The sequence below is a fragment of the Podarcis filfolensis genome, assembly GCF_964270895.1.
Source record: "Podarcis filfolensis genome assembly, chromosome: 4".
NCBI lineage: Eukaryota > Metazoa > Chordata > Lepidosauria > Squamata > Lacertidae > Podarcis > Podarcis filfolensis.
Genome location: NC_139607.1, coordinates 54,832,012 through 54,976,190, shown reverse-complemented (window position 1 = coordinate 54,976,190; position 144,179 = coordinate 54,832,012). Strand labels below are relative to the sequence as shown.

The 144,179-nt window shown below is 42.1% G+C and overlaps 2 protein-coding genes and 1 long non-coding RNA gene across 3 annotated transcripts; 1 reads left to right on the top strand and 2 right to left on the bottom strand.

Annotated features, from left to right (window-relative positions):
• Positions 1-51,034: 51,034 nt before the first annotated feature.
• On the bottom strand, positions 51,035-68,196 carry ADAMTS1 (ADAM metallopeptidase with thrombospondin type 1 motif 1). Its single transcript, XM_083611274.1, has 9 exons — positions 63,310-68,196; positions 59,790-60,136; positions 58,851-58,983; positions 57,566-57,733; positions 56,093-56,379; positions 55,148-55,334; positions 54,877-55,052; positions 53,531-53,706; positions 51,035-53,200 (listed from the first exon to the last, which is right to left on the bottom strand). The coding sequence occupies exons 1-9, from the start codon at positions 63,938-63,940 to the stop codon at positions 52,468-52,470; spliced, it is 2,838 nt and encodes a 945-aa protein (XP_083467400.1). The 5' UTR covers positions 63,941-68,196; the 3' UTR covers positions 51,035-52,467.
• An 8,831-nt stretch (positions 68,197-77,027) lies between these two features.
• On the bottom strand, positions 77,028-128,465 carry ADAMTS5 (ADAM metallopeptidase with thrombospondin type 1 motif 5). The gene is made up of 8 exons (XM_083611285.1): positions 126,672-128,465; positions 114,243-114,375; positions 98,638-98,805; positions 91,954-92,237; positions 90,226-90,409; positions 89,426-89,601; positions 88,112-88,287; positions 77,028-86,375 (listed from the first exon to the last, which is right to left on the bottom strand). The coding sequence occupies exons 1-8, from the start codon at positions 127,764-127,766 to the stop codon at positions 85,805-85,807; spliced, it is 2,787 nt and encodes a 928-aa protein (XP_083467411.1). The 5' UTR covers positions 127,767-128,465; the 3' UTR covers positions 77,028-85,804.
• Positions 128,055-130,002, top strand: LOC310761484. Its single transcript, XR_014547538.1, has 2 exons — positions 128,055-128,127; positions 129,529-130,002. It is a non-coding gene; the product is annotated as an uncharacterized lncRNA (long non-coding RNA).
• Positions 130,003-144,179: the final 14,177 nt, after the last annotated feature.

Below are 144,179 nucleotides of genomic sequence, written 5' to 3'. Positions count from 1 at the left end.
TAGAAAATTAGAAAGAAATATACGCAGAGGCCTGCCATCAGTTTTCACCTCACATGTGTTCTAAGAGAATTGTGATTTACCATCACCTCTCATACTAAGATTATTCAAAAATATGAAAGAAATTTCAAAAGCAATTTCTTTTCCAAGAATAGGGGGGGAAATAACCCTAGCCAACAATGACTAACTGATTCACAGAAGTTATATCCCTTCTTCACTTCCCTATTGGGAACATTTCTTGCTGGATTTTCTAAGTCCAGTATACTGTATGATGATTGGACACTCTGAGACACTCACAGAAGTGCACATTTTCATATGGTTTATGTCATATTCAAATTTATTCCGTTTTGCAGGTGGAGTGGAAGGCCCCAAAATTAGTAAGCGTCCACACATATAATTGCATTAACCACGAGTAACTTAATCCACAGATTTTAGTGGATCTGCTTAGAATGTGACATAGACACAATCTTAAACTGTAACCAGAAATTGGGAACTTGTAGACAGAAATAGAAAATACCTCTGTTTACACACCAGAATGATGTTGTATGTGGATAGTATAATCAAACACATGCAGATGTATGTTATGCACACATTGGTGGACTCCACACTTGTTCATAAATTGACACAATCCTTTAAATCAAACCAAATGTTTGTAATTCTGTGCATGGTTACCTGAAAGTAAGCCCAAGTGAATTCAAATGGAGTTTACTTCTGAGTTGATATGCAATGAATTACACTGTTATTGCCACTTATTTCAGTTAAAAGTACTTGGTTTGAATGCAAGCATGTAAACTTAGGTTGTGGATTGCACTGGTGGTTAATATCTCAGAACACAAAAAAATCCATAATATCCACAGCATGTTTTTTCATTAAAAATACAACACACATAGAAAATCAATGGCTTTGAACTATCCTATTAGGTGGCAAATCAAAACTTGAATATAATAGAGAAAACTGCCTATTACCAGATCAACTCTAGCACATTTTGCATTGGGTATATATGGCATGTTTTCTCAAAAGTCTAATTGCATATTTAGTTGATAGACTAATAGCTCTATTGGAAACGTATGACTTATTAACTTATTGTGTAAATATATAAATTTACATAAGATAAGATTTGCCTACTTTTGCTTTCCACAAAGCAAATGAAGAATTAAGTGAACAAAGCATATAACCACATCACCCTCCCAACCAAATAATTACCAATCTAGTTGAAATAATGCAGTAATAAAATAAACCCATGCACATACTGCAAAACCAGGCCTTCAAGTTTAAAATCCAGTTTTAAGAGGGTGCTGCCCTGGAATTTTAAAATTATCTATAGTATACAGTAGTGCTGTGCTGAGATAGATCCTCCAATTTCTTGATAGTTTTCCTCCTCTGTTAAAGAGGCTCCTATTTTTTTGGCCTCATTATCAGGTCACTTTAGAATTTCTTTAGAATTCTGGTGGTTGCAGGGTTTTGAGGTTATCACTGAGAGGTGGTGAGGGAATGGTGCGTATTTTTCTTCCCATTATACATTTTTCCAGGCTCCCATGCTGCCTGAACCCCGACCTAAAAAAACCTCTTGTGGGAGGAATTGTCTCATAATGTCTTCCCCTGGGCTTTAATTGAAGTGCAAGCACCGGGGGGGGGGGGGGGGAGGCTGCCGAGTGCAGATCAGTGGTGAGATGATTTGAAGACTGAATGAAAAGCCAGTCACAAAAGCTCTCTGTCGCACTGAAAGAACAAAAACTCTGCACCCACCTATCAGAATTTCTCTGAAATTTCCTTTCCCCTTTGGTAATTTTTGAATGGAGCACAATTCTATGTGGTCTCTGTCACTGTGACTGGCATTCTGAGACACGCTACGTTTGCTCCTGGAGGTAACATATAGCCATCATGAACCAATAGTCATTGATAGCATTTGATGGAGAAAGCAGTTGAACAAAATCAGGCAGTGGGATTGATTTTTTTTGCTGCCTATGAGATTTTATACGAGTGTGAGCCAAATTGTAGTATATCGAATACAATGCAGTCTTTTGCTTGGCTATTATGAGATGAAATTGTATGACTTTGTTACCTCTGCAGGACACTATAAAATGTGCCTTCTGGTTTCTTTCTTGAGAAAAGGGGAAATACAATTCTGATAGCTGCCTTGCTAGGTTTTTAAAATAAGTTGTATGTGCCTTATGACAATGGGGTTGCCATGGAGACTTCTCACTCCAGAGTACTGCTATAATTAATGTAGAAGAATTTGGTTTGTGAGCAATAAAGGTTCCCTTTTTTGGGCTGTCTTTTATGCAAAAAAACATAACCCAGCTTTTTTGCTTTTTTCTAGTATGTGCAATGGAGCAAGGTATGTAAATTTGAAAACAGACTTTGTCCTAGACAGCAGCATATCAAAGAGGATAATACAATCTTCATCTTTGCAAGCAACTGTAGATCTTACAGATTTGTGCAGAATATATCCTTGCTAGTACAATAGTCGCTACTTGAGGTGAAATGAAATAAGAAGAGAAGGGGAAGGGGAATAAAAAAAAAAAAACAATTTTCTCCCATAAGCTTCTAGGTTATTTTTAGATGCAGAGGAGTTCTATGGAGTTCAAAATCTTGCACATTCTTACTGACAGAAACAGGAAAGTCTGCTGTGGCTTATTTTATTTAACACACATGTAATACCTCAGGGAATTATGGGGATAGGAATTCTGAAAAACCTCCCTGAGTGCAATGATTTTAGTCACACACACACACACACACACACACACACACACACACACACACTGCCCTCCTTAGGTGACCATGTGTGTGCTTCAGTTGTTACAAAGCTCACAATTAACACTTCTATTCTCTCTCACATGGAATTTGACACTTTATAAAAAAGAAGCACAAAACCCGTTTGCCAACCCTGATTAGAAAGAAAGAAATACTCTGATCAGGTGCAGTTTCCCATCTTAAACTTACTTAAATCATAGCACCATCCTGACTACAGAAATAAAATGTGGTTCGCATTTGCTGCCAGGATGCTCAACACATTTACTTGGAAACGTGCATATTTCAGGGTAGAAAATATTTTAAAGTAATAAAATGAGCATCTCTGTAACCTGAATATCCCTGGTCAGCATCCACAGACTATAAACTATTTTTACAAATAAGAAGAAAGAAAGGATGCTATAGCAATCAGCATCAGCTCCAATGGACCCTGACAATGGCACGCCAGCCCAGGGGCAGATTCTATGCCAGTTTCCCTTTGCCACCATCATCTGTTGCTTTCCAGGTGGTCTTTTGGGGGTCCCAGACTTTGACTCCACAACTGGTCCATGGTGTTGAATGTTCTGGGCAGATTTTAGCTCCACCTTGTACTACAAGGGCTTCGATTCGTATGTTCCTGGTTAAGGGTGGGCAAATTTGTCAATTTCAGTTTCTCTCATTAGTTTCTCATATGTCCAAACTGAAGTTCAGTTTGTTACGGAATTTATGGGGGCAGGGTGCATATCTTTAAAGTTGTTAAATGTTACAAATATTATGCCTGAACGTATTCTTTTGACTTGACAGCTGAGGGAAGATACCTAGCTTTATAAATCATATAAAATCAACCCCCTTTCCAATTTCCTCCATTCCAATGCCATTTTGCTCTTGGAAAAAGGACTCTTTCCCCCTGCCACCTCCTGCCATAATCCCTCAAGTGTGAGGGCATGTACACACACCCCACCCAGGGAAGTGCCCAGGGGTGACAATTGCTGAGCAGTTAGGTTCCAAAAGCCCATCACCGGACTTGCCCCAGGTTATGGATATGCAAAGGGAGCTGCAATATACTCGGAGTCCTGCAGTGATTTCATGCTCTTTACTGCAGCTTGTAAAACAGTGATGCAATTGCCCCCCAAACCTCAGGCTTTTATATACATTATTTACACAACGAGTCCCATCTGATTGGCTGATTCTGCTTCCCTCCTGGGGCCTGATTTTTGTACACACTACTTGACTGGAGAACTTCCTTGCTTAATTTGGAGAAGTGTAAATGCCAAGACATGACAGTGTTTCGTTTCATACATTATTATTGAAAGTGCAAATTAGACAGGTTTGTCTTTAAATGCAAACTGAATTGAGTATCTCCCACATCTTCCTGATTTACCCTAGCTAAATAGCAATTAATATCTGGCCACCTCTGCACCACTAAAAACAGCAGACAATTCTGACAATGGAACCCAAACGCAGCTTCCACAAAGGAGACCCTTTGAGTAATACTGAGCTAGAAAATGCAGGAAACAAAAGTACAATTGGCTCATTGTTATTTTCATAGCTTCTTATAACTAGGTGTGGATCTGGGGTGGATTAAATTTCTATTTTAGGCTTCATCTATGTGTATATTTTCCTGAGAGAATGAAGGAACTTTTTGTTCTTCCATTAAAGACCAGAACCACTGTAATAGTTATGCCCTCTCTACTTCTAAGCAGTGTGGGTTTAAAAGGGCAATACTACAGGTTTTAGTTGCCTTTGTATTAGACAGCAATGGAGACTTTCTGGCTGCATTCAGATGGAGGCTTTCTTGCTTTATGTTTCATGGTTATAATGCTAGTGCTTCTGCCCGATTGGGGTGTTTGGCAGCAATTCTACACACCCAAAGCATAAACAGTTCATGTACCCTTTTTACATTGTCACAGTCCCAATAATAAAACTCTTAGTCTGTGAAATTAACAGCCATTTCCAGTGATTAAAATATTACTGGCTATAGGTTTTTAAAGACTTCCTCCTTTGAGATCTAAAAGCATTTTTTTTGCCTAGTATCAGGCCTATACAGTGCAATTCTATGCATGTCTGCTCAGAAGAAAGATGAATAAAATGAGGATTTGTTTCCAGGTAAGAAGGTGTAGGATTGTAACTTTAATTCTCTTTTCAGAGATTCATGGTTTTTACAAGAAAGGATGAATGGATTCATATGTATTTCCACCAACAATCATGTTTCTGTAGTGCCAAACAGCTTTGCCTTTTGAATGAATTGCAGATGTCAAAATATTTTGAAATCTATGAAACATCTTTCTTGGATGCAGAAACACCTATTATTAATAGAATCACCAGGGGGGAAAACTTTTGAAAAAAATAATAATCAAAGAGACAGCCAGATTGCAAATAATTTGCATTCTATACATTTTCTGTTTGTGCGTTTTTTTTGAAGTCTGGATACCACTTCCCCACATTGTGGAAGGAATGGTCACTAGAATACAGTCATACCTTGGGTTGCGAATGTGATCCGTGCGGGAGGCACGTTCGCAACCCACAGTGTTCACAGCCTGAAGCGTCGCGTCTGCACACATGCGTGATGTGATTTGGCACTTCTGCGCATGTGCGTGATGTCATTTTGTGCTTCTGCACATGCTTGAGTGCCAAAACCCAGAAGTAAGTCATTCTGATACTTATGGGTTCAGCGCAGTCCGCAACCCAAAAATGCGCAACCCGCAGCGTTCATAACCCAAGGTATGACTGTACCATAAATAAAGATCCTATGACACCAACCCCTACTTCATACAGCTACTGAAGCTTTTTTTAGTACAGCAATAATGTGCATCCAACCTTTTTTGAAAAACTAGCATATAGATTTCTTGTGAGTCTTATTTTCTAAGTTAATTTCATTTTCAATAGACTCACAATGATTTTCTCATATAGTAATAACATGAAGTGTTTAATAAGAAATGTGGCACAATCTCTAGTTTGTTGTGCTCCTTTTGGAGCCCAATCGCTGAGGTCTTCTGGGGTGTCTCTGCTTGTGGTCCCTCCTGACTCAGATGCATGGCTTACATCCACCAGGGACCAATTTTATGGAAGTTCCTTCCAGCTGAGATCAGATGAGCCCCTTTCTTGTTAAACTTGAAGCACCAGTTGAATACTTTTTAATTGTATTCTAGCAGGCATTTTCAGTCATTTGTGATTTTATAGTTTTTAACCGACTTTTACCTTTCATATGAAGCTTGTATGTCTTTTAGAGAAGATGTTTGATAAGCAGTATATAGGTTATCAAAATAAATAAGAGCACAGGCATTACAAAAGAACAGGGTATACTGCAACAGCCATTTCCCAGTCCGTGCAGAATTAAATCAGAAGTACAATCCAAAGCCCATAAAATAGCCTTCCCCACCTTGGTGTCCTCCAGATCTTTAAGTTTAAAAGTCCTATCAGACCTGGCCAGCATGGAATAGTAGTCCAAAACAGCTGGAAGTCAAATTATGCAAATAAAATTAGTTTTTGTTTTCTTTAATGTTCCTTGCATGGTGTGATGGCACAATGGCACTTTCCCCCCTGGCACCGTCGGCCCGCCCTCACTTAAATAGTGCACCCACCTTGCAGAACACCAATCCCACGAATTCCCGCAGACTACCTTAGGTTATCTTGTGGGAGACTTGTGTGAGGTAAAATTTAATAATTTGGAGTCTCAGGCAGGATTTGATCAAAATAACAATAAAGATTTTATTTAACAAAGGAACTTTATGACACAAGTGGGTAAAACATAGGATACTTCAGATTATAATGTTATTTCACTTCAGTGCTTTCTCAGTTGTTGCACAGCAGTCAGTGGCATAGTGTGGGTTGTCAGCACCCGGGGCAAGGCAAGTAATTTGCGCCCCCTAACCCATGGATTTGCGCCCCCTAACCCTAACCCTAACCCCCAGATGTTGCGCCCGATGCGGCCGGCCCCCCCTGCACCCCCACGCTACGCCACTGACAGCAGTTACCATTTAATACTTTGGTTCTTAACTTAATAATTTGGTTCTTAAACAAGGTGGTATTTTCTGTCAGTTACACACCCCTTAGACAACCCTACTCCTGAGGTACTCCACGTAACAGACCCAATGGATCACTGGTTTGGTAGTCTTCTCTTTCTAGAAGAATCTCTTCCCTCCTAACTGGAATGAGACCTAAGTAGACTGTCTCTTTACTGCTTCTACTTCTCCTGTCTCAGCCTCAGCCTCCCAGTTAATTCCTGGCCTAATTACTCTTACAGGACACCACACACTGTCCTTCACACTAAGCTCAGAGACTCCTTCTCTAGCTTGTGATATTTTCTTCAGAGTGGATGTTTCTACCCAGAACCAACTCTCTCTCCTCTCACCCCCTATCTCCCTATCTATCTCCCATGCTCAATCCCAACCTACTCCAAAAACTATTCCCTCAACTAACTAACTGTCTCTCTAAATACTCTCCTTTTCAACTCCCCCTCCTGGAACCTTGGCCAATCAGAGGCTGCCGTACATTAACCATTTGCTGGCAGGGAAAAAGAAAAAGAAAACACTTGGGGACTCAGCCTGCCCAGCAAAAACAAACTTTTCCATTATGCATGGCATAATAGTTGCACCTTTTATTGTATTGCTTTGGCCTTCGGATACATTGAGAGCTCATTAACTTCATTTGTGGGGAGCAGTGGCAAAGTACCTGGGATAATGATGAGGTGTGTAGATCGGGGTGAATTGTGGAAAACAGGTTAGCAGTGATGTGTGTGATAAGAAGATGAGTGTGGATAGGTGGAAGTAGTATATTAGGAATTGAACATTATGGATCTCATAGCTAAGAAGATTGCTGAACTGCCTTTGAGTCTAATATCATTGGCAAAAATAGAAATTGTGGGAAGATAGAAAACAACAGATGTCCCCACCAAAAATAGACATTCTATGGAAAGCATGGTCTGTGTCAGACTGAACAAAAATGACAAATGATTTGGGTCAAGAATGGGAGGACGATGAATAATAATTCTGAAAGGAGTGGTAGGCACTCATCTATTTCTAGAATTAATTTAAGGGTCAGTAGGAAATATATTTTACTGTGCAATCCTACACATTTCTACTCAGAAGTAAACCCAACTGAGTTCAGTATAACTACATAAGTATGTATAGAATTGCAATCTCGATGTCTTTGCACTGTCAGTTAGATGCATTTATTTGGTTTCTTCATTGTATTCTTTGCTTTCATCATTTTAATGTTGAGTATTGTCTCTAATGAATATATTCTGTTAAGAAAACCTTGTGAGGACAAAAATAACAACGAGCTTTCGATAGGAACCAATGATGCCTGTCAATGGTACAAATTAAATACAACCAATAGACGTTTCACAACAAATGTGATAGCACAAGCCCCATCCTGCCTCACAGAAGGTACTTCCTATATTTTTTTGTGTTGGTAGGCAAAAGGTAAAGGTAAAGGACCCCTGGATGGTTAAGTCCAGTCGAATCATGTCAGACTAGCTGTAGCTATTGTGTTTTAATGTTGTAACCTGCCGTGGGACCTAAGGGTGGATGGTGGTTAATTAATAACAGCAGCAGCAACAACAACTATGAATATGTGTTTCATGCAAAAGAGAATGTTCTATGGGTTGGACCCAAAGATTCCCTTCTTTGAAAGGATAGAGGCTTCCTCAGATGGATGAAACTCCTTCCATTCACAGATGGATGATTTTGGAGCCAAACAATTGCCTGAAAAATTCAGGATGAAATTCTTAGTGTAAAGGAGAGCCTTCTGCTCTGCATTGGATAGACCTTTGAGAAGTTTCTTCTTTGAGCAGTGTGTGGATAATGCAAAGCACTTGCTGATAATGACAAAGCAATAAGCAGATGCTGCTGCTAATTGAGTTTTACAACATTGTGTTTGATGGGTTTCAAGCTACCAGAACACACATTGCTCAGTGCTGTTAAGACTGCACCAGCTTATCTGCAGAATTCAGAGATTAGAGCTTCATTTCTAATGTCGACAGAGTGAAAAACGTCTCCATCTCCCTCCCCTGTTGCTTTTCCCTATTAATCTCAAGACTAGTTATGATGCCTATTTTAAAATTGCTCTTCAATAATTTGGCTAGCTAAGTTATTCTTTAAACATTCTAATTCTCATAGCATACTGTTATTATCCTTTCCTGGGCAGTTATCTTTTTGCATTTTATGGGTCAGAGGCTAGAGTATAAGAAAATGCTCTCAGGAAGAAAACACATAATACCAAGCCAATCCCTCTGCCTAACTTAATTAGGCTATCGCACCATAAAATTGCTGCTTCTTCCCACTGTCATGAATTTGCAGTCTGTTTAATGCAGAGGTTAAGTAAGCATGATATAAAAGGTGGTCTTTCATGAAATAATATGCTGATCAAGGGGTAGGGGGAGAAATAGAGTTGTGAAATGATGGCCTTTGCATTTTTGAAGGCGTTGTTGGTATCCATCTGTCCTGAGAGACAAAGGAGTACATCTCCAGGGGTGAAGTAAAACCACCATCTTAGCAGCACGGAAGTGACCTCCATGGGGTGCAAGCCTGGGCAGTGTGTATGGAGGCCCTGTGCTGCCCAGATGATAAGACACCCCACCCCTGGCCTCATTGATATGGTCCAAAGCAAAGCAAAGCAGGAGTTGCTAGAAGGAGGTGTACAAGGCACTTTCCAACCATCTTAGAGATTCTACTCTGGGTTTGTGTAGGGTTCAATCCTTAGCCTTTTCTTGTGTGCCAAGGCCCTGTGTCCCGCAGTTCCCTAGTGATTAATAAACACACGGACACAAGTATTTAGGTTTATGGGTTCAAATAAGCCACAACTTTATTGGTTACAGATGTGAGCAGTTTGGCTAAGGCATTGGGTGAAGCCAGGCTGTATCTCGACTCCTGCCCATCTGCAGGTAGTCCATCTAAGGGTAAACCACCAATAGGGGGTGTCCTATGACGTACATCAAATAGGGGCACCCCGAGGGGTCCCCGTTGGGGTTGGGGCATGGCCCTAGCCCACGTCTAGGCATTGGACAGGATCCACACCCCCACAGCAGAGGAGGTCCCCCTGGCTGCACCGCCCCCTACTGGCACTGATTGGTCAGTGGGGCCACACTGGGCATGGCCCTGCCCAGCGCTGGCGATGCAGCCGGGATGGCTTGAGGGGGTTTCAGCTCCCTGCCCCCACGCCAGATCACTGCAGGGGCCTGGATGCCTGGCCACAACACCGCCCACCAAAAAAGGTGAGCAAGGCAATGGAGATTTGGGATCTGAGTTTTCCTTCTCTTAGATGGGCAACCTTTCCAGCCTTACCTGGAGATGTCAAGGATCGAACCTGGGACATTCTCCATACAAATCATGCGCTCAACTGCTGCACATTATTATTATCAGCCTGTGTCAAAGTGGTAAGAATATGTAATAGTGAGCATTTTGAGCTAAATCAGAGTCATCATGATTTTCCGTAGTTCACGTAAGTCATGCGATGATTGGAAATAACATTCTTCCACTGTTGAAAGTAGGCTGATCTCTTCTTAGAAATCACCATTGCCAGGAAAATTTATTAACTTCACATCAGCTGATACTGCACAATGATGTACAAAGGAAGCAGAATTGTATGGCTGGCAGAAGGTATTTTGAAACTCATCAGCAGCTTCACTTATCATCTCAGGACATCATCTGGAAGTAAGAAAGTGATACTAGAGTTGGACTGACCACCTCAAATCTACTCTAGACCCCCAGAAAAATAATCTCAGTGTTTTTCACAGATATTTCCTGTAAGACAGCATTTTGCACATGAAAGCTGCATTGCAAAATCTAGAGAAGTGATCTGTTTGGGAGCTGTGTTCCATTCCATAAACAAACTTGGAACTGTTGAATTGGGTTAGTATGTTGCAAAAAGTGGACCAAATAAATCCTTCATCCTTAGGAGAGAGACAGTGCGTGTGCAAGGGAGAGTAATAAACAAGAGAAAGAGTGCCTCCCCCTAGAAGCAAGAAGGGTCCATGGAAGAGCAAAATAGGAAGAGGAAGAGGAATAAGAATGATGCAGGAATAAAATCATAAGAATAGGAATAATGCAGGGATCACAGTGATATCTGTTTTTTTATTCACAATGTTATGCACATAGAAAGGAAGGCATAGTGAAAATACTTAGAAGCTTAGAGAAGAGCAGAAAATGACAGATTCTAGAATCTAGCAATGTATCTTGATGGAAGGAACATGTAACCCAAAAGTAGTTCAGGTCAAATAGGCAACTCAAATAGGTCACGTAAGCCAAATCTTTGCAGCTTCTCAGTAAAGTGTCAGCAGCTGCTGACTCCTGTGCCCAACAGTGCCAGTAGTTTCTCAGTGAAGAACTGTTAGGACTGAAGCCACATTCACATCATATATTTAAAGCCCTATGACACTGTTACATGAATGGTGATGATCTCAAGTAGTGCATTTAGTGGCATATATACAGTGATAGTCTCAGTAGAAAAACTGTGATCAGCTGCCAGTGTAAATGTACTTCATCTTCATACTTTCCAAATGCCTCCAACAGGGAAACACCCAAGTGAGGGAAATGAATCATAGTTGGAAGGGATCCTCGAGGGTCATCTACTCCAACCCCCTGCAATGCAGAAATCTCATCAAGCGGTCTCCCATCCAATTTGAAACCTTACTGGACCCTGTTTAGCTTTGCAAAATGTGCTCGCAGTTTTATTGCTGCTCTACATGGCCTTACATAGTTCTGTTCCTATGCTGTAACCCAGGGGTCAGCAAACTTTTTCAGCAGGGGGCTGGTCCACTGTTCCTCAGACCTTGTGGGGGGCCGGACTATATTTTGAAAAAAATATATATATGAATGAATTCCTGTGCCCCACAAATAACCCAGATATGCATTTAAAATAAAAGCACACATTCTACTCATGTAAAAACACCAGGCAGGCCCCACAAATAACCCAGAAATGCATTTTAAATAAAAGGACACATTCTACTCATGTAAAAACACGCTGATTCCTGGACTGTCCGCGGGCCGGATTTAGAAGGCGATTGGGCCGGATCCGGCCCCTGGGCCTTAGTTTGCCTAACCCTTCCTGTAATTCTTGGATGGTGGACGGTATAGAAATTTAATGAATAAAATAAATGAATGAAATAGCTTCAGCCCGTTTAGAAGTACGGTAATTGTCTTGCCCTTTGGAATGCTTGAGCAGTGCAAGTAGAAGTGACTGACTGCAGTATTGCATCCATGATCTTTTGACTTTTTGTTTTGTTTTTAACTCATTTGGTTCTCAGGATGGTAAGCTTGGACAACCTTGCTGATCTAAATTCTAATATACCTAAGAACCAGTGCATAACTACAGTAGATCCAGACCTCAGCAGAAAAAGTGCTGTTGGTAATTTACTTTGGTACTCTGCAGACCAGAGTGCCCTTGAGTTTAGCTTGTGAAGCTAAAGCGCTCAGTGCAGTCAGCTATTCCACAATAATGTCTGTGTCATCAGGTTTTTACCATTCAGTTGCCACCATCTGTCGCCACACACCATCAAGACGCCCGGCCTGTCTCACATGAGTAATCAGAGGCTGATGGCACATCATTCCCATAAATCAGAGTGAGTCAGGAGGAAGAAACTGTTCTGCTCACCAATAGCTAAGCTACTGTTGGGGTTTATGGTGCTGGGAGACAAGCTGAAGAGTGAAAATGTATTACAAGTTGCCATGGCCTTACAAACATACACACACACATACACACCTCTTTCAAAGTTATTGGTCTGTCAACATTTTAAAGATTCTGTAGTAAATTTCCTGTCTGATTTCTAACTACTCAGCTTTCCTCTAAACAAATACTGCAGAAATCCAGGAAAAATCTCCACACATCCCTTTTGGCCAGCAGGTGGAGACAACTCTAGAAGTATAATACAGGGAAACAGAAATCTACCACATGAAATTGCTCTTTAGCCAGCCACACTAGATCAGGGTTGATGTCAGTCTCCATTTATGCATTAAATGTTTTCAAACTTATTTATGAAAATTTGAAGCCACACTTGGCCGTGTGAAGCCACACACCTTGCCAACAAAGGTCCGTATAGTTAAAGCTATGGTTTTCCCAGTAGTGATGTATGGAAGTGAGAGTTGGACCATAAAGAAGGCTGACCGCCGAAGAATTGATGCTTTTGAATTATGGTGCTGGAGGAGACTCTTGAGAGTCCCATGGACTGCAAGAAGATCAAACCTATCCATTCTGAAAGAAATCAGCCCTGAGTGCTCACTGGAAGGACAGATTGTGAAGCTGAGGCTCCAATACTTTGGCCACCTCATGAGAAGAGAAGACTCCCTGGAAAAGACCCTGATGTTGGGAAAGATGGAGGGCACAAGGAGAAGGGGACGACAGAGGATGAGATGGCTGGATAGTGTTCTCGAAGCTACCAACATGAGTTTGACCAAACTGCAGGAGGCATGGAAGACAGGAGTGCCTGGCATGCTCTGGTCCATGGGGTCACAACTAAACGACTAAACAGCAACAACAAATGTTTGGGGTTTTGGGTGTGTGTGTGTGTGTTTCTGTCAAAAACTGCATTTCCTCGAGATTAATCTGTCCAGGCTGAAACTGGGAATGGGTGAAGCCAAAGTGGCTGGAGGACCCATTTTCTCTGTCTTTGAACACGTTACTGGCTTAAAGCGCAGCTGGGCCATTCTGGTTTGGGGAAAACTGCACCAAAACACAATATTTCCTTAAAAAACAACAGGAATAGATACAGGATATATTGAGGCTGATGTTGTGTTTACGCCGCTTCCCAAACTAGGTGGGTGAGTGCACTGGATGCACAGTAAATGAGAGTGTGTATACAGCCTCCATTTGGAGCTCAAAATATATAATGTGACCTATATATATAAGGAGTAGGGAACCCACAAACTAAATGCAACTCTCAGCCTGCCAGACCCTGGGAAATGCCTCTCCTTTTCCCCACTGCCCAGCTGATCAGCCATCAGCTGGGTGGCAGGGGAAAAGATTGCTGCTTTTGGGGAAGCAGGTTTGTGTGGATCAGGGATGCTGTGGAAGAGCCTTCAATCTCTCTCCTGTCTCCTAGTGTAAACAACAATTGCTGCCTCCATGCTCCATTAAAATTGTGCCCCCACCTTCCATCTGCCCTCCATCCAAATAACAGCAGACATTTCACTGCAGCAGCATTTATAAATGCTTCCAGTGCAGGCACATGTTAGATGCATGCTAATAATGGATGCTAGCATACAGTAAGGCCAAATGCAAATCCAACGGGAAAGTTCAGATTGCAGAAGGTATTGGCCCAGTGTGGTCCCTGCACTTCCTTTGACACCATGTTTGTCAGGATTTGTTGTCTTCCATCCTCAATCTGGCTAGAGACTCCTTTAAAAACAAGCAAAACACGCAAACTAGAAACTATTTTCTTTTCATTCCTTATTCTTGCTTTCAGGGAAAATAAAATTGTGAAATGTTCTCCATCTTGATACTTGAAACGAACCCACCCTACATTCTTTTTCCAGCCCCTAGCTATAAAGTGATTTTTCTTTTAAGTATTTATTTGTGTAAAAGCCATTTTTAAAAAATGGGGATTGGATCCACATGAGAAGTTAGCTGAACTAGGCCCCTGCTGAAAATCAAACTTAGTCATGACTAACTTTTCCTGTTGATATTGATGGGGTCTAAGTTCAACTAAATTCCCATCTGGATCCAGCCCTAGGTGTTTTGCTTTAGCATTTTACAAAGACCCCTCTTAAAATTTACTGTTGGTTTTGGGTAGGCAGACTTTTGATGTCCTCTGTTGGCTTTCAAACCTTGCAGAAAAGACCATAAACATTGGAACAGGAGGAGGAGAGCTTTATGGTTCTTTCTAAGAATTTCTAACATAAACTGGCCATTGTGATAAAAGCAAAATTCCTTCTGTTTGATTTCTAGAGAGGTCACTGTGTGCAAAAACCAAGACTGCTGAGCTGGACTATTCACTGGACAATAAATTGTTCTACAAACCTGTCACCTTTTGTGCTGAAAGATGAGATTTACTATCTTTGCTTTTTAAATGCATTTGCAGAATCAGTACAAAAAGAAAGTAGGTGATGCAAAACTCTGGGAGATGGGAAATTTAAGTGTTTGTGCAAAGTGTAACAATGTTGGGTATTTGTTTCACAAGGCACATTAAAAAGGTGTGAATGGCTTTCTGTTCTGTGATTCTGCTCAGGTTAAGCAGGGATGATTTGTCATTGCTGTGCTAAAGAGTGAGAGCTGTGAATCAGGCAAACCCTGATTAAAAATTTTAAAAATTGTGGATTAGCTCAGCATCAAGCTTTTCAGAAAATCTATCTATCCCTACTGAGAGGAAAGGCCCTTTACAAATATAACTTACAACCAGCACGTATGCTGGACATCCAAAGCATGCTAACTTGTAAGTTAATGCCAAAATAAATAAGATTTACTTCAGAGGCAGTGTGGGGAAGGAGAGAATGTTCAGGATAGGAGAACGAATGTGAAGTATACCTTTATTTCCTCTTCAGAAATCTTAACATGAGGGACAACACTCTCCCTTTGAAATATCATCTGACCCTTTTCTTCCCCCTTCCATTTCCTAATGGTGACACTGAATTTTATCCTGAGTAAATGTGCATAGGATTTTTCCTTGTGTGGGAAAGAGATCTGCTTTTGGATTAGGGCAGTGGACTTTTATAAGCCGGTGCTGTCAGTGAAGTGGCAAGAGTGAGCATGTAGGCTCGTTCGTATTTGAGTGGATGGGTAAGGTTTTTTCATCCTGTTCATGAAAATAATGAGCGTAAGTAAAGCCTACTCAATCAGGCCAATAGCCCATCTTGCCCAGCATCCCATTCCCACATGCTCTCCATCATTTCTCCGATGAAAATAGGGACGTCCCATTCCATAATGATAATTTCACTATTTATACCCCACACATCTTACTGGGTTGCCCCAGCCACTCTGAGCAGCTTCCAACATATATAAAAACATAATTAAACGTTTAAAAACTTCCCTATACAGGATTGCCTTCAGACAGCTTGGGGGGCGGATAACTCCATACTCTCCAACATTTCTCCAATGAAAATAGGGACGTCCTAAGGAAAAGTGGGACATTCCAGGATCAAATCAGAAACTGGGACAGATTCTCTAAATCAGGGGTGTCCCTGGAAAATAAGGACACTTGGAGGGTCTGTTCTCACAGTGGCCAACTAGAGGCCTGTGGGGAGACCCAGTAGGAAGACCCAAGTGTAAGGGAAGTTTCCCCTACTGCAGTTTCCATCAGAAGAATATTTAACTCTGGAGGCAGAGCAAAGCCGTCGTGGTTTGTAGCTATTGATAGATGGATCCTCCATGAATTTAAAGTAAACAGCTTGACACAGGGTTTGAGGCATGGGTACAAGCTCCGTGGCAGAGTATTTGTTGTGTATGCAGAAGACCTGAGGTTCAATCTGCCTTCCTTTTTTTGAGGTTCAGGTGATGTGAAAGGCATTGGCCTGGAGCAACGTGCTTTAAGGAGCACTATGAAAGCAATAGATGGGGATAGGAATTGGTGTCTGAATGGTGCCAAAAAACACTTGTCCTAGCCATGAAGGGGTCTTTCACTTTAGGCAACACATTGTCTTGGCCCAGCATTGGCTGCTGCTTGTTTGGTAGCTCAGTTGTGGGTCCCAGGTTCTCTAATCCTGCACTGGACACTAGTAGGCTAGATGGACCAAGGTCACATCCATACTATTTGCATTTAAAGCACTCGTCTACCACTTTAACAGCATGGCTTCCCCCAGAGAATCATTGGAGCTGTTATTTGTCAAGGAAGCTGGGAATTGTAGCTCTGGGACAGGTTTCCTAACATCTCTCGGCACCAAAGAGGTCTAAGAGTGCTTTACCTGCTTGGTGTGGATGTAACCCAAGAGTCTGAATTGGTATAAGGCTGCTTCCTAGGCATCAAAGATTACTTTACAGCTCCCAGTGGCTAGTTACTGTTCTGTATTTGAAATTTGGTTTGGATGCTTTAAAAAGCACAGTGGCCGATTTGCACACCTTGAAATGAGCTTTTTAAAAAGGGCTTCCTTCAAAAATGTGATGCTTCAAGGCAAATCCATGATGCATAAAGAGGTATGCTGAGTAGAAAAGCCACATTCTGTTCAAAGACGGAAACACAAATTCACATTTTGTGATATGGTTCAAGAGTTATTAACCACTTTCTCTGATTAATCTGGCAAGGCTGCTATCAAAATTAATGATGGGCATATAAGTGCCATTTATTCTTCTGAAACATTCATGTAAATCTGGAAGTGCTGAAGTGAGGGTTATGTTTTTTGTGGCAGGTGGAAGTTTAAATGCAGTCTAAAAAGCAGTAGACATGATTTAATTCCAAGGATCTTGTTTCACACCATGTGTGGTTGTGACACTGTCGTGTCTGCTGCACAGCTGTGAAGACAGCATTTCTGCTGTTCCTCAGCCTAAGTGAACACAGGTGAAAGGCTGTAGGTCACTGGTAGAGAATCTACCTTACATTCAGAACGTCCCAGTTTTAATTTCTGGCATTTACAGGTGGGGCTAGGAGATGCTCCCATCTGAAATTCTGGAAAGCCAGTCAGTGTAACCAATACTTAGTAGACAAACCAATGGTCTGACAGTAGAAGATAGCTTCCAATGTTCTTAGCTGCAATTCCATCATCTCTCCCGCCCCCCAGTAAATATACCCACTTCATTTTCACTTCCCCTCTGTGGTCAGTAAGAATAACTTTACCCTTCATTGATCTTTAAAGTGTATTCCCATTTTCACAATCAGCTGCTGTTAATAATGGTGCCAGGACTTTGGTACTTATTTTAGTTAAAGCCTCTGTTCCTAGGTAGTTCAGATTTTCTACTGATAGGCAAGCAATATTGAACGTAATATACATATATTCCCCTACATAAATGCACTTATAGCCATCTTACCTGCCACCACATAATCAGCAAAAAGAACTATTGTTATTTATTCCTTTTGTTACTTGCCTTATACAGGGCAGTTTCCAGGCAATTTAACCAAGTGAAGAACATAAAAACATAGCAACCATTAGTAATTCAAGACTGCATGAAGCCAACCTCTTCTCCACCCTTTACATGCCTCTTCTGGTTCTGGGAGACAAGTGTGGAGGGGGTTAAACTTGTCACAGCAGGAGGGGGAGACGCTTCGTCAGCCTGACTCATCTACCTCCTGGTCTTCCTCCTTCCACTTCAGCTTCTGCCTCTGATTCTGGGATTCTCTCTGCCACAGACTCTCCCAGCTCACTAAGCCCTGTCACCTCTCCAGCTTCCAACACCTCCTCTTCCCAGTCTTCTTCCTCCTCTCCCTCATTCCACCACCAATCCCTGGGCTCTGAACTTTTCTTTCTCAGCTGGTTCCTCCCGTCATTCCTTTGTGTCCAACCAGTCCCTGACACCAAGTGTCCAGATTGCTTACATTTCAGAATTGTTGCTTTGGGCACACACAATAGTCACATTTGTATAAAGATTTTCTCTGTGGCCACATGAGCTAGAGATATGTTTTTCTAACAAAGCTGAGCTTTTCCAATCCAAATACTTTTTTCTTTTCAGTCCCCAATGTAAAACCTCCATGCAGCTGGGATTTTTGTGTGCCTGTATAAATGAGCACTGCTAACATTATTATTAATGTACTTTCTTCGGGGTTTTTTTCAACTTGCAGGAAATAGTAACACAGTCATTGTTTAACAGAGCTTTGTGTACATCAGGGCACAGTAAACTAGTAAGACTTTCACAGTCTTGAAAGAGTACTAAGATGGAGTTGATCCTTCTGAGTTGGGGACGTATTATGGACCTTCTGCGTGTTCCTAGTGCTCTTCATCCCCTCAGTATTTAACAACCATCAATCTTCACTAAAGTTAATCCGAATACCAGTCAGCCCACTGCTGTTGATTTAATTCCCCGCTCTTTCTACTTATAAATGTATTATAAAGCTCTGATGACACAAACAGAGAAATGATTCTGCTCTCCTCCACAAAGAATCAGATCAGGCTTTCAGAAAGGCTGCATGAGGCAGCCCTGGAAAGACTGCACCATCTAAGCATTCACATGTGGCAGATTTCCTGCCTGAATTCACATTAATCTTGTTCCCATGAGGGGTGGTCGCATGTTCTACTGAGTGAGTGAACAACCTGTATACCTGGCTACATAAAGAGTTGAGCTGTACATAAGTAAAATAATTCATGTGTAAACATTCAGTGAGTGTGCCATCGACGTACAGAACAGTACAAATCAGCAAATGTACACTCCTTCACACAAAACTTGTATATGTGTAGAGACAGCTTGTACCTGTGCTCAGTGTAATGTACGAACAAGCCTTCTCCCTCCATGCATTCACCGAAAGAGTGGAGAGAGTAGCAGGGTTGTATCCAACGTCTCTGCAACCACCCAATCCCAATGTGATTAGCAAAAATCCTGAACAAAGGTCAAATTCACACAAAAAACACTACACAGAATCAAACCACTTCATGCATTCTGGGAGCTGCAGTTTATTAACAGGGCTGAGTGCTGTTAGGAGACCCCTATTCTCCTCTCATTGGTTTAACAAGCAATCCCTTTACTCAAGGAACTGTGGGAATTGTAGCTCAGGGAGGCGAATAATTTTGGATTGGGATGCATTCAAAGAGTAGTGGACAGCATGATGGGATGGCTGTGCTCACCTGACCTGATAGCTGAGTAGTTGCTGCTTACTGAGAGGGATAGGGGCCAAGGTGCTGGGGAAGTCAGTGCAGTGCAAACATACCGGCAAAGTCAATCTGGTGCCCCTGCTGGTGTGTTTGCACTGTGCCAACTCTGCCTCCTCTTCTTCTTCCTTGTAAGCAGCAGTGACTCAGCTGTCAGGGGAGTTGATGCTGCCCCATCATACCTTCTGCTACTGCATTTGAATATTCAGTTAATATCCACCCTCATATATTTTTTTTCTTGATGAAAGTTCCTCCTCCTCCTCTTCTTCAGGAGGCAAAGCTTTAAAAACCTGGAGGATTCAGTCTTGCAAGATCCCTTCCCACCTGAAATGAAAATTTCAAAATATTTGCAAACTCCACAAAGCAGTCCATGTCAGTCTTCTAGTTGGTTTTATGTTTCAGCTTTGAAATGAAGAGACATGAAGTCAGATTCACACTCCTTAGATACTAAGTTATTTCTACACTGTGAAGCCTCTTTTTTTCGTAATATACAGTACTGTATGTTTTATGCCTTGCTCTATTCAGAGGTTAATTAGCCAGCATATCCATAACTAATTACAGCAGCTGTGGTAAGATGCTAGGGCAGTATTTATTCCTGTGCAATCTTTTTGTTCCATCTCCCAGAAATGGATTAATAATTACTTTGATATTGTTCTCACATATTCTTGTCGGCCTACATTTTCACCGTAAGCCTTTAAAAACAAGGCCTATCAGGACAATCAAATGAATCTTAGCTTGCCAACTGTAGTGTTAGTGACAAACATTTTTTTTAAGCATGTTCAGCAAAATCTTGAACAAGCTTTGCGTCCCTATTGCATTCCCTAATTTCCTGTCAAACCCCAGAACTCATGTTTCACTTATGAATAGGAGAGGAGGGGTGCATTCTTGTCTCCCAGCTGAAGTTCCACATTTATTCTCGTTTTCTAATTTCCTAATGACATTCAAGTCAATATGAGACAGGTACTCTGGAAATGGGCAATCCAACCTATTAATCCAGATTCCTCTCTGCTCTGCCAATGTGGAGAATATTTTGAAGGTATCTATTTCCTCATAATGAATAACATATCTTTAGATTATATGACTGGCATAGTTTTTGATACAAACTCACTCCTTTTGTCCCACAGAATGACTGCAACTGCAGTAATTGTCTCTTATCTTAACCATCAGCAGGGTTTCTGGACCTCAAGGTCTGACCTGAAATCTCCAGGCTTTCATGGCTCCCGGGTGGCAGGTAGTGAGCTTGAATCTCCAGGTGGGCAAGAGTGCCTTAAAAAAAAAAACATTAGTAGGAAGACTGTGTATGCAGTTTGCAAACTTCAGCCCAGGAAGAGCTGGTTGCAACTTATAGCACAGATATTTTGTAGGGGTCTGCCCTTCTCTCCTCTCCCAATTTACTTCCGTATCGAGGTTCTGGTTGCATGACATCACCAGGGCTGCCACCAGGTCTCAAGTTTGGCCCTTGAAATCTCAAGTCTGGCATGTTCCTGACCTGGCAACCCTAACCAGAAGTAGAATTAACCTGAATGCTACTATAGGGTGAGCTCCAGATCCATGAAATGCTCTATGTTCTCTTCTTATCCAGCATTGCTTAGGATTTCTAAGAAACTAAAAAATCGGTGCCATTTCGAAAAGTTCAGTCCACCACGATGATTCAAAAGAGTCTATCACTGAAACCAAACATAGTTGAAAAACTGCTCCTTGATAGCAGGAACTATCATGCAAAATTTGATTATGCAGTTTTAAGAGATTTACAAAAGACTTTCCAAAATATGTCACGATGGGCATGATTTAGCTAAAGGTAACCATATTTAAGTTTCATTGATTTGACGGGAAAAGTTGAATGAGTGGTTAGGTCTATTGCACTGAGATCAGATACAGGAGGTGTCTAATACTGGAGCCCCCAATGTCAGAGGTGGATTTAGGGCAGCACAACCAGTTCTGCCACACTGGGCGCTGAGCCTAGGGGTGCCACAGGGCATCACAACTATGATGTACTGAATTGAGCAGAATGGATGGTGAGAGGTAGGGGGTGCCAAATTTTGGGCTCACACAGGGTGCCGTTGAATATCATGAAGTGTGAATAGACCGAAGTGTGCCCCTGCCAGTGTGGCACCAGCTGGCACCATGGCACCATAGAAACACACTCTCTCTAATTTTTCTTAAATTAAGAATGAGCTTTGAGGTGGAAGCCAGTGTGGTGTAGTGGTTAAGAGTGGTAGATTCGTAATCTGGGGAACCGGGTTTGCGTCCCCACTCCTCCACCTGCAGCTGCTGGGTGACCTTGGGCCAGTCACACTTCTCTGAAGTCTCTCAGCCCCACTCACCTCACAGAGTGTTTGTTGTGGGGGAGGAAGGGAAAGGAGAATGTTAGCCGCTTTGAGACTCCTTCGAGTAGTGATAAAGCGGGATATCAAATCCAAATCCAAACTCCTGTTTTATTTTTAGCCTGTGATTATTTGCGAAAGTGTTTTATCTGCTTTTTATTTTAGGGGGCCCCTGAGCTTAACTACTTAGATGGGTATTTTGTAGTTTCCATGACAGTTTCTTAGATTTCCAAATGTGCCTCTGGGCCCAGAAAGGTTAGGGTCCCCTTTACTAACTTGACTATTGGTTATACAAAGCACTGTTTTTCTTTATTAAAAAAACATTTTTTTACTCTGCTTTCATACAGCTGTAGTCTTTGTGCTACATGCAGAACCAAACACCTTGACTCTGTGCTGTTGTGCCAGCTAATAAATGCTTGGACTGGGGAGAAGTGGCCTCTGAATCAATCCATGTCACAAGGCAAGTTGTTTCAAGTGCTGAGGCAGATATAATCAAGGTGCAAATGTACTGCATTGGTTGCTTTTGCTAGTAATGGCTGAAGATTCCCACTGTTCGCTGCTTCCATCACAAATGCAGAAGACCCTGTGTCCAGGGTGATCCTTTCCCACATACAACATTCCTGTTTTTTGACTGCAAGCCTCTCCCTGCTTAAATCCTTGTATTTTTTTTAATGGCAAATACATCATTAGACATTATTTGCTAGTCAGGCTGTGTACCAGTAAGCATTATAAGCTCAGTAGTTATTTGACATTTACTGGTGATATTTAATGCTCTATCGATTACTAATAGAGTAACAAATCTCATTTTAAGTTTGTACATCCAGGGATTCATTCAAGTTTGAATATTCTGACCTTCATATGGAAACCGATTCCTCATTTTCCACATGAATTAGGTATGAGCACTGCTCAATAGTACAGCAGGATGAATAAACCTAGGAAAGGGTATGCCACTCTGAAGGGACCTTCTGGACAATAAGAAATCTTGGGTTTCACCCTTGATAGATATGATACAGTGGTACCTCTGGTTAAGTACTTAATTCGTTCTGGATGTCTGTACTTAACCTGAAACTGTTCTTAACCTGAAGCACCACTTTAGCTAATAGGGTCTCCTGCTGCTGCCGCAGCACAATTTCTGTTCTCATCCTGAAGCAAAGTTCTTAACCCGAGGTAATATTTCTGGGTTAGTGGAGTCTGTAACCTGAAGCGTAGGTAACCTGAAGCGTATGTAACCTGAGGTACCATTGTATATGCATTGTATTGTATTGTGTTCTCCTTTTTTGGTGCTCACCAAAACTTAAAGAGAAAATGTTAGTTGGCTTGAATGTCAAAGATTGAGATGTTTGCCTGAAGCTACCCCAGCCTAGTCCCTGATTTTCAGGAGCTGTTTTTTTAAAGGGCATATAATGTTTTCGTATGAAAGAGGCGGATTGGTCCTCAGAAACTCTGATGGGTGTGCAGAAGTGTGCATCGATTTTAATCACACATTCAGTGTTTCCAAACTAGCTTCAAAATACTGCAGCAAAATGAGTTTGAGAACATGCTCTACCACACACACAATTATTATGGTCAAGGGTCAACCTTCCTCTGAGACGTTTCCTAATGAGCGCTTCTTTCCCAGGAAAATTGTATGTGACAATAAGCACTCCAGACAGATTGGAGAGCTTGGTGACTCTGAGCTGGGGGTGGGCAGCTCCTCGGTGGCAGCTGGGTGCAGGCTGTAGTGTGATTGCAATCATCTCATCTGCTCACCAGTCAGAATGTGGCCTTCCTTTGCCACACTGAATTTCCTCCTGATCACTCCTCACACATCTTGCCATGCCACAGCGACAGCAATGGGATGCTTGTCCAGAAACTGCTCTAGTGTCAGCTACTGAAATCATGCTTGAACACGAAACTAATATTATTTATTCATCAATTAAGGCCAACCAGAAGAATTGATGCTTTTGAATTATGGTGTTGGAGGAGACTCTTGAAAGTCCCATGGACTGCAAGAAGATCAAACGTATCCATTCTTAAGGAAATCAGCCCTGAGTGCTCACTGGAAGGACAGATCGTGAAGCTGAGGCTCCAATACTTTGGCCACCTCATGAGAAGAGAAGACTCCCTGGAGAAGAGCCTGATGTTGGGAAAGACGGAGGGCACAAGAAGAGGGGGACGACAGAGGACAAGATGGTTGGACAGTGTTCTCGAAGCTACCAGCATGAGCTTGACCAAACTGCGGGAGACAGTGGAAGACAGACGTGCCTGGCGTGCTCTGGTCCATGGGATCATGAAGAGTCGGACACGACTAAACAACAACAAAGGCCAACCAGAAAAAGAAACTTACTCCCACAGAAGGCACTGAGGGCCACTGACTTGGATGGCTGTAAAACAGGATTGGGCAAATACATGGAGGACAAGTCTGTGCTCTGCTTCTATGGCCAGAGGCAGTAATGCGTCTGAATACCAGTTGCTGGAAACTACAGAAGAGTACTCTCGTGCTGCTTGCAGGTTTCCCATAGGCATCTGGGTGGCCAACAGGATGCTGGTCTAGTTGGGCATTGGCCTGATCCAGCATGCTCTTCTCATGTAAACAACACAATATTGGAAGCCTTGTTTTCAATGCTATCAATGGATGTTTATATAAGAACCTCATGCACTGGAAAGCACAGTCCTTTTAATATTGCGCAAGTCTGAAAGGGCCAAGTTGAACATCACATATTACAAAATTCCAAATTCTCTCTCGCCTAAAGATAAAAAATAAAATCACTCAGGGAGATTATTTTTGCAGAAAAGGGAAAGTTACAAAGGAATACAGTTTAACTGAAACTCTGCATGTGCCCTAAGACTGTGTTTATTTTTTCTTTGCTTTGAGCAGCTACTGTGAGGAATCACAGAAAATTACGGTAGCCCAAACAACATATCCTCCCACCATGGGGAGTCCTGATGGCTCCTGCCAAATATCCTCTCCTCGGTAGCTGCTGCCTAGGGAGATTTCGCCACAATAACCAAGATGCATAATGGAGCATGTAACCCTAATGAATTGGACACGGCTTAAGCCTGCTCCTTTGGGTAAGCCTTGTCAGAGGAAAGCGGAAGGCTGGTTGGATTGCCCTGGAGGAAGCAGACACAGATTAATTAGCTCTGCTTTAACTGTCAAGGGTGCCCCCATCAAAATAAACAATATGGCCTCTACCAGGAACCTTGAGCCTAGCTATGACTGTGCACCTGCAGATCACAATGAAATTCAAGAGACCTGCTTCTCTTTACACCCCTTCCGCGAGGACAGATAATTATTAAGATCTCACCCCTCCTTCCTTGCTCTACCTTTCTCATTTCCCTAATCTCACTGTTTCAGAACTCTTGTGATGGTGCAACCCTGCCTCATTTGTATTCCAGCTTTTCTGCTGTGCATTTAGGCCTCTGCTGCTGTTCTGAATGGTTTCCTAGTACCTGCCTTCATTCTATGTAAGAGTATCTTTTTGCCTGTCTGTATTTCTGTACAAACTGTTTGTACAGGTCAGGAAATGTAGGTTTGACTAGCAATTTCTCTGAATATAATGGACTTTGTATGTTACTTTCATTAACACATTCATTTTTATCTCCTGGCAGATAAATTGTTGTAAACATCATTTGGTTCAAGAACTGCATTGCAAAAATCCGAATATGTGTGAATTTCAAATGGTATCCATGCTTTGGTTCCCAGAGTGTTTCAGGAAGTGTGAATATGATAGATTTGCCTTTAAAGGTGAACTGAATCAAGTTTCTCCCCCGCCCACACTTGTAACAATTAACCATATATTTTTACTCACAGTCTGCCTTGAGTAACTAAACTACTGTGTGTAAATAAACGTTTATATAATATTGGTGGGCTGATGAAAAAGTTGCCATCCAATATAAGCAGTCCTTCTGTCAATCTGCAGAATCCTCTGGTTACTAACCATTAGCTTGCATTCTGGATTTTAGAAGCATGTGGAATGCAACTCCTATTTGACAAATGAAATGTGATTTAAAATTAAGTTTTTAGAGTGTAGCACTAGTCTTCAAATTCACACTAATATATAACACATATTATACTCCATAAAGGTGCCACTGCTAAGAGTAATCATTTCCAGTAACTGATTTAGGGACATGAATCTGAGCATAGAATGCCACCTAACGGAGATGAGTGGCAGTGCAGTTTTTAATAATTTAGTTATAGTTAAGACCATTTCACAAAGCCTGCATACTGTAAAAGTTGCTTCCCATTGTCACACAATATATAATCTCTATGCTACCAGTATTTTGGCTGTCAGATATCCTACTCTGCCTTCAAAACACACACACACATTTTTCTTACTGCTCTTCATAGTTGTTGAAACTATATCAAGTATCTTCAACCTTTTCAGACCCAGTACCCACTTTTAACCTAAACATGTATTTGGGGACCCATTTCTTAGTCATTTAGCATATATTTTCATGGTGGTACCATTCCATTTGCAACTCAGCTTGCACCAGCCTGCAACTCACTAGAGGGTCCTCACCCAGCAGTTGAAGGCTTGTGAACTATACATCTTAGCCTTGCCATGGTTTCTTCATAGAGTGAAACAGCATATAAGTAAATATATACAAATGCAAAACTTGGTACCCCATATCAGCACATACATAGATATAATAATCAAACAACAGGGACATTGGTGGCACTGTCGTGTAAACCACTGAGCCTCTGGGGCTTGCCGATCAGAAGGTTGGCGGTTCGAATCCCTGTGATGTAGTGAGCTCCCATTTCTCTTCGAAAGCACACCAGTGCAAGTAGATAAATAGATACCTCTGTGGTGGGAAGGTAAACGGCGTTTCTGTGTGCTCTGGCTTCCATCATGGTGTTCTGTTGCACCAGAAGCGGTTTAGTCATGCTGGCCTCATGACTCGGAATGATGTCTGTGGACAAACACTGGCTCCCTTGGCCGGAAAGCGAGACGAGTGCAGCAACCCATAGTCATCTTTGACTGGACTTAACTGTCCAGGGGTCCTTTACCTTTACCTTTACCTAATCAAACAAAATTTCAGATAAGTTTATTCTGGATCCTGGAAGGATGTGGCTAATCACTAAAATCTTTATTTATTTAGCAGATCTGGCCACATGACCCAGAAAAACTGTCTGCGGACAAATGTCGGCTCCCTTGGCCAGTAAAGCAAGATTAGCGCCGCAACCCCAGAGTTGTTCCCAACTGGACTTAACTGTCAGAGGTCCTTTACCTTTATCTTTTTACCCTGTTATGGTATTCTACCATCCTCAAAATCTACACAGATTACTAGAGAGCTGTACTTAAACCAGCAGTCTACAATTCAGGATCACATCCGTGTGAATCCAAATGTTCTATCACCTGTATTTATCTCTGGGGGACAGTTACTTCAAAATCACTGCAACCATGAGAATGGATCATTTACAGCTAAGTAACTTACATCAACAAGCGTAAACACCCAGGTTGTCATGCTTTATACATGGGTAAAACCACAACATGGTCTACAAACACATTTCAGAAACCATACATCCTCAATCTGCTTGAAAAATTGGAACAAGCAGGTGAGAAGAACTGTAATTCAGACAATCACAGCCTTTCTATTTATTGCAGCAGGGGTGCCATTTGACCAAGATAATTGGAAACAATAGGAAACTTGGGTAAATATATACTTGGGAGGAAATCAGATATGTAGACTTCTATCTTTAACAAAACATGGCGTCAATTCAGAACACACCTACCATATTTACAGTAAATGTGGCATTCCGAATAGTCCATCCTCTGTATTCTGTAACTGTCACCTTGGCTACCTTACACTTCGATTCACATCAGAGCAGCTGAAAAAGTTTGAAGTTAATATCTGTTGATTTAGTGACTAAAAATACAGCTATTTTCATGAATCAGACAGCCATTGAAAGAACATAACTCCTTATTTGGGTCTGGCAACTCCATTTGGGATCTTGGAGAATGCTTACACATCCTAAATGATTATCTAAACTAGATAGTGAACCAGTCTAACTATTACAGTACAATAGGACCCGAACATCTGCCTTACTTATCATGTGCTTTATATTCATAAAGAGTCTTTGTCATGATCAAGTGTTCAGATGCATAATGAGAGGAATTTCAATAAAGAACAATGTGCTTTTTCAAGTATTCCTCCAGCTCATCCATCCAACAGCTTCTTCATTGTGTTGTATTGTACCCTTCATGTATCAGTCACCATTATCTAAAGCCCCATTTTTTGGAGACATAAGGTGACAATTGTGATAAGAATAGATCTTGTTTTAAACCGATGTGACAAGAGGCAGTTTAAATACCTCCACTGCAGCCTACAAATAAGGAATTGAATCAAAAATGTTTGACTACTGAGGCTGGGATCTAGGACTGATTTTGGAAATATTGATATTCCAGATTAAATTTTAAAATGATCCCACCATCCATTAGAGCTTGAATCCTTGGATTTATTGTCCAGCTCCTCTGTGCCTGGAACTTCTTTATAACACCTTGGTCCTTGCTTTGCCTCTGGGATTTCAGACTTGTGGATCATGCATGGTGCTTCCATTTGCTGAAGCAGCAAAAGTGCTTCCTGTGATTAAATAATTAAAAAAAAATCTATGTGAGATCATTGCAGAGGGTTGCCCCTGGAAGTGCATGGAATTTCAGTGATGTGTTTTTAGAAACCGAGCCATCTCTTAATTTTCCAGGCTATTTATTATCATTTAACCATCTTATACATATGTGGCATTTTCTTAAGATGCCAAAGAAAGGAATGAAGGGTTGTGCCCTACACCTTACTTCCTATGCCTGAAAAAGCAAACCCAAGAAAATATATGTATAACCTAGGTTGTCCTGCAGTCAAAACAAAGACCAGAGAGGGCATTTCTCAGAGTGGCATTTGTGGAGCTGCCTTTCCAGGGAAGTCTAAGCTGGAGCCTTCCTTACTACCATGTAGGCATCAGGTTAAGACTTTTCTTACCAAAGTCTTTTAGGTATGGCAGCTAATTTAAGTTATCTGTCTTGGTCCGGTTTATTGGAATTAGATGGAGTTTTCCTATGGAGGTTTGAAGAGGGTGGTGGGAAGAGTTGCAGGCCAAGAAGCTGCCACAACTTAAGCCTTGCTGAGATTATTCTGGTCAGGGCAGAAGGTGAGAAGGAATAGCTTTCCCCCTCTTTGAAGGTGGAGAAAGTTTTATTCATTTTCATTCCATTGACCTCAGTGAGTGGAAATTAACTATGCCAGCTCCAGGGCTGGCATATTTATGTGGCCATTGGGGTGGGGGCATGACTCAGAACCATCCTCTCTCTGTCACAACTCTCCTCTGAACTGAGCTCTTCTGAACTGTCACTTGTCAGAGGGAAATGGGGTGAAACGGACACCTGCCAGACTATGCCCACTAGCCCCCAACCCCTCAACACAGATATAGGGATAGTGCTCGTATGCATGCCACACAAATTCTGGATCTTTCACAAAAGTTTGATTTGTTTTTCCTGGTAGGAGGAAAAGTGGAGATTTGAGTATGTTATTCTGGAATCCAAGCTGAATAATGACCATCTCGTGTGGTTGCAATGCAAAGAGAGAGCGAGAGAGTATGGGGGATCCGTCAAATCTACCACTATATAAATGCAGGAAGTACAGGAAGGCTCTTAGCTGGATGCAACCCAATGTTTTTTTTTCAGGGGGTACTCAAGGGAATGTGGTGCGGAGACCTTTTTTGCTGTTAAAAAGTATGGCACTTACTGTAACAATTTCATGGTGAGTATTGGCACCTATTTTTCTAGCGAAAAAGCACTGAAGCAACCCATAGTGTGTCTATGTCTGTCAGTCTACATCTCTCTAAAGTTATATATTTGCATCCACAAAATTTTGCATGCCAGAACCTCCTTTGCTGTCTCATCCTGCTTCCCCTGTGAGACATAATAATCTGCTCAGCTACAAAACCTTGGCTTGACCTTTTCCTTGTGGTAGAAATGTGCGCTATGCTTGCATCCCTCTTGCAGTCGGCAGTGAGCCACTTGTTCTCTGGCGGTCTTGGGGCTTCTTTGGTCATTTGAGGTTAGGAATTTCAGAAGAAACAGTGTGAAGGCCTTTGGGGCAAAGGACAAGACTAAGATCACAGAAGGGAAAAGTAGTGAGTCATTGCTTTATGAATGCCAGGTGCTTATTCTGCTGCCATGCCAGGCTCTTAATAAATATGGGTATATTGAAATGGTGGTCATAGCCAAAGCTGAACCAGCTGGAAGAGTGCAATCAGAGAGTGTATCTGCTCCAAAAAAGAAAATTCCAAAGATGCTTCCTGTTGAAAAAAAGATGTTTTGCAGCATCAGTAGTTGGCCTTGAGAAAAGGCAGACACCTGTTGAGAAAAGACAGGTAATGATAGGGTCCTGCAGCATGGGAGAGTGAGGAGCAGGGAGCTGGTGGTTTGTCTGCAGCTTTAATGGATTTAAAAAGAAAACAAAATAGACAAGGTCTCGCTCATCTCCTTCATTGACCTCCTTAGGTAAATGTTTGTCAAGCATATCTGCAAAACTGCAGTGATAAAATGAAGGCCAGCAGCTTGCACTCAGAGAATGCCTGCTTTACTTCTGAAATCACATCTTCTTTCTGTAAAACAACAGAAACACCTCATCTTTCACTGCCTAGGAAGTGAGACCTGGTCCACGTATTATATAAGCAGTGACTCAGCAGCCAGACAGCTCTTTAGCTGGCTCTCCTCCCCGGTAAGTAAGAAGTCTGGGTTTGTGGACAGATAGAGCTGTGTTAGTTACTGGTGTAAGGTCATTGGCATCCAGTGGTCAGCAAACAAGCCAAGAAAAAAGACAAAAAAGGTTTCAGTGGTAGTATCTGTCAGGAGCTCATCTAGACTTGAGTAGGACCCTGGCAGAGACACATGCCCAACTGGCATGTTATCTCCCTCCTGGTCGATTGTTTGGGAGCTTCAAAAGCTTTCTTCTGCCTGAACATCACAGCGACCGATGCCAACAGACATTGGCACACTTAGGGATCCACAGAGTTTGCGCAGCTTGTGTAACAGACCTCAGCAACTCAGCATTTTGGCTAATCTACTTTATTTACATATAAACACACACGGAGCGTTGCAACATGGCTCCCTCTCTCTCTGGCATCAGACAGCAAAGAGAGAAAGAACAAAGGACAATAGTTCCACTTCATGGAACACAGTAACACAAACATCCTGTCTCCGTCACTTCCCACTTTGTGGAGTTAAAACACACACCGTCATGTGATAGTCAAAAATCCCATGACTGCAATCACAGAGCAGGAATTCTAACAGTATCAACCACACCAGCATCCCTGTGTGGTAAATCAACAGCTGACAATATCTACAGCATTTTGTCAGGAAAGGTGCCAACTACATTGACCCTTCTGCGTCATTGGCAATAAGTGCCTCTTCTTCAGTACATCATAGGAATCAACATTAACACTCTCATGATGCCACTGAGAGCAGCAGCAGTGGCCAGTGTGGTGGGGACAAAGCTGTGGAGCTGTTTTCCCAGCACTTCTTCAACTTAGCTGGATGTAAAGGGAACAGGGTGGCAGCAAGATTGTGGCTACATGGATGCCCCAAACGAGTGCCAGATTGGCTTTGCTAGCATGTCTGTGCAGTACCAGTCTCACTGCCACCCTGTTCCAGCCAGGTGTGCAGCAGTGACACAGGTGTCAGGAAGGTGGCTCTGCCCCACCACACTGGCCACTACTGGTCACCAGTACATGACATGACCAATGTTGTTGCTGGCAACTATGGGTGGTAGCCAACTAACTCTTGTTCAGAGCAGACCCATTGAAATCAATGGACCTTAGTCATGCTCATTGATTTCTATTGGTCTGAGTAACACTTAGCTTACTCTCTCCAAAAGTGGAAGAAACCTTCGCTCAGTGATAGAACATATGTTTTATATGCAGAAAGGTCCCAGGTTCAGTTCTTGACACCTCTGATTAAAAGGATGGGGGGGGGGCTTCAGCTAAGACCTTGGACAGCTGCTGCTATGGAAACAATGCATAGCACTGAGCTGGGCTGATTCATTGCAGGGATGGAAGAATCTGCCACTTTTGGATTCCCTCCATTTTTCCGCTTGTAACTTCAGTTCTTCACATTTCCAGTTTCCAAATTGTCAGCACACATTTTGCACAATCACTACCCCCCCAGCAATCTTCAATAATATAGTGCATTTCTATATGTCATTTTCACAGATATATGTGTTTTATGCAAAGTTTCCCCCTTTAATATATGCATTTTTGTATGCATTGTTGGTTGGAGAACTGTAATGCGACATTTGGAGAAGTGTAATTTCCATTTGAGGAAATGACATTTGGTGCACAGATGACTGTAGGTCAACGAAACCCGCACATGTCATGCAGTAACATTGTTCATGTGACTTTCAGTATGCAGGGAGCATGCACAGCAGGTGTTGGGAGTCAGACTGTAGTGCCAGTTCCCAGGCCTGACCTACACATGTTCAGTTGGACATGTGAACATGCTTTTCATATGTGCAAACAGTGCACTCTGTATTGTAGCCAGGAAGCCTGCAAAAAAGCAGGGCGTTGGATCATCAGAACAATCCTACATGTTTACACGCATGCTGTTCACATGACCAACCTGCTCTGCATGTAGGTCAGGGATGCTCTTGCCCTTGAAATCCCACTTCCCTCCCTGTTCACATTCATGCACCAGAGTATGCACTGATTGTCTCTTGAACAGGTCTAAGAACACATAGGTTCCACAATGTATTTTTTTCACTGAGTATATCTTATGTGTATATAAAGTAAGCTGAAACTAAAAGCAGGGTTCAGGGGTGCCAACTTGAATAAAATACTGGGGGGGGGGAGGCCTCACTTGATCATAATACACAACAGACACCCCCCATCTGAATGGCAATATTTTATTGGAGGCATCAAAGGAAACTCGGCCCCTTGGATTTGACTCCGATGGTTGTGTAGCATAATATTTTATAGATAGGGAAATGAGGCAGAGGTAGCAACTTGCTCAAGGACACATGGGAAGTCCTGGAAATGCCTGGTCTCCTCATCCTACCTATTAGATTACATCCAGACTCTGAAATGAACTGTACACAATTGGAAAAATGTTATTTCTGTAATACTATTTCAGCTGAGGTTGATCGTTTGGAGTCATCTTCCCCCTGCTTGCCTTATGTTCTTACTTAAGGTTATTATGGGAGCATTTGAAAAAACAAAGAATGTTTTAGTGCTATCTTCTTGGCCATCTTAACCACTTCCTAAAACTTCAGATGATAATACTTTCCAGGAATAGCTGGCAAAGCTATTAATAGCCATGTGGCCATTTATGAAAATGAAGCAACCAGCCTTTTAGGGTCTCCCCAGGTCATTCTCTTAGTCCCCTTGTGCTCTTGCAATTCAAGGAGTTCAGATGCAGAATCAAAGGTCGTGGGATCAAAGGTCATCCTTAAATCTTGACCTCTCTCACAATGGTGTTCGAGCAGCTTGGCCAATTTCCTCTGGGTTTTATTTGGCAGGCATGAGGCCAGCTTGGGAAGCAGCCTTTCCCACAGATGTTGAATATAAAAGAAGCTATGTATGAGTGGAAGTTATGCATGCAGATTGCAATCAGAATAGGGCAGGTTTGTTTTTTCAGCATATAACACAGGAATTGTTGTTCTGCTAAAGCACCAAATTCCGATCGCTGAACTCAAAGATATGTTTATATCCAGAGATTACATTCTTTGGTTTCACCTGGCAGTGTTATGTGTGCTCAGAAGCTCAGGCCTCATCTGTGATTCATAGTGTTTGGAGAGACTCCAGCTGAGAGACTCCTAGCATCTCTGTTCTCCAAACGACTAGCCGTCTGGTTAATAGGCAAATGCTAGTTACGATTTATGGCTTTTCTGTTTAACATGTTCACATTTATGAAAATGGTTGCTATCACTGCCTCTTGCAATCTTCTTACCTAACAGCTGTTTTCCCTTTGATCCTATTTTCTAACATTGCAGTTTCATGATTAGATCATGTCCTTCCTCCCATCAAGGCCAATTCACATCTTACATTGTCTGATTCAGGAAATCAATCCTGCATATCACCCCAGAGTTTGGTTGCCCTCTTGAGCAGGGATGGGCAATCTGTGGCCCTTCATATTATCGGCCCTGCTGGCTAGGACTGATGAGAGTTAGGAATCCAACAACATCTGGAGGGCCACAGGATAAAATACTTTTATGATAGTGTATAGGAGAGAACCATGCTGTGTTTTGGGGTGATCCAATGGTTATTTGTTATGAGGCAGTATCCCGGTCTCTTATTTGCTTTGTAATTTTAATGTGAAGGACAGGGTCTGCCCATATGGCAATAAACTGTGCAAAAATGGACTTTGGGGTTGGACAGCAGCATACATCAGCTTGTAGATCATTTTTGTTTTGCTTACTACAGCAGGCTTTTAAACTGAACTCTAATTTTATAGTTTTAACTCATTCCTAGTCCTATTGCATTGGGTCTCTTGTACACTACTTAGAGATGATTGTGATTCAGTGGTATACGAATTGTAGAAATAATAAAACAAATACCAGAGGCTAATCTCAGTCGTGTGCAGACATTATCTGCAGTAGTCCAAAGCCTATTTCAATGTTCAGCCATAAAATCCATGTCCTCTTTTGGGAAACAGGAACTGCAAAACATTGAACTGGAAGCCATTTCTAGCCTCAAAAGGGCCCCAGTTGACTCTCCTTAGTCAGTGTAGGACTTGACCGAAATGTTTTGAACCTCTATGTTTGAATCTCTGCTTTCTCCTTTGCTGCTTTCATCAGGCTCTCCACATAATAGGAGTGATCCACTCTAAATTGAGAGTCATCAAATGGAGGCTGTTCCAGTCAACCTCTACATGGTAGTGATAATAGGTGAACTAAAATTGGAGGTAAGAAACTTGTGGCTCTCCTTATGTTTTTAGACTTCAACTGACATCAGCTCCAAGCAGCATGGTCACAGATGGTCCAGCAACATATGGAGAGACAAAGATCCCCCATCTTTAACTTAACTGGAAGATCGCCACCTCCATGCTCACAGCATCAATCAGCTGTTTTCATGAGTTAGCTAAGTCATATAAAATGTTTCTTTCCTCTTTCTCTAATTTAATGTTCCTGTGAGTCTTCACTTCCTGATTTTACTAAGATCAGAAACAGATGTATCAAACTACAGGAAGCAGGGTAGAGAGAAGGAATATTTTTGTGATATTTCTAACTTGGCCGTATCCAGGAAGTACTGTGCAAGAGACCAGCTCTGCCGTCGTACCCCAGCTCCTAATCTGGAAAATTGCATGGGCTTCCAAACTTTTAAAAACCTGACCTCAAACAAACCTTGGAAGGGCTTACATTTACACATCACAGTTCAATAGATCTTTCTTTAGCAGGGAGTGCTAGTATCTCCTGCATCCAGAAACACCAGCTCCCCGTTAGTAATTGCATTGCATTTCCATTACCTGCATTGATCCACAGGGATTTCTACCCTTTTTAATAGTCTTGTTTATAACACCATGTGCTGAGCTCATGTTTGACACACACCATATCTAAAGAAGCAACAAATGAAATAGGTGAAGCTCAAAGTACTGACTACATTCCAGACTTTCAGCATACTGAATGTAAAGCTGATTTAGCCTAAAGCTGGGCTGAATACCCCCCTCTCACTTTCACAGGGCTAATTGTGCCCTCAAAAGTGGTTGTGGTGGCCATTCAACTGGTCCCTTTCTGAAAGAGTGGGTAAATTCTATAAACGTTCAGTGGTGGCTGCACTTCTAAAGGGTGGGGGGTGGGATCTTTTTCAGCCTGAAGGGCATATTCCCTTCTGGGCAACTTTACTAGAGACAAATGTGGGCAGAAAACGAATGTGGATTTTACCTTTGTACCATAGACTAGTTTCTACACCTGCTTGTATTTCACTGAAATGCAAGAAAAACAAGGATGCACTCTAGGTAGGCAAAAATACTCAAGGAGGGTATAAGGAGGGACTGTTGATATAAGAGGTGTGGTCTGCAGAGGGTGCCTACAGCTGGGATTAGACTGAGGTTCCTAATGCCTGCTCTAAATAGAAGTTTTTCTGTTTGTCTTTTTATTATTATTATTTTTTAAAAAATATTTTATTAAGGGTTTTCTTGTTTTACAGTGTAAGTGTAATGCCTCGTATTTTTTTTTCCATCCATGTAACATTTTTACAAATCTGTTTCATTTGATGAGGCATTAGGGAGAGAAGAAAAAAGAAAGAAAAAAAGAAAGGGGGTGGAGGGAGGGGAGATGGATGGGGGTGGGGTCGGGTAGCGGTGTTTCTATTATGCTTAATGTATGTAGAGTTTGGTGTCAGCGTGCTTGTGTTGTTCACTTGTGTTCCTTTGGTGGTGAGAGAGGTTGGGGTTGGCCTAGGGTGTGATTGTTTGTTTGTGATTGGCTGTGGTGATCTTTGTTTTCGTGTGTGAGTGAGGTGGGTGGGTGTTTTGGATCAGGTTAGCCATATTGATTTGTATGCTGTTGGTGGATTATTGTCGTTGTCCTGTTGGGCTGTGTATGTGATAAAGGGGAGCCATACCGGGGTGAAGGTGTCTTCTTCTGTTTGTCCCCGTGTCAGTTTCAGTTTATTAGTTAATTTTTCTAGTAGGGCTGTTTCCCATACTATTTGGTACCATTGGTCCATGCTTACTCCTGACAGGTCTCTCCAGTGTCTGGTTATGGTGTTTCTGGCTGCTGAAAGTAGGTGGGTTATGAGTTCTTTGTGGTGTAAATGGGCATTGTTGTCTTGCTGTTTGTCTTTTTAGACATGCAGAAAAGCCTAACTGCTGCTCTAAGTGACAGCTGCATTGTAGGGCTACCATCCACCTGGAGTTTCCTGGACATCGCTGGAATACGGCAGTCAGCAACAGTGTCCGGGCTCAACAACTTTGCCATAAAAAGCTCAACAACTTTTGTGTCCAAATTTTCACTTTTTGAAATATGGCAACCCTATTCTTGGGAGCTTTCCCAAAAGCATTCTTGGGGTATAAAGATGTCTGTTCCTTCTGGCCATTTATGCATTAACTAAATCCAAGCACTCACTTTTAAAGTAACAGGTTTTCAACTTCATTCAGTGCTATTGCGAGTTGTAGGCACTTTGCACCTTCTTGACTTCATCATTAGAATAGGGCACCATGCTCAGATTGTCTTGTGTGTAAAGTGACTCAGGGCAGTCCTAGGCACACCCAAGACCTTAACACCAAATATGGTCTTCTGCTAATCTCCATTGCCATGTGTTTGCTCTGGGTTGGAAATTGGAGCAGATGGTCTGGCTCAGAGAATGTCCCATGTGTCTTGATTCTAATTTTCTGTGCTAGGACTGGGTCTTTGCAGTGTTTTCTGCCATGCTTAATTAAATAATGTATTCAGTAGTAAGAGTAGCACTATTTAACATATTGCCAATATTTACATTTCTATATTATAATAATATATCCGCCATACTACAGAATTATAGCCAAGGTTTGACACAATTTCAGGTTTGACACAAGCCAGTGCTTTTCTGTATTGGCTGCTTTCAGATTTATTTATGCAAAGACTGTGGGTGTCCTGAACCCCTGGCCTACCTGGCAGTGAGTCAGTGCATCAAGTTCAAGGTCTGGGGGTCAATCCATGCAAGCAAAGTCCAGAGGTCAGGAAACACAGTCCAGGGTCAGTCCAAGCAAGCCAAGTCTGAAGACCAGAGTCAAACCTGAAGCACGGTCCCATAGAGTCTAGGAGCAGCCAAGCCAAGGTCCATCACCACGGGCAGTTGAGTAAACACAGCATCTCAGTCTGCTTCCCTTTCACACTTTGCAAGCTGATTGCAGAATCTGGACTTGATGAGGCACGTGACCCTCATCTGTTCCAAGTCTACTCCAGCTGAAGAATCACCTGAGCCCCGCCCCCTGGCCAGCTATGGAGCTGGGCTGTGGGAAACTTGAGCATTCATCCTGATTTGTTTGTGGGGAATTTATCTGATGTTGTGTGAAGCAATTGCTATCCCATTCTGTCCAGTGCATTTTCCTGTCACTCTTTGTCACTTTGTCTGATGGGGGAGGAGAGTGGGTTTCCTGTGCAACAACACTGACCAACTTTAATTGTGCAACTTGAATTTGTTGGCATGTGATTGAATCCCATGGTGTCCATTGTATCAGCCTTTCATGTTGTAAAGAAAATACATATGGCACATTGATACATCAGCAGTATTCTATATTTAATCAGTGCTGGTGCCTTCTGTTGTACTTTGGCTTCTGTATTAAACCACTTTACTCCAGCCAACAAGTGAACTTCAATATCTTTACTTTCACATAGCCATTTATATAATAGGAAACAGCAATGAGCAGAGGGATAAGGCATTCATAAAGCTTGATGTCATAAACCCAGAAAAAATGTATCTACTACGTAATGACCACTTAACAAGAGATTACACTTTCTGCCCCATCTACGTAATAAAACATGAGAAGTGTCTTTTCATTATGGTAGCAGGACCATGAACTTTATAATTAATTGTAGCAGAGTTGGATTAATTGCTGTCTTTCTATCTCTGCCTTGCAATATATCTGAAAGATATTGGAAGTTGTGTTTGTGGCTTTGTTTGGCTCTCTGCAATTTACAGCTTGACTAATAGGCATCACCACATTTTCAATAGCTTTTATTATTAGAACATCCAGGATGCTTCTTGAATCTAGGAAGTCCATCATTGATTTAAATTAATTAACTTCCTCAGTGGGTTTTATCTGCAATTTAAAGAATGCTAATGATGAAAAATGAAAAATTAATTGGAATATGCGTGTTTTTTCCAGTTGCCACAACCTTTTTATCCCTGACATCTTCAATTGAAGTTACATTCTATGGTTGCTGCTTGTTATTGCTGAGGTTTACCATCACACAGATGGTGAGCTGCAAGCCATAACCCATTTACATTGTTAATATTTGTGGTATTGCCCTTTAGATGGTGGGTAGCCATAGGCTGTAAGCCTTAAACCACTTACTCTGCCACATCCCATCTGAAGTTGGGAGGAGCATCTGAGACTAAACTGGTTTTACTTCTCCCAACCATTGGTATCAATAGAGAGACAAGACTAGAAAATGGGCATGGGGGCAGAATTCTGATTTTGTTGTTGTTGTTACTAAGAAGGGCTGCAGGCCACAAAACTGATCAGGGTCACCAAGGGATGTTGTAACACAGTGTGCATTACAACATGAAATAGTAGTTTTTACTTTCTACAGCTCAAGCTATGATGGCTGAAGGGCATCCTCAAACTGTAGCTTAGGGTGACTGTGCAGTAAGTTAAGACTGTGCAGAAATTAAGCAGTCAGTGGACTCACTGCCTTACTATGCTACTGACATTGTAGGGTAAGCCCATTTGTGAATGTGAAGGGGATGTTGCTGGTTGCTCCACCCCCTCACACAAGTGACTTTCCCTGAAGGCAGCTGTGTCGTAATGTGCTGTGCTAGGTAAGTCCACTTGCATATAAGGGAGAGGCCAAGACTGGCAGCTGAAGGAGCACCCCCAGAAGGACAAAGTCAGGGTAGGCATTAGAGGCCATCAAGGACAGCATCGGCAGGGCTCTCCCCCAAATTCTGGAGCTGACCCTGAAGGAGCCAGTGAACATTAGGACATTAAGACCATAGAAAGTTCCTTCAGTCCAGAAAATAGGCAAATTTAGATATCTCAGACAAGAAGCGGGACTGAACAAATGGTTCAAGAGTCAGGAGCCCAGAATGGAAGGCAAGGTAGAAGGATCCTAGACTGATCACAAGGGAGTGTCGTGCCGGCCTCCAAAGGAAGTACATGGAGGAGTTGCTCTAGCACTGCTCAAGCTGGAATAGCTTTGGGATAATGCTTCAGGAAAGTGCATTGCTCAATCACTCTTGGAAAAGTCAGTGCAGGATCCAGAAAATGTTGCTCTAGCCCTCCCTGATCTGCACAGTCTGGCAGTCTTGGCAAGGTTCTTGGACATCCATTGCATCTTCTAGGTGGTGGTGAAGACTGCAAGATGGAGTTTGCCAAAGAGGAATCACTGGAATCACTGGAATCACTGGAATGTAAGGGTGCTGGAACAGAGGCATGATGGAAATGTAAACATAATGAAAATGTACTAATCTCACTGGCTGATGATGGTGTAGGCGTCCCATTTTAGCACATGGCAAAGCTTGACTGGGTCATTTGTATTGCATTTATTGTTCTACAGCTAGCTCTGAACACACTGTCTATGGCAGTGTTTTTAAAACTTGTGTCCCCAGCGATTGGTGGACTGCAACTCCCACCATCCCCGGCCACTGATCCTGCTAGCTAGGGATGATGGGAGTCCAACAATAGCTGGGGACCCAAGTTTGAGAAACATTGGTCTATGGTTGCCCTTGCTCTCTGCTTCTGGTGCACTGAAGTCAAAATATCAATTTCTAACGGATTTTTGCTGCCTGGTGTGGCACACCCTCAATGTGGAACACCCTCCCCATTCCATAGGCAGAAGCCAACTAGACTGGTGGCTGAAAGTGTTGAAAAGGGGATTAGCATTCTCCATGGCACCTGAAGTAGCAGGTCAGGATAAGCTGTGTAGCCAAAACATCTCTGCTCTCCAACAGAAGGAAATGGCTGGGGGGCTTCAGAGAAACAGCTGCCCTCCTAGCATCAGCTAACTTAGATGGTCAACTTACTTTATGAAATAGTAGGGCTAGCCTTGGCTGATGCCTTCATACTGGGCATGGGATCCACTGCTCCAATTAAATACACATCTCCCTGAGAATGCAGTACGGTGGAAAACAGAGAGGGAGATTGACAACGGGTCTTCCACATCACATCTAGTTTAGCTCTAAATCTGTGGAAATGATGATTCCCCTCTTCTCATTTTATTCAAGTGAATAAAACTTTAATAAATAAATGTGGCAGCCCTGGACTTTAGTAATCTTTTCCGCTGATTCTAAGAATTGTTTTACTATACTGCAAAGCAACAGCACTTAATTGAAACTGAATGCACTGGCAACCTAGGGAATGCAGAGTGTGACGAAAATAACTAAAATTTCTTACAGGCATTGGCAAAGGGGGAATTGTGTAACTGCCCTGATGCAAACACTTGCAATTGTAAATTCTGATACCTTTTAAGGAGGGGAAAGGAAATGAATATCAACAGGTTTTATAAGATCAATTTAATAAGTTTAAAAAACACACACACTCAAAAAGCACACCACTTTATACACATCTGTCTTTGTTTGCTTTGTGCATGGTGCAGAATTCACGGTGTATAACAACAGTTATAGAGCTATAAAAAGAAATTGCTTCAATCAAGGAAATATGTTTATAAGATTGTCCGAGACCACAAACCATTATACGTAAATAGATTTTTATGGGGTGGGGCCTTATCAACAGGTGGAAACAATGAATGGAATCAAAGAACAGCCTAAATTCAGCGTGTTCTGGAGTAGAGCAACTGTAGCCAGCACCAGACAATTCCAAGAAGCAGCCATGCCCTTGATAGCAAAACTATGACTCAAAGCTAGTGTTATAGAACCTTTGTCTTGAGGGCTGCATACAGCCCACCAAAACTCTCCATCTGGGCCACAAGACCAGTGATGGCTGGCGCCCATTGCAGCTGGTAGAGTGGAAGGCAGGGGGACCAACTGTAGGTTGGAGACAGAGCTTATGAGAGCTACAGCCAACTCATTCTAGTCTTCTCCCCATCCTCTTCTCTGTGCCGTTCTACGAGGGCAGCACTGAGATCAGGGAGGAGGAAGCTGACAGACAGTGGCACTCGTTGGACTGGTAAGAAGGCAGACAGGTGGGGGATATCTGAGGGCAGACTGAGATTGGTGGGCAGTGCCCCAGGCACCCAGATAGGGCAACAATGGAGTGCCCCAGCCATGCCCCTTCTCAGCGCCACTCCTTGCCCTCCTCAGGTGCCTTTGCCTTCCTGGAAAGTGTCCTTGAATCATGCTAATACTTCTTGCTTATCTGGATGGAGGTGTGTTTGTGTGTGTGGTGAAACCTCTGACTTCTGTGGCTAGAAAACATAGCCTACTGTGCTTTGCCCACTTCTTGGCTCTAACCACTGACATGTGGCCCCCAGAAGGTTGACCACAAAGGACTACAGCCCTTGAGGTGAATAAGGTTCCCCGCCACTGCTCTAAACCTCATAGGGCACATGTAAAAGACAAGGAAGTTGAGGGGCCGTATTTGAAAGGATGGTTCCTTATTTATGAAGCTTATTCATTTATCAGATGCAGCATTATAGCAGGTTATTAAAAGGACCACATATTCTTGTTCTGACACACACAAATATGTCCTTTTCTTACCTTCTCACAACGTGTTCTTACTTTAGAACTCTTCAGGCAACCAAGGAATGTGTTGTGGGAAGAGGCAGCAAGGAGAGGACAAAAGGGGAAAGGTTAAAGAGAAAGATCCAGGCAGCCCAAGAGGGACTGAACAGAAGAGAAATGGGAAGTTGTTGATACCAAATCCCCTCTTTGTAAATTGGTGAGGCAGATGGGGACATTATAACACACACACACACACACACACACACACACACACACTTCTTAAGTGTGATTTAACCTCAGGATGTGGAATTTGTAGCTCTATCTATATTGTTGGACTCCAAGTCCCATCAGCCCCAGCCAGCATGACCAGTAGTCAGAGTTGATAGAGTTGTAGACCAACAACATCTGGAGGGTCTCCGGTTCTCCATCCCTGACCACCTTCCTGCAAAATCACAACACAGGAAATGCTGTGCATATATATGTAAATTGATAACTTCCAAATAGCAAAGTGTATGGAAGGAAATGCCTTTCTCATGCGTACCCTCTTTTCCATGAGGACGTACTCTGAATTCTCTGATCTTTGGAAATGAAACTGGTGTATACATAGAACTGGGATATTTTTTGGGTGGTGATCCGCAATTTCTGGTATTTTCTACCAAGGAAGACTACCAGGCATTCTTGCTTAACCCTTTTAGGGCTGGAAGACGATCTTACTTCAGTGATTGCCAAAAAGAGAATATCTACTTTTGTTCTGCTTTTTTAAAAAATAATAATGATCTCGCTTCCCTTGAGATGTTGAATAGTTTGTTTTAAACAGAATTCATATTGAAATCTATCTTGAGTGTCCTGGGTGGGCCATAAGGCAGCATCTAAATGGGGAGGAATAAATAATTCCATCTTGTATAAATACAAAGTATGGCATGAGTACTTTTTCTGCCACAGATACGTGGTGGAGATGGAAAAGCACGTGCATTTCCCCTATGTAGGACAAACGCAACGTATGAAGCGACTCTTAGCCATACTTGTTGCTTAATCTTCCTTTGTAGCAAAGGCATTCTTCTTTTTTTACTTCCCCAGACAACTTGAAATGATTTAGAAGATGCCAGGCCAACATTGCTAAGTTCTTTGTATGCAAACATTGGAGCATTAGAGGGGGAAACAGGAAATGGAGTGGAGACTTTGAAAAGAAACTGTCTGGAGAAGATGGAACCAATATGCTTTTATTTTGTGTAAATACACAGTTCTTCGTCAAAAGAGAGCAATCATGTGGCAAAGGCAGAACCGTTGTGTGAAATGGCGGTGAGTTTCTTTTTTAACAGATAAAGAGCACCTCTCCTGACTCAGATTTACATCTACAAATGTTGAATGGATACACACACACACACACACACACACACACACACTTTTATCTTTTCTTGATATTTTCTTGTTCCTGTCCTAAAACTTTAGCAGTTAGCAAATATTATCTGAAGAACAGAGAGCAAAATATAAGGTCTCACATCAGGTTCAGGGCCCAGCATCCATAGATATTGAGAGTAATTCTTTTCTGAACAAAGATAACAATAGTGAGATTATGAAGCTATCTGAATATCATGCAGTGCCATCCTATCTGTGTCTTCCTATATGGGTCTACCTGTAAGGGTCTACCCATGGTGGGGGGCAGCTGGATACACTTGCTCCTTCTCTCGGAGGTCTAAGCCAGCTGGGGGCCCCCACCAGGGACTGGCTTTTGTTTGAGTTTATACCTTTATTCTAACAAGACTTTCACAGCAGGAAAAGTTTCAACATGCAGTATACTGTACTATTCTGTGTCTTGTTCCAGCCCCAGTCCTTTTTTCTGACTTCAATGTCTTCTACCTATCTTACCAATGAGTGAAGCCATATGCACAGATATTAGTAAAGACCGTAGGCTAGGGAGCCTTTGACAACTGTCCTGCTTTATTTCTGTATATGCAGCTAGAAATAGAAAGTTTCTAAGAAGATGTGGGAGCAGGGGATACTATTGAGCTGTGCCTTGAAAAATTGAATTAGTTATACATGAAAGGTTACTTTACAATTCAACTTAATAAGAGCTACTGGTGTGAGCAGCTCTTTTGATGAAAATACCCCTTGCTGTATAGAGCCTCAGGTCAAATCTTACTTCCTGAGTCAGCTCTTTTGTACCACTTTTGCCAAGCAAAGAATAAGTAAGTGGATGGATTTGGTTCCCTCACTAACTATTTATTTCTAACATGTATGACAGTGACCCCGGAAGCACTTAGAAACCAAACCAGGAACATGTAGTGCAGGGTACCCAAGAAGGTGCCGCCCAGATGTTGCTGAACTGCAACTGCCATCATTCCTGGCCATGCTGACTGGGAGCTGGAGTCCACCTGAATGGCCACAAGTTCCCCATCCCTGCCCAAACTCGAGGTATGACTGTACTAGCAAACTGGAGGTTAAACTAAACCCTTATAAGACACTAACATGTCACGACACAAAGTTTGGAAAGCTCCGCCATAGAGTGTTCTCTTTCCTCCCCCTCCCCTTTGAAGAGGTTGCATTCTGAGAAATGCGGACACAGCCATGAAGCAAAATCTACACATTTAGAGCAGTATGATACCACTTTAAACATGGCTTCCCCCAAGGAATCCTGAGAACTGTAATTTGTTGGAAGAACAAGATCCCCTTTCCCCTCACAGAGCTACGATTCCCAGAGTTACTGGGGAAGAGAGATTGCTTATTAAACTACTCAGAGAACTGAAGCTCTGTAAGGGAAATTGGGACCTTGTGACAACTCTTAGCACTCTTAAACTACAGCTCCCAGAATTCTTTGGGGGAAGCCATGACTGTTTAAAGTGGTATGCTATTGCTTTCAATGTACAGTGCAGATAGGGTCAAAGTCTGTGTATCAGACAGTAGGGCATTAAGTTAAAGTGAGGGGAGATGCCAGTAATTGGTACTTTTGCAAAAACAAGGTATTTCTTCCTGTTTGTTTCCCAATGGATTTTAATTTAATATTGCCTGAAGCAGCACAGAACAGTTCATTATCTTCAACAGCAAAAAATACTGCCGTCCTTTTAAAATACAGCGCTGCTGACTGAGCTGAATGCTTCTTATTTAAACTTCATCAGCCTTTCCATCATAAATTCTGTTGTGGAGGAAAGGGGAGGGTGTTGAATTTATGACTTCAGCCGACCGAGTCACATGCAGCAGTTTGTGGAAAGTTTTATTTTGTTTTTGTTTTTTGGTTCTCGTATATGGCTCTTTATCTAGAGAGATATACAAAAGAATAATCCACACAACACTGTCTTACCATATGCAAGGTAAGGTAAAGGTAAAGGGACCCCTGACCATTAGGTCCAGTTGTGGCCGATTCTGGGGTTGCGGTGCTCTTTTCGCTTTATTGGCTGAGGGAGCCGGCGTACAGCTTCTGGGTCATGTGGCCAGCATGACTAAGCCACTTCTGGCGAACCAGAGCAGCGCATGGAAACGCCGTTTACCTTCCCGCCAGAGCGGTAACTATTTATCTACTTGCACTTTGATGTGCTTTCGAACTGCTAGGTTGGCAGGAGCAGGAACCGAGCAACGGGAGCTCACCCCGTCGCGGGGATTCAAACCGCCAACCTTCTGATTGGCAAGTCCTAGGCTCTGTGGTTTAACCCACAGCGCCACCCGCGTTCCTTATATGCAAGGTACTGAGACAATATCACAATTGCCTCTCTCCCTTCTCCGAACTGGCTTAAAAACAGGATTGGCCATTATGCAGCGTACAAGGCTATCACTAACTAGTAGTCACGATGGCTGTATGTATTGGAAGAGGCATGCCTCTGGACACAAGTTGTTGGGGAGAATGAGAGTGATGTTGTGCTCAGGTCCTGCTTGTTTCCCATAGGTATCTAGCTGGATACTGGATGAAAAGGATGCTGAACTCGATAGACGTATGGCATGATCTAACATGGGTCTTCTAGTGTTCTTAACTCAAATAGTTTTATATTTCTTTCTTTCAGTGTGAACAAGGATGATCTAGATGTGATACTGGACGCATGTCATGTTTATTATTTATTCCCCGCCCATCTGATTGGGTTGCCACAGCCACTCTGGGCGGCTTACAACATATAAAAACAAACACAATACAGTGGTACCTCGGGTTACAGACGCTTCAGGTTACAGACACTTCAGGTTACAGACTCCGCTAACCCAAAAATAGTACCTCGGGTTAAGAACTTTGCTTCAGGATGAGAACAGAAATCGTGCGGTGGTGGTGTGGCAGCAGCGGGAGGCCCCATTAGCTAAAGTGGTACCTCAGGTTAAGAACAGTTTCAGGTTAAAAACAGACCTCCAGAATGAATAAAGTTCTTAACCCGAGGTACCACTGTAAAACATTAACATTTTTCTTTTTTAAAAAAAAACTTCACTATATAGGGCTGCCTTCAGATGTCTTCTAAAGGTTGTATAGGTACTTGGCTTGGGGGGGTCACTTAACTCCAAACCCTCCAACATTTCTCTGAAAAAAAAAGGGACATCCTACAGAAAAGCGGGACATTCCAGGATCAAATCAGAAACCAGGATGGCTTTTGTAAATCCGGGGTTGTCCCTGAAAAACAGGGACACTTGGAGGGTCTGTGTATGGGTGAAATACATTCAGCAGCGATGTCTGTTGTCTGTGGCACAGGCCCACAGTTAGTAGAAATGATATATTATTCTCAGAAGGAGTGGAATACAAGTGCTGCCACAGAAAGAGTAAACAGCAGACTTCAATAACCTTAATACTTGTCTTTATGTGGCACCAGAGCTGGCCAGTTGCTGACACAGGCTATACAAAATACAGCCTCATTAAGAAACCACACACACACACACACAGGTTTGGAATTGTAAAGTGGATGACCTTGACAGGCTTGAATTCCACAATATTTTATGTAGGTTTTTTCGTGCCTACCTTCTTTCTTGCCAAGTAGTGACTGAGAATCTTTTCTTGGATGAGGCTCAGCTGGAGTTATGGGCAAACAATACTGCAAGGACGTTCCTTCCTGCTGACACAAAGTATTATGCTGATTCTTATTACAAATAAATAAAACTGTGCATTAAAAGCCTGAGAGGAAACCTGTGTAGAGAGCAGCTGTAAAGGTCCCTCTTGTGTCTTAATGCAGAGTATTGCTCACTTCCCTAAGGAAGGAAACAATCAAAGCATCCATAGACAGCAAAATACAACATGTTTACATATATTATCATTAAAAAAAAATCTCATAAATATTGCAATGCAAAACTTCTGCTATCTCCTGAACAGTCCAGGAGGATTTTATGCAAACTGGCCTCATAGCAACAATATTTCCTAGTTTGCTGAGTGCCCTACACTATCCTAGTGTGTTTTTGGCATGTGGGAGTGAGGGGGGTGCTCATGTTGTAAGACCACTCAAGTGAAGTGCAAGATCCCTTATGAACTTCCTGCGTACATTTATTGAGCTTGTCAGGTGGCAGTGTGCCTGCTTACTCTTCCAATCAAGGCAATACATTGCCAGCGTCTGGGATCAACGTAGGAACCAATTCTTTGTTTTTCTGCATTCAATCACACAGAAGTATTGCCATCACGTAAGAGCAGAAAGTGAGTGACCCTTTTCAGACTGAGGGGTGCATTCCCCCATGTGGGCAGAGCAATGGATCCGACTCCAACCTCTATACAGTGGTTCCTCTGGATGCGAACAGGATCCGTTCTGGAGCCCTGTTTGCATCCTGAGCAGAACACAACCCGTGTCTGCGTGTCTGTGGGTTGCAATTCACCACTTCTGCGCATGCACGTGATATCATTTTGAGTGTCTACGCATGCGCGAGCGATGAAACCCAGAAGTAACCTGTTCCATTACTTCTGGGTTGCCTCGCAACCTGAAAACACTCAACCTGAAGCATATTTAACCCAAGGTATGACTGTATAGTGGGACGCGGGTGGCGCTGTGGGTTAAACCACAGAGCCTAGGACTTGCCGATCAGAAGGTCGGCGGTTTGAATCCCCGCAATGGGGTGAGCTCCCATTGTTCGGTCCCTGCTCCTGCCAACCTAGCAGTTCGAAAGCACATCAAAGTGCAAGCAGATAAATAGGTACCACTCCGGCAGGAAGGTAAACAGCGTTTCCGTGCACTTCTCTGGTTCGTCAGAAGCGGCTTAGTCATGCTGGCCACATGCTGTACGTCAGCTCCCTCGGCCAATAAAGTGAGATGAGCGCCGCAACCCCAGAGTCGGCCACGACTGGACCTAATGGTCAGGGGTCCCTTTACCTTTACCTTATGACTGTATAGTAGCTTACAATCCAGTCATGTAAAAGCCAAATGAATCTACACACCAGATGCACTGGGGGGAGTGGGGACATGTTGTATGTGACATCATGCATGTGATGTCCCAACATCATGTCAGGATGTCAGAGGAACCAGGGGGCAGAGCCAAACACGGCAGCAGTGCGGCTTCAATGACTAGTAGCCCCTCCTGCTGCCACTACTGGCCAGGGGGCTGCTTCCCCCTCCTTCCCCTCCGCAGCAGCAGCAGCAGCAGGAGGAGGAGAAACCAGCCACTGAAGCCACGTTGTAGTTGGCCCTGATATTCTGAACATTGGGAGGACCCAAAAGAGTTGGGGCCCCAGGCGTTGGCACCTCTGCTACACACACATTCAACAGTCCCCTCTTCACGCAGCCAAGAAGCATTATCACATTTCTTTTTTTTTTTTTACTAATCTTTTTATTGATATTTTGGAAACGACATCAAACAATACAAAAAAGAAAAAAGACTGAAAAGAAAAAAAAGCAAGCAAACAAACAAACAACAACAACAAACAATGCCTATAAACATAAAACAGACAAACCAACATAACATCACTCAATTGACTTCCTTCCATCTCGGTTTAGGCAAAATAAACTCATCGCTTATCTGCAGATTGTATTATATCAGCTCTTTACATCGCAGGTTTTAGATTCCGCCCACTGTGATTTTGGTAATACCTAGATTGATTTCAATGTAACTTAGAAATTTATTCCAGTCGTTCGTAAACTTAACGATTTTTTGATGCCTAATTTTTTGTGACATTCTAGCTAATTCTATATACTCATATAATTTCATTTGCCATTCTCTAATGGTGGGGATATTGGAAGTTTTCCAGTTTTGCGCTAACAAAATCCTGGCGGCCACCATTGCATATTGAAAGAATGTTTGGTCTTCATTTTTGATCTCCTCTCCGATCATACCTAAAAGGAACGCTTCAGGTTTTTTGGGGAAGGTGTATTTCAGTATTCTTTTTAATTCATCGTAAATTTGTCCCCAAAATCTTTTCACTTCGTCACAGGTCCACCACATGTGAAAGAAATTACCCTCTTTAGTTTTACATTTCCAGCATGTGCTGTCTCCGGTCTTATACATCTTCCCCAGTTTTGCCGGGGTGATGTACCAACGATACATCATTTTCTCCATGTTTTCTCGGAGAGCAGCACATGAAGAAGCATTATCACATTTCATTGACACAAAAGCACTTGAGGAGGGTGTGAAACTGGGGGAGAGTCCCAAGAGCTGGGCATTTGACCCTGAGACCCTGCATTCCTGACACATTGCTATGCACTAACGCATTTGGAATTAAATCCCACTGATATTATGGAAATAAGTTCCAAGTAAATATGTTTAGGATTGGGGAGCCGGCATGCTCAGGATCACGGAAAACTGATTACCTATGAAAAATTAAGCATATTGTTTTTCCACAGGACAGGGGGCACACAATCACATTTGCTCTATTATGTGCAAGAAAGTGTCTGTGTCCCGCTCCCGTTCTCATTGTAATCTTAAATATACACATTTGAAAGATACTTGCACTGAACATTTTGACCAGCTTGTACAAAAGCAAGATCAGGTTATGAAGTACAGGGCATGTGCTGGTAAGTACATTTACAAGTACAACTATTTTCCCCCTGACAAAAGACTCTTAAGTGTTTTTAGCTGGGATGGAGATGGCAGGAAGGAAAGGGCAAAACACCCCACACTGGGTAGCATAGTTGGCACAGTGGTCCAATTAACACAACCCAGTGGGAAATTCTCTTGTGCAAATATTAAAACTGCTGTGCTCTAGCACAGCTCTCATTTAATTAAATGGGAAGTACACAAAAAGGATTTCTGACATTTCTTATGTACTACAATGCTCTCATCTTTATGGCTCCTAAAGCCTAGAATTTGCTATCCCCCCCTTTCTTTAATACCATTGGCAGATGTAAGCCAGTTTGGATGAATCATTGTTTATCAACTAGAAGCCTGGGTCAAATCTGTTATTAAATCTGTTTCTACAAGAGCTATGTAAACCAAACCTCACAACGAACACATTCTCTGAAGTTTGCACAAATACCCCCCCCGTGTGTTTTTTGTATGTGCATATTGAATGTGTGAGACAAAGAACACAAAGGTGAAATAATTGTAATATGAATTGATCTTTTAATTTTGTAAACCAATTCTCTTGCAATGTGTGAGGGGAGAAACATTGATCTTTGTTCCCACAGAAACATCTATCAGGGAAGTCTGCTTGCAGCTGCTATTTTTGAACAGCAGCACAATGGCAGATGGAAATGCAACTGTGCAGAGGCAGCATTTTACAGGAAGTCATTCCAATGAAGTACCAGTAGTTCATGCAGATGCAATGGTTTTCACTATTCTACTGCAAGATTTTCAGATTGCAGTGGTGCAGTGAAAGCAGATGGATTTATGTCCCAAGCTGCCTTACCTGAATAATGTTTTTGCACGCAGTGGCATTTCAGGTGGTTAAAGCATCACTGTTTCCATGTATGAACCAGGCCTAACACCTATATCCAACAAAAGGAGCATAAATGCAATTAGGACTGTGTTGAGCTAAGCTTGTGTATCTCTACATCCAGGTAAGAGCTAAGGTGGGAATGTGATAGGAATCGTAGCTCTTCCACTCCCAGCTGCAAACCAGGTGAAGTGAAGCATGCATGTTAAGGGCGCTGGAGGGCTGATACCTGCATAGAACATAATGCATGCGCTAGGCTGGATTGTGTCTTTCAATGTCCTTCATTAACCTTCACAACAGCTATTCTTTTGAACACAGTACTGTGAACATCAGTGAAATAAAAACCCTCACACAGTTTCCAAAATTCATAGTGTTTATTATCTCTAGTATCATATTATATTGCATAAATACTCTATCCTTGTTATATGTCTTTTTCTTTTTTTAAAAAAGTGATAACTTAGGAGATCATATTAGCCAAGAAATATAAAAATAAATAGGTTCATTATATGCATTTTATTACCAATTATAACCCTTCTCAGAAGGGAAAGAATATAAATACTTATAAAGTACGCATCCTCTATAGCAATATATTTTACTATATACATATGGAGAGCCATATTCTCTCATAGTCTATGAACTAGCACATCCTTTTTAAATATGCAGGGACTGGCATACTGCTGTGGATGGACCTGCTATCCCGCAGCAATCTTCCCTGCCGTACAAGTGATTCAAACAATGCAAATTTATGGGGTGCCATGTATTAAGCAATTTTCTATCCATAAAATTCCATTAACTCTTTGCTGAAAACATAAGAATATTACTTTCGACGAGGTGGAGAGCTGTATCTGAACAAAATGGTGGCTGTTAGATAACTCAAATGGTAACAATTTAGGAATATGTTTTCATGGTGGAATCAGGCACATGCATGTGCTCCAAAGCTAAATTTGGGTTTTGTTGGAGTCCTGTGGAACAATTGTGGGCATGAAGAACAGACACACACACAAGGGAGCGATCAATCCAGGGCAGTGAGAACAGTGTGCGGTTCTCGAACTGCTACCATTCTAACTCTGCAGGTTGAGCATACCAGCTACAATGAAGAAAAAGGATCTAATTAAATCAAAAGGTTTTAAGAGCACTACATTCTAGTTATCAGATTTTACAAGCAAACATCATTGTAATTGTTTGCTTCCTGGTGGAAAATATCACTCTACTGTTATATAAAACTACTGATAGCAGCCATGAACAATATAGTTTCCCCCCCCAAAAAAATACTGTTACGTGTGTTTTTTGCTTTTGTGAGGTAGGCAAGAGCTGACCAATAATTAAGCTTAGAGGAAAATGGTCCTCCCTCTCCAACTTTGATTAAGAGAGGGATTTTATCAGTACCACAAAACAAACTCCATAAGTTTTAACAAAAAACCCAACTCTCACTAAAACATTGAAATGTTTGTTTAAACTTCTTTGGCCACTGCCTATGTTTTGTTTAATTTGTAACAGACTTAAAAGAGGAAATTGTAATGCCTCAGGACTTTTACCTGCTGAAGATGAAACAGCTAGCAACTAATATTGTTTTTTATCAGATTTTCAGTTGACGTGGCTTTTTGTTTGGTTTTTTGTTTTACATTTCAGTATACTATTTAACGTTATTTGCACTGTTCCATCTCAGTGGATTCCCTGTGAATTTTCCATGCGAATTACAATTGCTACCTCTCAATAGTTCATTTTCAGTGCTTTGGTCTGAAGGGGAAAAGAAAACAACCAACTTTAGCTTCCCCAACCTGTTACGGTTTAGCTGCAGTTTGTAACATTACAGAAGTCTATTAAATGCTTAGGTTTCTTTGAAATGTCACAGCTTTCGTTGGACAATGTGGCACCATCAAAGGACATGCATCTTAACAATCTCTTCTTGAAGCCTTTCCCACATGTCTTAGAGCATGGTGACCAGTCTCCCAGCTGCCACTGTGGGCATGGTGTGTCTGCACACGGCCGGACATCGCTTGGCTTGAGTTCTTTTGCACAGTCTGTGGCAGGCTGTCCATTAAGGTCTCTGCACTCTACAGATCTCCTCTGCCAACCAGTACCACAGGACTTAGAACACTCTCCCCATTCTTCAAAAATCCATTCAGATAAGATCGTCTCCTGAATTGCATTGAAAGAATCAGTCTTTTTGCTGGGAGGTTTCTCGGAACCCGCTTTCTTCACAAAATAGCTGTATTTGATCTTAAGTCGAAACGAATCACCCACGGTAAGGACCTGTATTGTTAAAGGTTCCTTCAGTGGGCTGAAGCTGCGGATTCTTTCCAGAGGAGCTGAGGAGCCGCTGTATGTCAACACACTGCCTTTATGGGTGATGTCTTGCTCCACAGTTGATAGTGTATAGTCACCATTGAGAATGTAGGTTCCATCTGCAGCTTTAATAGCAAGGAAGCTGCCGTCCTGCCTGATACCTCTGTGATTCCGTTGTTTAACTTCTATGTTCGTTGCCCCAGCAGGGATCACAACAACATCATGATAACCAGGTCTAGAGGTAAGAAAAAGAGGACAGCAGTTGAGTCTCCAGTATATCCTTATTTACTCAAGGATCACATTAGGTACAGAAACTTATGATTGGCTAGATCTTTGCAGCTTCAAAAGTTAAAATTCCTGTACATTAATGCAAGCTTTAAGTAAGCTTTCGATTTTAAAAGATGAAAGTTTGGTCCTGTACATTAATGCAAGCTTTAAGTAAGCTTTCAATTTTAAAAGATGAAAGTTTGGTCCCTCAGCTGAACAATACAACTGCTCTACAATCCTAGTGGATAAGACATATCTGTAAGCTATTAGGAACAGTTAAGGATAAAACCCCACATACCTGGAACTAGAAAGTGTTCCAGACACTTTCTTGCAAGTAGATCCATTTCCTCCACAGACGCCACATTTATCAAACTTCTTACTGGAGCCTATGATGCGATCACAGCCAGCTTTTACACATTGCCCCTGGACACAGACTGAAGTGGACTCTGGGCTACACAAGGTTCCATCCACCACCTTTAAAGAAAGCAAAGAACCCATGATTAGAAGGGCACACATGTGTTCGTACTAACACTAAACATTTTGGGCACCAGGTACAATCCATCCAGAGTTAAACACTTCTTAATCACAATAGTTTCAACGGAGGAGATATTCAGTGGTCCTCACTGAAAATCAATAGTGGAAGTCATAATAAAACTATAATTTTATTGTCCTTGTTCAGTGAGTGTGCTGCATGTGTAGAAGTGGGTTTCCATAAACACATGACTGGCTGGATTCTGGACTACATGCATAGAAAGGTACTGCCTAACTGCTTCCTGGATTTCTATATCCAGCACTTGGGGGTTGTGCACATAGTTTGTGATCATTAGGAACTGTGTTGGTATAAAACTGAACAGAAGTCCAGCTCTGTAAGCTAAGCATCTGTGAGGATTTTGGAGGGTTGGTAGGGAATGTGGCAGAGTACAGTCTCCTCTTCCCTCTCAGAATTTAAGCTTCCCCAAATCTCTCACATTGGTGTTCAGAACTGACAACACTAAGTTCTTTCTTGGGCAGTTGCTCATGCATAGCATCACGAAGACAGCTCACTGCTCCTTGCCTGTCTCTCTAGATCAAAAGTTATCAATTTATATTCTGTAACAGCAACAAACAGACTTTGATCTTCCAGCACGTGTCAGCAGGAGCCTAATTAATTTCTTCAAGGATCAGGAAGTCAGCATATAGCCAAGTAATATTTCATTATGAAGAATACGACTATACCTTACTTTAAGCTTTGAGGGATGAGTTTTTCTGACTAATAGCTCCAAAATTGAAACTAAATCGAATAAAAAGCATTTTATTACTTTTTAGAAGTTAGATGTTTAGTAATTAGGCATTGCTATGGCGTAGAGGGAGAATGAAGGAACCTGCTGGATCTTAGAAAATGAATAAATTCAGATACCATGTAAAATATTTTCAAAGGTATTTTAAAAATAAGATATAGAAACAGAATGACTATGCACGCAGATCGGTTTGCAGTGGGAAGATTGGACTGCAGTGAAGCAAGGGGAGTGAAGCTATTTGAATAAAGTGTTAGTTTCCATATTAGGGTGTGCCTCTCTAAGCAATTGTTAGGAGCAATAAAATTTAATGGCACATATAAAACTTTGCCTATAAGTAATATGCACCGACACTGACACCAACACCCACCTTAGGCTGAAGGACAAAGAAATAGCCAGTGCCTTTTGCAAGGCAGGTAAGCTTGCATCTGTCTTTGGGAGTGACTCCAGCAAACTTGGGTGTCCATTCCACTACAGGCCCAGTTCCAAAAGGAGACTTGGAAATGTCATTGTGAGTCTCACACTGTTCCTCCCTGAAGGTTTTGCCTGTGTACAGAAAATACATTTATTAGGCATTTTGAAGATATCACAACTACATTTCTTTTCTATTTGAGAAAAAACAACAACTGATTGTAACTTACCATTGTTGTCTGGACAGTCTTCAATGTTGCACGACCTGTACTGCACCCGCTTTCCCTCACAGTATTTCCCGCCGTTCTTGGGAACTGGGTTGTCGCACTCTCGCAGAGAGTACTGCACTCCACCACCGCATGTCCTGGAACACTCTCCCCAGGAACTCCATGATCCCCAGGCACCATGAATAGGGGTCTACATTTCAAGACACAGAAATAAGCCCACATGTGAAATGCTTTGGGGGAAAGCATCAACCATTAGAAACATATTTTAGGCTGCAACTCTATGCCCACTTTCTAGTGACTGAGGCTGCGACCCTATGCATGCTTACCTGGGAGTAAGTCCTACTCAAGTAAGTCCCACTTATTTCTGAGTAGACATGCATAGGATTGCACTGGCACAGGGTCTGCTGGGTCCTGACCTGGCTATACTACCAGGTCATGTGACAGCAGCAGGGCAATTTGTTATACCAGCCTGGCAGCTAGCCTAATGGAGTGTCATTTTCCTCTGCTGCCCCTGCCCTAGTTGGCATGAGTGGCGTGACTGTGGTGGGGGCTATGCTGCCCCATTAGGTCATACTGCTGCCAGTTGGATGCTTGGACTGCCCCCTTACTTCTGAGTTAACACACACAGGATCACTATACTAAGCTAAAATATTTAGATTTATTGGAACTAAAAACTTGAGTGGCCCAGAGTATTCCTAATTTGTTTAGCCACATCTTCATGATGCATTTTAAATTGTTGTGCATAGGATCTTGAGGTGAAGGGCAGGTAGCAAATCAAATCATCATCATCATTATTACTATTAATTATTATTATTATTTATATTCCACCATTTCCCCATTCTGGGACTTAGGGCAGCTAATAATAATTACACTGCACATCATCACTCTTGATTAGATCTAGATCTATATTTTCAGGGGTTTTTTAAAAAAAATAATAATCATACTTACATCATAATGCTTCCTGTCTGTCTTCTCAATGCACTTGCCATTCATGCACCACTTTTCCTCTCCACAAGTGGTGCCGTCTGCCCAAGGGAAATGCTTGGTTTGGCACACGAGCAATCCACCAGACATGCCAGTACACCACAAAGTTGTACATGTGCTGGCTGCATCAGGACAGTGTTTGGAATCTTCTCCAAATGTGAACTGGCACTGCCTATTCACATCATACTGTGTTCCAGGCAGATCAGAAGGGAGTTGGATAGGCTTGTGAGGCTTGTCCAGCAAACACTCGCCTGGAGAAAGGGGGGAAAAGAGTGATGGGAACCTTTTGTTAAAAAAAGTTGGGTTGCTTTTCCTGAAAATAGAATAGTATCAGAAAGAGATTTGAGGGATTTCTGTTCTGAGACATGCATTCACTAGGATTTTATTTATTTAACAAAATGTACTGTAAGAAAATACGTCTAAGCAGGTGCAACAGAGATCTGTTGAATGATTGCATGAAAGTGATCAAAATAATGATTCAAAAGCACTGAGGAACATAGGTAGCAGTCTTAAGGCCACTGGGCCCACGCAGCTTAGTAGCCATGTTTACTAGGGCTGATGGGATTTGGAGTCCAACACCATATGCTGGATGGCAGGTTCCCCATCCCTGGTATAAATGGATTGGCAGTGGCTCACTGGGGTTTTAGACATGATGGCCCTTTCCTTGTCCTACCTAGAGATGCTGGCGATTGAGCCTGGACCTTTCTGCAGGCAAAATGTGCCTATCTTTGCAAAGTCATTTTTATAGCATTTGTAGTGTGCAAAGATGGGCACATTTTGCCTGCAGAAAGGAATGTTTTAGACTATTGAAGTGAATCTGTCAATATTTGACAACATATTTTCAACCATAAAATGGAAGTTGCCATTGAACTTCAGATCACCCCTATGATCTGGCTAGTATAGCATTCTGTTTCCAGTAACAACCAAGCAGAGGCCTCTAGGAAATGTGTGTTGAGGTTTCAAAAGCACCAGTCCTTCTCTATTTGCCCTCTCTCCCTAATACTCAGGAGCATGCTGGACACGAGCACGGGGACTGCATTTGTGTTACTATGACCAATAGCTGTCTGATACAGCTGAAGAGCAAGTAAAATATGTTCTTGACATTGTCACAACAGTATGGATATCACTTACACACAAGCGTTTCCTGTCTGGCTTAGATAACCCACCCACATGGCTGAATGAGCCAATTGTGTGGGGTTTTCTCATGCAGTCAACACCCACCCCTTCTGGAATGATGCCACTTCTGTGGGAAAGACCATCTTTTAAATAATTTCCCAGATGTGTAAAAGTGGTCTAAAGGGCAAGTAACAGCAGACTTATATTAGAAAGCAGCATAACGAAGTGCAGAATTGTTTCAGTAAGCTGGAAATTAAAGCGTTAAATGTAAGCAGTATATGAACCCTAGCATTACAGAGATAAATTGAAACCACGACTTACCATGGCCATTATCCAAAAACGTAGTAATCATATAAGCACTGCACGGAGACCACGGCTGGCTTCGATCCAAGTTGGAAAGCATAGATGCCATCATATGGGAGTCCCTGCTTACACCATTAATACCAGCACATTGCTTTGCATCGTCATGGGGCATACTGAACACATGGCCTGGAAAAAAAAGGTAGCATCATAAAATCTGCTATATACATTATGACTCATTAAAATTACCTTCTGTTACACTAAGTATTAAACATCTGCATGGATGTAATTTTGATGTGTACTACTGGAGAAAAGAAGTCACAGTTTAGGAGTCCCAAGGACAAAATGATAACAGAGCAAGTTTTGTGTCAGGGTTGCAAGGCCATCTGCCAGGGTTGCAAGCAGCCAAAAGCTGCAATTCAGAGTATAAGTAAACTTTGAACAGAAGACCCTCTCTTACTTCCTTTGGTAATTCACATTTGGCCAATGGATCCACAATAATGCCCCGTGGAATAAGGCTGCATAATGCAGCATTGGAGAATTTTGAAAATAGTTCAGATTGGACTGCTCAAGAATTTCTGGCACTGTTTTTCATGGCGACAAAACTTTTTTTGCCATGTGTATTTTGAGGGCAGAGAGAGTAAACCCTCAGCCATCTTGTTTGGAATAGCAAGAAAGCTGCCCTTCCAAAATGTTATTTGAAAGAGTTTTCTTCCCCACTCCTGAAGATCAAGTTTGGGGATGGAGCTCATTGCATCTCCTCCACTTTGCTGAAATGCCAAAAAAAAAAAAAAAAAAAAAGAAAAAGAAAAAAGAAAAAAGAAGAAGAAAGGTTTTGGCAAAACACTTTGATACAGCACTAATTAAAAGGCCCCTTTCCCCTCATGATTGTTCTCCAAATGCTGCCCAACTTTATGCAGATTCTCAATAAGGTGGCTGTATCACTTCAGACTACACACACCTATGGTCTTGTTTCTTCAGATTACAAGTGGAAGGTGGCATAACTGAATGCTTCTCTAGGGAGGCGGGGAAATCAGAGAGAAGGGTTCTGACCTATCCTCCTTAAGATCTAGTTTTCTGTGTAAACTGATATTTGGTTGTTGTTGGATGAACACTCAATAATGCATGCCCCCCACCTGTATTCTGAAGAGGAACAACCCAGGCAAAGGTTTACCACCTCATTGAGAACTAGACCACAGTAACAGAGAATCATGCTGATTTAATAGCTTAAATGCAGACTAAAATGCATAATGTATGTTTTAAAATAAATCATGGCTGCCACAGATCTCTCTTGAATCTCAATTACCTAATTCATGAGTGGCGGTAAAAGCGGCTTGCAAGCCATCATCTTCTATGACAGAGCAACTGCGGTTTGGATCACAAGCTGTTCCCACATCAGCCATCCCAAGTGTATCACATGTCTTGGCACCACAGAGATCCTATATAAGGAGAAGAAGAGCCAGTTTCATTATTAATTAGGTCAGGAGCTTAACCTTGGCATGAAGAGTCTTACTTTGGCAGTTTGCCTTTCCTTCTGGAAAGAGCATTAATGCTCAGAATTTCAACAGGTATAAAGATAATTCTCTCTTGGAAGGACTTGCACAAAACTTTGCTATGCTAATTGTGGTAGTCATGCTGCAAAGAAATATATTTTAAGTCAATAGTGTAAGTTTCCTATGGAGGTTTTTTAAAATAAACTGTTTGGGTAATTATCCCACACCATAATGTATGAGTTTTCCCCACCTACTTTATGCAGTTGTGTGGCAATGGAAATTTACCTAAAACTTCTTGTGAATGAGTTCCAGGTGGATTTGCCGTTCAAGCAGGAGCCAACAAATCTCACAAATCAAATTCTCAGCAGTATGCATGCTGAACTACTTACTTTCTGTAGTTTCCAAATGGGTGAAATTACAAAAAGTATAGCAAGTAAAACTGGTGCATTAACATATTTCTTCGCTGACTGGATCTTTGGAACAATATTTCTTAAAAAATCAAATGAAAAGTTTCTGGATGCATTGGTTCCAAAGCCTTATGATAAATAAGTAAATAAATGTATTATTATTTTTTTAATTTTTAAATCCTGCCTTTCCCCATCATGGCACCCAAACTGGGTCCCAGCTGGTCACCCATCCAAACACTAACCAGGCTCAGACCTGCTTAGCCTCAGCTTAGCCTATGTACTTCCAGACCATACTCAGGAAATCTGCCAAACAAACACATTCCTTTTTCATTCTTTTCTCCTTACCTGTCTAGTGAAAAGAATTGCAGTGTCATAATGCTCAGGATGCCGGTCACTAGGAGGATTGTGTTGCTTTTGCCAGTTGCAGAAATTTTTTAAGGTAAGCGCAGCATTTGAGGACACATCAGGCCCCTTCTGCTCATCATAGATGACCATTATTTTCACTACCACCAGACTGACAGAGTTCCGGATGCTGGGATGTTTATACAATTTGGCAGCCACAGACAGGAGTGTCAGAAGATAATGTTTCAGCCCATTGCCATGGAACTCTGCCATAGATTGGTCAGCTACAAGCAAGGTTTCCACATAGCGATGGCTTGACACAAATCTTTTCTTCCTTGTACTTCTATGTCCTGTATTTTAGAAAAGAAAAATACTTATAAATAGCTGACTGAGGACTTGTTTTATACCTAGAGCTTGAACAGTAAACATTTCTGACAGAGTTTAAAGTAGCAAAGATGCAACATATTATTATTATTAAAAGCAAATTCTATAATTCTTTTTCAATCCAGGCAATATTTCCATCACAGGTAAAAATATAAATCTCCCTTGCTGCTGTGAATCATTCTTCACAAGCAACCTAGGCCAAGATTCAGAGTCTAGAAATAAGAGGCTGACTCAGGATCAGGTCCAAAGTCTCATCATGGATCCATGCATGTTACACATGCCCACGTTTCTGTGCTTGGCATAATACTAGCAGTGGGGTTTCCCCACTTTTCTTGGAAATGGCACACCTTCATGCTGATGACAGCTGCTTTCTTGGTTTGGAAACAAAATTCCTTGCCTGCCTGTAGGAGGAGTTATTCCTCTAAGAAAGGGAAATTCTTCCCCTATTACTGCCAGTAGAGAAGCGAGGGATCATATTCCCTCTGCAAATGGGTAATGCCTCACGTCTCCATTGAGCTCCCTGCTGTTATAGACAGGCAGAAAGATGCCCCACCTTCCTACTGCTGTAAGTTAAGTGTGCTGCTGACAGACACAATTGCTGAGCCTCCTAAACAGAATAGAAGTTTGTTGTCTTGTTGATCAAATGGTAGGCTTCAGTATGTGGAAGCCCAGCTCACAGCCACTGAGGAAAAGCTTTATCCTTTTTGCATTGCTCGTTCCGCCCTCAGTTTTAAACTGGAGTGTGATTTCCATGTAGAACAGCTGTAATTCTATTAAAAATAAAATTTGTACTTAAATAAAAGCAAAGGGTATGTATGGAACCAGGAATGAACATACAATTAATTTGCTGTAGGATTAAAACGACTGGAAGCATGCTTGGAAGAAGTGCCCTCCCCCCTTTCCGGTAATAAAACCTTAGGATTATGTCATGCTGGCACTGGAAATCAAAAGCCTTGACTAAGATTGTGGGGCTCCACGTGGAAAGCAGAGTGCAGGAATAAAAGTTTGTGCCAAGCAGCCAATTGCTACTGTGACCCAGTTCTTGTGACCTCACTGCATCACTTTCTATGCTCCAGACACTGTGCCCTTGTCTTAGTCCTAGTGCCTTTTCCTCTACTTTCTCATTGGCTGCATGAGTCATATTAAATGGTCTTCATTCACAAGCCCTTATTGGGCTGGAACTTCCCCTTTGCTACACCTGTGTCCAAAGGCATGGTTGTGAATGATCATACTGTACAGCAATTACCACAATTTTAGGATACTTTTGTGTCAATAAAGATCTGCCTTTTCTCCCCCCCCCCCATGAGCATATACTTGAGGATACAGTGAGCTCGATTCACTATTCATTCCTTCCCCTTGCCCCGTGTAATTTGCAGTGGAAATTTCCTAATCATAAAGGCCATGTAAATGAGTGGAAGCAGCAACAGTTTTAAGTTGTTCATTTAGCTACGGGGGCTGCCCTTTCCTGCCCATGGAGCTAAAAGCAGCTTTGGGAAGGAGTGACTGATTTAAGATGAGGAACGATACAAGGTAGGAAAGTATATTCAAAAAGCATTTACTGCTGGAATTGGTGCTCAAGCTTCAGAAAACCAAAGAGTGTCCTGTGTCTGTGTCATCCATAAAGATCCAGGGATGTAGATGGAAATTATACCTGAACTACCTCCTCTCATTCATATTTTGGAACTAGCAATGGTTGTTAGATTACTTATTTCTGAATAATTCTGCATAGGTTAAGGCTGCATTCCTATGCACACTTATTTGGGATTAGCTGCTATGTCTCTGGGATTTGCAAACTGAGCAACCTAGGATCAGAGTGCAATCTCTAATTTCAATAGAGCGTATGCTTTATTGTTCAGAGAGCACAGATTTACATATTTAGGACTCAAGAGTACTATCAATGTAATTTGATGTAGATATGTTTATTTATGAGTTACAATGTAATTTGCTGGATAATTGTTTCTTAGCCAATATATATAGGATTGCATCACCACTGCTAATTGCAAGGTTCTGCCTTGTTTTAACTGAAGGGAAACAAAATCTCACTGCATTTAGGATATGTTCAGTGTAGTCCAGTTTACTTAGTAATTGTGTTTGGGACTGTAACCCAGGCTCTAATGAATTGCATTTCGACCTTAGCCTGAACATTGTGCATTCCTACACAAGCACTCCTACACATGCTTGATTGGCAGGATGACCCCATTTAACTCAGTAGAATTTATTTCCAAGCAACATAGGATCAGGTTGTGTGCTCATTAATTTCAATTCATATTCTGCTAAAGTGGTCTCCACAGTATTACCCCTGACTCCTATGAGGTTATGCTAAAATAAGAGGTTTGCAGACTATGATGGACCTGCCCTTTTCATTTATTTTGAACCCCCTTACGATGATCTTTTTAAAAGGTTAGGGTCAGCTTTCCTCCTTATGTGAACTGCAGACTATTTACTTTTTAGAAGCTTCTAATTTTAAATGGTAGAGGGGCAGGGAATATAGTAAGCACTTTTGGGGGGAATATTCTAGAACAGGTGGGCACAACTTGGCACCCGACACTGGAATAATGGATCCACACACCACATTTACTCCAGAGCAGTCCCAAATAAAGACCTCCATGTGGACAATAAATGCAGGTCATTATTGGGCGACGCAATCCTGTACATGTTTATCGGGAAGCCAGTCCCACTGCCTCCAACAGGACTCACTCCACTTGCATAGGATTTAAACTGCTTGGAAATGGTGCCTGTTGCAATCAATGGAACTTCCAAACAAACACTCTTAGAATCTAAAATAAGGACATTTCTGAAGAGCTTATTCAGTCATACAATCGTTGCAAGCATTCTTAAGTGCGACGGAATGCAAACTCTGGAAACCACACTTACTTCCCTAAGCACAAGTTAGCTTTGTTATAAATCTCTCTCTCTCTCGCTCTTTTTGCACCCACCCCCATTTTTTAGAGTGGCCAATCGGAGGAAGTCGACTGCAGCCGTTGGACCACTCCGGGCGCTTTGGAAAAAAAGTGCGGCCGCCCGGGCGCATGCGTGCCACGCCGCATCCCGCTGACGTTCCCACAGAGCCTGAACTCCCTTGGCTTGGAAGTTCAGCGGCTTCCCCGCCAAGGACAGCCAAGTGCAGGGAGGTTAATACCTGCGCGAGCCGCGTGCTCCGGTGCTGCTGCTCCTGCTGCAGCCGCCGCTTTCTTCCCTTCATGCAGCTGCGGCCGCCCTTCCGCAGCCGTAGAGGGGAAATCGGAGTCCGTCACTCCGCACTTCGCTCCGCCGTCTTGCCGGGGGCTCCTTCTCAGCCGGCGCCGCAGGACGTGCAGCCGAAGCGGCTCGTCTCCTCCTTGCTGGAGGGAGGCGTTGGCCGGTTGAATGAGGTACTCGACGCCGCGCAGGTAGAAAGCCCCGCGGAGCCCTCCGCACAGGCTGAGGGCGGCGGCGGAATGCGCGTCGCCGTTGACCGTGCCGGAGTAGAAGCAGCCGGCCAAGGCGCCCGGCTGCTCGGAAGCCTCTTCCTCTTCGCTCCGGGGCCGGCTGCCCACGTACTGCAGCGTCAGGTCCGGCGCCAAAAAGCTGCTGTCGGGCTGCAGCTCCAAGCTGAGGCGCTCGCCAAAGGCGTCCAGGCGGTAGAGCCGCTGCTGCCGCCGCCCGGCGGAATCCAGCCTCACGGGCACCACCAGCGCCTTCTCCTCCTCGTCGGGCTGCCGCGGGCTGCCCCGAGCGACCAGGCAGAGCAACAGCGCACTCAGCGCCAGGCGTGCTGCCGCCCTCTCCATGCTGTGCTGAGGTAACTTGCGGAGGAGAGAAGGTACAAGCGAAGACGCCCCGAAGGCGGGCGTGGGCTCGGGCAGTCCAAGCGCCTCAGTAGCACCTTCGAAGCCCCGGCGCTCCTCTCGGGACGACTCTTGAGGCGGGAAGGGGCGCCGCCGGGCTCGCCTCGTCAAGTGAACTCTCGGGAGTCCGCTGAGGGAAGCAAGCGAGGCGGGTCCCGGCTTCGCGAGCGCCGAGCTGTTCGCCTTGAATGCGAGCGCCGAGGCAGCCCGCCCTGCCCTTTATGGGATGCGCTCGGGGGAGCCCCCCTCCCCCTACCCGAGGAGGCGGGACCCCCGTAGACAAGCTTTGAGCTCACTGCGTGCGTAACTCGTGGCTGCTGCTGCAGCTCCTCGCTGGCGCTGGACGCCTGCCTCCAGCCCTGGCCGGCCGCCACACCCTCCGCGAGGAGGAGGAGGAGGGCGGAGGCGGGGAAGGGAGACGGGCCGGGGCCGAGGGGGAGATACCTGCTCCGAGCACGGCGGCTCCCTCCGCTCAAGCCGCCTGGCCGAGCAACGCAGCCCCGAGGCCGCGCGCCCTTCCCCTCCCCGCCGCCGCTGCCAGCAGCTCAGGTTTTCCACGTAGGAGGCGCCTGCTGCGGTCCCTGTGTTCCAGGGAAGGGAGAGTTGGAGGAGGAGGACGCCGAGGGCAGAGGTTTCCTTGAATCTCCTCCACCCAAGAAGAACTCCGACGACCCTTCCAGATCTTTGGGCTTCCCACTCGCTCTCTCTAGTTTGCCAAGGCAATTTTAGGAGGACAGAGAGAGCACACGTCGTTTTAGCACACGAGGCAGTGTGTAAGATTCTAGCAGGCGTCTTGTTTGATCCAAGGTACGGATCATTTCTCCAAAGGCGTCTGCCACTCACCTGCTGTGAGATCCTTTCTAAAGCGGAGCGACAGTGGCCCACGCTAGCCAACATCTGTCCAGTCCAGCTTGGAACAGGTTAATTTGTGGGCGCTGGATGTGTAAAACGCCGTTGCATTTTTACTAGCTTTTTTATTGTACAACTCTCACTTGTTGCAGCACTGTTGACCAAACCAGAGGAGAAAGGGTTAGGTGAACAAAATACACTAGAGCTAAATCATCTGTTTCCCCTCCTTGAAATGGACAGTGGTGTGTGTGTTGTTCATTTGACCCTCATAAATTTATTTTCTTACTCTCAGATCAGGGCTCCTTTGGAAAAGGAGAACTAAGGGTATGATGAAAAAGGTCTCCAATTACAGAGCAAGAACAGCATGTCCTAAAACAGAGCCTCACGAATGTGATGGTTGTGAGAGTGATGATTTTACCTATAGCTTCCTGTTCTTGCACAGCTCTCATGACAGCTACAGTCTGTTGTACACCTGTACTTCTGGGAAGTTTGTATTATTTTAAAAACCACTTGAACAGGCACATTTGCGTATGTGCAGCAGCCAATAAACTTGTCTTGAAATCCCAGCTAAACTCTAGAAGTACAGCTAATCCACTTAATTATTTATATACAACATGCTTGAGATGTCCAGTATTTTGACTGCTTCTTTCCTCACCCCTCACCCCAGTTAAGGGAGGCCTCTTCTTAAGACCCAGGGCAAAGAACAATCAGACACATGTCTGAAACATAGCTGTCAACTTTTTCCTTTTCTTGCAAGGAATCCTATTTGGAATAAGGGAATTTCCCTTAAAAAAAAGGAAAACGTTGAAATGAACAGAACTAGTGTGGTTATTGCTCAGCTGCTAATAGTTCTGAATCCAAAGTTCTCCATTGCATCACATGCACACTACACATTAGGTTAAACTTCAGAGAGTTTCCTTCCTTCAGTTGGCCTTTGCACAATGACATTTCAGCACAGTCATTCTAAATCAAGGGCTTTTCTCCCTAGATCCAAATGGAAGACTTTGCTCAGCAAAGTATATCAGGACACGTGAGTTGCATATTCATTATGTGGGATACATGGTAACCTACATGTATATGTATATTCATACCACAGTGCTGCTTCAGTTGGAGCTATACAACTTTCAAGGTTTGTTTCAGATGTGTATTTTACAACATATCAAATTAATTATGGTAAGATAAGCTTTTGTCTAACTGCTACATTTTCACCCAGATAATCCACACCCCTTGGCACCTTTCTAGGGGCAAGTATAACTTTTTCAGCATACCCCTAGAACACCACTATATTTACACTGAGCCAAGGCACATTACTAGACTAGGACTATTTCACAACCAGATAAACCTGAATCATGGTAGAAATGTAGAAGACCTTCCAAATGGAAGACACTGGTACAATGGGTGTATGTGGAAAATCCCCTCTGGAATCCCCTAGTATATATTGGGAAAGTGAAACAGCAAGTTTATTTCAAAATGAGCATTGTGCTTTCAATAAAACCGGCTGTTGGTTGTCCATATGCTTTCTGTGCATTACATCATTTAAAATGTTGTGTCTCTTTTACTTGGAAGGAAGTCCTTGTAAGTTTGATAAGATTTATGCCCAAACAAGTATATATTGAAGCTTTTGGTTGCTGTCTTAATCATACTTACTTGGAAACAAGTGTCTTCAAGTTTATATTCTAAGGAAGTATTATTCTAAGAAATATACTTCCTTCTGTTAAAGTAGAACAATGAATTACATCATGTAAAAGACAACATTACCTATACTTTTAGAATTATTAGATTGCTATTGTAACCACTTAGCTGCAGCTGCAAGTATTTTTAAGTTGTAATGGTAATTTAAGCCCTTCTGTATGCAAATACACCCCTCCACTGGTTAAGCTTAATTTACATAGGTGACAACACAGTTTTAATGCTATCTTGTATAACTTCAACACTACTTGTGTGTCTGTGCGCACGTGCACATAAGCACGTGTGTGTGTGTGTGTGTGTGTGTGTGTGTTGGAGGCTGGTGTGAAAGATACAGACCACCTTAAACTTTTTGACATTAAAAAGCTATCAGTTTCTCCACCAGGTGGCACTCTGCTATCAAAGATTACTTTCTAATAGTGTTTGCTGCAATAGATGCTGAACTGAAGTTAGTGGAAGCATTAACATTTTGTTCTATGGACTCAGTATTTTATTACAACAGTTTGTTTAACACTGTCACACTGTTTGTGTAGTATCTGATGAATAATTTTAGGAATGTAGACACACTTAAGAGGCAGTTTTTTCTGCTTGGTATTTTAAGGCTGAGTAGCAAATTGAAATCCCATTGAAATCGATGGGTACTTCTGAGAAGACATGCATAGGATTGTGCTGTAAATTGGAGAAAAACATGCCATTGGGACGTGCAGTACAAAACCTTGCATTTTGTTAGTCAAGCAATTGGGTAAAGTTCATATTAGCAGACAAGTGTTTTACCTGTCTAATAAAGCAGATGGCTGTTATAAAAAGACCTCAGGGTTATACCTCACTTTAAAATGTACTATTGGAATTTAAGGCTCATTCACACTTTTGCTTGTGTCATGCCAAAAATTACGGGTCCAAGTGGTTTTCAGCTTGGCTCACACTTTCTAGGCATGGGTCCAAGTGGGGACAAGAAGAAGATCAGCCCTTAGTCTCACTGCTACCGAAGGAGTGTTCTTTTAGGTCCTTTACACGTGTAATCTGAAGAAATTCCCACTGCATTCAGTGGGGGTTTCTCCAAAGTGAGCGAGCATGGGATTCCATCTATAGGTTGAAATTCTGTATCCACTTGCTTGGGAGTCAACCCATCCATCCCACTGGGATATTCAAGTAGACATATATGGGCCTGCACTGTTAGTATGGCTTTAGTCCCATTGATGGCGGGAACTAAGTTCAAGTAGTTTAGTCTGGATCAGGCTGAACAGTCCACCTTCTCTGCCCCTTTGCACCTGGCTGGGAGTGGGGTTGACTTTCAGTCCCACTGCTAGTGAGATCCCTGCCAGCAGCAGTTAATAGAACACTCCACAGTGGGGCTTCTTGGGCTCTGGGCTGGACTGCTTCTGATCCTGTCATGTGACAGCTTTGAGTTCAATTGCTGCATCAGCTCCAGGCTCACAAGGTGATCACCCTGCCTCCCTCCTTAGTCAGTGTGTGCAACCCAGCTGCGAATGTGGCTGATGGCCCTACTGCTCAGCAAATCCTTGCTGCACTGGAGCAGCGGGGCGGGGGGGGGGGCAGCTCCCTAATTCACTTAATGGAGTCTTGAGGCAGGGGATTAAAGGATGGACCAGCTGACTTTGGATGGGATACAGAATAATTAAAATAATCAGCTAAAATAAATAAAATAAAATACAAATGGAATGATTTTGGAAGGATTAAGGATGGGAATAGAGCGACTTGGATAAAAATAAAGTTTGAAGGGGGCTAATGGACTAATCATTAATGGACCAATGAAGGAAGAGGGTAAACTGAGGGCATAAGTTAATGTATGCATTCAGCATTTAATTAATTTCTGCTTTTCTGCATTTCTGCATTTCTGCTTCATGCCACTTTTTTCACTTCGGCCAGGCTCTTTTTTTGTTTGTTTGTTTTTTTGCCATGGGGCTTTTGGAGGGTTGGTCATGGCTCAATGTAGTCTTTTGCCTGAAATAGTTTAGCTAACCCAAATCTCCCCATATGAACCAGCCTGCGATCTTATGCAGAAACCCTTCTGCACACCCAAGGAAGGTGTGGAGGGCAAGCACAAGAGAACAGGCCTTCTCAGTAGTGTCCATCCCCACTCCCACCCCACTTTGAGGAATGCCTGGTGCCATCATTATCATTTTTTCAGGTGTCATGCCAGGGCATTTTTATTCACTGAGCTTGCATCTTTTATGAGACTATTTTGCTCCATCCAAAATTTCTCTGATACTGTCATATGGATAGTGAGTGCCAGTTTTCCTACCTCAAAAATGGTTTTATAAACCAACTTTCTATCTGTGCAGTTTGTGGAGTTGCTTGGTGTAAGCAGAATGTAAGATCTTACAAGACATTCAGGTGTCAAGTTGAAGCTTAGTACATTTTCTATGTGGAATTATTGCATGTCCAAAGTGAGTCTGAAACCACAGTGGACAAATATGTAGGCAATTGTGACTAAAGTGGTGGTTGTGGCATTCTATTTACTAGATGCATACCCATTTAGAAATGTGCCTACCCATTTAGCTTATTTTTGGGGAAAAAGAAGAGAGAATATAAATGAGAATACACACCACCAGATGGCTCACTTAGATCAGGCAACTGCTCATTTTGATGAGGAAATATTCCAAAACATTTGAGTAGATTTACCAGTTCTGTAGATGTGAGCTATTTGCCATTCATGCATGCTCATGGGTTTGAAAATAGGGGTGTGCATTTTGATACGGTATTAGCTTTGTTGAATGTTAATGTTGGTTTAATGCTGTGGAAGTTAGGTAGTAGTTGAAAATTCAGCTGCAAGTGTTGCATTAGGGAACAATGTTGCATTAGGTGTTGCATTAGTTGAACATTAAGTGTTGCATTAGGGAACAAATAGGAAACAATGTTATGTTAAGCATGCTAAATCTTGGTCATGTTCATTTTCAAGACAAAGCAGCTGTGCAGGGGTCCAATCCAGTTCATGAGCACATTACGTGGATAGGAGAGGTTTTTCCCCTCTCCTGCCAATTTTAGCTATAAATTGTCCCTCTGGCTTCTACTGTTCATTTGAGGTAAGAGTTTTCATCAGATAGGTGAAGTCGTTCATTTAGTTTTTTGCCTCATTATAAGATATCTTATATTCTGATTCTTCAGTTTAGGGGAGAGCAGAAAGTCCCAGGTTCAGTCCCTAACATCTCCAGGTGGAGCTGCGAGAGACCCAGGTCTGAAATCCTGGAGGGCTACAGCTAGTCAAAATAGGCAATATTCAGCTGATCTAGTATCAGGTAGCTATCTATTTCCCTAAAGCTAATACCCTATTTTTCTCTGATAAACTTTGCAGGATGCACACGTTAGTAGATAGCCCACTAGCCTTAATTAATGAACTTTAATTTCAGTTTGTCTTTCAGCTTTAGAATGATCCTGTTATAAATTCTATCAGCGTAAGGATTTTTCAAAGCGTATAATCATGCAACACTCTACCTTATCTCTACCTCTTTTCTTAGATCATAGATGCTTGGAAAAAAATTAATGTCTGCTTGACACTAACAGTTGCTTTGACTAGTCCTGTGGACCCAGGTCAGCTGTCCTTCATCTATTTACACAGTGACTCTGATCCATCAATAGAGATTGTTCTGCTAACAGATACTATAATGTTGATGTATTTCCCCCTTTGATGAGCCTCCAGCTTACATTCTTAGCTGTAGCATTTGTCTGAAGATTAATGTCTGGTAATATGAGCGTTCTCATTTTGTCATGTGAACCTCACTTCCTTCAGGCATGCTTAATATTTTGACTATCAGGAATATGTTCACACTAGGACTGAATGAACTTCAAGTTTCAATCCTTGTTTAAAGTGATTTTTAATCAGTGACATTAATTTATAGATGGTTTGGGTACAGCAGGGCAGCCTGCCTTCCTGGTCTTTGTGTGCATATGGTATGTGGAGGGCTCCACTAAGTGTTCTAAATTGCTTTATACTACAGCCTATGTACCACAGACAAAACAGTTGGTTAGTGTACTAAGATGTGAAGGGGGCTTGTGAGATGGATGTTAATCAGTAGCAACTGGAAAGCCCAAAGTGCTGCCCAAACAGACTGTTCCTGGTACCCTTTTGGTGGATAATGGATCTAACAGCCTTTAGAGATGATGTGTGTGTGTTTGTGATTGTAAGACACCTGTTGTACCTTGAAATCTTGTGTTTACTCAGAAGTAGGGTCCGCTGCAGTTGATGGGGTTCTCTCAAGTGAGTTCTCATTGGGGTGAGGATTGCAACCATAGCTGTTCTTTTGCACTTGGGTGAGGGATCTAGAAGTCCTTGTTTACAGTTCTGTGCTTCTGCTTGAGGATTGTCACATTTTCATTGCACTCCAGCTGCAGGTTTTGTTGCTTGGAAAACACTATTTGTTTTGGCTCTTCTAGAAGGGTGCTAAGGGAAATGGCCTGGCTTTCAGTAGAGGTAGGGTTGCCATACAGTGGTACCTCGGGTTACAGACGCTTCAGGTTACAGGCGCTTCAGGTTACAGACTCCGCTAACCCAGAAATAGTACCTCGGGTTAAGAACTTTGCTTCAGGATGAGAACAGAAATCATGTGGCAGCGGTGCAGCGGCAGTGGGAGGCCCCATTAGCTAAAGTGGTACCTCAGGTTAAGAACAGTTTCAGGTTAAGAACGGACCTCCGGAACGAATTAAGTTCTTAACCAGAGGTACCACTGTATTTCAAAAAGTAAAATTTCTGGCACCCACAAAAAAGTGATTTTATGATTTTTGAGCTGTTTCTGCTGCCTTTCCCACTGTGTTGCCATACATTCGGGTTTTTCCTGACATTTTGTAGATTCGGCAAAATTCCTCCCTGGTGCCATTTTTACACCTGAAAACCAGGACATGTCAAGAATTTTCCTGATGTATGGCAAACCTAAGTAGAGGGGAAGGTATCAGTTACCTGTCATTTCTCCATTCTGAGCTTCTTGAGCAAATGAGACAATTTTTAGATCTGTTGGAAAGTCCAGCTTAGAATTAAACGTTCTAATCACAGTCTCAGCTGTCAGGTGGTAAAGCAATACAATTTAAACAGTCCTCTTGGAAAATGACAGATTTGGAAATGCATGTTCTACTTTTCTAGGAGTGAATATTTTGATGAACTTTAGACTCTCCCACTAATTTCAGTAAGGGAAATAGCTTCTATTTTCTTTTTATCCTTTCCCATAATGAGAATTGCATGTATTTCCCTCATGTGGTCCTTTGCAATAGGTCTAATATAGAAGTCATTGATACTCTAAAGAATAACTACATTGTGGAAGAACAAAATGAACTATATTTTCAATGAATATAAGAAATCTAAATTCACCTCAATGTATCTTAGCTTACATCATCAGCCTTTCATCAGGCAACTTGGGGAGAGAGCAAATACAAAACAATTGTTAGTGTGCCTCAGTGCTTGGATTGACTCTCTTCCATGTGTTGATGGCTACAACCTGCAACACAATGTAGTATAATATAGTTGATTCTGAAGTAACATCTCCAGATTGGCGTAATGCCATGAATATGCAGCTACATCAGCAACGAGAGTGTTGAACTCACTCCTATGCATTGCTTTAAACTACTACCTTGAAATGAGCCATTTATCCTCTTAGTTTATTCAATCATTTAGGTGACCCATTATTCATTAAAATCAGTCGAAAAGTGGGGTACAACATTAAGGACGACTGATGAGACGAAATGAGGACGAAATGAGAAGCCAGGAGGAGGATGGCTAAGTTGCCAGAACTGGCCCAAAGAAGGTTTGGATTGCCCTGCTACTGTTGTAGTCAGCATGTGCAGATTCTAATCAGAAGTGCTAAACATTTTGAACAGAAACATCCAAAGGCGTTTAACAAAAATCTGCTTTACAAATGTACATACTGTACATTTTTACCTTTCATGTTGATGTCAGATGAATAAACAGATGTGTCAAAATAGCCTGGCCTGAAAAGTATAAACAAGTTTTTTTTTGTAAAAAAAAATGACAAAAAGTTGGTCTGGCTATATATTTAACTAAGAGGGCCCTCCCAATTTTATTAATGTACTTTTTCATGACTTTCCAAAAACAATGTTTTTATTGTATGCTTTGAGGCAAATGCAAAATAAAACAAGATCACGGAGAACAGATTTTAAAATAGTAAAAACAGTGGCTTAGTGCATGAAATATAATTGTAGAAAACTATTCTGCTTTTACTGGTGTATGCCGTATGTTTAATATAAACATGGTGTCCACCAAAGAATCTTGGAAACTGTAGCTTGCTCCCCATTGAGTAACAATTCCCAGCACCATTAGCAAACTCCAGTTCCAGGGTACTTTGGGGAAATGTGTTACATGTGCATCAGCTGTATGCATGTCTCCATACTGCACAGTTCAGTTAAAGAGAAAATAACTTTATTTGTCTAATTAAGTTCGGCTTTGATCCCTATAGTGTTGAAAGCTTGACATTTCTACAGATATGAAAAGTAAGTGTTACTGCCTTCTCGAGAAATTTGTTTAACTACTAGAACTGCTAGTTCAAATCAGCCTGTTTTGCAACAAGTTGCCTTGGCTGATATCTGGATATGTAACTGGACAGTAATTCCAAATAGTAATGATATTTGGGTTGGGTGATAAAACTGGAATAGCTGCTGCTACTGTTATTGTTAAATAAAATATTTCAGACTTGCCCAGTCCTGTGAGCCACAGCCTTGGAAAAGCCACAAGGCATACACAAACCTGGCCCTTGAAAATGTGGGTGGGGAGAGAGGTCCTTTCTAGCTGGGGGTAAAAGTATCTGAGGATGTTGCACAAAAGGCATTTTGAAGTGGAGTGTAGGTGGTTTGTCCTATGAATTTGTTTTTGGATTAGCAGGCAACTTGGAAAGCGTGCTGAGGGAGATGTGCTCTCATTGGGGAGAATGCACTGGAGTTAACAGAATGAGGAACCTGTTAATAAATAGGGATGCTGGCATTAGTTGATGAGGTGAATGTTTCTAAATAGTGACAGGAAAACCTTTTGCTACTTAGTATTTGAATGTGTGTATATTAAGACAGCTCTAAAGGAAAATTCCTAAGTTTCATGAAAACATTCCAGCCAATTAGTGGTTGAAAGTAGGTCGTCATGTGATTTGAGTTATTCAGCCATTTTGCTTCCATTTGATGTGTCTCGGGAATTAGATCTGCTGCATATTGTTGCAGGTCAAGAAATCAAATCGTAGTGCTATTTTATGTGCACATCAGCACATAACTGTTTATTTGAAGGGGCAAAAAAGATGATGATGCAGAGATAACAAACCGTACTGCATGTGACAACAGAACACCCACATTCAGGAGTTTGGCCAAAAAGATGAGCAGGCAGGCATCCAGCTGTACAGGTATATGCAGCAAGTTAAGTGACTATACTCCAAGAATGTAGGGCCAAACCATTTCAGTTCAGGACAAATGCCTTGTCTTTGTTATTTAATGTTGTCTTCTACTAAAGTTAGTATGCTTAGAGCCAGCGTTACATATCTTCAGGCACCAGGCAGAAACATTCATCTCCCAGGCCTTTGGGTAATTAAACCGTGTGGGGGGTGGTTATTGCTTTTCTTTGTTACTATGGTTATTTTTGTGGCTTTATAATGTAAACCATCCTGTGATCCTCAGATGAAGGGTGATATAGAAATTTAGTAAATAATAAACACACTAGGGTCTCAGTACTGCATCTTGTATTTTTATTGCATTATCTTTTAACATTGTCCAGCACTTTGTGGGTCTTTCTTAAATGAAAAAGTGGTTTGTAAATAAATGACAACGATTTGCATGATCAGCTGGGTGAATCCATACTCTGGAAGCCATTACTTCTAATCTTGTCTTTAATGTGAGCAGAATTGGTAGCAGCAGCTATCCATTAGGCTGTTGGAGGAGAGGGATGACAAAAGTGTAGCAGCAGAAGCAGAACTCCCCGGAGGACTTTGTTTCCATGTCCACAGCCTTTTTGACAGCTCTCTAAAATAATGTATATATTTTGTAGGTGGTGTTATTACATTGGCAATACTGCATTGCAATTTATTTGTTATTAGAGATGTGACGGCCTGGACAAAAACTAGACAAATTCAGAAAAAAGGGGTTCCAACCCAAGCCTTTTAAAAAACCCTTTCCCCATCAACATCAAACCACCCCACCCACCCCACATTCTAGAAACACACATGTATCCTTTTCACTAATGTTTAGAAACAGGAGTGTGTATAAGAGGGAGGAGGGATGTCTTTGTGGGTGAGATTTGACATGCAGGAAGGATTAAATACCTGCATTCCTTTCCTTCTTAATTTTTTCCATCCCAAAACAGCTACTCACCTGTCTTTTAAAAGAACACCACTGGGGTATTGTTAAACACATTTGCTTTAACTTTCAGTTACGTTTGGGGCAAACATTTAGGTATAGAAAATGAACTAACTCCAAAAGCATTTAGTATTTCAAGGGAAAGAAAAACCCACACTGACATCTGACTACTGATTTCAAGAGACTGAGGTTTACAAAAAAAATAATAATATAAAAATGAAAAACACCACCCACGAGTTCCCTTTTTTTCTGTTGAAGAGGGGAAGCCAGATTTATAGCTCTGTGTATTGGAATGCAATGTCCTCCTGGTATTTTCTCTCAAAATCTTTTCATAGCTTAGATTCCTATCAAAGGAAGCTGTATCCACAGGTATAGATAATATGTGGCGATTGCAACAAGACCCTAGGCAGCTGTTCTTCTTTCCATTTCCCCCTTATTATAAGGAATGAACAAAGCTGTAACTATAAAGGACAACACCGACTTCAAATGAGATGCTGGCTTGAAAGCAACTGGATGGGTAGCAGTTCTCAATTTGCCACATAAATAGAACTGGGACTTGGGAAAGAATTTTTACTCAACCCACATTGCATAGGTGTAACCCTGTTATTTTTGGAAAAAATATTGCAGCACAGTAAAATATTCTCTATGGACTACTTTCCTGGGCAAATCAAAGCTTTCAGTGCTGTGTGGAAGAAAATCATTGTTTGGTAGGCTATCTGTGTCTCTCTCTTGTGCCATCATACTATAGCTCAAAGTAGCTGCATATGGACAGCTGTATTGAAAACTATGTAGGCAGATTCGGGGTGGGGGCATTTACTTTGCTATTTTCTGACTATATATAATATATATCCACCCCAAATATGAAATCTGTTGAAGAACAACACAACATTCCAGAATGGAGAGAGAGCAATTGGGGGGGGTAAAATTTTGCCCTTTCTCATTAATATTCATTGAATTTGTAAGCTTCTCATCTAGATATCAGCTAAAAACCTTTTGAAGAATAACATCATTCTGAATTCAGGGGTGGTGAGTGAAGATTTCAAATATTTTTGAGTTTCCTTACCCCCTTTACTAATAATAATAATAATAATAATAATAATAATAATAATAATAATAATAATAATTTATTATTTATACCCCGCCCATCTGGCTGGGCTTCCCCAGCCACTCTGAGTGGCTTCCAAAAGAATATTAAAATACATCAAACATTAAAAGCTTCCCTAAACAGGGCTGCCTTCAGATGTCTTCTAAAAGCCTGGTAGTTGTTGTTCTCTTTGACATCTGGTGGGAGGGTGTTCCACAGGGAAAGCGCCACTACCGAGAAGGCCCTCTGCCTGGTTCCCTGTAACTTGGCTTCTCGCAGTGAGGGAACCGCCAGAAGGCCCTCGGTGCTGGACCTCAGTGTTCGGGTAGAACGATGGGGGTGGAGACACTGCTTCAGATATACTGGACCAAGGCCGTTTAGGGCTTTAAAGGTCAGCACCAACACTTTGAATTGTGCTCGGAAACGTACTGGGAGCCAATGTAGGTCTTTCAAGACCGGTGTTATGTGGTCTCTGCAGCCACTCCCAGTCACCAGTCTAGCTGCCGCGTTCTGGATTAATTGTAGTTTCCAGGTCACCTTCAAAGGTAGCCCCACGTAGAGCGCATTGCAGTAGTCCAAGCGGGAGATAACCAGAGCATGCACCACTCTGGCAAGACAGTCCGCAGGCAGATAGGGTCTCAGCCTGCGTACCAGATGGAGCTGGTAAACAGCTGCTCTGGACACAGATTTAACCTGTGCCTCCATGGACAGCTGTGAGTCCAAAATGACTCCCAGGCTGCACACCTGGTCCTTCAGGGGCACAGTTACCCCATTCAGGACCAGGGAATCCTCCACACCTGCCCTTCTCCTGTCCCCCCAAAACAGTACTTCTGTCTTGTCAGGATTCAACCTCAATCTGTTAGCCGCCAATCAACCTCCAACCGCCTCCAGACACTCACACAAGACCTAAGGAAAGTTATACTGATAAACCATTTGCACTGGGTGGAACTTAGGTGCACCTCCCTCCACTCCTTCGATAAATAAAAAGCAGCTGTTTTTTAATGCACATCTATTTATGTACATGAACAGCCACCTCACTGAACCTTGCAGAAAAGAAACAACCCAGTCTCTGGTTAAGGCTGCTGGTTGGAGGAATGGAAAGACAAAATCTACAGGAACTAGTCAAGCCCATGACTCAGTTTATTACTTCAACTGAAGCCACAAAATCAGTTAAGATCACAACTGGTTTCTTATACATTGGTCATCATAGTTGTATAGCTTCAAGGCGCTGGCCTTTAATGTTTCATAATACAGTACAAATCTTGTACAATGGCTGACACTGTAGTGTTCTCCAGTGTTAATTCACTATGGTAAGGCATTTTTCCAACAAAAGACAAAAAGCTGGCAACACACACATCAGTTTCCTAAGGTGTACTTACATTACCAATAAATGTCTAAAACATCTAGTGCAAGGTATTACAGAACACAACGGCCACACTAACATTCAATAATGAGGTGTTTACTATAAGGCCAGGAAATGCAAAAAAATAAAAATCATTTTGGTTGGCATTAACAGCAGATTCATATGAAAGACCCAGGAGTTTATAGCACCATTATAGTTAGCAGTATTGGTTCTCAGCTGGAGTTACTGTCCAGCTTTGGTCACTGCACTGTCAAAAGACATGTTTAGTATACAGAAAACACTGCAGGGAGGCAAGGGTAAAGAGAAATCAGTATGAAACAAGGTTTTATAAGTAAAGGACAGTTGGCCTGTGGAATTCATTGCTCAGAGCAGTTGTGGAGTTTTCCTTCATCCTTTAAAGGAAAAACAAAAGCTGTGGTGGTTTAGTGCCATGATGGCCAACTTTCTTGGTATGTGTGCCAGAAATTGTGTCAGGCAGGGCCATGGAGCACACAGGCTATAGACTGGCTGCCTGTATTTTAGTGCAATGTGTCCTGTTGGTACAGCCAGACCGAACCTACTGGCTTTTAAGTCATCTTCCAACAGCATGATTTCTGCTAGTTTATTATTATTATTATTATTCTATGGAGTCCTAGTGTAGCCCGGCCTTTTCTCTCTTACATGTTTGTTCACTCCCCCACCCCAAAGTTTATTTATCTGTAGCAAGGTTAAAATTGATTGAACCAACATTTCTCTGGTGCACGGATGTTTAGTATAGCATTCGATGGGGCAGTTTACCATATGTTTTGAATGGGTTTTGCTGTGAAGTGCCATCATGTTTTATAGTATAATATATCAAATTTGGTGTATTTTGCGTTAAATTCACATATATAATTATGTAAATTGTTAACTCTGGTGAAGTTATTCTGGCTATAGCCTGATGTAGTGGAAGTAATAAATGCACACTATGTACCCAATAATTAAATAGGCCAGCCTTTGGCAACTTGGTGCCTTTCAGATATTTTGAACTACAACTCCCATCCTATCGGCTGGGATGACTAGGACTGATGGGAGCTGTAGTTGAAAACAGGTAGCGGGTTCCAAGCTGGTGAAGGCTGATGTTGATCTCCTTGATTATCCATATACAACACGTATTTTATACAGATACATGAATCTGCACACACACATACACATCTAATTATTTAGTTGTACATAAATGTCTTTAGCTGGCCTGAAAACACATTTTCCGGCATTTGTTTGTTACATCTCAGCTTTGAATTAAGAGTTCAGGGAGCAGGAGATTAGGCTAAGTGATTTCTGACTACAAGTTACTAGCAAAATATCTGGTATTTTTGGGGTGTTAATCTGTAGCAGTCACCTGTTACAATAGACAACACACCTGCTTAGATTGCTTCACTGAATCCAGTGTAACAGACATGAACATTTATTTCCCAATTTGTTATTGAGTTAAAAGTATTGAGAATTGAGAGTGCCTGCCCCTGAATGTTTTGCACATTCTAAAGCAACTGAGTTTACACAGTCAAGGATAAAAGTAATCAATAGGCCAGTACTGTGGCGAAACCTGAACATCAGAAGTCATTTGCTAGGGCTAAAACAACTGAATTGTGAAACTGAGTAGCAGTTGGAAAACAACATAAAATGGTACACAGAAGGGAAAGCTAATAAAAGACACACACTTTCTTAACTTGTATGCTACATACTGAAAAATGCTTTGTAACTAGATTGAAATTTTGGTATTGCGCTCTTTCTCTCTATAGCTGTGCAGGGTAGTTGCTAGAATTCCTGAACTACTGGAAAAAAGTTCTCATAAATAGATGGCATTACATATTTCTACCATGCTGTTGTTAAGAGGGAAATTGAAAAACTTGTTTTGGAAGAATTGTCAGCAAAATGATCAGCGTGGAATTATTCATAGTATTAAATAAGTGTCTGAACTTTTCTGTTGTGCATCTAGTGACGCCGTCTGGTTTCTTCAGCTACTTCACAAAATGCACCTGTTGTTATATATGTGCAATAGTGGTAGCTTCTAGGACTTTTGGCCATTAAAAATGTTTCAGATGTTGTAGCTGGATGCACCAGTAATATGTTGTAACCGTTTGGCTGGAACAACCATTTGTTACTAATTGGCAAAAGACAATGGCTTCCAACCTAAAGAGATTAAATACGTTTCAGAATCACTAATATGGTTGGTGTAATGTTTGTTTTGTGTTTCTGATATGCACCACTGAAGGGGCCTTTAAACAAGTAAGGTGGTTCCAAGATTACTCCGGACTGACAGTGTAATCTATACATTCCTACTTGGAAGTCCCATTGAGTTAAATAGGATTTACTCCCAGGTAAATAGGTTTAGGATTGCAGGATTTGCAGTATGGTTTATGAAAAGTTGGTTTCACAAGCCAGTTGCCTCAGTAATATTGATTTATTTAGTTGCTTTTGCATTCTCAATGCATTGGTACTTTCGCATCCAGAAATATGACCCAGTATGTTTTCTTCATCCTCAGGCTTCTGCTTCCACTGAGGACATGCCAAAGCTAGTACTTGCTTCTCTGGGGCTGAGCTAATGATGTTTTCCCCAATCTTCAGGTTACCTGAAGCTCTTTGCAGGAAGAAAGAGAAACAGCTCTTGTATATACTGCTTCACTAGAAGCAGTGGGAAAGTGGATGGATGAGAGAAACCCATTTGGTTCTGGGTTTTGGTACTGTGGAGCCTCCAGAAAACCTCAGGTGCCCCATCAAACCTTTGCACACTAGATTATGAACCATGTGTGTGTATATATATATATATATATATATATATATATATACACACACATATGCGTGTTCAGCTCAAAATGCAAAGAAGATTGAATCAGATGCCTGGCTGTGCACATGAAGTGCATTTTAGAACCACCAGCTATTTACTACAGCCTTATTCAAGTCCCACTGAAATAAACATGTATTACAGTGAAGGATATATGCTTAGGCCCTATTGATTTTGAGGCTCTTGGCTGTCCGTAACATGAGATATCAAATGAATGAGACTGATTGCCATCTCTGTGCTAACTATGCTTTTTCTCTGGCAGCCTTCTACCCATGGAAAATGGTTTGTGTGATTAGTTTGTCATACCACTAGTGCAAACAGATCAAAGTGAGCTTGCAAGACAAACCCAGACATTATTTTTGCAGCACAACTACAAATTAAATGGGGAACTGCCTAGATACCACCTACATGGGAAGCCATTTATGGTAAGGGGCCCACTAATGTCAAAACACCAAAACCCATCATTTTCAAAGAAACTGCAGGTATGGTTAAAGGGGAACCACAAGAGAGTTACTTCACACAAACAGCTTCCCCATGACATCCCAAAGGAAGCTATAGAGGAAGCTGCAGAAATAATGTTTGAAAGCAGGCCTTGGGTAGATGGAGGTACAAGAATGAGGTGATGGGAGAAGGTTCTTATACAATACTTAAACCTGTGACTGCACCCTGTAACTGCAAGCTTTGAAAATAATGCAATGCAAGGTAGTTGCAAGGAAAAGAAAAGCCATGGTTACAAAATATATCAGTATACATATACAGACACATATCTGTATGGATGCATGTGCATTCTGTATGTTTATATATGTGATAACACCCGCACAGCCATTCACCCAAGTATATTTATTTGTACTATTAACCATACTCTCACATGCATGCACCACATTCACATACACACGCGTTCCAGATAAATCAAAGAAAAACAATATACAAGCAACCAGTGCTGCGTGCTGATAAATTCACATAGTACTTTCCATTCAAATATAAGGCATAAATTAAAGGAAAAAAAGAGGGAAAGACAGACAAAGAAGTGATAGCAAAACAATTTAAATATAGAAGAATTTTCACAATTGGCATTTCATGTTAAATAAGAATAAATAAATTCATTACATCCATTCACATACCAATTTGTAAAAACAATAAATTATTTATTTTTCAGTGCTATGTTGCTTTTTTACTTTTTTGTTTTTTAAATTTTAAATTTTCTTTTTTTTCTTTTTACATCTGTGATCAGTTACCAACATCACTCCCCACTCCTTCTCCATAAGATAAACCATTTCCATGGAAAAGTTACTCCATTCAGCCTTATTCAATCTTTAAACCACCCAACAGGTTTCATACAGTGATAGCATGTGGTTTGAGGATTACAGCTTTCTAGTGTAAAGGATTATTTGGAAAGTTAGCCTTCACTGTACAGAGATGCACTGAATCATGGTACCAGTTGTGATTTTAGCAGTGGATACGCTCCCATTCAAGCTAGTAAAATTCTCAGAGAAAATCTGAATAACCAAGCAGTACATCAGGTGGTGACTAGATTTGAGTCTCTGGCACTGACCTGCTTCAAACATAGTCAGAAACTATAAAGTGACACAATTGGCACCAGTTTCACATTAATGAGTGCAGAAAGCAATGCGGAAGAGAGCAAGAGAGGTAGGGAGGGTGCAGGAAAAGGGCAAACACACAGTTCTCCTTAATTTTGCCTTTTTTATTTCTTGCCAAAGTGTACTGTGCTTACCATATGTCACACATGTCCTAGGATCATGCTATAATAAGGAAACTAAAATTCAGTTTCTTTCCATGATTTTACCTGAGTTTGAGTAACTTACATGTGCCCATGTAACTTAGACCATGATGACAGTGATCCTAAACACGCTTACTAGGAAGTTGGCTTCATGGAACTCAATCGCACACACTTCTACATGTATAGGATTACACTGTATGTACACCATCTCTGCATTTAGCTTACTGGATTCAGTTGCTTCTTTTGAGTTTTCCCTTTCCTGCTCTTGAAGGGACTACTTTCAGTTAAAAGTTTCCAATACTGTTGCTTGGGAAAACTAGAGTGTAAGGCAGGGATGGGGAACCTGTGGCCCTACACATGTTGTTGGGCTATCACTTCCTTCATCCCTGACCATCGGCCATGCTAGTTGGGGCTGATGGGATCTGAAGTCTAACAACATCTGGATGGCTACAGGTTCATCAACCCTAGAATATAGGAGCATTGATTCACTGATCTAACCAGTTCTTTTTTTCTAGAAATGGAGATGCTGGAGCACCTCCCTTGTTGCCTTAGAATGGCAATGGCACCCACCTGAAAGGTGCTGGAACTGAGTTCTGGCAAGTTCCAGCTGGAAAAAAGCCCTGGCTATAACCCATAATGTTCAAGTACCTCAGGTCTCTGCTGATAAAGAATTTAGGCGAGTACTGAAAGGTGATCCTGGACATGGTGCCAAATATGATTAATTCTTCAGTTAATATAAAAAGATTAAATGTTGAAGATTAGCACCAGCTTGAAGTTCATGTCCTGGTTGTTGTTTTTAAAATCTCTGCACTGCCCTTTCTTTCAGTTAAAAAAACTGATCACATCCCAAGATCACTGAAGAAAGAGCTGCATCTTTTATAGATAGAAAACTCCATCTCCTTGATTATGCACATAAGATCAGAATTTGTTTAATGGCATGAGAACTGTTTAAAGTCAGGGGACCTCTATATTTTGGAACAGAAAGTGGGTCAAATAATGTACTAAACTGATATTGCATAGGTGGAAGCATTCTGCAGAAGTGTATTTCATATGTGGCACTCTTTCTCTGGACAGGAATCACAGGTATAAAAAGGAGGCGTGCATTTGAATGTGGATGTTGCTAATTCACCTTGCAATGCTACAGATGGGATGCACTTTTTGATCTACATCTGGATGCACAACCCTATCCATATTCTGCCACAACTAGCTATGCGTAATTACCTATGCTAGAACAGTGCTGGAGAACAGCTGTTTTAATCGATCAATGTGTTTTCTGGAAACGCCTGTTTGTTTGGATCAACATATTATGTACCTAGTAAATGCACCTACATTCTTCAAAGCCATATCTGTTTGGCTGGTCTTTTAGGGCAATTAGGACCATGCCTGCCTTCCTACAATCAGTCCAGCGGGTGCTGCTGCTGCCAGCTTCCTCCTTGCTAGTTTTGGTGTTGGCATTTTATAATGCAACAGAGAAGAGACTAGAGACATACTGAGAATTCATTGGCTCCACCAGTCATTGGCTCTGGTTCTGGCTGATGTTGGCTCTGTCTCTATCTACTGTTGGTCTCCCTGCCTTCTGCGCTACCAGTCCTAATGGGCATCAGTCTGACTTGGATGTGAAAGTGCAGTTGTCAATCATCATTGATGATAATGTCTTATCAAGTCAGGCTATTACTTATGAATGGGAGTACTACTGTACTCCAATGAAATAGCTGTAAACAGGACTTGTATCAGGTGTTGGCAACCTATAGCCTTCCCGATGTTGTTGGACTCCAAACCTGATCAGCCCTAGTTCATATGTCCAATGTTCAGGGATGGTGAAAGATGTCTGAAATGCCACAGGTTCTGGAGTGCCAACAGGAATGCAAACACATAGTTTTCTAGAGGGGCACAGGGTTTCCTACTCCTGGCCTATATAAATGGGAGTGGTTTAACAATCTATTCACCCTAAAACATCCTACATTATAAAATAAATGCTTAGAATGGTGCATTCTAACCACTGTTCCAGAACAACATCAGAACTGGTGCTGGAGTGCAAATACTTTAGATCAAAATTAAACTTGGGTACTTTCAGATATAGTCCTGACTCCCCTGAAATCTAAAACTAAATTGCAATGGAAAATCAAGAATTGTCCATACTTGCAATATTTGTGGAAGGCACTAGGAGCAGAGGGGCAATCTTCTTTTACTGAGACTTTATACCCATATATATATTTTCCATATTATATAAACATCATCCAAAATTCAATTAATTTCATCACATTTCAGATCGAGGTATTTATGTTACCTTTCTAAAATGGAAAATTTATTTGCCTATGCCCTGGAAAAAATTGCACCCTTTTATTGGTGGAAATACTCTTCAGAATATTGACTATAGCCAGTGCTTTTTTTTTCTAAAATAAATGTTTAGGGATACTCTCATTTTCCTACTCATATTGAAATACTGCCCCTCAATGAGGCTAAACTTATATTCACAAAATGTTTAGGGGTATGTGTACCCCTGTGTCCCCCCAAAAAATCACTGACTATAGCTATCACTTCTTGTGGCCCTTGCTGAGCTATACTGTACATATTTTCTCAGAAGCTAATCCCGTTATACTCAGTGGGACTTACTCCTAAGGAAGTGGGTATAGGATTGCAGCCTTAATCTACAAAAATATGCAATGTCACAAAAAATAAATATATTTTATAGTTTTTTTGTTTGTTTTAAAATTAACTAATTAAAACAAATTGTGCATGGGCACCCCCAATTGTATGGGAGTTTTGAGGTGCACCTGAAAGAATTCAATGGAGTGGCCCAAGCCACATGTGCAGAAGATTGCACATGCTCCATTGCAACAATGGGACAGTTTGTGCACAATATATCTTGGTTCATAACTGAGCCTGTGCATTGGGATTGGGGTTGTCCGAGTGGTAAAAATGCATCCCAAAATTAGAAGTATTAGACAATACATTGCTACATGCAATAAACCGCTTGCTATGTATTTTGATTTCTTCATAGCTTCTTCAGTAGATAAAAAATTCACTACATTGTTAGATTTCCAGTAGAAGCCACTGTGAAACTAATAAAAGAAAGATGTGATCAGGTATCAGAATATTTGAGATAGAAGACACTGAAGGTGTGATCCAGTGCCTCACCAAACTCTCTTATATGTGCTGCTCCCACATGTAGAATTCCTTCACACTGTCTCCCTGCACGTGGAAGGATGCACATATGGGACTGGATCATGACCCTCTCACTTGCTAAAACAGAATTAAGTATGCCCCCCTTTTTACATTTTCAAGATACATACTAGCAGCTCTTTCTCTTTCTCTCTTTTTGCTGCAGAGGTCCACTTGTATGAGAATATCTGGTTAGAAAGGCATTAATACAGAACTAAAGTCTTGTCAGGAAATTCCTAGGATGGAAATGCATTTCCTTTTGTCAAAAATTAAATCTTTTTTTTTTTTTAAATAAAGCAGCAAGCTCCTTTAACTTTCCAGTAAAATATCCGCAGCCATTTTTGAAAATGTGGAGTCCTCAATGGCTGCAGACATACTTTGGTCAATCACTTGTGTTGTATAGAAAGGCCTTTGTTCTTCCACAAGATGATCAAGTGATTATAAAGTGACATACCAAAGCAGAGATATTTACAAATAGTATAAAAAAGCTATTGTGGTATCGTGGGTAAGTATGACAAGTTGTCTAAGGACATACTGTGTTAGAGGTAGGTGAGATAAGGGAGATGATTCACTGGTTTATCCTCTTCTTATTTGCAGATACAAAGGGCTTGTAGCGACTAATGTTTAGTGCCTTTGACATATCAAGATCACCTCACTGTGACTCAGAGCAGTGCATATCTTCATTTGGTCCAAATAGGCAGATTCTGCCCATAATTTGAGACAACATGAAAGCATATTGAAGTGTTGGCTTTTCTCTGTGCCGGGGTAGACCTTATGTCAACGTGTCAACTACGACTTAATGAGGCTCCTTTTTAAGAAGCCGATGGAACCACAGGTTAACATTTTTTGAGCAAGCATTGCTTGAATGCTGAAGGTCTTTGAGACAGAAGACACCCTTTAGCTAATTTTTCATTTCTGTCTTTGCACTGGACAGTTCTTGTGTGCCAGCCTGTGTCACATGTTCGAGAGCAAGAAAGCCACGGTCCAGTCACCCACTGGGGTTGGGTGAGCGGCGTTGCCAGTTTGTTACTGCTGCTGTTGCTGGTGACAGAGTTTGTCATTTGGGTTGGCTTCTTTGGCACATAAAAACTGTAACGGACGTCCAATGGTTTAGTTGGGTCAGTTGCAAGAATCTGTACAATTAGGATCTCCTTCGTGCCTGTATGTCCCATTGCATGCAAGAAATCGTCCTTGTGACTCCAGCCGCTATAGTTCATGACAGTTCCGTTGAGGTCAATGATGGTTTCTGAGGTTGAGATCATGTATTTCCCATTGACAAGGTACTCACCATTTTTCTTTTTCAGGGCCAAGTAAGCTGTGAATCTACTCTGGTCTTTTGCTTTGAACTGTCGGATTTTGATGTGTGTTGCTCCTTCTGGTATTTTCACAATATCTGTGTAGCCCTTACTGAAATGTAAGAAAAGTACATGTTAGTGAGGAAGAAATGGATAGTCTTTCGAAACCTATTGAAGCCATTGATAGTAGTTCTTATCTGACAATGAACTGGGTCTAGCCTTAAATGTATCTGTCTTTTCTAATTTCCAATAGAAGATAAGCTAATTCAAATTCTGCTGAAGCCACTGAAAGCATCCCACTTTATTAGCACTTGTTGAAATACGATATCACAAACGTGATGACGAGAAATAGGGTGATAGTCAACTAAACTTTACTCATAGACCCATTGAACACAGCTAAGTGGTTCATTAAGTTTTGTAGGTCTAAGTAAAACTTAATTGAAAACTATTTGAGGCTTCAGAATGAATTTTTTGGGCTTAATTAAACTAAGTTAAATTACTTCCAAGAAGAGGTAAAGGTTACACCCTCTAGAACCACCTTCATATTAAAATTTGAATGGGAGAAGAAATACCAGCTTCCCTGTCTTCTTAATTTCCCCCTATTAAATGTCATGAAACAATGACACTAATAGAGCAAGCTTGTATGGGGACAGGTAAAAGATGTGGGGTTAATTTGGAAAATATACCCGAGTTATCCCCCTGCTTTTTAAAGAAATGAAAAAAATACAACTGAATGAAAATTAAAATTAAGCGTACACATGCACGCACACAAAAATAATAATGGTAATACTAATATTGATTATTTAATTCATAATCCCTGTGAAAAATAATTATTGGAGACTAGTATCTTTTTGTATTAGTATTAATTTCTGACTAGTATTAATTTCTGAGTTAATCCAAAAGCCACTTTGGAATCTCACCTATCTCTAGTGGTAACATTTAACTAATACATTTTACACAGTATAATTTCTATTGCTTTTTGAAGAATTATTACTCTCATGTGTCAGTCGTGTTATATATGAGTGAGTTTCATAACAGGAAACCTGACATTAAGTGAGGTCTTATATATTTAAAATGTGAAATTTGAAATATAGCTGAAATGCTCAGTCTGGTCAGGAACAAAAAAGGGTGAAGTATCCACACACTAAATATAATATAATATAATATATAATATAATATAATATAATATAATATAATATAATATAATATAATATAATATAATAATATAATATAATATAATATAATATAATATAATATAATATAATATAATATAATATTATAATATAATATAATATAATATAATATAATATAATATAATATAATATAATAAATATCCATAATATAATAATATCTATAATATAATAATGTATAATATACACAGTTTGAGAGCAGTGGTAACTTGGTTGTGCAAGGTAGTTACCACCAATCAGTTATTAGAAATATTATTAGAAAGGTAGGAATATCTAGCAAACAAGCCAACCTAATCAAGTGGCATACTTACTTGCCGATAACAAATGCCTTCGCTGTAGGTAGAAAACTTTGAGTGAAAACAAAATCTCTATTTTGTTAAGAGTGTGTGTGTTAAATTGGTGGAAAGCAGCTTAGTGGTGGAAGCTCTGCTATCTGCTATATATGAGTTCTGTTACACATCTGCTGCACACTCTATGTTTGAATGTGCAGCAGCGCCTGTGAGACCTTTCCAGTGGAAGATGAGGTACTCTTGGGTGTATTTTTGCCATACAAATTTGCTATTCAACACTGTATTTCACTGAACCCTACATAATTAGCTTTCACCATTGCAACAAACAATTTGGCTTGCAAAACAATAGCTGTGATCAGAATTCTTACCTTTTTTTATTAAAGGTTCCCATAATTTTTGTGCAGCTGGAATTGTCTCCGCCACAGATTCCACATTTATCATACTGCAGCTTTGAGCCAATAATGCCATCACATCCTGTTCTCACGCATTTGCCGCGGACACAGACTGAATTACTGTACGGCCTGCATTCCGTTCCATCAGTCACCTGTTGGATGAAGTCACTGCTGGTTAAAACTACAGTTTTAAGATTCATTTCTGGATGATTTCTTAGTGAACATTCTTAACTTATTGGGAAGCTCAAGAGCAGGGATGGCAGGAATTCAATTCAGTTTGCATTTAAAGCTGAATCTGTCAAATTCATACTTTCCAAAACAGTATCAAGAATGAAGCACAGCTGTGTTTTCAAATTCGCAGTCATCTGAATTTTGTGATGCAGTTCGCCAACCAAACAATGTTGACAAAAAAGCATGGTTGGAGGAGTCATGACATGGTGTACTATGTCATTTGTTGTATTTACCTAATTTTAAGACCTGCTAAGGAACAGATGATTATTATCATGTCATGACACGGGTGGTGCTGTGGGTTAAACCACAGAGCCTAGGACTTGCCGATCAGAAGGTCGGCAGTTCGAATCCCCGCAACGGGGTGAGCTTCCGTTGCTCAGTCCCAGCTCCTGCCAACCTAGCAGTTTGAAAGCACATCAAAGTGCAAGTAGATAAATAGGTACTGCTCTGACAGGAAGGTAAACGGCGTTTCCGTGCACTGCTCTGGTTCGCCAGAAGCGGCTTAGTCATGCTGGCCACATGACCCGGAAGCTGTCTGATGACAAACGCCGGCTCCCTCGGCCAATAAAGCGAGATGACCGCCACAACCCCAGAGTCGGCCACAACTGGACCTAATGGTCAGGGGTCCCTTTACCTTTACCTATGTAAAACCACAGAATTCAAAGAAGGTCTTTTACCCATGTATATAGTCTGATTTCCACAGCATGCTAAGCCAAAGATTGGCTTCGTAAAACTGTGTGAGCATGCAGGTTCACAACTAACAGCTAGTAGCCCCCTTGCCCTTCCCTGGTTCTTTTTGCTACTGCACCATGCTTAGTTAAAACAAGGTTTGGCTTAGCATGTTATCTGGGGCTTGCCAGATCTGTCAGGAGGGAGAGAGAGAGAGAGAGAGAGAGAGAGAGAGAGAGAGAAGAAGAAGAAGCAACAGTCTGGCCAGGAGCTGTTGAAGATTTGGATATATAAAATCTTTCAGCTTAAACAGACCTTGGACATCCCTGCTATTCATAACACAAATATTTTGATATCTGAGAGAGAAGCAGTTATTGAAACTACACTTACCTTTTGAGAGAAAACTACATAGTAGCCAGTTCCTTTGGCTCGACAAGTGAGCTTGCAAACATCTCCCGGCAGCACTCCTGCATACTTGGGGACCCATTCTACAAAGGTTTTGACACCTTTTGCATCGGACTGGTAACCGTTTCTTGCTTCACATTGTTCCTGGCGAAAAGCTTTAGCTGGAGAAGGATGATCATTCATTACTATTTGTGTACATATATTCTCCCAATGCTAGCCTACACACAAGGTGTGCATCATTTCAAACACAAATTCACAACACTGGAAGACCCAGAATCCATCTTATCAAGGGACAGCCAATGCAAAGCTTATGGATCATATCCAACAAAACAACACATCATAGCAAACAGTATGCCACAATGTTACCATATTGTGATTCACCTGTGGAACAGCTGTCGTAGCATAAAGTAGGAAAAAACCTTGATATACTGTATATGGCCTATAGGTCTAATGTGCAACTAACACTCATCTAGTGAAGCCCTAACAGATCCTTTCAAAATCTCTCCGGGCAACTCTTCATTTCTTGGACTTCTCTTCTTCAACCACTAGATCAGATAACCACTTGCAATTGCATAAAGTGAATGTATCAATGTAGTTAACCCAGAACAGTAGTGAATGCAGTAATGTCAATTATTATTTAAACCTAGAGTCTCTGCAGAAATAGTCAAGAGTCTTTAACTATGTCACTACTGCTCTGGGTACAGTAAGAAACACCATTTGCACAACATTTAAGAAGTACCACAGTCTCTGACATTGTTATTGACTTTGATTTGTGGAAAACATACCATTGGCAGGACACGGCAGGACATTACAGGAGCGGTAGATTGCCCTCTTTCCTGTGCAGTACCGGCCATTGTTTCTAGGTGCAGGGTTATTGCAGTGACGATATGCAAACTGAACACCTCCACCACATGTGCGAGAGCACTGTCCCCATGGTCCCCAGGAACCCCAGTTCCCATGGTTTGAAGCCTGAAATATAAAGGATAAAGGTTATCAAAGCTCATCAGCCAAACTTGGAGAAGAAACACAACTTCCAAATTCACTGGCATTTGTGTCCCTGTTTTCTAATTGCATTCATTTCTTTCTCTGCGTCTTTTTCTCTTTTACTGAAACTAGAAATCTTGATGTCGGTATTCAGTGTCCAAGTTCAGTGTCCAATATAGTGCCACTGTATTCTGCTCTGGTTAGACCTCACCTGGAGTACTGTGTCCAGTTCTGGGCACCACAGTTCAAGAAGGACACTGACAAACTGGAACGTGTCCAGAGGAGGGCAACCAAAATGGTCAAAGGCCTGGAAACGATGCCTTATGAGGAACGGCTAAGGGAGCTGGGCATGTTTAGCCTGGAGAAGAGGAGGTTAAGGGGTGATATGATAGCCATGTTCAACTATATAAAAGGATGTCACATAGAGGAGGGAGAAAGGTTGTTTTCTGCTGCTCCAGAGAAGCGGACACGGAGCAATGGTTCCAAACTACAAGAAAGAAGATTCCACCTAAACATTAGGAAGAACTTCCTGACAGTAAGAGCTGTTCGGCAGTGGAATTTGCTGCCAAAGAGTGTGGTGGAGTCTCCTTCTTTGGAGGTCTTTAAGCAGAGGCTTGACAACCATATGTCAGGAGTGCTCTGATGGTGTTTCCTGCTTGGCAGGGGATTGGACTCGATGGCCCTTGTGGTCTCTTCCAACTCTATGATTCTATGATTCTATTCTATGATTCTAAGTTCAGAGGCAGCATGCCACTGACTACCAACAGCTGGTATTCAACAAAAGGACAGAGCTGTTGCCTTCCTGACCTGCTTCTCAGCTTCTCTTGAGGCATCTGATTGGCCACTGTGTGGTATGCTACACTAGATGGAACATTGGTCAAATCCGGCAGGGCATTTCTTGTGTTCTCCTGCCCTTAGCGTGTTACCTTTTCAATATTCCATATTGGATCAGAATCAAACTAGGTGAGTACTGCAAAATGTTGCATTCTAGTGCAGGATAAAGGTAACACTAAGGTCACAAGGAGTTTGTGTTTCTAAAACCAAGGACTACAAGGTAAGGAAGAACTCAGAGTTAACACCCAATTTGATCCTGGGGCAGCCATTGTACCAGCAGCTATGTCAGGTTCTCCCACTCTGGTGCAGATACAATCACTTGGCTGTGCACTAACAGCCCATAATCAACCAACCAGGTAACATACTGTCATGGCACATGTATCCAGAAACTGTTCCAATTCCAGTAAGTTTGGTTCCAGTGAAGGCAGGAGCCCCTATCATGTGTTGTTAAAATGCTAGACTACAGGACCAGCATGTTCTGTGGCTGTTAGAGAGCTCGAGAATTCTTTTTAACCCAAGTGAGCAGGTAAGAGGTCCAGTATCAACTGTATCCTAACAAAGAAAAGTGGGATGCCTAGACTAATACCTTGTTCTGTTGATGATTAATTTCCCTTGAATTCTCACTCAAAACAGGCCACAGCATGATTGGGCCTTGTACACTTTCATATGGTTTGATCATTAAAGTAGCAACATACCGAGTAATATTTTTTCTTCGTTTTATCAACACATTTCCCCTGAAGGCAGATCCTTCCTTTTCCGCATGGCGTCCCCTCCACAGCAGGGAGTTTTTTGGTCAAACACACCATCTGACCTTGGCGAACAACCGCACACCACAGACGAGAGCACACATCCATTCCAGGACACACTGTGTATTCAGACCCAAATGCCAGCTTGCATTGACGAATGGCATCATATGTTTGTCCTGGAAGCTCCTCAGGGCCCAAGATCTGTTTTCGTGGTTGATCCAGTAAACAGTTACCTGAAAGGACAACCCAGTTTATAATTTGCTTCCTCTCTATGATGCTTGCCATACCTCTGAAGCTTCCAAACTAGATAAAGTGATCAAGAGTTTGTTCCAAATCCATTCAGTTCTCCGTTGGGCTCTTGTATATCATGTGGAAACGTCTAACAGTAACCTGCTTGTGGCTATATATCCTCTGCTTTTACAATAACCTTTATTTCACAGGCTGCAATTCATAACCCATTTATTTTATTTTCTAGTAGTCCCACCAGAGTAAGTTGGTCTTTAAATTACAGATACAGAAAAAGTATTTCCCCTACTATTAAAAAAAGAAAAGATTGCTCTGGCTTGCATGTCAGTTTATAATTGGTACTATCAGCTTCAGAACCGGGCATAGGGGTTTTCGTTTCTTTTTAATTTCCGTGTACTCAAACCCACTCTGTGAGTGAGGTCTTCCATATATATCAATGGGACCTAGAGACATTTCAAAATAAACAAAGCTGTCATTTGAACATGCTGTTGAAAAGCTAAGCCTTCTTAATAAGGAAAGCCAGAAAAAGCATGATACACAGCTGTAGCCAAGGGAAACTTGTAAGAAGGGAGGAAGATTCATTAAATCAAAAACCAAATCAGCACAGGAAAGGCCACATTGGTGGCAAGTGCTCATTGGGACCCCCTAAAACCAAGGGGAGCCACAAGACCAAAGAACAAACAGTTCATGTCTATACAAATGGAAAAGAACATGGTATAAGGCATAATTATGTTATCTGTGATGTCAAGCATTGACCTGGCACCATCTCTTTGGAAAAAAAGCCAAAACAACATCAAGTAGTTGTCCTGGAAATTCAATTTTAGAGGATTTTTCTTTCTCATAGAAGTAACTGGCTCTTATGCTAATACAGGGAATTACAGCCAATCTGAAGAGCTTTCTGTCTTGTTTATAACCCTTGTAAGAGTCCTGTGTGGGTGCCTGTGGTTCAGCGAAGCTTCATTTCTCTTGAGCCAAAATAGATTACCACAACCTGTCTCTCGCTGCAAGCATTGCCAACTTACACTTGATGATGGATGAAAGCATGCAGAATATAAATACCTCCCAACTTCAGGGACTTTGAAAACATAATTGGGATAAAGGTCTATATTTCAGAACATTTCTTTTTAATAAAATCAATGATACCTCACTGCCATAAACAGAACTCAACCACCATGATTATTTGTCCCCCCATGATACAATTTTAGTTAAAACACCCTTCTGCATCATCACTTATTTCTCTCCTCAAGTTTATAACTTTATCAGCTCTCTGATGACCCTGAGCCAGCATGCAGGATATAACTTTTACCTCAGGCATATTTCACTGCATTTAAAAAATAAACTAATGTGTCCTTGCTACTTGATGATACATTGTTGTGAAATAAAACACCCCTGGGTTATCTTGTGCATGCTGAACTGTGCTTGGAGAATGAATAGGATAAGGAGACCAAACAACTTATCATCTATATATTTTGAAAAGTTGCTTGTTCGCTATGAATTTGGACACATCTTAAGATAAAACCAAATTTTGCATTATGGTTCCTGAGATCAAGGAGCAGGATTTTTTTTGTTTGGTCTATATCTGGATGGGACGCTGGTGGGACACGGGTGGCGCTGTGGGTAAAACCTCAGCACCTAGGACTTGCCGATCGCATGGTCGGCGGTTCGAATCCCCGCGGCGGGGTGAGCGCCCGTCGTTCGGTCCCAGCTCCTGCCCACCTAGCAGTTTGAAAGCACAATTAAGTGCAAGTACATAAATAGGTACTGCTTTATAGTGGGAAGGTAAACGGCGTTTCCGTGTGCTGCTCTGGTGCCGGTTCACCAGAGCAGCTTTGTCACGCTGGCCACGTGACCCGGAAGTGTCTGCGGACAGCGCTGGCTCCCGGCCTCTAGAGTGAGATGAGCACACAACCCTAGAGTCTGTCAAGACTGGCCCGTACGGGCAGGGGTACCTTTACCTTTACCTATATCTGGATACAATTGGGCATCATTTTGAATCAAGACAGTGGAATAAATATTTCAAAACCACTGATTCTAATAACGAATTTAAAAATGGCCCTGTTTTTTGGCTTCTTAGAATTCTTGAGCAGTGCTAGATGCAAGGCTACTAGTCTATGAAAAACATTTACAACATATACAGTTGCTACCTTTATATAGTCCACTGTATATGGTCCACAATATACAGCATGGCTAACACTGGAGTAATGTTGTGATTCTACACTAGGCTAGCAGCAAAGTCAACAAAACAATCATCTCAGTAGTTGTTTCTAATATGGAAATCCACACACAGCTAACAGCATCCTTCAAACAAGCATACTTTTGCCTGGGAAAATGCCAGAACTGCACAGCAAAATAAAATCTGCCATTCCTATAATATAAGCCAAGTCCATAGCCCTGTGGTTGGGAGAAGACATGTAGGCAGACCCACCCCACCTCAGAAGAAATGCTGGAATCCTGTGTCCCTTGGGCCAAAGCTGGTCAACCACCCACTCCTGTCTTAACCACACTGTACTCTTCATATTACTGTAGTCTCAAAGCAGCCTAACATACAACACATATGTTTGCCTCCCTTTTCTCACAGCCATGCACATGGCAAAGCAAACCAAACCATGTAATCTGGCACTGTGGGGCCATAGGATGGTGGAAAAGTAATGGCTCAGTACACAAGAAGTCCCCGGGTACAATGTCCTATGAGACATGTCAGGGAAAAACCACATACATTCACTGCAGTGCATCAAAAGAGCCAATTACAGTAATTGGCCCAACAGTATTATTCAAGTCTATCTTAACTATGGCCCAGGAGGCAGTGAAGATTTCTAAATTTCGTCTTGCTTTTAATCTGTCCAGGGTTTTTAACCTTCTGTCTTGGCTCTGTAATATTGTAAACTGACCTGCTTACAGCTGTGGGTGCTAAAGCCCCACAAGATTCCCATTTATAGCTTCAGTATTAAAAATAAATCTGAGGACTTTACTCAAAGCTTCAACTTGTATCTGAAGGTTCCTCCCCCTGGTCTTTGTGTTTTCTAGAAGTGCACAAAGTGAACTTTCTGGATAATAGATAAGGGGTGCAAAATGCCCAGAAACTTAACATCGGGGGCCTCTGTCAAATAAGGATTAAATGCAAGGATTAAACTGTTCCTTTTCTCAAAAACATTCTGTCTCAGTTCTTGGATAAACACATTTAGACACTACAAACAAGCTTCTTCATTGCTTTAAATGTTCCAATTAATGAGTTAAAACAGTATTTTTGGTAGCTCAGCATGTGACCCTCAATATTTACTCACCACATTGTTTATTCTAACAATAAACAGAAAAATAAGCCAGCTACTTTGCAAGTTTGCAATGTGTGTGGATTGAGAAATGCCAATGGCGGTCTATGATGAGGCAGCTGCTCAGAAGCCAGCTGGTGGCTGCAAGTAACCATGAAGGCTGTGCTTGAGAAACACTCTATTGACCACACATAGAACTGCTCAAGATTAAGTCTATGGCACTACTGCAGAAAGACGTAGTGGAAGGTTCTAGTTAGGCTTATGCATTCACCCAGGAACAATATCCAAAACACAATAACAACAATAGGGACGGGGGGAGGGGAGCTAACAAGACAGCCATCCACAAAGTCCACAGCAGCTATACTGACATATGGGAATCATGATGACACTTGCCAACAGTGTCTCCCTATTAGGCATGCATGGAAGGCATAAATTGCACATAGTCTGCCGTGCATTGACAACAGTGCCTGATCTGTTAGGCCATGCCGTGGCCAATGGTGAGGAGGCTAGGCTGTAGGACCCATACAGATTTCTGGGGCAGGAGATGGGGATCTTCAAGTTCTGCTGCATCCTTCTATGCAGACAATGTGTGTAAGAGTGAACGCCACACATCTCCCATAATGGAAGAGTTGCTTGAGCACCTCAATGTGCCTTTTCCTGCACATTTTCCAGCTCTGCAGCATTCATTTTGAGAAGCAGCAACCAGCAATGTATGTCGTATTCCAAGGGTGATTGCACCACAGATTTATATGAAGGCACTGGTCACTTTATTTTTAGTCCCGTTTCTAATAATCCCTAACACGGAATTTGTCTTTCCCACCACTGCCACACACGGGGTCATGTTTTCATGGGCCAGTTCTCCACAACCTACAGATCTCGTCCCTGGCGAGTCTTTGTGTCTCACTGCCTCCACATGCTTCTTTTTGGGAGCTCAAAAACAATAGTGTGTTTCGGAGGTGGGGGGAAGGGAGAGACAACAGAAGGCAGGGTTGGCGTGCAGGAATCCTACTCTCAACACACACATGTAAGAGCAGAAAGGAGACACATTATAGGATTTTTGTTATCCTGGGAGTGAACCCTGTAACACACATCTTCTGCAAGTATCATGTTGATTGTGCATACTGTGCCTTTAACTGAATCCTCCTCCACCACAGTTCCTACTTGCATTCTCATGTTTCATAGATGGTGATGCAGCAGAAGCAGCTGGCCAGCTAGGGGAAGAGCTGCTATGCTAGCTTCCTAGTAGGTAGGTCGCTGTTGCTTTCTGGGAGGGAGGGGAGAAAGTGACAGGGAGGTAAAGGTGGTGCAAATGCATGGGTAGAGCCAATCCGGCACTCCTGCCAACGTGTCTGCACTCTGCTGACCTCCCCAGTGCTTCCTTCTCCTGCCACCTGCCAGGAAACTAGCATAGTGACTCCACCTCACAAGTTGCTTCTTCGGGACATTCACACATCTTAATGTATGAGTGTGGCTCATGGACTCTTGATGGTGTGCTATGATTGGCTTCTGCATCTCCCACCATTAGTGATAGTGGGAAGAGGGTATGGAGGGGGGGGGGAGTTCTCCTGAGCTCTCCACCACCTCTTGTGAGTGCTTATTTTCATATAACAGTTATTTTGTTGATGCCAACAGGGGAGTTGGGGCCTAGCCTAGGGGAGAATAAGAATCAGACTAAGCCACCCATTCGTCTCAGAATGAGACCCCTATCCATTGCTTCTCCTTATGCCATTCTAATTACATTTGCACAAAACTTACACTGACTTTAACCTTATGTTAAATCTTGTGACCATACCATTACAACTTACCAAGCTGGTGTGATTTGGAGCTACACTAGCGAATGGACTTTTGCTGCAATCCCATCCTTGTCCAGCTAATGTTAACTTGGATAAGACTGCAATGCAATGTGTTTAAGACTACACTAAAGGAGTGTAGATATACTATGGGAAATACAACTGTAGATCTTTAATAAATGCCTTATAAAATTGCAGAAAGTTAATAATACTACTACTAATAATAAAACTAATAACCCATTTGGCTGTGTTAGAGGCAGTTATCGACAAATAATAACGGGATGAAACATACCATTGCACACAGCACTCAAAACCATCCTACACAATGTTGCCTTTTACAAGTGCTGCATGCATATAGTATGTTTTTCATCCATAAGGATTTCAGTTTCCATAACAACTAGATCCATTCGTTCAGTTAGGTCATTTTTATCTAAGCATTCTGGAATTTGAAAAGGTTGTTTAAGAGCTCCAGTTGCGTTAGCAGCACAGTGAAGGATTTTAAGAGCATTTTGTTGTTGTTAAGGAGAAGCTGGGAAAGAACACTGAAATACTAATATTAGCTAAATAAATCAAACTGTCAGCTTTTGAAGCAGGGCTGTCTTCTGAAAAGACGTGGAAACCTGAGTTGAAATCTCTATTTAGCCCCTGATGCCTTGGGCAAGTCACTTTGCTCAATTTTAGTTCTCCACCTGCCAGCTGGTGATAAAAGTGGCCTACAGTGGTACCTTGGGTTACATACACTTCAGGTTACATATGCTTCAGGTTACAGACTCCGCTAACCCAGAAATAGTACCTCAGGTTAAGAACTTTGCTTCAGGATGAGAACAGAAATCGTGCTCCGGTGGTGCGGCGGCAGCGGGAGGCCCCATTAGCTAAAGTGGTGCTTCAGGTTAAGAACGTTTTCAGATTAAGAACAGACCTCCAGAATGAATTAAGTACTTAACCTGAGGTACCACTGTACTTCACACTGTTGTAAATAATCTACCTATTTGCAATCCTTTTGGTATTTGCTATTACTACTTATTTTTATCTACCAGTATTACTAATACAACCTCTCACTGCTGTTTACTATTCCTACTACAGCTTTTCCTCCTCATTTAGGTAGCGGTAGCAGAGTGTCAGGGGCTGTACTTCATTGCATTTAGGAGTCAGATAGCAATTATTGTAATAAAATGAAGAATGTTAAAGAAAAGTGAAAGTAACTTCAATTCTAATTAGAATAACAAACACATATTTTATAAATTAGAGTTAAAATGTTTTTTTAAAAAATAAAGTTCCTAGCAGCACATAATGTCCAGCATGATATAGGACACTAAGATATCCATACATACCATGGCCATCATCCAGAAATTCTGTTATTGTTGCTGAAGTGCATTTGGACCAGGGTTTAGAAGCATCAATGCTTGTTAAGATGGAAGACATAAGCCTCTTATCTTCCATGGAACCAAAGTTCTCCTCACAGAATTTGGAGTCGTCATGGGAAAGTCCAAGGAGATGTCCTGAAGGAAGGAAACAGAACAGCATCTCAGTCTTAATACTCCTTTTAAATTAAAATATCCACCCAACTATTGATTCATTAGTCATTTATTTAAGAATGAGGGGACAAAAAAGCAGCTTGTCGAATAAACCTGCCACTATGTTATTTCGGATTATACTTGCAAAGCTTTATGAATGTGATTGGGACTATAAAGTTGGATATAAATATTCTAAATGAACTGAGTAATAGAATTGTAGAGTTGGAAGGGACCACGATGGGTCCAACTCCCTGCAACTCAGGAATCTTTTTGCCCAACTTGAGGCTTAAGCCCATAACCCTGAGATTAAGTTTCTCATGCTCTACTGACTGAGCTATCCTCAGAATCAGTATTTCATTTATTTAGTCATTTAAAATATTTCTTAATCACCCTCAAGCAGGAGATTCCTGGGCAGTGTACAAAAGTGTGATGAAAACTATCCACATATCCAACAAAAACAAAAGATAACTCAACAAAAAAGGTAGTAGAGCAAACACAAAAAACCAAGGACCAAAGAAAGCAGTTCCAGTTAAAATAATCTAATCTAGGGAAATAGGAAAGTCCTAATCTGGCATCAAAAAGATTGCAATGTCAATGTGAGGCATTTTTCCTTGAGAAGGCCATTCTGAACCAGCACCACAGAAATGACCACATCTATTTAGATCGTTATACACAGTGTGATATTAACGTAGAGAACCAGTAAGTTTTATTCTAGATATAAAACTATAGATATTTATAGCTTAGTGTTTGTATAGTGCTTGTACCCCCCTGCCAGGTACAAGCAACTCCCCATTTACACAGGGGTTGCGTTCCAAGACACATAAGCTCTGCACAGTATAATGTGAGACCAAGGTCTACTGCTCAATATTGCTGCATACTGCTGCAGATGATCCTGGCTATAATGTGCTATAGAGGAGAAGATGAAGTGCAAGCAAGATGCTTCATGTCAGGGATGCTTGCTACACAAATCTGATAATGCAAGCTAGTGAAAGAACTCACACACCACAAAGGAATATGTGCTGCCCCTGCTTCCAAGCTGCTAGCAGTAGGAACTGAGCACATATCTCTCCTGAGACTTCAGCAAGGGGCATATAGATTTTAACACATCTCATTCTAAAGAAGGACTTCGTCCCACAGTTGACAGAAGAAGTAGCATTACTGTATTACTGGCCTACAAATGGCACATCCTTGTAGCTTCAACTGCAACTCACTGGGAAACACTAGATGGTGTGGGAGATTGTTTCTAAGATCTAGAGTGGGGTGGCAAACGAAAAGGTGCATCACACACACAAAAATGGTTTCCCCTTAGTTGCTGTCCACGGGATGAGGGTGGCGCTGTGGGTTAAACCACAGAGCCTAGGACTTGCCGGTAAGAAGGTCAGTTCGAATCCCTGTGACGGGGTGAGCTCACATTGCTCGGTCCCTGCCCCTGCCAACATAGCAGTTCAAAAGCACGTCAAAGTGCAAGTAGATCAATAGGTACCACTCTGGCAGGAAGGTAAACGGCGTTTTTGTGTGCGCTGCTCTGGTTCGCCAGAAGCGGCTTAGTCATGCTGGCCACATGACCCGGAAGCTGTACGCCAGCTCCCTCGGCCGATAAAGTGAGATGAGCGCCGCAACCCCAGAGTCGGTCACGACTGGACCTAATGGTCAGGGGTCCCTTTACCTTTACCTAGTTGCTGTCATTCCATGCTACCACATTGCTTAATCTCACTTCTCTCGACACCTCCCTTATTTATCCCTGAGGGAACATCCGGGGAAAATTTCCCCTTTCAAATCACTGCCATTTCGGAGATAATGCTCTGAAATCACCAGAAAACTTTCAGCACAGTACTCAGCATGTACTATGCTTCTGTATACTATGGACTCCTGAAACAAACAACAACAAAAAGGGCCTGACATGTAACCATGGGCCAGACTGCACCCTTTATCAAGTTGTGGATTCGTATACTTCCAACAGATTTGAATTTTTTTTAAGACAGAGGCTCTGTATAGTCTTCTTTCTCTGTCAGTGCCAAAAAATCTTGAAAGGCCATCCTGAAACAAAGGATGCCTTTAAGAAACATGAAGACAGTGCTGGCTTTGCTGTCTCCATGGCTGATGTTATCACAGAGAGTGCATCAAACTCATGGAATGAGTGGCACCAGGATGCTCTACTCACTGTTTTAAAGGCACTGCAGGCAGGCGGCACTCAACACTTCAATGAATTCTGAGGTAACTGAGCTCTTATTATAGTCATTTGCAACTGACATCAAGCTTGTTCTGAAAAAGCCAGTGATATGTTAATGAGCTGGTTTTAGTAAAACCTGGGAATGTGGTGTCCCGAGAAAAAGGTGCGTCTGCACTGGAAGTGCCAAGCTCTGTCAGGCATGTTGGTAGGCAGAGGAATCGCTTACCTGGAAGCATCCTATATATGTATACTGTGGAAAGATGCCCATGACTTTGGGGTTTGAACAATGTGTTATCGTAGTTTAATTTCAAGATTTGGACATTTAACAGATTCTGAAACATTTCTTATAAAGGGAAACGCAACAAAGTAATTAAAATAAATGAAATTATATTGGGCTTATATATTATAGAAAACTGGTATGAAAACAGCCAAGATAGATTTGGGATGGGTAATTCTACTTGATAAGTGGAATTGGATTTGGCATAATTTTCCTCAGCAAACAGTCCTTAAGGGAAGTTTTTACATGTTTCCATTCCATTGGCACGTAACACTACTACATCCTTATCGGATAAATAGAACCGGCTGTTGGTGGTGCAAAGATGCAAGTGCTGGGATGCAGATTTTTTTTTAAGTGTCCTAAAATAAGAAAATTCTGGGGGATAAAACCAGGGGAGTGATCCTATCTAACAGTTATGCTTGAGGAGTGCAACAGGATCACTACTAAATTCATTTGCACTGATGCAACAATATACGGACAAAGTGAAATCTATGCCAGTGAGCAGTATCACTTTGCCTGTGGGATCCTGTCACAAAGAAAAGTAGGCCCACTCACAGGTCACTCCCATCTTCTGTGCCAGAATAATGGTATGCTAACAAAATAGATGGTTTAAGTAAAACCATTCCCATTGGGGAGACATACTGGTACATGGTAGATTTGGAAGCCTATCCAAACCTCCTTCAGTTGGCCCATGTGTCTGCTTTGACTGGCTAAAATACTGTACTATCTCAGGTGTGTGTCTGTGTGTATGGCAATTCCCCTGGAATTTGGGACGTGTTTTACACTAAAGGTGTTCTGTCCTACTAAGTTTCAGCACCAAACACAGTCCCGTGAGCACTGGTCCACACAGCTAGGCACCCTCAGTTGCATGGGAGAAGGTTAAAATGAGTAACGAATTTGAGCATGTTGTATTTGTTCAAAACAGACTTCAATTCTACATGTTTTAGCTCTGTGCTAAATATTTCTACTTCGATGTCTAGAAATGTGCCAAGATTATTATGAAAAGCATGATTGTAACATTACACAGCTGACACCTAACAGAACAGTGGTTACATGACCAACTTTTAGGGTATGTGTGTCCATATTTATAGAAGTTGTGAAGTTCATGTTGATTTTCCATTAGCTAAATCAAAGCTATACATTAAGGACTTATTCCACGACAACTTGCAGCATTATTTGGGTTTATTTCTCTTACCTCCCCCAACCCCCTTGCAACTGAAGCAATGCCCTTCAGTTGTACAAGCAGCTCTGTGATTAGATATTCTCTCTGCTCAGTTACTTTAGGAACTGATTGCAGCAACCACATATTTTCACTTAATAGGTTGAAAACATCATAGCACAACTGAAGGGGCCTCACCAAAAATATTTGGGTTGGAATTTTTGTTGCTGCAATTGCATGCTTAGAGAACCCTGGATTGTATCTGAAGCTTTTTTCTTTTCTTTTTAAAGGAAAGGTGGTTGTAGTGGTAACAAGGAATATTCCTGGTGCTTACGTTTGCTGACAGATTTTAGAGTTTGATTTGTTGGTTCATTGATATTTTGCCTTGTTGTATTTAGCCCTTTTTTCATTCTGAAGTTTCTTTTAAGATATTATGCTTGCAACTTAGATACCATACATTTCAGTATAATCTCATAGATTTCAATTCTACTTCAATGAATCTTACATATGTAGCATAAGGTTAAGGGTGTGTGGAAAAAAGAAGTCAGCACAGTTCTTTGTTGAAAATAATTGTGTTGAATAGTTGCACAGATGAATGAATACATACATACATGTAAGGGAATCAAATGGAATGCATATATACAGGCATTCTGGTGACATGCACTGCCCGTTCATGAAAGGACCATGACAAGTCCAAAATGCATGCTCTTGTGTCAGTGGTCCTGAATCCAATTTTCCTTTAACCACTTGAAAATGGCTGGGGGTCTTGGCAGACCATTTAACAACCTTTTAAATAAGCTTAATAAACTCTAATAAACTATTTTGTTCTCCAAATCAAAGCGCATACATTACTTGCTTTTAATAACTCCCCCCCCCAGTGCTGGCATCACCAGCAAAACCAGCACCATAGTATGAAGATCAGGGGCCTTTGGCCAGGACCTTGTTTGCTGTTCAATAATTTCCTAGCAAAATGGCCTTGGTCACTGTCAGAAAGCAAGCATTCTTGACTGTTCTTCAGCCTTTCCATGAGCCACTTGAATCAGCTTTGAAGACCACGGTTTAAGTACTTCTGCTCTAAATAATGTAGGAATTTTGTTTTGTTTCTTAATACATGGCATTCAAAAGCAAATCAAAAACTGCTTTTGTTTTTGTTTCCCTGTACCTTGACCTGCAAACAGAGAAGCAGTGCAATTCCATAGTCCAATTCAACATATAGGCATGAAAATGAAGTTAAACAGAAGTGTTTGGAAAAGAATTATTACTACGCACAGGTGTACTACTTTTTATTCCATCAGAGCATTGCTGTCACTATGTTTACGCTGGACCACTGGACAGAAGCAGTGACACAGCTTGCTAAGAATGCCACACATTTTACAATATATTTACTCAGGAAATCACAGCTCGCATGAGACATCTGTTTCTCAGTGTGGCCATGACTTTTACCTAACTTACCAGCTGGCATAACTGAGGCAGCAGGATGTCAAGCTACATGCCCAGGTTGAGTCAGCCACAAAGACTATGCAGTAACTTGTTTACTTGTACATACACGGCAATGTGCTGATTTGAAAAGCAGTGTGTTAGGTATGTTCCTTGCAAGCTACACACCAAGAAGTGATGCTTGTTGCAGGCTGCAGTCTTCTAACCTTTTGGGTAACCAGGGCTGGCTACAGCATCAGACATCTTTGGGCACCACTGAAACCTACCCTGGACCCCCTTTAAGAAAATTTCCTGGCCTGGTGCTATGAGCAGCACCTGGCAGCTGGATCTAACTGGCATGTCATTTAACATGACAGTGGAGCATAGTGGGAAATTAAAATGAGATTGTCCAGTTACACCTTTATGAATTGGTGCACTGCTGCTACTTGCCACCATGGCCAGACAAGACTGCCAGAGCCCATCAAGGGAGAGAGGCAGCCAATCAGAGGGCACATTGCCCCCTCAAATCTGGCATCAGCCTTGGCCTGAGGCTAATGATATGCAGATAAGGATTTTTTAATGTTAAGGTATTAAAACAGTAAAGCTTTAGTGCTAAACACACATGGTATGATCCTGAATACCAGTCAGCTACTAAGATGCTTGTCGTATTAGAAAACTCTCTCCCTGCCCCTGTTATATTTTGCCACACACACAGAGGTCATATTTCTTCAAGGTCAAATTTCAACATCAAGATGCTAACATTTAATGGGAGTCTAATATCATATTGTTTACTAATGCCACTGCTTGCTTTGCAGTAAAAATATAATAGATACTGACATCCATGCTTATCATACATTCATCCCCCCCCTTCAAACATAGATTCCAAGAGCTGAGGTCAATCTCGGTTTCCTGCTGCTTTCCTGAGGGCAGGGATACTGAGATTTGGCTCTGGATATCTGGCTGAGGTTTCGAGCTCTGCTGTGTAACTTTTGAAAACATGACCTCTCTTAATCTAATCATCCACAGAGGGTACATTCACACAGAGATCAGCACAAACTTTAACCACAGCCAAACTCAAGTGGAGATGCTGTTGTGTCTGAAGTACTTCCATGGTCTTGGCTAGAATTGTTCGCTTTGATTTTCACATGCCTGAGTTCCCATTAAAAATCACTTCACAGCCTCTGTAACTGCAAGACTGGATTCTGCTTTTAAAAACACTCAAGAATATCAGCAGTAGAAAAAGTATTGAAGAGCCCCATTATTCTGAAGCAATGGAGTTTCCTTCTCGTCTGACATGCCAATTACAGAACAGAACAGCCTTCATTGAAAGGGGAAATTTCATGCCACCATGTCCGTACAGCAGGTGGGACAATTATTGCCCTTACAAGTTAATGAAAACAGACCTGGGCAAGCTAAGAATTTGTAGTCAAAGTTTAAACTGGCATTAATCAGCAACCTTTTGCAAAGGTCGTGCCCAAGGCTGAAAGCAACAGTTGAAGTCTCTGCCCTATCGCTCACCTCTCACCATGGCTTAATGCTGAGTGCTCGTCTTTTCTCTTTGCCCGAGTAAGCATGTTTATGGGGGCTTAGCCCAAATGCTTTGCTCGCACCAGAAGCTTAAATGGGGAACTTTTCAAAGAAGTAACAATGCGAATGCATTAAATATTTTCTTCCCACAGATGTCAGCAGAGCAGCTGTGGGTTAATTATAGTCTCTGGGTTTTTAGAAAAGCCACAGAGCCTGATTCAGACACCTGGATATTTGCCCAAACTTTATCTCTCCCAGGGGAAGGCCAAGATGAAAGCTAGACATCCTTCACAATTGTTTCTTTTGCCCATAAGGACTCCAAAAGATTTGCTCCTGTCTAGCCTAGGGCTTGCTCTTATCTAAGCTATCCTGACAAGCCTTCAACTCAAAAAGCTCCCTGTTCAGCACAGGCGTTAAAAAAAGAAGAAGCAACAGTGGATTTTATAATGTTTTCGCATGCACTTTTCAAATAATAAACTACCCATACAGAACACAGTGTTTGCTCAAAGCAGTGCATGCTGCTATTAGGTTAAGCATTGTGTATAAATTACTGAATCACAGATTTGAATGCACCTGTTACAGAGGACGTTGACTACATTCTACACACACACACACAAACTTACACCAATGCCATCAGGAAAAAGAAAGCTATTGACAGCAGACTGCCTTTGCTTTGCATTCTATCCTGTGATTCAGCAGGGCATCTTCCTATTTTCATCTCCCTTGACGTCTGTACCATCTCTACTGTACCAGCCTTGCCATTTATCTCATACAGAGATCCACCTGTGATGCCTCTACTGAGTTGGGCCACTAGCTCGAACCATATTACACCGGTTATTAAATATATGCATTAGTTGGTGTTTTGTTTCTGGACTGAATTCTGATTTTTACAAATAACATATAAAGTCCTGAACAGTGTGGGGCCTAACTATTTGAGGGAGTACCTCTCTCTTTATGTTCTCGCCTATTAGTTGGCATCTTCCAGTGAGACTCTCCTTACTGCCCTGCCACTGGAAAATTCAGAAACCAGGTGAAAGTGTTCGGACATTAGTGCCACTGTAATCTGAAATTCTTGAGCCCTAGAAGTGGAGAGAGAGAGCCTGAACTCCGCTGAAAAGGCCAAGTCTGTTACTTGGGGGTGCTCCTTGATACGGCTTTGTCACTTGAGGCCCAGGTAGCCGCAGAGGCAAGGAGTGCCTATTTACAACTATGGCAGGTTTGTGCAGAAAGCATTCTTTCTTTTTCAAGCATACTAGAACATAAAGCCGACACACAGAGATAATCTCATATTCTCTGCAGACACACAGCATCCCCAATCAGGAGTGGACTTTGGTCTTTCAAAGCCAAAATTTGTGCACCCTACCTTCCATTTTGCACATGCACAGCGCCATAGTTGTGGTACCCACCTCTTGGCTTTGCACTCAATGCGGGGGAACCAGTCACGCTGCCCTAAAGTTGCCTCTGCCCCAACCTCATCACTCCTGCAATTGCTCCACTCACCTATATATTTTGTCCTGAGATAAGGTTCCAGGACTCCCCTCATCTATACTGACTAAGGCACAGATCTCAAGAAGTTTGACTGTTGTTGATTTCTGCAACTGTAACTCATTCCCCACACCCATAGTCTTTAACTGTAACACAAAGGAAACCTGGCTGCATTTAAAATATCAACTGGGGTTGAGCGCTGGGTGGTTGGAAATATCAAGGAAGAGAACGTGAGTAGAAACATTTGTTCCCATCTGATCTCTGTTGATGCCCAAGCTTTCCCCAAGCCAGTACAACCCTCTTTGCTTCTCTTCTATTGTCTTCTTCATTCCTCCCACACATACTTATACATAAAAGTCAACTGCATGCAAAACAGATGCATGCGGCTAGCTAGCCTTATGGAAGTTATTTTCCTGCATCCATGAGATTTGTCCCATGCCCATTCCATGACCACTTCCTGGAACATCTTAGACCATTGTCTGGTATACAGCCTTTTCCTTCTACAAGTCTACTTCTATATTGTTCAGACCTCTGGATATAGCCGGGTTGACATCATCAGTAACAACAGTGATTTTTGCCAAGAGCAGGGGAAGAAAATATGTCTGAGTCTAGGGCCATGTAGCATATGGCATGCTTTTAAAAGACAGCTATTCATGGAAATATGTGTAAGATGGTGAAGCTAGTTCCATCTCTGGTAGAAGACTAACATGGCCACTCCACTGGACTTGGGTCTCCCGCTGTTTTTGTACTACAGTTCCCATCATCTCTGACAACTGATCGTACTAGCTAGGGATTGTGGGAGTTGTAGTCCAAAAACAGATGGAGACTCACGTTGAACAGGTTGAGTTCCAATGAACTGGGGGGGGGGGTGCCAGTAAAACTTCCCATCCAAGCAGGTCCCCTACAGCTCAACAGGACAAAACATTTTAATATTTGAGAACTATGAGTTTAAGGGATTCTTATTGTTTAAAAAACTGATCTGATCTGTCCTATATTTGCAAACCACTACAGCTGTCTCCAACTTAGTGCCATCCAGATGCTTTTGGACAACAACTCCTATCACTCCTCACCATCGGCCATGATGGCTGGGGCTGATGGGAGTTGGAGTCCAACAATGTCTGGAGGGCACCAGGTTGGGGAGGACTGAATCAGTAAAACTGGTAGTCCTGTTCGGGCATGCTGCTTGCATGTAAAAATATTTTTAAAAATGAATTTATTTTTAATCAAACGAAATACTGCCCCTTCCACTGTATGAAATTACATAGTGAGGGGGAGCACTTTTTAAAATAAAACCCCACAAGATAAATAGGAGGAAATGAACAGGAAGGAAGGGGAGAAAAAAAGAAGCCAAGATGCAAAAAAAAAGCTATGGACAGCTTCAGGAGGCACCAGGGGCCACAGTATATGAGTTTGGGGGCTGTATGTGGCTCATGCGCAACAAGTTGCCTACCTGTGGGCTAAACCACCTGGCAGCAGCTCTCCAGAATTCCCTTGCTTTACTTGGAGATAGCAGGAATTGAAGCCAGAATCTTCTGCATGCAAAATAGGTACTCTACCTTGGTACTGCTACAGCCCTTCCTCCAATCTCCAATTTGGCCAAGGTTCATAATTATAACGTAAACTAATTCATTTTCTAAGCAAGTCTCCTTGTATTAGTTAAGGAAATGCTTGGAGTTGATCAATCTGAATGGTTAATTTTCATGCTGCCCTCATACAGGCCATGACATGTGACTATGTCATTTCCATTTTTTTAAAAAAGAGCACTTTTAACACTATTGCCTGGTGGTGAAAGCTGCTGCTGGTGAGTGAAAGTTGTTAAGACTAGTGGTGAAAGTAGCTAGGAAAAATAAATTTTCCCCTTGAAGGGGGGGCGGGCACTGTCCAGACAAAGAGCTTATTCAGTTTGTACCCCCCAGAATGCTATCCAGACTGGAGTGGATTTAGGAAAGGGCCTTCAGGCTGCTCACACCCGTCTGTACTTAGTCTGGTAGACAGAATGCAAGGGATACAGCCAAGAAATCCTGTGCTCAAATAAAGACGGGAGTTCCCTATCCAGTCAGCATCTTCAACCTGCAAGGAGGAAAGTGAGCAAGGATCGGGAAGAGAAAGCTCACTCCTGATCTCAGTGTCTTCCTGCAACTTCCACAAGTTGTTTCCTACATTCTTCAGAGCTCTGGGTGTGGCTAGGTTAACTTTTGTAACAGCAGCAGGACAACAGCAGCAGCGGTGTCTACTACCAAATGCTAATGTCATTTGTTTGAGTTTAAGGTACCATGAAACAATAAGACTTGGGTATTTTTTCTGCAAGAGACTAACACAGCCAGACCTCTGGAAACTGCTACTCTAATGTAAGGGTAGACAATGAGGTGCCCTTCAAATGGGAGGGCCATGATGAGAGTTGCAGTCCAAGGACACCCAGACGGCACCATTCAGATTCCTTCCAATTTTTCAGTGTGGTCCTCCAGCCAAGCAATGTGTACAAAAGTGAATATACTACTGCCTGAAAAGGCATCTATTAGTAAAAAATAACGTAGAGAAAAATGCATTATATTAGGAGATAGACTTGCACAAACATGTACACAAATGTGTGATTTGGGAGAAATACACACTAAAGTGATAATAATTTATCTGAACCTAAGATTGGAAGGCAGGGACACGGGTGGCGCTGTGGTCTAAACCACTGAGCCTCTTGGGCTTGCCGATCAGAAGGTCGGCGGTTCGAATCCCCTCGGCGGGGTGTGCTCCCATTGTTCTGTCCCTGTTCCTGCCCACCTAGCAGTTCAAAAGCATGTCAAAGTGCAAGTAGATAAATAGGTACCGCTCCGACGGGAAGGTAAACAGTGTTTCCGTGCACTGCTCTGGTTCTCCAGAAGCAGCTTAGTCATGCTGGCCACATGACCCGGAAGCTGTACACCAACTCCATTGGCCAGTAAAGCAAGATGAGCGCCACAACCCCAGAGTCATCCATGACTGGACCTAATGGTCAGGGGTCCCTTTACCTTTAAGATTGGAAAAATGAGAAACTGAGAACAACAAGGTTCGCTCATCCCTATGTAGCATAGAGTAATGAGACTGTGCAGCTTTTGAAAGGGCTGGCTATGCAAGAATAACAGCAGCACAAACCTATTTGAGAGAAGCTATTCGACCAGGGAGTCCAAAAGCAAATAAAATTTCTACAGAATGGATTCAGACATCCAATTAAAGAACCTCTTCACGTGGGAATAATTTCCCCTTCCCATTAACAGCCACTGAATTGCTTTAGGACAAAACCTTCAAATAACCACCTTTTATGTGATATTTGCTGTTGTCACATGAGCAATCTGGCAGTTTGAATTATAGCTAAAGAGAAGGGTAGAAGCAAGTATAGAATTAATTTAGCAGATTTCTATACCACCCTTGAAGAAATTTATATCCAGGGTGCTCTACACTATTACAATGTCACAAGAATAAAAACACATTATAAAGCCGCAGGCAGACAAGAAAGAAACACTGGCCATTTTTATAACTGTATGAAAGATAAAAGACTCAGAAAATAAAGCAGGGGTTAGTTGGCCTCTTCAAGATAGTGTTGTTGGCTTCAAGTGAGCTTCCCTAGGAAGGGTGCACCATGAATGGGGAACCAGCAATGCAGTCTACTACTACATTTCAAATTTTGAGAGCGTGCCGGAGGAACCATGCACAAAATGGCTTTCATGGAGGGGCTGTGGCATACCAGGAAATAGCCACCATGGGGAGTGTGTCATAACACAAAATTAGAGAGATGGCCACCCCTGACAACCTTATGCTTACCAGGGGGAGTCAGCTATGTTGGTTAGAGTGTGATGTTGATAATGCTAAGGTTGCTGGTTCGATCCCTGTAGGGGACAGCTGCCTATTCCTGCCTTGCAGGGGGTTGGACTAGATGATCCTCAGGGTCCCTTCCAAGTCTATGATTCTGTCTTGCTGGTCCTGATTATGGAGAAGATACACACATCCTGACACTGTTGCTGTAGCGAGCATTCCTCAGTACCAGGAAAAATATCAAGGTACTGTACAGTCAAACCTCGGTTGTTGAATGTAATGCTTTCAGGAAGGCCGTCTGGCTTCCAAAATGTTTGACAACCATGGTGCAGCTTCCGATTGGTTTTTCGACTTCATAAAAATTTTCGAAAACCGGAACACTTACTTTGGGGTTTTCGGTGTCCAGGAGCCAAAACGTTCCAAAATGGAGGCATTTGAGAACTGAGGTTTGACTGTACGAACACCACTCTCATTTCAGATAAATTGTTTAGGGGTACCTGCATGCTTCCCCCCATAACTTTATTTCTAGTAGGACTGGAGCATCTCCCCAGGGGGTCACTGGAAGCCTTCATGGGCGCCATGGCAGTCACAGGCACCAGGTTGGTGATCCCAGGTCTACTCTAGCTGGCAGCCACTCTCCAAAGTTTCAGGCAGAGGTCTCTTCTTGCCAACTGATACTTTCTGTCACAAAGATACAGGTCCTTTCAGCTCTTAGTGACACTTGGCAGCCTCAAGCGGCTTGTTTCCTGAGGTAGAGAGCCTCAATAATATGCCACTGTTATGATCTATTTCCAAATGTTTCCAGACTAGAGCTCCTCCTTTGCTAAAGGGTGTCCGGTGTCAGTAGTTGCATTAGCACTACTAATAAAACCCATGATTTCAGATTTTGTGTGTTTCTTTATGTTAGGGTCAAATGATATTAAGCACAACACCCTTGCATCCTACCTGCTCGCTGTTTGAAAACTGAACTGGCACGGCAATACTCCCAAAGCAAACTTTACTTTGGTTTGGCACAAGTTACAAGGCAAAGCCGTAGTTGGCACTCTCTGAAAGTTCCCTTAGCCTTGTTATTTCCTTCCAAGAATGTAAAGGGGTGAGGGAGAACTGTTTTCCATTTTTAAATTTAGTGTTCACTCTGCACAGCTAATGTTCCTCATGGAAAACATCTCTAGCGATTGTGACTATGTTAGCATGCAAGGCAAATGTAGACCTGAAAAGCCTACTCTCTTGGTAAACAGGGACCCCGAGTTTCACCACGGCTGTTACTTTAGGCAAGAAGCACCCTATAATCCATCTTACAGAATGTCTAGCTGGCACAAGAGACCCCCTGGTAAAAGGAGGGCTGATTTTGGAACAGCCCTCTCTTCCTGCTTCCTCCTGCGCTTAACAGCTCAGTGTAAAATAAAGGCTGTCGTTTAAATTTACAGCCAGCTGTTCTCTGGCTAAACTCTGGATGGATCATCTTCCTTACGTGAATTAAAGCTGAAAAAGCTGCGGGTTCTCTGGGCACTGGAAAATGCAGCTGCTGTGTTTGTACATGTTCGTCGCTGAAACTGACCCATACTTTAGGAATGCAGGAAACTTCCTTGCGTTTAAGGGGGACCATTCCTCTCTATAGCTCAATAATATCTACAGAGACTGGCAAGGGCTCTCCAAGGTGTAAGACATGAGTCCTTCAAGCCCTGCCTGGAGATACCAGGAATTGAATCTGGGGTCTTCTACATGCAGAGCATATGTTCTGCCACTCAGTAATAACCCTTTCCTTAACATCCATGCTCCAAGCTACAAATGATCTTCCCCTGGCAATGTTTTGAGAGTACGTGTAGTGCAGGGCACGCCTCAGCTTGGGTGCTGCACCTGAAACTTCACATCAGCCTACTGGCACCTGATCTGCCATGGGGTGCCTGAGCTGCCTGGATCATGTTCCTGCCACTCCAAATAACAACACTGGAAACAGACCTGATCTTGCCAAAGGTGCCAGTCAGTAGGGAAGGTTGACTTGGCTCAGGGAAGCAGGACTGCAAAGCACCTTGAGTGATTCTGATGTGATAATCAGTGCTTGCTGGCTTTGAAAAGCTATTTTGCCACTTTCGAATTGTAGACATGGAATGGGTCTCCAAGGCTCATCTAGTCCAACCTCCTGAAGTGCAGGAATCTCAACTAGATCACACATGACAGGTGGCCATCCAACCTCTGCTTAAAAATCTCCAAGGAAGGAGAGTCCACAACCTCCTGAGGGAGACCGTTCCAATACCGGACAGCTGTTACCATCAGAAAGTTCTTCCTGATGTTTAGTTGGAATCTCCTTCCTTGTAACATGAAGCCATTGGTTCAGGTTCCAGCATCTGGAGCAGGAGAAAACAAGCTTGCTCCATCCTCCATGTGACAGCACGGTCTGGACTAGATGGCCATTGGGATTCCCTCCAACTCTACAATTCTATCATTCTATGAAATTGCTGTTATGGATAGTGCGATATTATTGTTCCCTGACTGCATGATGCATTGTTAGTATAATTGTATATGTTTTTAGTTGTGCGGCGGTTTCAGATATTCTAAGCTGCCTTGCGAGAATATTGTATTTTGAAAGGTGGTTAATTCACGTATAATTTTTTTTAGTAATATCTACATTAGAAAAGCCTTACATTATTTTTGCCATTCAAAAAAAGGAATGGGAAGTGAAACATGATACCAAAGCTTGCTGTTAATATCCAGTGCTATAACAGCTGGCAGCTAATATGACCATCCAGTCAAATATACTTTTAGTTAAATATACCCAGAAATACCTACTTGAAAAATGTTGCAGTAGTGTTCAAGCTACTGCTATTCTGCATAGGAATGAACTTGCAAATGCCAAAATTAGCTATTTGAAGAGGAAATGTTAAAAGAGAAAATGTTAATACCCCCCCCAATAGATTATCTCTAGTTCATGAATACACTTGGGCGATGGCATAGAAAATCTGAACTTGCTTGTGAACGTTCATGTCAGCTCTTTTTTCCTGCCAAGAAAACATTCCAAAATAATCCTGGTGTCTGTTCCTGGGTCTATTTTGTAATTATTGTAGAATCCCCAATAAACGAGCCTTGATTATCTGAACCTCACTGCTATCTAAAGTTACACCCCTACAGTCACACCACTGCCCGAGATAAACAGTGCTCCCTTTCACCAGAATTTCCAATTACCCCATCATTTGAAACTTGCATCTTGCCATTCAGAGGAATGTGGTGGTACAATATAAACAGCAAGCCACTTAACCCAGTAGGCAGACATATATAGAAAGCTGTTTACCCGCCAAGTGAGCTCAAATTCTTCATCGATGGGAGGGACCCCTCTTTGAAGGGGACATGAATGGACAGTAGCAGCCCTCCAATTTCCATTCCGATCATTGCTTAAAAGTGACACTGTCAGAAAGGAAACACCTACTGTGTACCTCCACTTGCCTTCTGATCCCCTATTAGTTAACCCCAAAGTGCCTATGTACACAGCCTTAATCCCCAAGTGTATATGTGAACCAGGGGGAAATCTGGAATTACTTGTAAAGTATTTTGGTTACTAATGCAGCTGTTACAAGTGTTGTATTTGGCAAGGGAACAGAAAAGGCACTGCATACCAATTTCGTGAGCCACCGTAAAAGCCGCATGGAGGCCGTCATCTTCAATCACTGCACAGCTGCGCTCAGGAGAGCATATGGTTCCAACGTCAGCCATTCCCAGAGTATCACATGAATGGTGCCCACATAAATCCTGCCGAGGAAGGAAAGGGAAAAGAAAGCATTTGAAGTACAGTTTTGCACCCACAGGCAATGACAGCTCTGAGCTGAAGGCTCTTTGCAAGCAGCAAGATACGGCGGACGATAACAGCCGACACCAGGAGGGCAACGACAAAGTCAACATGAGCAACGCCGTGGGCTCTTCAGCAGACTCGCTCAAAGCTCAAGCTGACAATTTGCTAAGATCAGTCGGAAACCGTTTCCATATATTGTAAAGAAAGCTGGGCGGGGGGGGGGGAGAGCTCTTGAGCTAACTCATATACTGTATACTGTTTTACTATTCAGAAACACCTTTCTAAAAGTGTGAGGAAGACGTTCCTAAGGAGGTGAAGACACATGCTGGCTGTGGAGGGTTTGGTGTGGGCCAGTTCTCTGTGTGTGCCTTGCTGGACTGGGAGGTGGTGTTCCAATTCTCTTTTGCCAACTCAGGCTGACATGAGAATCTGCAATGTGCTGATTATCAGTGATGAAGGCCGTTTTGGCAACTATTCCCATCTCTGAGCTTTTCAGTGCTTCCCAGAGACTTTCCCCCAGTTGCAGCATAATCTTCTTCCCCTTTCTTCTGACCTGCCCGGCCCGGGATGGTTGCCAAAATATTTTTGCTTTAAGGCAAGGGTTATTGTATCTGAGAGGGCAAAGCTCATCTGTTTGGGTTCCTTACATGATCTATGGGGAAGTACTTGGAGTATCAACTCCTGAGCCAACTTCAACTCCTATTGTTTTTAACATGATCAGAAAGTAAATCTAACTTCTGAAAAAGAAATAACAAAACTTGGAAATGTCAGAGCAGCCTGACTCTCTTATCCTTCATTCTGTGATAAGTAACTTTGAAAGCAGAGTTATTTCTCATGGGTGTGGCTCACAGCTCCATGGATCAAGAAAGGATTGCTACTGCTGATCCTTTACCACATAGCTGTCACTTTTATTTTTATATTCCTGCCTCAGGTTTCTTATTCCCTTAGAGACGTATACAGGTGCACTGGTAATTTTAGTCATTACATTTCTATCCCACCTTACCTTCGATTTTATTTCATTTTTTAATTTATTGAATATCTATACCACCCTTCATCCAAGGATCACAGGAAAGTTTACAATATAGAAACACAAAACTACATACCGTAATAGTAAACAAAAACAATACCCCACACACAGTTTAAAAAGCCACAGATAGTTTAATTAGGCAAAGGCCTGCTTGTAGAGGAATGTTTTTGCCTGGCACCTAAAAATATGTAATGAAGGTGCCAGGTGAGCCTCACTTGGCAGAGCATTCCACAAATGGAAAGCCACCACAGAAAAGGCTCGTTTTTGCTTTGCCACCCTCCAACCTCCTATGGGAGGCGGGCACACAAAAGGGCTTCAGTTGGTGATGGCAGGGACCAGGTTGGTTCACTTGAAGGAGAGGCAATGCTCGGAGCTCAAGATGGCAATACATCGCTCCCCCCCCCATTTTATCCTCCCAATGACCCTGAGAGGTATGGTAGGCCAAGAAATACCGAGTGACCTTAGGTCACCCAGTGAGCTTCATGGCCGAGTGGGAATTTGAACCCTAGCCTCCCAGATCCTAGCCCAACACTCTAACCGCTGCACCACACTGGCTCTAATGGACAGCTAACGGGAAATCCTGGACATTCAATTTTATGCATTGCAGTGTTGTTGCATTATTGAAGAAGTGTTCTAATAATAAGGCCCTTGATATGGCTGTTTACTTCAAACCCTTGATAGGTATTGTCATTTTAAATCATGGGTAGGCAAACTAAGGCCCGGGGGCTGGATCCGGCCCAATCACCTTCTAAATCCAGCCCACGGACGGTTCGGGAATCAGCTGATATACGGCTGATCCACCCCCCAGCACACATCCCACATGACGCTTTGGAGACCATTCAGCTTTCTTTGATTGAGATAAGCCCTCTACTTTTGCTTGTAGACAGTGTACACAGACAGAAACATAGGGTTTGAAACGTGACCAATCCTGTTCTAACGTCAGGAGTTGCTCATGAAAGTTTTCCATAAGCACCATTTTAATTTGCGATTATGTGACATGACAAACAACACTTTATGTGTATTGGCAAGCAACATTTTTCAGTTAAGTTCTAATACTAGCGTTTCTGGAGAACATGGCCATAGCTGTGATATCTGCCCCTCCCTTATCAGAAAGGAAGTGATGGACTATCCCACTAACGTAAGTGGGAATTTAAGTGTGACTAACAAAGTGTGGAGCCAATCCACTGAGTTGTTTGGACACATTAACAGTATAAATAATGTGGTTGAAATGCTCATCAACGCAAAGGGAAATGTTTCTGCTTAAAGCCCCTCATTTTGTCCATTGCTCATTCTACAAAGTAATATTGAAAAAAAGTATGGATTCTGGTCAGGCACACATGTTCTGTGCCTGCAATTCTACAGCAAGTGCAGCACATTTCTTGCAATGAATGAGTGAGTCTCTAATTATTCAGAGTTTATGGTGTAGGTTAGCCTGTGTATGGATACCAAAACTGCTCAAAAAGGCCATAGAAAGGTAAATGTGGCAGACCCTTGATTAAAAGCAGCACCTGTGAAAACAAATTAGATGCTCCCTAGGAGTAATTCCAATCAGAGTAAGAGGCTTTCCTTTTTTTTTTTTTTTACCTAAAACACAAAAAATAAAAATACTGCTGTTTTTACAAGAAACCATCCAAGAAACCTATCAGCACGATGCCTTATTTTTCCAAATCCACAATTTCCGTTTTATTCAAATATTCTTTTTACCACTTCCATGAAAATTATGCACACATACTATATTGTTACTATCCCATAGTGACTCTTAGCCGCAAGTGCTTAACCTCTCACTCTAATAATTCTGGCAACAGGGCATTGTAGACACCCTGCTTTAACAACTGTTGCTTTATGGATGTGCATGCATGTTTCTATATGCCACTAAATTTGATAATTTGCACGATTCATGAAATGTGTAGAATATTGCTGAGTTCATGAAACATCCAACATGCTCTGCCTAGTTAAGGAAGAAAGCAAATCTAATGACTAACTCACATCATTGGCTATGCTTCTGCCTAATTCACCAACTTGCAGGAACTTGGCAAACCATGCAAATTTAATGTTTTAAATGTAATTTATATAAAAGCTATGCTACAGTCACATACATTACTTACTGGCCCTCCCGCTGAAATTTCTTTTCTTTTGATAAAAGGTGCTTACTTTTCAGTAGGTGTGAAGAGGATTATGCTAGGAGGGATTTCATGAAAAGAAACAGGCTATTTCATGAAAGCTGGAATACTTTGCTAATTTCATGACCAATTTCTATGATTGGTAGTATGACCAAAATGGTCAGTATGGTGGCTGGCAACTAGATTGGCCAAAGACAGAGTGCAGGGGCAAAGGGATGACTCCTACTGCAGTGCCTCTCTCACTGAAGACCTCCAAAGGCTTCACACTGGAGTATCTCCCCCATTCATCTATTTGCAACTAAGAGCTGTCTGAGACAAAGGGCCAAATGAGAAAAGATGCCATTCATACATGAACAATCATTGCATCTGCCACTAGGGCTGGGGCTGTGAGAAACATCAGAAGCAGCCACCAAGTGAGGAAGTCCTGGCCTGTGTGGGACTAACATCTAGCTGCTTCAGTTCTGGACCTGGAGACTCAGCTACAGACCGGCATTTGTTGGAACATTGGACGACAGGGGTGGGGGGAAGGGAGGCTCATGGAATTTGCAGGTGTCGCCAAACTGGGAGGGGTAGCCAATGCTCCAGAAGACTGAATTGAGATTCAATATGTCCCTAACTGATTGGAGAGCTGGGCCAAAACTAACAAAATAAATTTCAATAGAGACAAATATAAGGTTCTACAGTTAGGCAGATGGAGGACACCAGTAGTACATGTGAAAAGGATCGAGGGGTCTTAGTCAGCAGTGTGATGCTCTAGCAAAACAACAGACAAACAAACAAAAGCTAATGCTTTTCTAGGCTGCATCAACAAAAGTATAGTGTTCCATTCAAGGGAAGCAATAGTACCACTCTATTCTGCCTTGGATCTGCAGTACTGTGTACAATTCTCGGTGGTAGAATTTAAGGAGAATATTGACAAGCCGGAATGTGTGCAGAAAGGGGCAACCAAGCCTTATGAGGAATGGTTGAAGGAGTTGGGTATGTTACCTAGGCCTCTTGACTAAACACCGCTGTACCACACATGCATTTTAAAAGAAAGATTCCAGCAGCTGGCCTCAACTTATCTGATGTTCCTTCAAAGTAGCTGGATCAATACAAAGTCACAGCACAGGAAGCGTGCAATGTAGGGTTGCAATGTAAAAGGAAACTTAAGGCTTGACACTATTGATTTAGGAAAAAATGAGCAGGACATCACAAAATCTGTAACTCATTTGACAGTCTCTTAGAGGTCAGGATTTGGGGGGTAGGGCAGAGTTACATTTGGAAATTAATAAGGGATTTTGTATTTCCCCATAACGAACTCATTTTCTGAGTGCCTATCCTTATGAAGTCAACATGATACTATACACATAGAAAAAAGTGCCATTAACATGCTCAGAGGAAGCCTAATGTTTGCAGAAGTAGAAAAAAAAATAGGCGGGGGGACAGTGACTAAGAGGGCAAGGAACCAAAGTCCAAATAGCCCAATGAAGTCTGAGCTTGCTCAGTGAGCACAGAACTAGCTGACTGTTAGAACATGGAAACGGAAAACTAGGGAGGAGGTAATGAAACCTCCTAGAATAGGGCATGGCTGATGGACTGAAACACTGAGCAGACTATGCTGCAACATTTTGTGCTAGGTACCACATGCTTAGGGAACCACCACCAAGAGTTACCTGTCTGATTTGTATGTCTCTTCAGCCCTTTGTTTCTATCGTACAGTGGTCTCTGGAGGTACAGCTACTACTATTTGTCAATTCAAGCATCACACTTGAATAAACCATAGCACAAACCATGGTTTATAAGTGACGTATTTTAAGCATGCTAGCCTGTATTTACATGAATGACAGTGGAGAAGTTTCTTTAGGAAGATCAAATGCAATCGTTTTAGCACAATCAGGGTCTCAGTTAAAATTGACATTAAATACTTAGAACCCCTATAGCTATATTTCTGGCATTTGGTATTATAGCCTGTCCCCTGGAATACAAACACAGGATAGTGGTTTGTTAAGGAAAAGTCACTAGTGCCAAAGAAAGCATGCATTTTGCTCAACATAATTAGCATTTATAGGACTTGGATAACTCAGCACTTGCTGTTAAGTTTCAGTACCACTTTCACTTTGATAATTAACCGGATCCCACATACAAGTGCTGCATGGAAAACGGCAAAGCAATGACCTCTGGCTGATATGTGGTTTTTCTTAATGAGACAGGCGTGTTAACATTATCGTTGAATATACCACCCAGTTCTTGAACCACCCAGCTTTCAAGACTTGGCTACTTTTATGTCTTTTGTGAGAAACATCTCTTTCAGTTTTCACATGACTTGGGGAAGGGTGAGAGGGAAATAATATAAGTGGACTTAGTCCAAACTGCTTACTGTATTCTGTCTCCCAGAGCTTCTGCTCCAATTGATCTCAGGTGATGACGGAAATAGATTTGGTGGATTTTACAGAGTGACAATGAAACAGGCTCAAGTAATGAGAAGAATGGCGTTGGTTTAGACAGCTGGAACCCTCTTCCATCATGTGTTTGCCTTGTGACAGGCAGTCTGGAGAACATTGTTTGAGTCAATAAGCAGTGTTAACACAGCAAATAACTAGTTTCCAGAACCACCAAATTAGTCATGGGCAGACAGGACTGATGCTCAACATATTGGCTAATGTAAATGGACTTAACATGCAGAATGCCTTGGGCATGAACATTTGAAAATCTTACCCTTGGCAGGAGTTCTTAAACAGATCTGGCTTTTAACCAACTACATACCCACGCAACCCAAATAAATTACATGTCTCATCAATCTTCAGTCTTATAATACCAATTTGGAAGCAATCCCACTGAACTGAGTATGGTGCTGTTAACAACTCTACTTGGACCAATGTAGGCTACTAGGTTAAATTGTTGCCATATTCCATGAAGTGGCTTTTACATTGTATGGAAGCTCAAATATAAAGTGGAAGTTAACAGGGAACATCAAGAAAACAGAACAAACAGGAGTGGGAAGGGGAATGAAAAATCTCACTGCTAAGCAGCAAGGCAGTTAAGAGTTCCTCTAACTTCCTTTGACTCTCATCTCAGGTCCCATTCCTACATCTTTTCCAACTGCAATACTGTTAACCTGTCTCAGGGTACTGAGTTAGAACAGGTTATCAATTGAAACAAAGATTGAAATGCATGCAACAGAATAAGCTCCCCCCAAAAAAACTTCACAAAGAACAACCAAATTCAATAATATATTGTGCAGGTATTCATGCAAATAAATGTTCCATGTGGCTTATTGACTCACTCACTCCATCAAAGAGACATAAATTGTTAGATTACTTCTTCTACAACTATTAAGCTAAAACTTGGTATATCTGTGGTCCAAGACCACAATTACCGCAATTCCTAGAAAAAAAGTTAAAAATGGGACATTTTTACAGTTAGCGGTCAAAATTTGGTAAATAAAGTTTTCCTCCAACTCTACAATTCTATGAAACCCTCATAAAATAGGCCAGCATTCCAGCAGAGACACAGATTAGCAAAATATGTGACTGAATGTTGGACTCTGAGTTCTATACACACTTGTATCATCCTCAGAAACACTCTTCACATGTTACTCAACACAGATACTAAATAAATGCTAGAAAGCTGAGTTCTGGAGGTAGTAATAGTGGTTTTGTAGTCATTTTCAGTAGTGTTCAAAGCAACCCCCTTAACAGAATAAGCCTTTGCATGTTTACTCAGAAGGAAGCCTCACTGTGCTTGATGATGCTTACATCCTAATTAAGGATTGCAGCCTAAGTGTATCATGAGTCCCTTGATAAGAAGAATGGTAACAGCAGACAAGATTTCATAAAAGTCAGTATACCTACTATTTCAGATCTTTCCATGAAATACAGTCTTGGGAGCTTACAAGGTTTGCTCTGGGCATGCATGCGCTGTTGTTACAGAGCAAGTGCAGAACCCCTCAAGTCTAGATGGCCACGTGAGAGAAGAAAGCAGGGCATGATCCTCTGCAGTACAAAGGCATCCATGTCAAGTCTGGAGCTAACTAAGCAAATTTATTACAGAGCAAGTGGAACTTGGTGAGACAAACACACTGCACATCCCCCTTTAGGCTCAGTGAACTAGTTTCACCAATTTGAGGGGTGATTTCGACCACTGCATAAAAGTTCAGCATGAAAAATGTCACAAGAAAAAGTGTTGCTACATAACAAGTAAATAAACACATGTTTAACTAGTAACTCCATTTTTAAAGCAGCCTGTATTCTGACAAATGTTACATGCATTCAAAACAAGAATTTCTGAAGACTAGAGATGGTTAACTTGTGGCCAGCCAGATATAGTTGGACTTCTACTCCCGACAGTCAACACAGCCCCAAAATCAGGAATTATGAAGGTTGTATTCCAGTGGCATCTGTTAGTCCCTTGTGTTATAGACCACTGACAATATGAGAGCACATCCTATGGCAATCTGAATATTCAATGAACATAAAGTTAGGCATGAAGAATTGTTTGCATATTATGTTTAGGGATGGAATGATCTGTCCATTTAGATTATCATTTTTCCAGTCTTAAATTCAGTTCTCCACAGTTCTGGAGCAATTTGTGATTTAAAAAAATCACTGTGAAAATTCATCAGCATTTTCATGACAATTTCTGCTAATAAGCTTACTGTTATATGTAGTTTTGACTGATTTCTGCAAACAATTTCCCCTATATTATTATTTCTATATTACCCATTTTCTGCACACTTTCCTCTAATATATGCATTTCCGTAAACATTGGTTGGAGAACTACAAATTCAGATATCCAGCACAAATTTCAAACAATGCCTGCTTTTCCATTTGATAGATTTGCCTTTAAACATGAATTGAATTGAATTGCTCCCTAATTCTAATTGTGGTGGGTTCATTTGATAGATGATATGCAAATATTAGTCTACTGAAGTTCAAAGTGGCCTTGAATAATAAACAGGGATGGAAAGTGTACCTCACACATTTGATCCACAACCGAAAAACAAGCAATTTAGAAGAAGGCATCTGGGTATACAAAAACTTAACAGAGCAGCATTTGGAGCCCATCAAAACATGGTACTGTGGCTAAGCGTCTAGTTGCTAAGCAACCGACTTCATACTTTCAAAACAGAGTTGTAAAAGTTGAACACTCATGCCAATTGCTGCTACTTCTCGTCTTGTTGAAAAAACAAAAATGGGTAAAAAAAACCTCCACAAAAAACACCAGTAGGCTTGAAAAAGCCCTGTGCCCTGTGAGATGTTTCTCCTCTGACACTTTTACCTTTTAACTCTTTTTCATGTTTACAGTCTGCAAATGTGAACAGTGAATCATTCACTTCAAATGCCATTAGATGAAGACTTATGCACATTTATTCATTCCTGGACACCTCTCTTTCTTCCCTAGATTGTTTTTTTAATTGAGGAAAATCAATTCAGATGTATCTCCAATGAACTGAAAATGCCAGATTTAGACATCAGTTTATATAATCTGAGATAATAGAGCTGAAGTGAGCAGAAGATGTGACGGTTCTCGTGTTTCAGTTACCCCTTGCAAGGACAGCATAGACAAGGAACGCTATGTCTGGCCATTAACTTTGTTGCAAAATCTGCATCCCTTGTTAATACTCAAAAGAAATGTCAATGGGACAAGGCAAAACTCACATGGGCAAAATGTATGGTTCTTGTTTCTTCTACATAATGTTCCTCTACATTGTTTTGATGTACCTCCAACCTGCAACTTAACCATCTCATTCCAAAGTATTCAAAATGATTTAGTGAGAGAATTAGTAAGGTTGAGTAAGGGTTGAGCATCACAGTAGATACCCAATGAAAGGCCCACACAACTTCTTCATCACAAGTTGGTGCATTACAACACAAATCAGTAAGTCAGCAGTCCATTTCTACCCTTCTTCAAGGACTGAACAAAAACAATGACAAACAACTTGTGTGGGTCAGCTAGCTTGTGCACAGTGATCCATGTGATAATATCCGCACAAAATGTCCAGAAGAGTAGCTGTATAGGTCTGTTGCAGTAAAAACCAAAAAGATTGTTGTGGCACCAAACACATTTATTACAATGTAAGATTTTATGGCCTAGAGTCCACTTCATCAGAAGAGAAAGTGGATTCTAGTCCAAGAAAGAAAGCTGATGGCATGTGTTATCCTTTAAGGTGCCACAACACTCTTTGTTGATTTTATACACAAAGGATTTGTGCTCTAGATGGCAATTTCATATGATTATCCCACCATGTGCACATCCAGTTCATGTTCTGAAGGTATAATGGCAGTCTACCTATATGTCAATTTGAATTGGTTATATATCTGAAGTGGATCATCCCACTTTGGTAATATGGACTGCTCCTAAAAGCTATTGCTAAGTATCAGGAGGACACTACATTGGTCATACCTGATGTGCAGTAATTAAAAACTTGGCTTAAGAATACTGAGTTGCCACCTTGTTAGATCCCGTTCCCTGGGAAACTCTAGTGCATGCATATGTGTGTGACTGTATTGAGAAAAATGCAAGTTGTCAAGCTCTGTTCTCTCCAAAGCTATTTTCTAAAATCAGGTGGACCATCAAACGACTTGCTTATATAAGCTGCAGAATCAGGTTGAGGGAAGCTAGTCTCAAAGGAGCCTAGAAAAGCATGTCAGATTTTGTTTGTGTTGATAAAAATCTGGGTTGAACTCAGGAGACTCCTGAGTTCATGGTTGAAAACAAATGGCTTTGGACATCAACAGAGAGCACATACAGCACAAGTGCAGCACGACAGGAACACCATAATATTTCAAGTATTTGGAGGAATAAATAAACATACGAGGGCTTTTTCTGTCTCTCTCCTTACTCCTTCACTGGAGCAACTCATTCCACAAACTATCCCAAGCCTCTCTTTTTCCTGGCACTCTTGTGATGTAGCGGAGGAAGGGAACTCTAATGGAAAGTTATGTGTTTTTCTGAATTAAAGAAGGAAAAGCGGAAGAACGCGCTGAAGGGGACATTCAAGTTGAAGAGTTCTGCTGCATAAACAGTGTCACATGTTCATCTGGAACCACTCCCCTTAACTAGTTCAGCCAATGCTGCTAGATTATCACTCAGCACTCATCCAGCAAGCTGTATGGAGAACCCTTGCCAGTTCAGAATTCTAACAGATTAGGAGACCAATTTCCACGCTGTGGATAATGAGGCATTGGAGCCCCACCCCTCGCCTACCTTGGTGCACCACTTTTCTGCAGCTATGTTTACATGTGGTTTGAATTTACGTCCCCCTTTCTTGAGCCACACATGTTGCGCCTCTCCAGTTTTATTGCTACTTTCTTTTCATGCTGGAAATGCCATGTTAAATTACCAGCAACTAAGCAAGGAAGTTGTGAGCTCCCTGAGGCCACCTCACACTTTTTCCTTTCCCTCTAATCTCAACAGAGTCAGACTGGGATTTCAGCCAGAGGTGTTCATAGTTCTTATTCTCATCTGGTAGATACACCGAAAGATTGACAAGCCTACCAGTGCCTTATCTTATTACTTAAATGGGTTCATTTCCACCACCACCCAACAGAAAATTTAGGTGAGCTTCAGCACTGGGTATAAGTTTGGCTAGAACATGTGTTGCGTCATCTTAATAGAGGAATATACATTGCTGTTGAGGAGCAACATCAATAGAAAAAAACCTTACTTTTATTTATTTTTTAAAATCCTAACAGCTTGCTCTCCTATAATAAGAATCTCCTAATGGTTATTCTATGCAAATTATGGACACATGACAGCCTTATGAGAAAGTTAACAGGTTGTAGGTGGAATGAGGACATGAATCTTGGAAGAGCTTGTTGAAAGATGAGCAATGCACATACTTCCTCTCTGCACTACCAGGTGTCAGGGATGTCTTCGGCACAGAAGAGCCAGAAGGCAGGTTTCTGCTCACTGGGCAGGATTTAAAGATCATAATTGCTGTGATAGGTCATAGCTCAGTGGTTAGAGCACAGGCTTTGCATGCAAATGGTCCCAGGTTCAATTCCCAGCACCTCCTCATTGGACTGGGAATTGACTCCTGTATGAAACCCTGAAGCTGCCAGTCAGTGTAGACAGTACTAAACTAGATGGACCAATGGCCTAATAAGTTCCAAAAACCTCTGGTTGGCAACTGTGTTTACAAACACCTGTTTAAGATCCTGCTTTTGCTACAACATAAATTGCATCAGTTCTTCACCATCAGCATACAGAGCTCCAACAGTTCTACTTCCAATCTGCGCACCAGTGGGAGAAACATCTCATGGTTAGTGCAATGAGTGCAGGAGGATGCTGAATCTAAAATGGACACATAACCCCATTGCTTGTTATTTTGTTTGGAAACAAGGGCGCTTCCCCACAGCAGGTCATTGTGAATCCAGCGCTGCTCATGCATGCAACTTTTGCACATGTGATATTCTCATCAAATTGCCAACCTATCCTCCCCCTCCCCCACTGAATCCAGAGTGACTATTTCCAATGATTTAAAAAAACAACAACAAGCAAAACTTTAGTTTTCTGCAGGAACAGTAAACCCACAAGAAATGGGAAAATAACAGGGGGACTACCTTTTGATGAGGACATAACATGAATGCTGTGCAGAACTTGGGCACAGGAGCAACACCGAGTCAACAATAAGCTGCTGTGTGGAAGCACCCTGGGCTTCCCTATCCATGTGTGTCTGTCTATCTACTATATCTATCTATATCTATCTATCTATATCTATCTATCTATCTATCTATCATCTATCTCTCTCCCCTTTCACTCAGGCTCCCTAGCAGATGCTTGGAATTATTACTGGAACCTCAAGTATCCACTAAACCTTAGCATTAGTGATATTGAACCCAATGGCAAATGGGTGTTTTCAGTAGCACTTTGGATTCTTAAGACAGCATCTACGATACCTTTGGACATTTACAACCAGAGATGAATTTAAAAAGAAAAAAAGAAAAAGACAGCAGCAATACAATCACATACATTCATAAAGCCCAAGAGAGGACCTCTTGGGTCATCAAGTCCAACACACCTGCGGTGAAGCAGAAGAATGAAGCTGAGGGTGATGAACCCAGCTCCGCAAGGCTGGCGGAGGCCTGAGCGGGATCCCTCAGCCACGGCCTCCTCCCAAACCTACCTCACGGGTGAAGAGGATGGCAGCGTCGTAATGTTCCTCGTGTTGGTCGTCCAGTTGGTTGTGCTGGTGCTGCCACTTGCAGAAGTTCTTGAGGGTGGTGGCTGCGTTCTTGTTCACCTCCAAGCCCTTCTCCTTGTCCCCCAGCACCACCACCTTCACCACCGCCAGGCGGATGTGGTTCTCAATACTGGCGTGTCCATAGAGGCGGGAGGCAATGGTGGCCAAGGTCAACAGGTAGTGATGGAGACCCTTGCCGTACTTCTTGGCCATGGAGTCGTCGGCCACCAGCAGCAGCTCCACCTGCCTGGCCCGCGAGATGGAGCGCCGTTTTCTGTTTCGGAGGCCGGCCGGCGGGGAGAAGTTTCCCGACAGCGCCGCCCTGGTGGTGAAATCCGTCTCCTCCTGCCGCAGGCCCAGCTTCTTCTGGTCCAGAAAGGGCACCTTGGGCGAGCCGCGCGTCTCGCAGCTGGGCCGAGAAGGCACCGTTTGGAAGCTGAAGTGCTCCTTGGAGAAGAGGTGCGCCACTCGCGCGGACTCCCCGTCGTAGATGCGCTCCCGGGCGGGCTCCTCCTCCTCCTCGGCCCCTTTCCCGCCGTCGTCTGCCAGACGCAGCGGCTTCACCGTGTAGCGGGCGTGCTTGACCGCGAAGTAGCCGTCCAAGCCGCCGCAAAGGTCGAAGACGGCCAAGGACTGCGCGCTACCGTCCACGGTTCCGCGGTAGTAGCAGCGCCCCTTGCCCTGGAGCAGCTGCTCCGCGGAGCCCAGCAGCGCGTCCTTCTCCAGGTCCAACAGGAAGCGCTGCCCGCCGGCGTACAGGACGTAGCCCACCTTGCCGCCCCCCGAGTACGTCTGGTCCACGCGCTCCACGAGGCCGCTGGACCCGCGTGGCTGCTGCTGCTGCTCCGGGACGAAGAAGGGGGGCGCAGCGCCCGGCGGCGGCGCTGCTGCTGCTGCTGCTGCTTTGGAGAGCTGCACAGCTTTATCATAGGCAGGTGCTGAAGTTGCCGGGGAAACTCCGGCGGCCGAGGCAGCCGCTTGCAAGCTTGCAAGCAGCAGCAGCGCCGGCAGCGGAGGGCAAGGCAACTTCAGCAGCATGGTGGGCTCCGCAGCAGCAGCAGACGGATAATCGATTGCCGGGTCGGCGATCCGGGCGGGAGATCGGGCAGATCGGGGCGCGAACGGGACAGGCTGGTGGAAAACAAAAGGCTGGGGAAGTCTTCGCCGGACGAGTCAAGAGCGCATCGGTGGGAGGGAGACGCGGCTCTCGCAGCAGCCAGGAGGCATCGGAGAAGTTGGGACTTTGCGCCTCGCTCTGTCTCGCTCGCTCTCTCGGCCACCGAGTCATCCGACGGGAGCGAGGTCGGCTCTGGCACAGCTCCGAGGGTCTCGCCGGCTTCCTCCGTCCCCTTGTTTTTTGGGTTGATGAGTTGGTTTGGAGAGGCGGACGGCAGAAAGAGTGAGTGAGTGAATGTGTGTGTGTGAGAGAGAGAGGTAGGAGAAAACAAGCCCTCCCTTGCCGGCCAGGGGGTGGGAGAAAGGTCCCAGATTCTCAAGGTTCCCCCTCCTCCCTCTCCGAGTTTAATGGGTGTTTGGTGGCGGCGGCGGCGGCGTTATCCCCAGTCCGCCGATGTGAACAAGAGGAGAAGAGCGAGAGCTGTGAAGATGAGAGGAGGTGGAACAATGAATTTATAGTGGAATGCCATCCTGCAATGGCAATTTCAACAATTCGTCATTGCAGGCTGCCTCTTAAAGGGAGAGCTTCGCAGCCTCCACTCCCACACTTCCTTCTCGTTTAATCAGACACCGGAGCGCGCGGGGGGGGCGGAGAGGGGGAGAGGACCGCTGAAAAGGGGAGGGGGAGGAAGAAAGAAGGACGGGGCGGGGGAGGTTCGCGGAGGTGAGAAAGCGAGCGAGGCAACGGAGCAGGGAGGGGACGTTTGTTCAAGCGGGGCGGGGGAGGAAACCCACCCGATCGCCTCTCGGAATCCTTTAAAGCCACAGTGTCCCCTGGTAAAAGGTTGAGATTTCTTCACCAGCCCTGTTTACTTCCTACAACCTTTCGCTTTCTTCCCCCGGTGTCGTGCCAGGTTGGCCCCTGATCCTGTTATGGCACTTAGGTCTTTATTGGGCGGGTGATGAGACAACTTTATAGGGACAGGAAAAGGCTGGATCTTCCTGAAACTTTTTCTTTCTTTCTTCTGCCGCCGTCTCGGCAGATGCCCGGTAGGCAGTGGCGTAGCGTGGGGGGTGCAGGGGGGGCTGGCCGCACCGGGTGCAACATCTGGGGGTTAGGGTTAGGGGGCGCAAATCCACGGGTTAGGGGGCGCAAATTACTTGCCTTGCCCCGGGTGCTGACAACCCACGCTACGCCACTGCCGGTAGGGAAGAAGACAACAACACACGTGCGGCACTTTCCTGGCGTGCTGCAAGCAGGGCGAGGAGGGAATGGTTAGCGCACCAGAAGAGGCAGCAGCCGCTGCGACAGCACCAAGGAAGGCTGAGGGGGCGCTGCTCTGTCCTGCAGCTCCTGCTCAGGGCAGCAGCTGCCACTTCTCTGCAAACAGGAGAAAAAGCCGAGCCCTTTCCCCTTCCTTTTATCTTTATCGCTTGGATTCTCACGGCAAGCCTGCCTGTCATTATCCCAAGCCAACTGTCACTTAGTCTCCAAGGCCTGTAATTTCCTCCCACGCCCAAGAGAAGGGCAGAAAAGGTTAGGAAGAGTTAACTCTTACCACAGTCTTGGGAAGGAAAACGCCTTCCCACCTTCTGCCCAGCCTAACCCATGTCCCCCTGCCCTGGTGACCCGACAGGCGGGCACATAGTCTCAGCTGACTGCCAATTTCATTATTCCACCCAGACTGGCTCTCTGCAACCCCAAAGGAAGAAGCCAAGATAGAACTGCCTCTTTACAGAAGTGGATGTGACAAGTGAAAAGGGAACCAGGCTAATCTGGTCAAATGAGGTACCAAAGTGGACAAGTTTCACAGGAGTAAACAAGGAGTCCTATTCGTGGTTGTGTATGTGTGTGTTTGCTGTGCTTGTTGGATCTCTGCAGCTTCAGAGGCTATGTAAATAATGGGATTCTATCACCTATGTAGAAAAGAATTCTGTCTGCGAAAGATAATGACCTTATTTTTATTCACAGAATCATAGAATTGCAAAGGACCACAAGGATAATCTAGTCCGACCACCTCCAATGCAGGAATCTTTTTGCCCAACGTGGGGCAACCCTGACATTAAGTGTCATGAGCTCTATCAACCAAACCGTATACAAAGTATACAGTATTGTGGCCTGTAAAACATAAATGTGACAATGTCTTGGCTAAGATAATCAATGTTTCGATTCTATTTTACTTTTAGAAAGGACCAACTAGAAAGGACTGTAACCCCAACTCTTTGCACTTCTTCAAAGTCCCTCACATTTGCCTCCTAACAAATTAATGTATGGTTCATGACTGGCATTCTGAATTAGCAGTCCCAACCTCAAGTCACTTTAAAAAAGGGAAAAGGGTACCTTGGCCTGTTGACAGTGAAGCTGTGCATATGCGTGTCTACTCATAAGTAAGTCCTCCGGTTGAATTCAGTAAGGCCATAAGGGCTTAATCTCAGGCAAAGTGTGCATTGGATTGCAGCCTAAGGCTACTATGCCACTATCCCATCACAGACCACACTGGGCTACAAGCAGGGAGCTTGTCGAAAGGTGCAAACAGAACAAATAGCTCCACATGATTGCAGCAAAGAAACCAAGGCCCAGTGTACAGACTGAGTAATCCTGATGGACCTGGGCTGTGATCATAGGACAGGCAGTTGGGAACATTACACTTGGCCTTATTCTGGAGTCTCTAGTGCAACAAGAAAGGATTCAGCATTTCCCCTGTATTCATTTTGGATTGTCCATATATATATATATAAGTTTCCTAGCTGAACAGGAGCTCCCAGCTTAGTATCAAACCCTGTCTTGGAGTCATGCGAATGAGTGTGGATTGAGGCTCAAGCTTCATGCTCCTTACTCCCACTCCTTCCTATCCTCCCATGCTTTGATCACTCCCCTACCTTCCTGCTTCATTGTCTATATCTGAACTGCCAAGCTGTAGTTTATGCTTTCCCTGCAAGCCCTGGTTTGCAGTACAAACTATAGTACACCCAACTGGGCTGTAACAGCAAGCCATAGACTTCTTTAGACACCCAAGAGCAAAATGTGGGAGGCAGGTGTGTGCCTCCACCCGCTACACTTCCCAGTCTCCAGCTAAATGTGCTTGGAAGCTCTCTTCAAAATTTTGCAATAAACAGAAAGATAGGACATGGAATGCTTGAGTGAATCCAAGCCCCTACATCCTTGTTATTGTTGCATGTTTAAACACCTGAAGTGGGCCATGGTTCATCAGGAAGGGAATCAGTAGTTTCCTGGCAAGATTTTATTGTAGCTGTATGATTCTAGAAGTCATCTTTTTTTCCTTTTTTTTTAACAAAAAAAAAGACAAAGGATTAAGCCTGATTGCTTGATTTTTAGCTTGCCAGAGTGGTTCCCAGCAATTAAAACCCAATGTAAATTACCATTAAAAATGCTGCTGCAGAAGGGGAGGAGGTCGTAGCTGGGTCTGAACTCAGAACTGATAGATTCTAACCTTAACAGAAATTCTTTGGCAAGACCCATACATGAGGTATATAGATTTATGTTCAGAACAACACTAAGGGGGCTACCTCAGTTACATGCCGTGGTCATAACAAAGATCCTTTTATTGAGAGATTAGGAGGCTTCAAGAGGCCAAACACTTTGTAGCAAATATGGCATTTACTATCATGAATGACCCCACAGAAACTTTGTAGCAAGACCTGTACATGATTATACAGATCGCTGTTCAAAACAACAGTATTTCAGCACTATGGAGACTACCTCAATAATATGCCTTGTCATAAAGAATAGCTTTTGGTGGAGAGATTTGTCAAGGCCCACTATAATACATCATTATATAATAGTTTCTTTTCAGTGTTTGTCCTTCTTGCCCTCTTTATTCTTAACAGCATTCCCTTGTCAACATTTCTCAGGTTACCACACCACCAAATCCTTGTCAGATAGTTCTGACCTGGAAATCACAGGGCTGACCTTTCCCAGCTCAAAGGTACAAAGCCCCAAATCCTTGAATAGCTTGAGATTAGACGAGTTACATTTTTTAAAAAAAAAAATCAAATGGGGCCTTGGTGGAACCACATGTACTTTTGACAGCCGAAGGGTATAAGTTACTCTTTGTTATTAGATCACCACACTGGTTAGAATCAGCACTGGGACAGTAACATAGGAACCAATATAGATATATTTTTTCTTTTGTTTAGATTCTTGCAAAACAGGCCTTATTCTACTTAACATGAATAAAAACAATTTTTTTTGCATTGTATTCTGCTCTAACCAAGCAGCCTAGGTTTTGCAAAGCTGTCACTGCCACAAGGTGCAGGAGAGCTGACAATGTGCTTTGCTATGTAATATCAGTCTCGGTCTTTTCAGAAGTTGCATTGTCTTATGTGATAGTTTGACTAGGACACCACAATAAAGAAATGTGACCAGAACAAAAGGAATTGTTGACCCAATCAAGCAAACTCAGAAAAGGTGCCTTACGTACCAGCCTGTCTTACAGATCAGCTGTAAAACAGTGTTAATAACTAGAAGGTAAAAGGTAAAGGACCCCTGGACGGCTAGGTCCAGTCAAAGGCGACTAGAGGTTGCGGTGATCATCTCGCTTTGAGGCCGAGGGAGCCAGCGTTTGTCCACAGACAGCTTTCTGAGTCATGTGGCCAGCATGACTAAACTGCTTCTGGCACAACGGAACACTGTGACAGAAACCAGAGCGCACAGAAATGCCATTTACCTTCCCGCCACAGCAGTACCTATTTATCTACTTGTGCTGGTGTGCTTTCAAACTGCTAGATTGGCAGGAGCTGGGACAGACCATGGGAGCTCATCCCATCACAGGGATTCAAACGGCCAACCTTCTGATCAGCAAGCCCCCAAGACTCAGTGGTTTAGACCACAGCACCACCCCACTAGAATGCTACAGTGATTGGCAGAACAATTTTACTTCTGTCCTGGGGGAGAGACAGAGTTACTGCCATATCTGAAGCCCTGCTGACCCCTGTCAGTCAAGGCAGATGGATGGGCCAGCCTAGACTCCATTGACCCTTGGCCAGGCATGCTCTGCCCTGCACCTGAAGCACCACATTTGAGGGGCATGTGCCCTCTGCTGCTGACAGGAATACCACCAGCGATAGCTCCAGAACTGCTCATACCTTCAGCAGGCACAGCAGGGGCTTCTACAGCAGACCCCCCCCAAAAAATAATAATAAGCAGAGCCTAGCAGAGGGTCCTTCTCCATCACACCCAAGCACACACATACCACAGCATGGCTGAGGAAAGTTTCCAAAATGTAGTTTTCCCATCTAAAAATATTCATTTATAATTAATACAGTGAATTGCTTTTGCTTCATGTTAAAGAGGATTTTCCTTTTGCCCTGCATGAAGCACTGCAGCTTTAAGAAGCAAAGTTTTGCTTTTCTTTGTGATATCTTCCTGAAGGAGAGCAGCGTGGGAAGTAAAGGAAACGCCTTTGGCTTAGCCGTTGTGTTTTTGTAAGTGGTTTGTGTGTGTGTGTGTAACGTATGGCTAACGGTTTCAGCAGGCTGAAAACCTACATGAGCTTCATATGTCCTCTTAAGGCAAGTAGCTGTATGTGGGTCAGTGCGGAAGCTGGGTCATAAAAAAGGCAATTGGTTTTACTGGTGTGTTATATCGGGAAGAGCCTGTCCATGAAATTGTGGGTACAAAGAAAAAAAAAAGATGGTTGAAAATCCAAGCACTCTAACGTGTTTCTGCTTTGCTTCAGAAATCAGCAGCAATGGGAAATACTGAAATTTTATGGCACAAATATCCCCAGTATAATAGTTTAATTGATACGCCTTCCAAAGAAGATAGTTTTTCTAAAAATCCACAAGCCTGTGTGTGTGTGTAGAGTGCATGAAGTCTTGGGTATTTTATAGAGGCCTCACATCACACCATTTTCTAGGTTTAATGCAACTGCTGAACTCACATAAATCATAGTGCAAAATAAATGGGTAATTTTTGACCACTGAACCTAATATGAAACGTGTTTAAAACACATGTTGGGTGGAGACATCTGACTACAGGAAGTATCGGATGCTTTTGGACCCTTACCCTTTCTTCCCAAAACCACAGCAAGAATATCAAGGGAAGGGTAAAATGTTAACTGTTCCCTTTTAAAAAAATATGAAACTTCTTGTAAAAATATGTTTTAAAACAAGATATCTATAGATATATCTCTATATAGAGATATAGATAATGTAGTTTCCAGCTGTTGCTTCACAAAAATGCAGAGGTCAAAAACTTTAGAAGACTTTGCTCTGGGAGAAGCAAACGTTTCCTTAATCTCCCTCCTGCCATTTAAAAGCCACCTCTGCAATGCTCAATGTATCTGTAGCAAGGCAGGACAAATGTAACTAGGCCCAAGTGCAGTTCAAACAGTAGCCCTTTAGGCCACTATTCCTTGAAAAGGGCATTCAAAACTCAGAATAGCCAATAACTTTTTTGTGTTGCTTTCAAGAGTGTCATCACAGCAAGGGTTAAGCCTTAACCCTTAAAAGTGGAATGACTGCTGGTGCTGACTGATCACGTTTATGTGCAAATGGGTGTGAAGTGGGATTGCGCCTGTGACCACATCTCCTCTGTGTGCATTCATCATAACTTCCAGACACAGCCTACATGAATATATGAAGCTGCCCTATACCACAGCAGGCCATTGGTCCTTCTTGCTCAGCATTTTCTAGAGCTGAGCAAAAATTTATCACAAGACATTTTCCTGTGAAAATTTCTGGAGATTTTTCTTCTCCCTTCACTCTTAGCCTTTCTGTTCCACATAGCCTGTTGACTCCAATCTTCTATTTTTCCCACAGTACCATTTGCCTGATCTTTTCTCTTTTCTTTATCCACTTTTCTCTCTTAACATCTTTTCTCTCTTAAGTTCCTCTTTGTAGGAAGTCTTTCCCTCTACCACCATTTTCTTTCCTCTTCTCTATGAGCTATACTTTGGAGCTCATTTCAGAGCATGTGAAAGAAACACAAAGATAATGGCAATGCCCATATGAAGCTTCGGAGATATCCTGAAATAGACCACCAACGATCTAGCCCAATATTTGTCACCTCGGAATGGCATGGACTCAGGTGGAGGCATTTTCCAGCCCCTCTTGAGATCCATTTAATTCAAGATGTCAGAGGTTAAGCAGGATATTCTGCATGCAAAGTATATTTATGAGCTATCCATCTCCCAATGGCAATAATATCAGTTTTCATGGTTCCTCCAATTCACCCTGCACAAATATACAATACCTTTTGTGAAAAACAGAGTCTACTGCAATTTCTCTTCACTCTCCCTGTGTCTCTTGATAGTAGTTTCATCTACTAGATATGGGGGATACTGTTCCAATAGATCAGAATAGAAGGTTCCCTGATAATTGTGCTTAGAGCTTTTGAAGGGTACAAGTGTCAGACATGGCTTTCAAATACTAGAGTTCTACATCCATATATCCTCACAGCTGTAATATTCATTTTGGAAAGCAACCCCATCCAAGGCAAGCAGCCTAATGATTATACATTATTACAGCAGCTGGCCACTGAGCAAAGTTTGCTTTATCCTTAATATTTGCCTAAAATAATAGTATAAAAAGAAGGGATATTCAATCTTTTATTATTATTTTAAGCCTGCCAAGAAATTTTAACCTGGGGGAACAAAACATGGATGCTTCCATCCTGCGGTGACGTTTTCAATACATCCTTTATAGGAGTCTCCAGACTGATATAACTTGAGATTCTCACTAGCTTCCCTTAGGATCAGGTGTTGCACTGTGCATAATATTCCATTCTGTGTCTCCATATGAATGGCTGGAACAGAGGAAACCTTGTGTATTCATGCACTTCTTCCAGTTCATTTCCTCTATTGTCCTGTGCAGTTCTTTTTCTCATCTAACCTGAAAGCCCTGTCTTAGAGAGAGAGAGAGAGAGAAATTGTATCCTTCTGCCCCTGATAAATTATCATTGAAAAGTAACATAAGACAATAGCAGCACTTACTCTCAAAGGACATTACTGTGTAAGACATTTAAGATGGACTAAGGAACCTTAAATTGTTTTGCAGTTTCCTGCAGGAAGATAGCAATTCTGTTCAGTTACAGCCAGTAAATAATAAATGGTGAACCAAGCACTTTATAGCACACAAAGATCTATTTCACTGGCCTGCCCCTGATGACCTAGCATTGGCGAAACGTCTATATGGGGGTAAGAATGGGGAAGGTACTCAACAAAGTTGTACTCAGAGGTGACCTACTGAAATTAATAAACATGACTAAGTTAGGTCCATTAACTTCTCTGTGTAAAACTTATTTGAATACTACTCAATATATTTCCAAGCAGCACAGTCTTGAGGTTAGATCCAAAGGTTGTTTCCTCAAACTAGTCAAAAAAGCATTGTTTTATGAATAAGGGAGAAACAATTGGGGTATAATATTTCTCTGCTAAAAGGCCATATTTTCATGTAATGCTAATTGTGCCAGTTCTGAAGAAATGAATGACAGCAGGTGATTGCAGGCATAATTGACATCAGCAACAGAAAGGCAGCTAGTTCATACTCAACGTATTATGGAAGGTCTTACAGCTTTCGACATGCAATGTGAACTCCTATTTCTAAGTCAGTTTTGCTGTGCTAACAGCACTGCTTGGGAGTAAGTATTGGCATTACATGTGCAAACCTTTAAGCATGTGCTTTACTGGCAATTATTCAATGGTAATCCATTCCCACCCAGCTAATCTCCTCTACCCACTACACTGTTCCCTCTTCTGTCCACCCACCCAGTTCCAACATTTGTTCCATGCCCCCTTCAGCTCCCCCATCCTCCTTACATTAATATTTCATACTCCATGTGATCGCCTCTCCTCTGCTGTCCAGACACAACCTCTAGATTTGGTACATTCCATCTGGACTTATTCCCTAGACATGGCAGTGATACGATTAATAAGTTGATGGGTGGACGAAATATATGCTTTGCCAAGCCTAGGTTACAACCATGCTATACTGTGCCCAGTGGTGCTGATCTGGCTGCCCTTCCATAGTGGGCCACAGTCAGCTGTGAAAAGGGCCCCATCTGCATTATACATTTTTTAATTGGGTTTTATAAACAAGAACAATGTTATACAAATACATTTAAAGCAGTAACACAACAATTCAAACAGTCATGGCTTCTCCCAAAGGATCCTGGGGAGTGTGGTTGGTTTTTTTTAAGGGTGCTAAGAATTGTTAGGAGACCCCTACCCCACTCACAGAGCTACAACTCTCAGAGTGCTTTTACAATCTCTGACCAAGTCCTCTTCCCAGGCCAGTTGTTTTGAAAATCCCTTTATATACAAATCTTGAACAACTAACCAGTTTTAACAAAACAAAAAAAAAAATCCTTCCAGTAGCACCTTAAAGACCAACTAAGAACTAACTTAGTTGGTCTTTAAGGTGCTACTGGAAGGGGAAAAATTTTTTTGTTTTGACTATGGCAGACCAACACGGCTACCTATCTGTAACCAGTTTTAATCATCGGAGTACTTTTCCTACATTAATCAGTATAAGTGAAAATGCAAAACTAGGGAGGACTTTATATTTTACCATTATTGTGTATTATGCCTTGATATACCAAAGCAGTTTGGGGCTTTTCCCTTGCAAAATATGTTAAAATGCAGAATTCAATTTTCAAAGGATCAATATGTAAGCTTCTGTTTTTCAGGAAAGGTTAAGAACTTACAAGCAAATGTTCTCCTCTAATTGGACACACTCCAGCAAAGCTCCCTAATATAACATGTTTATGTTATTTGCAGTAAAACCCACATTTTTATGCATTTGTATATGCATTTTTTTGTACATGCTACTTGATTGGAGAACTCCATTGCAAAATTTGAAGAAGTGCAATTTTTAAGGATGGCTATGTTTTGGTTTGTGTATTGTTTCAGAAAGTATGAATTGTGCAGATTTGCATTTCCATACGATCTGAATCAAATGTCTCCCCCATCCTTTGTTTTTAAAGTCAGGCAGAGTATGGGAGAATAAGCATGGACAAACCAAAGTATAGGTTTTCTCACTGAGGTGGTAAATCTCTTCCTGAATCATATCACTTCAGAGTCTCTCTTGGGAGGGAGGTGAAGCTCAGATTATTAGATGATCCTCCAGACAAAATAACCAAGGAATCTTCAATGTCAGAGAAAAAGTTTCTACTCTATCCAGCCTTGACATTTTGCTTTCTATGTGCAGCAGTACAGCACATACGTAGCTTCACCCCTTCAAATAAGAACTACTTCATCCAACCCTTTCCCCCATTCCCATAAGGGCACTGCTATGTTGCACCATTTGCCACAGTGTGGTGAATTCTTACAGATTTGTTCTGCACATTGATTCCTTATCCTGGCCCCTCCATGCCTTGTGTCAGTAGTTGCACTTGTTGGTGAGAGATGCGCTATGGCAGAATCAGCCCTTATGTGTTTGTGCTTGTTTAATGCAACAGTGGGGAGCCTGTGACCCTCCAGATATTCTTGGACTATAGCTACAACTCCCATCGACCCTTGATCCATGTTGGCCTGCAGCTATTGGGAGTTGGAGTCCAACAGCATCTGCATGCTCAACACCCTTTGTGTCACACACACTCTGGTGACTCAGTTATACATAGCTTTTTAATAAGATAATCAGTTATATGTAAAGCAGACAAGGACCCATCCTCTTAGTACATTATCTGTAGATATTTGAAGAAAGGAAATAAATGCATTGCTTAAGCTATATCTGCTCTAAAACTCTTCTTTGAAATATCAATATTTCTCCCGAAATATGACTTATATTGGGACACAGGCAAGATTCCAGAACAAATTTAAATAGGCACCGCTGGGGTAGTAAAAGCCACAGAAAGTTGGCAGTCTAATGGTATTACATATGGAAGTAGTGTGAGCACCTACCATGTGTTTGCTCTGATAAAACCCAATGAGGCCTGTCATTATTTTTGAAATGTGTTTCTCTTACCGCAGGTAAAATTGCATTGTGTGCAAGCCCCATTTGGTGGGACTACGGGGTTTTTGTTCAGTTCAAATGGCTGAAATCTCTTTTGCTTGCCAGCCGTGGGTGTCTGAGCTTTGCTGGATTGCAGAGTAATCAGGAGGAAACGATAGACCACAGGATGCATACAGCAGTTGGAGTTATAAACATTTACCAGAACTCTGCTTTCAGAAAGAAACTCAAGCTGCTGCATTGGCACTCTTTCAAGTAGAGGTCTTTTGGATCCATCCCACTGACCTGGGAAATTCCAAAATGGTGGTTTTCAAAATAAATTTCCAAATCTAGCCACATCTGAAGCAACTCAGAAAATGCTGCTTTGGAGGCTAGGATTAACACATTTCCCACACTCAACAACAAAAACCATATTTTGGTATATCGTTTTCCTCCCTCTTTGCTATACTACTACCACAACTCTTCCTCCTCCTCCTCCTCCTCTTCTTCTTCTTCGTCTTCTTTCCTCAGAATTTCCAAACATTCAGCTTTCATAAAATGTCAGTAATAAGTGGTGTCTATTAAAACAGGCAACCAATTCAATTATCACAGGTGAAATATGAGGTCTACTGACTGTGCTGATCAACAGTAATTGTTGCATTTTGCACTACTTGCAGCTTCTGAAATGTGTCTAAAGGAAACCCCACATAGTGTGAATTTCAGTAACACAGTCTGGAGGTTACTAGATCACTTTTTACACAGGAGTACTAACCCATCTAAAGACAGACTGTATCATCACTTTCTGGACTCATAAACCCAGAACACATAATAATTTTGTGTAGATTCAGTTTCTTTTTCTTTTCTTTTTTTGGCCTTCATCTCACCCATTGCCACCTCCAGGCACTTGTCCAGAACTTCAGTGGCATCTCCTGATTCAGTTGGAATAGAAAGAGAGAGCTGAGTATTATCAGTATACTGATGGCACCTCACTCCAAATAGGAAGGCAACCCTATTTGTACCGAGGGCTTCAGCTGTTCCCCCGCTCAGCTCTGCTACTGGCGGGGAATAATCCAAACTAAAGTCGGCTGGCTGTATATGTGGTAGGATTTCTTGTGTCATAAAGGAAGAGCTATCTTCTTGTTCAAAGGTTAAGTCTCCCAGTTTTGTTTGCATAATTCAGTGCCAGACGAGAGTTCAGATAGCTACAAAGGGGACATCTTGGTAGAGATAAACATCCAGAAGAATTTAGAAAACACATATAACAGAGGCCGCCTCTGACATTGTATATATCTTGTGTCTATATTCAAGGGAAGCTTACATTTTGTTAAAGAACCATGGCATAATAAATCATAAGATCAAACAAATAATGCATCAGAATAAAACAGCATATAATGGAGAGTTTCAGGGACCAGATTGTTTAAAAGGGTTGTTCAGAGATTCCATCCATGGTTAACAACACCGTGCAAGCAAGCAGTGGAGCTGCATGAAACAGTTTCTTCCCCTGGAATCTGCAGGTAGAATACAAATATTGAAAGGAACGGCACCCTTAATGAGATTCAAAATATTTTAATACTTCCGTTTAAAGCTATGCTTCTCTTACTGACATTTTATTAAAATGTAAGCATGCTTTTTTAAAGATAAAGTTGTGTTTCTTTCATAATATAAAACAAATATGCGGTTCAGAACTTTGTAAAGGTGGCAATTAAGGATGTGCTCACAACGTATCCATTTTCCATGACACAATTTTATTTTTATCATTCTAGCAAACTTAACATGAGTAATGTTTCCTTCACTCATGTTAGTTGAGCAAATATTTACTGACTTGTCTAAAATGTTTAAACTGAATTAGATAATTTACATGGATGTAAGTCTCATCAAACACAATGGAAATTTCTTCTGAGCAGACATATATTGTGCTGTTAAAAATGCTATTGATCACGAAAATTTGTGCACATTTAATTTTTAGAAGATAAGTCTTATTCACAGGAGAGGTGATTTATTGCAGCTGTTCAGCTATGGACAATGGGAAACATGAGATAAGCCAATGTTGTCTTGGCTGTGGGAAGTAACAGATTCGGTTTAGGAAACTGGTTCAAATAGGCGCATATTTAGTTACAGAGTGGCTCTTGGCAAGCCACTGACTTCAAACTTTACATTTTCTCACATACGGTGGTCATGTGTGCATTAATGGGGGGGAGCAAATGTATCAACAAAACAGGGGACAAAAGAAGACATTGATATGCAAAAAAATTATTGCATGTGCTAATTTATATGTATAGCTGTTGATGAGCAACTTCAAAGCCCCTGCTCTCATAACTGTTTATCTTTAAACAGGGCAGCCCTTCAAACAGAGGGCTATTCTCTGTCATTCAAATAAATTAGGACCCATGGCCAACCTATCTTCACAGTGATGGGTCAGGCTAAAATGCTACACACCAAGCTCTTGGCATGAAAGGTAGGATATAAATGCTAGACACAGCCTCCATTCCAGGGAATTTCCTATTCCTGATATTCATTCTATTCTATCCTTGATTAAATTATTATTATTATTTATTGAATTTATATACCACCCTATACCCAGAGGTCTAGGGCAGTTCACAGAAATATCAACATAAAAACCACTATCTATCTATCTATCTATCTATCTATCTATCTATCTATCTATCTATATATATTCAAAATAAAAACAGCCCAATAATCCCCCCCCAAAAAAGAGCCACATTTTAAAAAAGGCATAGAAGGTAAAAAATTCAGTGTTTGGGCTTGATCCAGGGCATGGTGAAGTCAATGGCCTATCTCTTTTTGACATCAAAAGTCCATGAGCCAAGCATCACTCTCGCACACACAACACACAGTGTAAGTTGCAATGTGTGGGTGGTTATAGATCAAATGGCTCCTTTGCTTTGACAGAAAATACATTTTGTTTTCAAAATGTGTGTTTCTAGGGGGATTCAGGTTTCTGCTAAAGCCTGAAGTGTGATTAGTGCTTCCGTTCTTCTACTTAGGTATCAGCATGGGGTGACTTGGCCAAGTCAAAACCAAGGAGGCCGGTTAAAAATTCTTCCAAATAATATTTTCCAAAAGAAATCAGCTTGATGGTAGTAGATGAAAGGCTGTCAGCTTCCCTTCATTAGCTTTTTCATGCATGCAGAACTAAACATGTCATTTTGGTACGTGTGGCTTACTATTTCAAAGAAAATGGAAGCTTCTTGGCTTCTGCCATTTCACCAGAGATGTGTGTGCCACCTTCCCACCCACCACTTTCCTCTCCAGCAGGAAGGCAAAAAGTGCAAAGAATAAAAATATATTTTTTTGCTAAATGTATATTATAGATTATATGCCCTGTTTCTGAGTTGCTATTCGAATGACAAATATTTACCAGATACCTAGATGGCTAAGAGCCTAATACATGCAGAGAAATCTTTGTCGCGGTGAAATGTTCCTGGAAATATACTTTAGAGCATGCATGCAAAAGTCAGAGACAAAGATTCTAGCCCAGCATGTCCCCTAGAAAGGAACTGCATGGTGAATATAATGGCTCCCACTTCATGAATCCCTTAATTAGACTGGGAGCAACAAACCACATTTGAACCAGTAGTCATGATTTGTTTTCCTCGGACAGACCATGACTGGGAAAACAAGAATAAACTTTGGCTGATCATCTTGATTTGTCGGGTGCAAAGCAAACCATGATCCCTGGTTCAGATATAATGCTCAGCCAAGGATGATGGCTGGTTGCTCCCACTCCAGCCGAGGGAGAAGCAAAGCTGGTGCCATTATGTTCACAGGTGATTCCTTTCCTGGGGACAGTCTGGGCCAGGAAAGGAGCAAAGAAGGAATCATCTATGTGTTTATGACAAACTATTAACTATAGTTTACTGTTATGTGTAAACACTACCAATGTGTGACCCAGGAAAACCAGGGTTCTACTGCTGCTTTGTGACATGAACTGCACTGAGCCTTTGGACTGGGTGGGATAAAAGTCTAGATAGATAAAATAAATATAGAAAAAGCCTATAATACATCATGAGGGCTTTTAGAAAGTTAGGGCAGACTTTCACAGATAGGTTTGGCCATTGCTTTCTTGAAACATCCTTTTGCTGCTTTGATATAGACTGAACAAATTAAAAATTAGTGGAAATATGGTTATTGTAATGAAGAATCAATTTCTAAGGTAATTTATTCAAACTAAACAGCTCTGCTTTTAACAAGGACTTTTAATTGGGCAGTAGAACTTCCTGCCCCCCTTCTCTCCGTGTTCCTCTGAGCAGCCCATAAATCTGTAATTATGTTTCCCCAACTCTCCGGAATAGATTTAGGGGTTGGGGGGCAGGGAGAGGAGAGGGTGGGGAAATTTCATTGTGCAACTAAAAGTTCTTGAACTAGTGTGATTGCTTAGTTGGATATCACCCTAAGTGAGGTGTTCACCAATTATTTATAGCTGGGGTTGGGGGTTGGGGAAAGAACTTCACTCATGAAATCTTGTAGTAGCATGGGTCAGACAGATCTAAATTGAGTCAGTTTGGTGTTTTTTTTAAAAAAAAATTGACTAACATTTTAAAATACGATTAAGGATTAAGAATTAAGGATTAATATTTGATGGACAGGCAGGTATGCAATTATAATGAAGGTATCTAGGTATAATTTAATGTACAGCCATTTATTTCATTAAAAATACAAATGGGTTTTTAAAAAATGCCCTCAGAGTTCACATTTCACCCTGAGAATCCCAAAATGTGCCCCACCCTAAGTTTGTTTCAATGTCTGGTTCTTTATTTTACATGCTAACACGGGTGGAGAGTACAAGAGATAACAAATCAAAAACATTAAATATTAAATGAGACCATCACATATTTTTTCTCTCTGTGGAAAATATTTGAATATATAAATCTTTGTTTCTAGTCTGAGGTCATACTTCCAAGTAGTTAATCACTGGAATGAGTTTATGGAGGTGCACCCAGTTCTCCAAACTAACTTGCACAACTTGTTACTCCCGTTAATGTAATATATGTTCACACTCCCACCATAGTTTATTAACCTTCAGAGGAAGTTGGGGCATAAGAAGACTGAAGCTGGGAAGTTTCTCAATGTTTTAATTAACTTGCATTCCGGTCCTTAAGTGCCTGAGGCAGTGTGAGTCCTTTGGAAATGGATGGGGCTGGCACAGAGAAGATTTTTGAGAAGAGGTGTGTTTAAAATAACATATTCCTGGCAGGACAAGGCATTCATGATACTCTTTCGCTTTGCAGAGAGTGTCACTATTAGCCAAATGTTGCTGCTTAATTTCTCCAGAGCCCCCAAAGGGAGGAATATTCTGCTTAGATGAGGTGGAGCCCTTATAACTCACAGAATTCAAGAGCCTGTGGGTACTAACATTCTTTGAAACGTCTGCTTTTAATTATACTCATATTTGCTCTGCCAGATAGCAGGTGGAATGACTTTTGA

Excerpts from the sequence above, each read along its gene's own strand:
- ADAMTS1 (XM_083611274.1), bottom strand. The coding sequence starts at position 63,940 with ATGGAGAGGGCGGCAGCACGCCTGGCGCTGAGTGCGCTGTTGCTCTGC. Across the intron at positions 58,984-59,789 it reads CAATTCTTTTCACTAGACAG|GATCTCTGTGGTGCCAAGAC; the intron begins GTAAGGAGAAAA and ends CTCCTTATATAG. Across the intron at positions 57,734-58,850 it reads TACCGCCACTCATGAATTAG|GCCATGTGTTCAGTATGCCC; the intron begins GTAATTGAGATT and ends TTTTTTTTCCAG.
- ADAMTS5 (XM_083611285.1), bottom strand. The coding sequence starts at position 127,766 with ATGCTGCTGAAGTTGCCTTGCCCTCCGCTGCCGGCGCTGCTGCTGCTT. Across the intron at positions 114,376-126,671 it reads CCATCCTCTTCACCCGTGAG|GATTTATGTGGGCACCATTC; the intron begins GTAGGTTTGGGA and ends CTTCCTCGGCAG. Across the intron at positions 98,806-114,242 it reads TACGGTGGCTCACGAAATTG|GACATCTCCTTGGACTTTCC; the intron begins GTATGCAGTGCC and ends TCCTTCCTTCAG.